Below are 140842 nucleotides of genomic sequence, written 5' to 3' on the forward strand. Positions count from 1 at the left end.
AAGGTATGTTAGTCTACGGACGGTCTGACATTGCTCGTCCATATATTGATGTATTCCAATTGCATTTGGGTGTATTGTGTGGAATTCGTGACAGGAGGCTATGTTCAGTGCAGGCTTTGCGTACAGTCGTATTAAACCATGAGCCACTCTTGAGTGGACAGGGAGGGAGTATTCGTGACAGGAGGCTATGTTCAGTGCAGGCTTTGCGTACAGTCGTATTACTGAGGCACCACGGCTGGGAAATCCCCACCAAGTACCAAAAAGGGGGGCCTTATTTCTAGCCATTGTAGGACTTTTTTGGAAACACACCATTCCCCACCAGTGACAGAGCATAGGCTATGGTCTTTGTTAGGGAAGCAAGCCTCTGAGTGGAAGGCTCTTATGCGCGCTCAGCTCCACTGGGCAAATGGCAGGGGCGCCTATGAGAAAGCAGGGGTGTGTCCACGGCCGGCGAATTAGCTTAGCTTCGTCTTCATAAGAGGGAAAGGGCTCTCCACCCCCTCATTCGTTTGTGAGAAGCAGCGAGACATCAGCATCATGCCCGAGCCAGCAAAGTCCGCGCCCAAGAAGGGCTCCAAGAAAGCCGTCACCAAGACCGCAGGGAAAGGCGGCAAGAAACGCCGAAAGTCGAGGAAGGAGAGCTACGCCATTTACGTGTACAAAGTCCTGAAGCAGGTCCACCCCGATACCGGCATCTCCTCCAAGGCCATGGGAATCATGAACTCGTTCGTGAACGACATCTTCGAGCGTATCGCCGGAGAGTCGTCTCGCCTGGCCCACTACAACAAGCGTTCCACCATCACCTCCAGGGAGATCCAGACCGCAGTGCGCCTGCTGCTCCCCGGAGAGCTGGCCAAGCACGCAGTGTCCGAGGGCACCAAGGCCGTGACCAAGTACACCAGCTCCAAGTAAACAGCCCATTTGGAGTGCTGTAGTAACCCAAAGGCTCTTTTAAGAGCCACCCAACCTGTCAGTGAAAAAAGCAAATCCATATGTGTGTGTGTGTGGAGGACATGTCAAAAAGGGGGGAGAGGGAATAAATGATGCTGACATGAACAGGGTAGGAATGTGTGCATGGTAGTATAACACAGTGAGTGGGATTCCACTCGTGCTCCGATGACTGGAGCCTGTGTAACAGTATAACTTTAGGCCGAACCAGGGACCCTCTGCACACATCATCAACAACAGTCTCAGAGCAAGTGACGTCACCGATTGAAACTAGCCGTTTCACATCCCTTACACACACCTGTACAAGAGGGAGGAGGAGAGAGAAGAAGAGGCTCCAAATCTCTCTCTCTCTAGGCCTATATCAGGGCGGACAAGCACATGGGGCGCCAGCCTCCATAGCGCCGGCCGCACAGCCAGACACCAAGACCCACAGACACAAAGACCGGCACGAGTGAGTCACGCTGCGGAGTCAAGCGAGGAAGGACTGCGAGAAGGCCACAAGCCTATCTCTCTCTCTCTCTCTCTCTCTCTCTCTCTGACACGCTTTTGAAAGAGACACACAGACAGAGAGAGAGACTACCTAGCACAAGAAAACACACAGGCTCCAAATCCAACTAATAAACTCATACTAATAAAACATCACACACACACACACACACACAGTGCAAGTAAGCATGTCGTTGGACAGTGTATTATTTCGTTTGCCTCCTGGACACATGACGAATACAACGTGAAACTAGTCTCAGCCAGGCCTCACAAGTGCATGTGTTTTAAGGTCCCCAAAAGAGCTCTCCTTTAAAACACCAAGGAGCACATCAGGGGACGCCAAACCATTTGATTCCCTTGCCAGACATCTCGGCTCACTCCACAATCAATGGTGCTCGCAATCGGATGCACTTTTAGGCCATTTAGGAGACAAATAGCACAGGAAAAGCAGTGCGCACCGCTCCACCCGACAGTCGAACGGTGAGGTTTTGAGCGAGTCGCAGCAAAATGCACGGGGCTTCTGCAGCCCACATGACTTTATTCTGAACGGACACAAGTCTGCTCGCTGGGCCGTTCGCTTTTGGGCCAAAAACACGGCTCCGTCGGTGACTTTTGGCCCGATATTGGCGACCAGAAAACACAAGTGAAAGAGCATTTGGCCAGCCCGGAGAAGCCGAGCTGGGTGGCTTGAGTCTACATGGTTCTCATGTCGCGTTTAAGGCCAGCCCCCTGCACGGTGTGGAGCTTCAATAGCGCAGAGCAGCGTCTACAGCAAAGTACTCCTCCTCACAGACTACCGTAGTGTTGTAAGTGTGTGTGTTTACCGGACCGAACGACAGACATGGCAGAAGTCGCACCAGCACCCGCCGCCGCCGCGCCGGCCAAGGCACCCAAGAAGAAGGCAGCAGCCAAGCCCAAGAAAGCGGGACCCAGCGTAGGCGAGCTCATCGTCAAGGCGGTGTCCGCCTCCAAGGAGAGGAGCGGCGTGTCCCTGGCCGCGCTCAAGAAGTCTCTGGCGGCAGGCGGCTACGACGTGGAGAAGAACAACTCCCGTGTCAAGATCGCCGTCAAGAGCCTCGTCACCAAGGGCACCCTGGTCCAGACCAAGGGCACCGGTGCTTCCGGCTCCTTCAAGCTCAACAAGAAGGCCGTCGAGGCAAAGAAGCCCGCCAAGAAAGCCGCAGCCCCCAAAGCTAAGAAGGTGGCCGCCAAGAAGCCCGCCGCCGCCAAGAAGCCCAAGAAGGTAGCAGCCAAGAAGGCCGTGGCCGCAAAGAAGTCCCCCAAGAAGGCCAAGAAGCCCGCTACACCCAAAAAGGCCGCCAAGAGCCCAAAGAAGGTGAAGAAGCCCGCCGCAGCGGCCAAGAAAGCGGCCAAGAGCCCCAAGAAGGCTACCAAGGCAGCGAAGCCCAAAGCCGCCAAGCCCAAGGCGGCCATGGCCAAGAAGGCAGCCCCCAAGAAGAAGTAAACCTATTACAAACAGTGTTCTTTCTACTCGACACATGTTGTTACCACAAAAGGCTCTTTTAAGAGCCACCCACCTCTTTCCATAAAAGCGCATGTCATTCCATTCCACCTACCTACCCGTGGTGCAAAAGAAATGAAATGAATGACTTTTACGCACCACATTTTCGAGTGGCTAAATGGCTTTACATTTGTCACTCAAGAGTGCAGCACACTCACCAGTCAACATTGTTGTGATGTGTTAGAATTGGCATGTCACATTGATCCTGATAATAAGAAGCATACATACTATAGTGGGTTGGACAGCAGCCATTGGTATTATGAGCCACTCTCGAATTGATTGATACATGTTTCAGTGATTTGAGTAGTCACTTTGGCGCTCCCGCCAACGTGAAAAAGTCACAAAAGTCGGAGGGAAACAGAGTAGCCTAGCCCTCGTCACTCTGCTGCCTGCCTGCCTGCGGGTGGGTGGGGGCGGGCTTAGGGCTGACTGCCTGTCTGTCTGTCCCTCCCTCACTCCAATTGGATAAGGCCACACCGGTCCGGTGGCCAATCGATGGCTTTTGTGGCGAGGTATAAGTAAGGCTCTCGAGGTGGCCAGCGGCTCATTCAGACTTTCTGTGACATACTGAAGCTACCAATATGAGCGGAAGAGGCAAAACCGGAGGCAAGGCCAGGGCGAAGGCAAAGACACGTTCATCCCGTGCCGGGCTCCAGTTCCCCGTGGGCCGTGTGCACAGGCTGCTGCGTAAAGGCAACTACGCCGAGCGTGTGGGCGCTGGCGCACCAGTGTACCTGGCCGCAGTGCTCGAGTACCTGACTGCTGAGATCCTGGAGTTGGCCGGAAACGCTGCCCGTGACAACAAGAAGACTCGTATCATCCCCCGTCACCTGCAGCTGGCAGTCCGTAACGACGAGGAGCTGAACAAACTGCTTGGCGGCGTGACCATCGCTCAGGGTGGTGTTCTGCCCAACATCCAGGCAGTGCTGCTCCCCAAGAAGACTGAGAAGGCCGTCAAAGCCAAGTAAAATCGCTGGTGCGGCTGCAACTTGACTACTCAACCCCCAAAGGCTCTTTTAAGAGCCAACCACCTAGCTCAACAAAAGCGCAAAGTGTCCTTTCTATGCCTGGCCAACTATTTGGCGTGTTTGTTAGATACACACACACATATACACGGCACCGTATCAAGTGCCCACATGAGGCCTAAATGAAGGATAACAACTAGTAGGCTAGAATGAGAGCATTATTGCGCGTAAAGTGTAACGTTGCTCGCGGCCCTAACAAAAGACCCAAGCGCGCCTCGGCGAGGGTGGGGGTTGCATTTTGGGGCGGCACGGAGAGGCCGAGCCTCCCGTCCAATGGGCGGCGGAGGAGGCCTCCGCAACGGGTCAATCAGGGCGGTGCGGAGATGGTGACCAATGAGCAGACGCCGCTGCCGGCTTTATAAACTTCACATAGGCATTTTGAGGCTATACTCCGACTGTGAAAGAAGGAAGCTAGCTAGCGCCATGGCCAGAACCAAGCAAACCGCTCGCAAATCCACCGGTGGCAAAGCACCCAGGAAGCAGCTCGCCACCAAGGCTGCGCGCAAGAGCGCCCCGGCCACCGGCGGCGTGAAGAAGCCTCACCGTTACAGGCCCGGCACCGTGGCTCTTAGAGAGATCCGTCGTTACCAGAAGTCCACTGAGCTGCTGATCCGCAAACTGCCTTTCCAGCGCCTGGTGCGAGAAATTGCCCAGGACTTTAAGACCGACCTGCGCTTCCAGAGTTCCGCAGTGATGGCCCTGCAGGAGGCAAGCGAGGCTTACCTGGTCGGCCTGTTCGAGGACACCAACCTGTGCGCCATCCACGCCAAGAGGGTGACCATCATGCCCAAGGACATCCAGCTGGCCCGTCGTATTCGCGGAGAGCGCGCATAAACGATGACCTGATCTCCAAAATCCCCCAAAGGCTCTTTTAAGAGCCACCTCCATATTTCAGTCAAAAAGGCACAATTGTTCCATTTGTACACGCCCCTTTCCCACCGTGTATGTTCCCTGTTCTCGAGTCACTACAGACCGTGGTTCGATTCCAGGCTGTATCACCACCGGCCGTGATTGTAAATAAGAGTTGGTTCTTAACTGACTTGAGTCGTTTCAATAACGCTCTCTATATGTGATTAGATGTATGCCTAGAGTAGAAGAGGGGAAAAATACACTAGCAGTAATGAGTGATAGTAATGATATAGGGCAAAAAGTGTCAAAAATGGTCACTATGTAGCTAAGAACAACTGACTTTGAAAGTCCCATGTTGCAGTGCCGCTGATGAGAGGGGAAAAGTTTACCGTGGAGCACGGAGGCCATCTAGTGGTTAAACGCGGGTACTGTCAGCGTGTGAGCACGTCATAGTGGCTCCCTATTGGTATTTGATCTTCAGGCCAGCGTTTCCCAAACTCGGTCCTCGGGTCCCCAAGTGGGGCACGTTGTGTTTTTTCGATTCCAATTGCTCTTGGAATGAGTCTGTCTATTCCTTTGTGAAAATGGCCATTCAATGATTTCTGGGCCATGTGACATTCCTCGATGGTCCCAAAAATCCATGTTTTGATCCGATCATTACAACGTTAGCTGTGTGCACCCCATAATTCATGCGACTGACTAAGCTATTGAAAGTAAAATGATATATCTCTGTCCGGCGCAAGTGAAAGGTGGTCGAAAAAAATTGTTACCAACGTTGTGGTTGAAGGTACAGGAAATGTTGTAGGCCACCAAATTAGACGTGATATTATTAAGTCGCCCTTCTGTGCTTGTTTGTGTGCGTGCATAGGTAAGTTGTTTCGATATGGTGGAATAAATGGAGAAATGAAAGGAATGTATTTAGTGGGATGAATTCAGTGTGCGATTGAATATTCCAATGCCATACCCATTGATAGGCCTTTAGACTAGATCCGAGATCCCTTAAGAGAAAAGGTATCAGGACAGCAGGAATCAATAGATGTAATCGTCAAGGGCTTGCAAAACAGCTGTTACGAAGCTGCCGGGATGATTGCCCTATTAGTAGTTGACCAATTACAGAATAGCAATCACCAATGCAGGCAGGTACGTGGTGATTGCTGCATTGGCTTCGTAAATAGGCTTCATAGGAACTAAATGGCTCAGCACATGACACCTTCACAGTGCAGAATATTTGATACTATTGACTCCGGTTGAGTAGAGTCGTGTGTCTTTGGCGTGATTTGAAGTCGACTTCTGATGTGGGATTTAGTTCATTTTTCAAAGAAGATTTGCTGACGAATCGAAACCCCTTGACCAAATGATACGACAAAGTAAAGGCCCTAAATACAGGCTGCCAGTTAAATGCAGCAATGACACGGCTAAAGTGTGTCATTGCAGGACAAAAGAGCAGGAATTGTCTGCTGTTGCATCTTCACTCATGAGACAGGTAATAGGGGAGCTCCGTGGTGCTGAAAAGGACAGCGCCCCTGGCCATTTGCCAAGGCCTATTTCCCGTTGGAGGGATTTTTGACATGCTATAGGCACAGTTCAGTACACCCCTCACCCCTATCCTGTAATTGGTCCCAGAATCATCCACTTGATTCCCGACCACCAACCGATTGTCGGGGTGCATTGGTGTAAAATGTGGTCGTCGAGATCAGGTTCTATGGCATCTGTACCTTTTTTTGGAGCTACCTACACCAGTAGGGGAGCTTACAGATAAAGAGTGCACTAGGCTAGAGAGAAAAGTAGCATTCCGTTTTTCATTTTCTCTCTTTTGATACTTGAGAAACATAGATTCACATGACGTCCAAATCTGCAAGAGACAAAAGCAGCAGAAAATCAGCAGGTGAAGAAAAGGGTTAAGTGAATATGATTTAAGAGCAGTCAAATGAAGTAATAGTGACATAGATTGTAAGAAATGAAATGTACCATGTGAACATTGCATTGTGGCTTTAGAAGAGCATGTATTTGTAGATGAATGACAGATTAGGTTTGGTGACAAAGTAACTGTATAATTTGAGGTACTCTACATGAGCATGTGTTTGCCTATTTGATGATCTGTTGTAGTTAATGTTTGATTTTGAGCACATACTTGTTGTGACAATTGCATCAGGTTGAGGGAGAAATGGTCTGTGTGGCCATTGTGAGTGGCACTTCTGATCCAGCAGGTGGTGTTAAGATCCCTCCCTATGTGGCTTTGAATGATGAGCCAGTGTTGGCAAAATGACTTGTGGTCCAGCGGGTGGCGGTGAAATGCCTCCCTATCTATATGACTTGCCCTATTCCTTTGACATTGTTCACTTGATTGGAGATGATTCCGGTCTTCTTCATGAGCACTCCTGCATGTCTTCCTTCCTGTCTTGCCATGTGGGTTCCACGGAGGTGTGTGTTTTTGTTAGATATCACTGGGCACATTCCTAACGTGGAGGTGGTTTGCATAGCTCATGTCATGTGGATATATAAAGTATTGTATTGTAAGGTATGTTAGTCTACGGACGGTCTGACATTGCTCGTCCATATATTGATGTATTCCAATTGCATTTGGGTGTATTGTGTGGAATGTTGGAACATGGTTAGATATTACTTGTTAGACTTGACTGTGCTGTTGGAGCTAGTAACACAAGCATTTCCGACATCTGCTAAACAGGTGTATGTATATCTCTCTAGTCACCCCCAAAACCAATTCTTTCTTTGGCCGCCTCTCCTTCCAGTTCTCTGCTGCCAATGACTGGAACGAACTACAAAAATCTCTGAAACTGGAAACACTTATCTCCCTCACTAGCTTTAAGCACCAACTGTCAGAGCAGCTCACAGATTACTGCACCTGTACATAGCCCACCTATAATTTAGGCCAAACAACTACCTCTTTCCCTACTGTATTTAATGAATTTATTTATTTTGCTCCTTTGCACCCCATTATTTTTATTTCTACTTTGCACATTTCTTCCATTGCAAATGTACCATTCCGGTGTTTTACTTGCTATATTGTATTTACTTTGCCACCATGGCCTTTTTTTGCCTTTACCTCCCTTATCTCACCTCATTTGCTCACATCGTATATAGACTTGTTTATACTGTATTATTGACTGTATGTTTGTTTTACTCCATGTGTAAGTCTGTGTCGTTGTATGTGTCGAAGTGCTTTGCTTTATCTTGGCCAGGTCGCAATTGTAAATGAGAACTTGTTCTCAACTTGCCTACCTGGTTAAATAAAGGTGAAATAAAAAAAAGAATAAACAAATAAATGTGTCTATTTGATTAGGATTAGGACTTTTCCTCTATGTGTCGCACTTCCATTTCCACTTTATGTCCCCGTTAGGGAGCTGTCATTTATGCTGCAGGCTAATTACTACCAATGTCATTGTGGTCCAAGTTCAACTCCTAGCCTATAGGGTGTGGTAACAGGCCCTCTGTTATTTGTTGTTGTACTCTGCATGTGAAGTATCTGCACTGCAGCCTATAGAGGAACTAAGCCCTTGATAATAGGGGAACGTAAGCTGTTGAACACAAACTCCCAGTCCTATGATGTTGCTCTGTGAAGGAGGTTAGCTTTTCAGCATTCAATTCCTGGCAGCCTTCTTCTCCCTGGTTGATTTGTGAATGTGAGTGATTCGAGAATGTTTGGCTTGGGTATCCAAGGTGTTTGAGATTGTTGAGGACCAGTGTTCCGAGGGGCTGACTGTGACATCATAAAGCGGAATGTAGTTAGCGTGCTGTTTGAGGGATTCCAATTCAGTCCGTTGCGGCCTTCCAGGCAGTGCAGTTGTGCTTCAAGTGTGCTCTCTGTGTGATGACTTGTTGTGCCTACACGGAGTACAGCTACGAACGGACGTGGCATTTGGGGTAAGCCTAAGCCTTTTCGTAACCTTAACCTATTTCTTCTAACTTGCTATGACAAAGTGCTTTGATGACACTAGTTGCATCCCAGCTAGTTGAACGCTTGTCAGTCGTTCTCCTAAAAGGCAACCTCTGTTGCTCGATGTACTAAACCGAGGGCCGGCAGCCACTAAGTACATGTAAGAGACAATTGTGGCAACAATAAGTTGTAAGATGATACCTAGTCACATCTGAGATGTGAATCAACTGCACCGATTGGTCAATCGCCAGTATGTGCCCTTGGGCCTCATTTGTCCCCTTTGAAATGACCTGTTGAGATCATTCAATGCAACATCTGAGGCTCTCTGGCCTATAAAGGATCCACCTCATACCACTATTTCCGTAATATAAGGCTATGTTATTGTTTTTTGAAAAAAGTACCATACAATATTTGCACATCCCTATCACCTCTGTACGCATAGGAAAATGATCCCTTTATTGTGTGTGTGTTGGGTGGGTGTCTGAGGAATGTTTTACTGCATTTCAGCTTGCAGAGGTATCACCACCCGTCCCATGGCCACCTGGATCATGTCTAGGGAAGAAAAAGAAGAATGACGTTATTACATGGCCTTCAAGAGCTACATGACTGCTGAGGTGACATTACGGACCCCTTAGGATTTGTGGCATTCCTTGTGTATTTGTTTCCCGTTTGTGCCACTTCGTTTCTCCTTTGTACTTGTGACACTATTTGAGGTTTTTAACGCCTATCTCTATTAGGTGTGACTGGCAACTGCAGTGGGTTGAATCCTACTAGTTCAGTGTTTCCCAACTCCAGGCAGGGGTAGAGTAGGCATTTTTGTTGAAGCCCTGGAGAGGCACAGCTGATTGAAAGAGTTGAATCAGGCGCAACAACAACAACAACAACAAGAACAACACCAATCAATGTGAAGAGTGGGACATCACAGTTGGGCCTTGTGTTCAACATAGCTCAGTATTTGAGTGTGTTTCCCGCGCATGCAAGTAGCTTTGATTTCTTCTTCCTCCATAGTTCCCTAGAACGAACGCCCTCCCCTTTGCAGCAGAGGCCAGGCAAAAGCGCGCGCTTTCTGTGCCACTGGCTTCAATCAGGTCCACCAAACGCAGATAATAAGAGCACCGAGCACCGAAAATTACGTCATTAATTCACTTGAACTCAGCTAGTGAACACACGATGTCTGGAAGAGGTAAAGGCGGCAAGGGACTCGGAAAAGGAGGCGCCAAGCGTCACCGTAAGGTTCTCCGCGATAACATCCAGGGAATCACCAAGCCCGCCATTCGCCGTCTGGCTCGCCGTGGCGGCGTGAAGCGTATCTCCGGGCTGATCTACGAGGAGACCCGCGGTGTCCTGAAGGTGTTCCTTGAGAACGTGATCCGTGACGCCGTCACCTACACCGAGCACGCCAAGAGGAAGACCGTTACGGCCATGGACGTGGTCTACGCTCTGAAACGCCAGGGACGCACCCTGTACGGTTTCGGCGGTTAAACGCACTCTTCTCGGAACGTCAACATCCCGACTTGAACCCAAAGGCTCTTTTAAGAGCCACCCACATCCGCTTCAAAAGGGTCAAATCCATTATCGTAGGAAACCATGAGCCACTCTTGAGTGGACAGGGAGGGAGTATTCGTGACAGGAGGCTATGTTCAGTGCAGGCTTTGCGTACAGTCGTATTAAACCATGAGCCACTCTTGAGTGGACAGGGAGGGAGTATTCGTGACAGGAGGCTATGTTCAGTGCAGGCTTTGCGTACAGTCGTATTACTGAGGCACCACGGCTGGGAAATCCCCACCAAGTACCAAAAAGGGGGGCCTTATTTCTAGCCATTGTAGGACTTTTTTGGAAACACACCATTCCCCACCAGTGACAGAGCATAGGCTATGGTCTTTGTTAGGGAAGCAAGCCTCTGAGTGGAAGGCTCTTATGCGCGCTCAGCTCCACTGGGCAAATGGCAGGGGCGCCTATGAGAAAGCAGGGGTGTGTCCACGGCCGGCGAATTAGCTTAGCTTCGTCTTCATAAGAGGGAAAGGGCTCTCCACCCCCTCATTCGTTTGTGAGAAGCAGCGAGACATCAGCATCATGCCCGAGCCAGCAAAGTCCGCGCCCAAGAAGGGCTCCAAGAAAGCCGTCACCAAGACCGCAGGGAAAGGCGGCAAGAAACGCCGAAAGTCGAGGAAGGAGAGCTACGCCATTTACGTGTACAAAGTCCTGAAGCAGGTCCACCCCGATACCGGCATCTCCTCCAAGGCCATGGGAATCATGAACTCGTTCGTGAACGACATCTTCGAGCGTATCGCCGGAGAGTCGTCTCGCCTGGCCCACTACAACAAGCGTTCCACCATCACCTCCAGGGAGATCCAGACCGCAGTGCGCCTGCTGCTCCCCGGAGAGCTGGCCAAGCACGCAGTGTCCGAGGGCACCAAGGCCGTGACCAAGTACACCAGCTCCAAGTAAACAGCCCATTTGGAGTGCTGTAGTAACCCAAAGGCTCTTTTAAGAGCCACCCAACCTGTCAGTGAAAAAAGCAAATCCATATGTGTGTGTGTGTGGAGGACATGTCAAAAAGGGGGGAGAGGGAATAAATGATGCTGACATGAACAGGGTAGGAATGTGTGCATGGTAGTATAACACAGTGAGTGGGATTCCACTCGTGCTCCGATGACTGGAGCCTGTGTAACAGTATAACTTTAGGCCGAACCAGGGACCCTCTGCACACATCATCAACAACAGTCTCAGAGCAAGTGACGTCACCGATTGAAACTAGCCGTTTCACATCCCTTACACACACCTGTACAAGAGGGAGGAGGAGAGAGAAGAAGAGGCTCCAAATCTCTCTCTCTCTAGGCCTATATCAGGGCGGACAAGCACATGGGGCGCCAGCCTCCATAGCGCCGGCCGCACAGCCAGACACCAAGACCCACAGACACAAAGACCGGCACGAGTGAGTCACGCTGCGGAGTCAAGCGAGGAAGGACTGCGAGAAGGCCACAAGCCTATCTCTCTCTCTCTCTCTCTCTCTCTCTCTCTGACACGCTTTTGAAAGAGACACACAGACAGAGAGAGAGACTACCTAGCACAAGAAAACACACAGGCTCCAAATCCAACTAATAAACTCATACTAATAAAACATCACACACACACACACACACACAGTGCAAGTAAGCATGTCGTTGGACAGTGTATTATTTCGTTTGCCTCCTGGACACATGACGAATACAACGTGAAACTAGTCTCAGCCAGGCCTCACAAGTGCATGTGTTTTAAGGTCCCCAAAAGAGCTCTCCTTTAAAACACCAAGGAGCACATCAGGGGACGCCAAACCATTTGATTCCCTTGCCAGACATCTCGGCTCACTCCACAATCAATGGTGCTCGCAATCGGATGCACTTTTAGGCCATTTAGGAGACAAATAGCACAGGAAAAGCAGTGCGCACCGCTCCACCCGACAGTCGAACGGTGAGGTTTTGAGCGAGTCGCAGCAAAATGCACGGGGCTTCTGCAGCCCACATGACTTTATTCTGAACGGACACAAGTCTGCTCGCTGGGCCGTTCGCTTTTGGGCCAAAAACACGGCTCCGTCGGTGACTTTTGGCCCGATATTGGCGACCAGAAAACACAAGTGAAAGAGCATTTGGCCAGCCCGGAGAAGCCGAGCTGGGTGGCTTGAGTCTACATGGTTCTCATGTCGCGTTTAAGGCCAGCCCCCTGCACGGTGTGGAGCTTCAATAGCGCAGAGCAGCGTCTACAGCAAAGTACTCCTCCTCACAGACTACCGTAGTGTTGTAAGTGTGTGTGTTTACCGGACCGAACGACAGACATGGCAGAAGTCGCACCAGCACCCGCCGCCGCCGCGCCGGCCAAGGCACCCAAGAAGAAGGCAGCAGCCAAGCCCAAGAAAGCGGGACCCAGCGTAGGCGAGCTCATCGTCAAGGCGGTGTCCGCCTCCAAGGAGAGGAGCGGCGTGTCCCTGGCCGCGCTCAAGAAGTCTCTGGCGGCAGGCGGCTACGACGTGGAGAAGAACAACTCCCGTGTCAAGATCGCCGTCAAGAGCCTCGTCACCAAGGGCACCCTGGTCCAGACCAAGGGCACCGGTGCTTCCGGCTCCTTCAAGCTCAACAAGAAGGCCGTCGAGGCAAAGAAGCCCGCCAAGAAAGCCGCAGCCCCCAAAGCTAAGAAGGTGGCCGCCAAGAAGCCCGCCGCCGCCAAGAAGCCCAAGAAGGTAGCAGCCAAGAAGGCCGTGGCCGCAAAGAAGTCCCCCAAGAAGGCCAAGAAGCCCGCTACACCCAAAAAGGCCGCCAAGAGCCCAAAGAAGGTGAAGAAGCCCGCCGCAGCGGCCAAGAAAGCGGCCAAGAGCCCCAAGAAGGCTACCAAGGCAGCGAAGCCCAAAGCCGCCAAGCCCAAGGCGGCCATGGCCAAGAAGGCAGCCCCCAAGAAGAAGTAAACCTATTACAAACAGTGTTCTTTCTACTCGACACATGTTGTTACCACAAAAGGCTCTTTTAAGAGCCACCCACCTCTTTCCATAAAAGCGCATGTCATTCCATTCCACCTACCTACCCGTGGTGCAAAAGAAATGAAATGAATGACTTTTACGCACCACATTTTCGAGTGGCTAAATGGCTTTACATTTGTCACTCAAGAGTGCAGCACACTCACCAGTCAACATTGTTGTGATGTGTTAGAATTGGCATGTCACATTGATCCTGATAATAAGAAGCATACATACTATAGTGGGTTGGACAGCAGCCATTGGTATTATGAGCCACTCTCGAATTGATTGATACATGTTTCAGTGATTTGAGTAGTCACTTTGGCGCTCCCGCCAACGTGAAAAAGTCACAAAAGTCGGAGGGAAACAGAGTAGCCTAGCCCTCGTCACTCTGCTGCCTGCCTGCCTGCGGGTGGGTGGGGGCGGGCTTAGGGCTGACTGCCTGTCTGTCTGTCCCTCCCTCACTCCAATTGGATAAGGCCACACCGGTCCGGTGGCCAATCGATGGCTTTTGTGGCGAGGTATAAGTAAGGCTCTCGAGGTGGCCAGCGGCTCATTCAGACTTTCTGTGACATACTGAAGCTACCAATATGAGCGGAAGAGGCAAAACCGGAGGCAAGGCCAGGGCGAAGGCAAAGACACGTTCATCCCGTGCCGGGCTCCAGTTCCCCGTGGGCCGTGTGCACAGGCTGCTGCGTAAAGGCAACTACGCCGAGCGTGTGGGCGCTGGCGCACCAGTGTACCTGGCCGCAGTGCTCGAGTACCTGACTGCTGAGATCCTGGAGTTGGCCGGAAACGCTGCCCGTGACAACAAGAAGACTCGTATCATCCCCCGTCACCTGCAGCTGGCAGTCCGTAACGACGAGGAGCTGAACAAACTGCTTGGCGGCGTGACCATCGCTCAGGGTGGTGTTCTGCCCAACATCCAGGCAGTGCTGCTCCCCAAGAAGACTGAGAAGGCCGTCAAAGCCAAGTAAAATCGCTGGTGCGGCTGCAACTTGACTACTCAACCCCCAAAGGCTCTTTTAAGAGCCAACCACCTAGCTCAACAAAAGCGTAAAGTGTCCTTTCTATGCCTGGCCAACTATTTGGCGTGTTTGTTAGATACACACACACATATACACGGCACCGTATCAAGTGCCCACATGAGGCCTAAATGAAGGATAACAACTAGTAGGCTAGAATGAGAGCATTATTGCGCGTAAAGTGTAACGTTGCTCGCGGCCCTAACAAAAGACCCAAGCGCGCCTCGGCGAGGGTGGGGGTTGCATTTTGGGGCGGCACGGAGAGGCCGAGCCTCCCGTCCAATGGGCGGCGGAGGAGGCCTCCGCAACGGGTCAATCAGGGCGGTGCGGAGATGGTGACCAATGAGCAGACGCCGCTGCCGGCTTTATAAACTTCACATAGGCATTTTGAGGCTATACTCCGACTGTGAAAGAAGGAAGCTAGCTAGCGCCATGGCCAGAACCAAGCAAACCGCTCGCAAATCCACCGGTGGCAAAGCACCCAGGAAGCAGCTCGCCACCAAGGCTGCGCGCAAGAGCGCCCCGGCCATTTGAGTAGTCACTTTGGCGCTCCCGCCAACGTGAAAAAGTCACAAAAGTCGGAGGGAAACAGAGTAGCCTAGCCCTCGTCACTCTGCTGCCTGCCTGCCTGCGGGTGGGTGGGGGCGGGCTTAGGGCTGACTGCCTGTCTGTCTGTCCCTCCCTCACTCCAATTGGATAAGGCCACACCGGTCCGGTGGCCAATCGATGGCTTTTGTGGCGAGGTATAAGTAAGGCTCTCGAGGTGGCCAGCGGCTCATTCAGACTTTCTGTGACATACTGAAGCTACCAATATGAGCGGAAGAGGCAAAACCGGAGGCAAGGCCAGGGCGAAGGCAAAGACACGTTCATCCCGTGCCGGGCTCCAGTTCCCCGTGGGCCGTGTGCACAGGCTGCTGCGTAAAGGCAACTACGCCGAGCGTGTGGGCGCTGGCGCACCAGTGTACCTGGCCGCAGTGCTCGAGTACCTGACTGCTGAGATCCTGGAGTTGGCCGGAAACGCTGCCCGTGACAACAAGAAGACTCGTATCATCCCCCGTCACCTGCAGCTGGCAGTCCGTAACGACGAGGAGCTGAACAAACTGCTTGGCGGCGTGACCATCGCTCAGGGTGGTGTTCTGCCCAACATCCAGGCAGTGCTGCTCCCCAAGAAGACTGAGAAGGCCGTCAAAGCCAAGTAAAATCGCTGGTGCGGCTGCAACTTGACTACTCAACCCCCAAAGGCTCTTTTAAGAGCCAACCACCTAGCTCAACAAAAGCGTAAAGTGTCCTTTCTATGCCTGGCCAACTATTTGGCGTGTTTGTTAGATACACACACACATATACACGGCACCGTATCAAGTGCCCACATGAGGCCTAAATGAAGGATAACAACTAGTAGGCTAGAATGAGAGCATTATTGCGCGTAAAGTGTAACGTTGCTCGCGGCCCTAACAAAAGACCCAAGCGCGCCTCGGCGAGGGTGGGGGTTGCATTTTGGGGCGGCACGGAGAGGCCGAGCCTCCCGTCCAATGGGCGGCGGAGGAGGCCTCCGCAACGGGTCAATCAGGGCGGTGCGGAGATGGTGACCAATGAGCAGACGCCGCTGCCGGCTTTATAAACTTCACATAGGCATTTTGAGGCTATACTCCGACTGTGAAAGAAGGAAGCTAGCTAGCGCCATGGCCAGAACCAAGCAAACCGCTCGCAAATCCACCGGTGGCAAAGCACCCAGGAAGCAGCTCGCCACCAAGGCTGCGCGCAAGAGCGCCCCGGCCATTTGAGTAGTCACTTTGGCGCTCCCGCCAACGTGAAAAAGTCACAAAAGTCGGAGGGAAACAGAGTAGCCTAGCCCTCGTCACTCTGCTGCCTGCCTGCCTGCGGGTGGGTGGGGGCGGGCTTAGGGCTGACTGCCTGTCTGTCTGTCCCTCCCTCACTCCAATTGGATAAGGCCACACCGGTCCGGTGGCCAATCGATGGCTTTTGTGGCGAGGTATAAGTAAGGCTCTCGAGGTGGCCAGCGGCTCATTCAGACTTTCTGTGACATACTGAAGCTACCAATATGAGCGGAAGAGGCAAAACCGGAGGCAAGGCCAGGGCGAAGGCAAAGACACGTTCATCCCGTGCCGGGCTCCAGTTCCCCGTGGGCCGTGTGCACAGGCTGCTGCGTAAAGGCAACTACGCCGAGCGTGTGGGCGCTGGCGCACCAGTGTACCTGGCCGCAGTGCTCGAGTACCTGACTGCTGAGATCCTGGAGTTGGCCGGAAACGCTGCCCGTGACAACAAGAAGACTCGTATCATCCCCCGTCACCTGCAGCTGGCAGTCCGTAACGACGAGGAGCTGAACAAACTGCTTGGCGGCGTGACCATCGCTCAGGGTGGTGTTCTGCCCAACATCCAGGCAGTGCTGCTCCCCAAGAAGACTGAGAAGGCCGTCAAAGCCAAGTAAAATCGCTGGTGCGGCTGCAACTTGACTACTCAACCCCCAAAGGCTCTTTTAAGAGCCAACCACCTAGCTCAACAAAAGCGTAAAGTGTCCTTTCTATGCCTGGCCAACTATTTGGCGTGTTTGTTAGATACACACACACATATACACGGCACCGTATCAAGTGCCCACATGAGGCCTAAATGAAGGATAACAACTAGTAGGCTAGAATGAGAGCATTATTGCGCGTAAAGTGTAACGTTGCTCGCGGCCCTAACAAAAGACCCAAGCGCGCCTCGGCGAGGGTGGGGGTTGCATTTTGGGGCGGCACGGAGAGGCCGAGCCTCCCGTCCAATGGGCGGCGGAGGAGGCCTCCGCAACGGGTCAATCAGGGCGGTGCGGAGATGGTGACCAATGAGCAGACGCCGCTGCCGGCTTTATAAACTTCACATAGGCATTTTGAGGCTATACTCCGACTGTGAAAGAAGGAAGCTAGCTAGCGCCATGGCCAGAACCAAGCAAACCGCTCGCAAATCCACCGGTGGCAAAGCACCCAGGAAGCAGCTCGCCACCAAGGCTGCGCGCAAGAGCGCCCCGGCCACCGGCGGCGTGAAGAAGCCTCACCGTTACAGGCCCGGCACCGTGGCTCTTAGAGAGATCCGTCGTTACCAGAAGTCCACTGAGCTGCTGATCCGCAAACTGCCTTTCCAGCGCCTGGTGCGAGAAATTGCCCAGGACTTTAAGACCGACCTGCGCTTCCAGAGTTCCGCAGTGATGGCCCTGCAGGAGGCAAGCGAGGCTTACCTGGTCGGCCTGTTCGAGGACACCAACCTGTGCGCCATCCACGCCAAGAGGGTGACCATCATGCCCAAGGACATCCAGCTGGCCCGTCGTATTCGCGGAGAGCGCGCATAAACGATGACCTGATCTCCAAAATCCCCCAAAGGCTCTTTTAAGAGCCACCTCCATATTTCAGTCAAAAAGGCACAATTGTTCCATTTGTACACGCCCCTTTCCCACCGTGTATGTTCCCTGTTCTCGAGTCACTACAGACCGTGGTTCGATTCCAGGCTGTATCACCACCGGCCGTGATTGTAAATAAGAGTTGGTTCTTAACTGACTTGAGTCGTTTCAATAACGCTCTCTATATGTGATTAGATGTATGCCTAGAGTAGAAGAGGGGAAAAATACACTAGCAGTAATGAGTGATAGTAATGATATAGGGCAAAAAGTGTCAAAAATGGTCACTATGTAGCTAAGAACAACTGACTTTGAAAGTCCCATGTTGCAGTGCCGCTGATGAGAGGGGAAAAGTTTACCGTGGAGCACGGAGGCCATCTAGTGGTTAAACGCGGGTACTGTCAGCGTGTGAGCACGTCATAGTGGCTCCCTATTGGTATTTGATCTTCAGGCCAGCGTTTCCCAAACTCGGTCCTCGGGTCCCCAAGTGGGGCACGTTGTGTTTTTTCGATTCCAATTGCTCTTGGAATGAGTCTGTCTATTCCTTTGTGAAAATGGCCATTCAATGATTTCTGGGCCATGTGACATTCCTCGATGGTCCCAAAAATCCATGTTTTGATCCGATCATTACAACGTTAGCTGTGTGCACCCCATAATTCATGCGACTGACTAAGCTATTGAAAGTAAAATGATATATCTCTGTCCGGCGCAAGTGAAAGGTGGTCGAAAAAAATTGTTACCAACGTTGTGGTTGAAGGTACAGGAAATGTTGTAGGCCACCAAATTAGACGTGATATTATTAAGTCGCCCTTCTGTGCTTGTTTGTGTGCGTGCATAGGTAAGTTGTTTCGATATGGTGGAATAAATGGAGAAATGAAAGGAATGTATTTAGTGGGATGAATTCAGTGTGCGATTGAATATTCCAATGCCATACCCATTGATAGGCCTTTAGACTAGATCCGAGATCCCTTAAGAGAAAAGGTATCAGGACAGCAGGAATCAATAGATGTAATCGTCAAGGGCTTGCAAAACAGCTGTTACGAAGCTGCCGGGATGATTGCCCTATTAGTAGTTGACCAATTACAGAATAGCAATCACCAATGCAGGCAGGTACGTGGTGATTGCTGCATTGGCTTCGTAAATAGGCTTCATAGGAACTAAATGGCTCAGCACATGACACCTTCACAGTGCAGAATATTTGATACTATTGACTCCGGTTGAGTAGAGTCGTGTGTCTTTGGCGTGATTTGAAGTCGACTTCTGATGTGGGATTTAGTTCATTTTTCAAAGAAGATTTGCTGACGAATCGAAACCCCTTGACCAAATGATACGACAAAGTAAAGGCCCTAAATACAGGCTGCCAGTTAAATGCAGCAATGACACGGCTAAAGTGTGTCATTGCAGGACAAAAGAGCAGGAATTGTCTGCTGTTGCATCTTCACTCATGAGACAGGTAATAGGGGAGCTCCGTGGTGCTGAAAAGGACAGCGCCCCTGGCCATTTGCCAAGGCCTATTTCCCGTTGGAGGGATTTTTGACATGCTATAGGCACAGTTCAGTACACCCCTCACCCCTATCCTGTAATTGGTCCCAGAATCATCCACTTGATTCCCGACCACCAACCGATTGTCGGGGTGCATTGGTGTAAAATGTGGTCGTCGAGATCAGGTTCTATGGCATCTGTACCTTTTTTTGGAGCTACCTACACCAGTAGGGGAGCTTACAGATAAAGAGTGCACTAGGCTAGAGAGAAAAGTAGCATTCCGTTTTTCATTTTCTCTCTTTTGATACTTGAGAAACATAGATTCACATGACGTCCAAATCTGCAAGAGACAAAAGCAGCAGAAAATCAGCAGGTGAAGAAAAGGGTTAAGTGAATATGATTTAAGAGCAGTCAAATGAAGTAATAGTGACATAGATTGTAAGAAATGAAATGTACCATGTGAACATTGCATTGTGGCTTTAGAAGAGCATGTATTTGTAGATGAATGACAGATTAGGTTTGGTGACAAAGTAACTGTATAATTTGAGGTACTCTACATGAGCATGTGTTTGCCTATTTGATGATCTGTTGTAGTTAATGTTTGATTTTGAGCACATACTTGTTGTGACAATTGCATCAGGTTGAGGGAGAAATGGTCTGTGTGGCCATTGTGAGTGGCACTTCTGATCCAGCAGGTGGTGTTAAGATCCCTCCCTATGTGGCTTTGAATGATGAGCCAGTGTTGGCAAAATGACTTGTGGTCCAGCGGGTGGCGGTGAAATGCCTCCCTATCTATATGACTTGCCCTATTCCTTTGACATTGTTCACTTGATTGGAGATGATTCCGGTCTTCTTCATGAGCACTCCTGCATGTCTTCCTTCCTGTCTTGCCATGTGGGTTCCACGGAGGTGTGTGTTTTTGTTAGATATCACTGGGCACATTCCTAACGTGGAGGTGGTTTGCATAGCTCATGTCATGTGGATATATAAAGTATTGTATTGTAAGGTATGTTAGTCTACGGACGGTCTGACATTGCTCGTCCATATATTGATGTATTCCAATTGCATTTGGGTGTATTGTGTGGAATGTTGGAACATGGTTAGATATTACTTGTTAGACTTGACTGTGCTGTTGGAGCTAGTAACACAAGCATTTCCGACATCTGCTAAACAGGTGTATGTATATCTCTCTAGTCACCCCCAAAACCAATTCTTTCTTTGGCCGCCTCTCCTTCCAGTTCTCTGCTGCCAATGACTGGAACGAACTACAAAAATCTCTGAAACTGGAAACACTTATCTCCCTCACTAGCTTTAAGCACCAACTGTCAGAGCAGCTCACAGATTACTGCACCTGTACATAGCCCACCTATAATTTAGGCCAAACAACTACCTCTTTCCCTACTGTATTTAATGAATTTATTTATTTTGCTCCTTTGCACCCCATTATTTTTATTTCTACTTTGCACATTTCTTCCATTGCAAATGTACCATTCCGGTGTTTTACTTGCTATATTGTATTTACTTTGCCACCATGGCCTTTTTTTGCCTTTACCTCCCTTATCTCACCTCATTTGCTCACATCGTATATAGACTTGTTTATACTGTATTATTGACTGTATGTTTGTTTTACTCCATGTGTAAGTCTGTGTCGTTGTATGTGTCGAAGTGCTTTGCTTTATCTTGGCCAGGTCGCAATTGTAAATGAGAACTTGTTCTCAACTTGCCTACCTGGTTAAATAAAGGTGAAATAAAAAAAAGAATAAACAAATAAATGTGTCTATTTGATTAGGATTAGGACTTTTCCTCTATGTGTCGCACTTCCATTTCCACTTTATGTCCCCGTTAGGGAGCTGTCATTTATGCTGCAGGCTAATTACTACCAATGTCATTGTGGTCCAAGTTCAACTCCTAGCCTATAGGGTGTGGTAACAGGCCCTCTGTTATTTGTTGTTGTACTCTGCATGTGAAGTATCTGCACTGCAGCCTATAGAGGAACTAAGCCCTTGATAATAGGGGAACGTAAGCTGTTGAACACAAACTCCCAGTCCTATGATGTTGCTCTGTGAAGGAGGTTAGCTTTTCAGCATTCAATTCCTGGCAGCCTTCTTCTCCCTGGTTGATTTGTGAATGTGAGTGATTCGAGAATGTTTGGCTTGGGTATCCAAGGTGTTTGAGATTGTTGAGGACCAGTGTTCCGAGGGGCTGACTGTGACATCATAAAGCGGAATGTAGTTAGCGTGCTGTTTGAGGGATTCCAATTCAGTCCGTTGCGGCCTTCCAGGCAGTGCAGTTGTGCTTCAAGTGTGCTCTCTGTGTGATGACTTGTTGTGCCTACACGGAGTACAGCTACGAACGGACGTGGCATTTGGGGTAAGCCTAAGCCTTTTCGTAACCTTAACCTATTTCTTCTAACTTGCTATGACAAAGTGCTTTGATGACACTAGTTGCATCCCAGCTAGTTGAACGCTTGTCAGTCGTTCTCCTAAAAGGCAACCTCTGTTGCTCGATGTACTAAACCGAGGGCCGGCAGCCACTAAGTACATGTAAGAGACAATTGTGGCAACAATAAGTTGTAAGATGATACCTAGTCACATCTGAGATGTGAATCAACTGCACCGATTGGTCAATCGCCAGTATGTGCCCTTGGGCCTCATTTGTCCCCTTTGAAATGACCTGTTGAGATCATTCAATGCAACATCTGAGGCTCTCTGGCCTATAAAGGATCCACCTCATACCACTATTTCCGTAATATAAGGCTATGTTATTGTTTTTTGAAAAAAGTACCATACAATATTTGCACATCCCTATCACCTCTGTACGCATAGGAAAATGATCCCTTTATTGTGTGTGTGTTGGGTGGGTGTCTGAGGAATGTTTTACTGCATTTCAGCTTGCAGAGGTATCACCACCCGTCCCATGGCCACCTGGATCATGTCTAGGGAAGAAAAAGAAGAATGACGTTATTACATGGCCTTCAAGAGCTACATGACTGCTGAGGTGACATTACGGACCCCTTAGGATTTGTGGCATTCCTTGTGTATTTGTTTCCCGTTTGTGCCACTTCGTTTCTCCTTTGTACTTGTGACACTATTTGAGGTTTTTAACGCCTATCTCTATTAGGTGTGACTGGCAACTGCAGTGGGTTGAATCCTACTAGTTCAGTGTTTCCCAACTCCAGGCAGGGGTAGAGTAGGCATTTTTGTTGAAGCCCTGGAGAGGCACAGCTGATTGAAAGAGTTGAATCAGGCGCAACAACAACAACAACAACAAGAACAACACCAATCAATGTGAAGAGTGGGACATCACAGTTGGGCCTTGTGTTCAACATAGCTCAGTATTTGAGTGTGTTTCCCGCGCATGCAAGTAGCTTTGATTTCTTCTTCCTCCATAGTTCCCTAGAACGAACGCCCTCCCCTTTGCAGCAGAGGCCAGGCAAAAGCGCGCGCTTTCTGTGCCACTGGCTTCAATCAGGTCCACCAAACGCAGATAATAAGAGCACCGAGCACCGAAAATTACGTCATTAATTCACTTGAACTCAGCTAGTGAACACACGATGTCTGGAAGAGGTAAAGGCGGCAAGGGACTCGGAAAAGGAGGCGCCAAGCGTCACCGTAAGGTTCTCCGCGATAACATCCAGGGAATCACCAAGCCCGCCATTCGCCGTCTGGCTCGCCGTGGCGGCGTGAAGCGTATCTCCGGGCTGATCTACGAGGAGACCCGCGGTGTCCTGAAGGTGTTCCTTGAGAACGTGATCCGTGACGCCGTCACCTACACCGAGCACGCCAAGAGGAAGACCGTTACGGCCATGGACGTGGTCTACGCTCTGAAACGCCAGGGACGCACCCTGTACGGTTTCGGCGGTTAAACGCACTCTTCTCGGAACGTCAACATCCCGACTTGAACCCAAAGGCTCTTTTAAGAGCCACCCACATCCGCTTCAAAAGGGTCAAATCCATTATCGTAGGAAACCATGAGCCACTCTTGAGTGGACAGGGAGGGAGTATTCGTGACAGGAGGCTATGTTCAGTGCAGGCTTTGCGTACAGTCGTATTAAACCATGAGCCACTCTTGAGTGGACAGGGAGGGAGTATTCGTGACAGGAGGCTATGTTCAGTGCAGGCTTTGCGTACAGTCGTATTAAACCATGAGCCACTCTTGAGTGGACAGGGAGGGAGTATTCGTGACAGGAGGCTATGTTCAGTGCAGGCTTTGCGTACAGTCGTATTACTGAGGCACCACGGCTGGGAAATCCCCACCAAGTACCAAAAAGGGGGGCCTTATTTCTAGCCATTGTAGGACTTTTTTGGAAACACACCATTCCCCACCAGTGACAGAGCATAGGCTATGGTCTTTGTTAGGGAAGCAAGCCTCTGAGTGGAAGGCTCTTATGCGCGCTCAGCTCCACTGGGCAAATGGCAGGGGCGCCTATGAGAAAGCAGGGGTGTGTCCACGGCCGGCGAATTAGCTTAGCTTCGTCTTCATAAGAGGGAAAGGGCTCTCCACCCCCTCATTCGTTTGTGAGAAGCAGCGAGACATCAGCATCATGCCCGAGCCAGCAAAGTCCGCGCCCAAGAAGGGCTCCAAGAAAGCCGTCACCAAGACCGCAGGGAAAGGCGGCAAGAAACGCCGAAAGTCGAGGAAGGAGAGCTACGCCATTTACGTGTACAAAGTCCTGAAGCAGGTCCACCCCGATACCGGCATCTCCTCCAAGGCCATGGGAATCATGAACTCGTTCGTGAACGACATCTTCGAGCGTATCGCCGGAGAGTCGTCTCGCCTGGCCCACTACAACAAGCGTTCCACCATCACCTCCAGGGAGATCCAGACCGCAGTGCGCCTGCTGCTCCCCGGAGAGCTGGCCAAGCACGCAGTGTCCGAGGGCACCAAGGCCGTGACCAAGTACACCAGCTCCAAGTAAACAGCCCATTTGGAGTGCTGTAGTAACCCAAAGGCTCTTTTAAGAGCCACCCAACCTGTCAGTGAAAAAAGCAAATCCATATGTGTGTGTGTGTGGAGGACATGTCAAAAAGGGGGGAGAGGGAATAAATGATGCTGACATGAACAGGGTAGGAATGTGTGCATGGTAGTATAACACAGTGAGTGGGATTCCACTCGTGCTCCGATGACTGGAGCCTGTGTAACAGTATAACTTTAGGCCGAACCAGGGACCCTCTGCACACATCATCAACAACAGTCTCAGAGCAAGTGACGTCACCGATTGAAACTAGCCGTTTCACATCCCTTACACACACCTGTACAAGAGGGAGGAGGAGAGAGAAGAAGAGGCTCCAAATCTCTCTCTCTCTAGGCCTATATCAGGGCGGACAAGCACATGGGGCGCCAGCCTCCATAGCGCCGGCCGCACAGCCAGACACCAAGACCCACAGACACAAAGACCGGCACGAGTGAGTCACGCTGCGGAGTCAAGCGAGGAAGGACTGCGAGAAGGCCACAAGCCTATCTCTCTCTCTCTCTCTCTCTCTCTGACACGCTTTTGAAAGAGACACACAGACAGAGAGAGAGACTACCTAGCACAAGAAAACACACAGGCTCCAAATCCAACTAATAAACTCATACTAATAAAACATCACACACACACACACACACACACAGTGCAAGTAAGCATGTCGTTGGACAGTGTATTATTTCGTTTGCCTCCTGGACACATGACGAATACAACGTGAAACTAGTCTCAGCCAGGCCTCACAAGTGCATGTGTTTTAAGGTCCCCAAAAGAGCTCTCCTTTAAAACACCAAGGAGCACATCAGGGGACGCCAAACCATTTGATTCCCTTGCCAGACATCTCGGCTCACTCCACAATCAATGGTGCTCGCAATCGGATGCACTTTTAGGCCATTTAGGAGACAAATAGCACAGGAAAAGCAGTGCGCACCGCTCCACCCGACAGTCGAACGGTGAGGTTTTGAGCGAGTCGCAGCAAAATGCACGGGGCTTCTGCAGCCCACATGACTTTATTCTGAACGGACACAAGTCTGCTCGCTGGGCCGTTCGCTTTTGGGCCAAAAACACGGCTCCGTCGGTGACTTTTGGCCCGATATTGGCGACCAGAAAACACAAGTGAAAGAGCATTTGGCCAGCCCGGAGAAGCCGAGCTGGGTGGCTTGAGTCTACATGGTTCTCATGTCGCGTTTAAGGCCAGCCCCCTGCACGGTGTGGAGCTTCAATAGCGCAGAGCAGCGTCTACAGCAAAGTACTCCTCCTCACAGACTACCGTAGTGTTGTAAGTGTGTGTGTTTACCGGACCGAACGACAGACATGGCAGAAGTCGCACCAGCACCCGCCGCCGCCGCGCCGGCCAAGGCACCCAAGAAGAAGGCAGCAGCCAAGCCCAAGAAAGCGGGACCCAGCGTAGGCGAGCTCATCGTCAAGGCGGTGTCCGCCTCCAAGGAGAGGAGCGGCGTGTCCCTGGCCGCGCTCAAGAAGTCTCTGGCGGCAGGCGGCTACGACGTGGAGAAGAACAACTCCCGTGTCAAGATCGCCGTCAAGAGCCTCGTCACCAAGGGCACCCTGGTCCAGACCAAGGGCACCGGTGCTTCCGGCTCCTTCAAGCTCAACAAGAAGGCCGTCGAGGCAAAGAAGCCCGCCAAGAAAGCCGCAGCCCCCAAAGCTAAGAAGGTGGCCGCCAAGAAGCCCGCCGCCGCCAAGAAGCCCAAGAAGGTAGCAGCCAAGAAGGCCGTGGCCGCAAAGAAGTCCCCCAAGAAGGCCAAGAAGCCCGCTACACCCAAAAAGGCCGCCAAGAGCCCAAAGAAGGTGAAGAAGCCCGCCGCAGCGGCCAAGAAAGCGGCCAAGAGCCCCAAGAAGGCTACCAAGGCAGCGAAGCCCAAAGCCGCCAAGCCCAAGGCGGCCAAGGCCAAGAAGGCAGCCCCCAAGAAGAAGTAAACCTATTACAAACAGTGTTCTTTCTACTCGACACATGTTGTTACCACAAAAGGCTCTTTTAAGAGCCACCCACCTCTTTCCATAAAAGCGCATGTCATTCCATTCCACCTACCTACCCGTGGTGCAAAAGAAATGAAATGAATGACTTTTACGCACCACATTTTCGAGTGGCTAAATGGCTTTACATTTGTCACTCAAGAGTGCAGCACCCTCACCAGTCAACATTGTTGTGATGTGTTAGAATTGGCATGTCACATTGATCCTGATAATAAGAAGCATACATACTATAGTGGGTTGGACAGCAGCCATTGGTATTATGAGCCACTCTCGAATTGATTGATACATGTTTCAGTGATTTGAGTAGTCACTTTGGCGCTCCCGCCAACGTGAAAAAGTCACAAAAGTCGGAGGGAAACAGAGTAGCCTAGCCCTCGTCACTCTGCTGCCTGCCTGCCTGCGGGTGGGTGGGGGCGGGCTTAGGGCTGACTGCCTGTCTGTCTGTCCCTCCCTCACTCCAATTGGATAAGGCCACACCGGTCCGGTGGCCAATCGATGGCTTTTGTGGCGAGGTATAAGTAAGGCTCTCGAGGTGGCCAGCGGCTCATTCAGACTTTCTGTGACATACTGAAGCTACCAATATGAGCGGAAGAGGCAAAACCGGAGGCAAGGCCAGGGCGAAGGCAAAGACACGTTCATCCCGTGCCGGGCTCCAGTTCCCCGTGGGCCGTGTGCACAGGCTGCTGCGTAAAGGCAACTACGCCGAGCGTGTGGGCGCTGGCGCACCAGTGTACCTGGCCGCAGTGCTCGAGTACCTGACTGCTGAGATCCTGGAGTTGGCCGGAAACGCTGCCCGTGACAACAAGAAGACTCGTATCATCCCCCGTCACCTGCAGCTGGCAGTCCGTAACGACGAGGAGCTGAACAAACTGCTTGGCGGCGTGACCATCGCTCAGGGTGGTGTTCTGCCCAACATCCAGGCAGTGCTGCTCCCCAAGAAGACTGAGAAGGCCGTCAAAGCCAAGTAAAATCGCTGGTGCGGCTGCAACTTGACTACTCAACCCCCAAAGGCTCTTTTAAGAGCCAACCACCTAGCTCAACAAAAGCGCAAAGTGTCCTTTCTATGCCTGGCCAACTATTTGGCGTGTTTGTTAGATACACACACACATATACACGGCACCGTATCAAGTGCCCACATGAGGCCTAAATGAAGGATAACAACTAGTAGGCTAAAATGAGAGCATTATTGCGCGTAAAGTGTAACGTTGCTCGCGGCCCTAACAAAAGACCCAAGCGCGCCTCGGCGAGGGTGGGGGTTGCATTTTGGGGCGGCACGGAGAGGCCGAGCCTCCCGTCCAATGGGCGGCGGAGGAGGCCTCCGCAACGGGCCAATCAGGGCGGTGCGGAGATGGTGACCAATGAGCAGACGCCGCTGCCGGCTTTATAAACTTCACATAGGCATTTTGAGGCTATACTCCGACTGTGAAAGAAGGAAGCTAGCTAGCGCCATGGCCAGAACCAAGCAAACCGCTCGCAAATCCACCGGTGGCAAAGCACCCAGGAAGCAGCTCGCCACCAAGGCTGCGCGCAAGAGCGCCCCGGCCACCGGCGGCGTGAAGAAGCCTCACCGTTACAGGCCCGGCACCGTGGCTCTTAGAGAGATCCGTCGTTACCAGAAGTCCACTGAGCTGCTGATCCGCAAACTGCCTTTCCAGCGCCTGGTGCGAGAAATTGCCCAGGACTTTAAGACCGACCTGCGCTTCCAGAGTTCCGCAGTGATGGCCCTGCAGGAGGCAAGCGAGGCTTACCTGGTCGGCCTGTTCGAGGACACCAACCTGTGCGCCATCCACGCCAAGAGGGTGACCATCATGCCCAAGGACATCCAGCTGGCCCGTCGTATTCGCGGAGAGCGCGCATAAACGATGACCTGATCTCCAAAATCCCCCAAAGGCTCTTTTAAGAGCCACCTCCATATTTCAGTCAAAAAGGCACAATTGTTCCATTTGTACACGCCCCTTTCCCACCGTGTATGTTCCCTGTTCTCGAGTCACTACAGACCGTGGTTCGATTCCAGGCTGTATCACCACCGGCCGTGATTGTAAATAAGAGTTGGTTCTTAACTGACTTGAGTCGTTTCAATAACGCTCTCTATATGTGATTAGATGTATGCCTAGAGTAGAAGAGGGGAAAAATACACTAGCAGTAATGAGTGATAGTAATGATATAGGGCAAAAAGTGTCAAAAATGGTCACTATGTAGCTAAGAACAACTGACTTTGAAAGTCCCATGTTGCAGTGCCGCTGATGAGAGGGGAAAAGTTTACCGTGGAGCACGGAGGCCATCTAGTGGTTAAACGCGGGTACTGTCAGCGTGTGAGCACGTCATAGTGGCTCCCTATTGGTATTTGATCTTCAGGCCAGCGTTTCCCAAACTCGGTCCTCGGGTCCCCAAGTGGGGCACGTTGTGTTTTTTCGATTCCAATTGCTCTTGGAATGAGTCTGTCTATTCCTTTGTGAAAATGGCCATTCAATGATTTCTGGGCCATGTGACATTCCTCGATGGCCCCAAAAATCCATGTTTTGATCCGATCATTACAACGTTAGCTGTGTGCACCCCATAATTCATGCGACTGACTAAGCTATTGAAAGTAAAATGATATATCTCTGTCCGGCGCAAGTGAAAGGTGGTCGAAAAAAATTGTTACCAACGTTGTGGTTGAAGGTACAGGAAATGTTGTAGGCCACCAAATTAGACGTGATATTATTAAGTCGCCCTTCTGTGCTTGTTTGTGTGCGTGCATAGGTAAGTTGTTTCGATATGGTGGAATAAATGGAGAAATGAAAGGAATGTATTTAGTGGGATGAATTCAGTGTGCGATTGAATATTCCAATGCCATACCCATTGATAGGCCTTTAGACTAGATCCGAGATCCCTTAAGAGAAAAGGTATCAGGACAGCAGGAATCAATAGATGTAATCGTCAAGGGCTTGCAAAACAGCTGTTACGAAGCTGCCGGGATGATTGCCCTATTAGTAGTTGACCAATTACAGAATAGCAATCACCAATGCAGGCAGGTACGTGGTGATTGCTGCATTGGCTTCGTAAATAGGCTTCATAGGAACTAAATGGCTCAGCACATGACACCTTCACAGTGCAGAATATTTGATACTATTGACTCCGGTTGAGTAGAGTCGTGTGTCTTTGGCGTGATTTGAAGTCGACTTCTGATGTGGGATTTAGTTCATTTTTCAAAGAAGATTTGCTGACGAATCGAAACCCCTTGACCAAATGATACGACAAAGTAAAGGCCCTAAATACAGGCTGCCAGTTAAATGCAGCAATGACACGGCTAAAGTGTGTCATTGCAGGACAAAAGAGCAGGAATTGTCTGCTGTTGCATCTTCACTCATGAGACAGGTAATAGGGGAGCTCCGTGGTGCTGAAAAGGACAGCGCCCCTGGCCATTTGCCAAGGCCTATTTCCCGTTGGAGGGATTTTTGACATGCTATAGGCACAGTTCAGTACACCCCTCACCCCTATCCTGTAATTGGTCCCAGAATCATCCACTTGATTCCCGACCACCAACCGATTGTCGGGTGCATTGGTGTAAAATGTGGTCGTCGAGATCAGGTTCTATGGCATCTGTACCTTTTTTTGGAGCTACCTACACCAGTAGGGGAGCTTACAGATAAAGAGTGCACTAGGCTAGAGAGAAAAGTAGCATTCCGTTTTTCATTTTCTCTCTTTTGATACTTGAGAAACATAGATTCACATGACGTCCAAATCTGCAAGAGACAAAAGCAGCAGAAAATCAGCAGGTGAAGAAAAGGGTTAAGTGAATATGATTTAAGAGCAGTCAAATGAAGTAATAGTGACATAGATTGTAAGAAATGAAATGTACCATGTGAACATTGCATTGTGGCTTTAGAAGAGCATGTATTTGTAGATGAATGACAGATTAGGTTTGGTGACAAAGTAACTGTATAATTTGAGGTACTCTACATGAGCATGTGTTTGCCTATTTGATGATCTGTTGTAGTTAATGTTTGATTTTGAGCACATACTTGTTGTGACAATTGCATCAGGTTGAGGGAGAAATGGTCTGTGTGGCCATTGTGAGTGGCACTTCTGATCCAGCAGGTGGTGTTAAGATCCCTCCCTATGTGGCTTTGAATGATGAGCCAGTGTTGGCAAAATGACTTGTGGTCCAGCGGGTGGCGGTGAAATGCCTCCCTATCTATATGACTTGCCCTATTCCTTTGACATTGTTCACTTGATTGGAGATGATTCCGGTCTTCTTCATGAGCACTCCTGCATGTCTTCCTTCCTGTCTTGCCATGTGGGTTCCACGGAGGTGTGTGTTTTTGTTAGATATCACTGGGCACATTCCTAACGTGGAGGTGGTTTGCATAGCTCATGTCATGTGGATATATAAAGTATTGTATTGTAAGGTATGTTAGTCTACGGACGGTCTGACATTGCTCGTCCATATATTGATGTATTCCAATTGCATTTGGGTGTATTGTGTGGAATGTTGGAACATGGTTAGATATTACTTGTTAGACTTGACTGTGCTGTTGGAGCTAGTAACACAAGCATTTCCGACATCTGCTAAACAGGTGTATGTATATCTCTCTAGTCACCCCCAAAACCAATTCTTTCTTTGGCCGCCTCTCCTTCCAGTTCTCTGCTGCCAATGACTGGAACGAACTACAAAAATCTCTGAAACTGGAAACACTTATCTCCCTCACTAGCTTTAAGCACCAACTGTCAGAGCAGCTCACAGATTACTGCACCTGTACATAGCCCACCTATAATTTAGGCCAAACAACTACCTCTTTCCCTACTGTATTTAATGAATTTATTTATTTTGCTCCTTTGCACCCCATTATTTTTATTTCTACTTTGCACATTTCTTCCATTGCAAATGTACCATTCCGGTGTTTTACTTGCTATATTGTATTTACTTTGCCACCATGGCCTTTTTTTGCCTTTACCTCCCTTATCTCACCTCATTTGCTCACATCGTATATAGACTTGTTTATACTGTATTATTGACTGTATGTTTGTTTTACTCCATGTGTAAGTCTGTGTCGTTGTATGTGTCGAAGTGCTTTGCTTTATCTTGGCCAGGTCGCAATTGTAAATGAGAACTTGTTCTCAACTTGCCTACCTGGTTAAATAAAGGTGAAATAAAAAAAAGAATAAACAAATAAATGTGTCTATTTGATTAGGATTAGGACTTTTCCTCTATGTGTCGCACTTCCATTTCCACTTTATGTCCCCGTTAGGGAGCTGTCATTTATGCTGCAGGCTAATTACTACCAATGTCATTGTGGTCCAAGTTCAACTCCTAGCCTATAGGGTGTGGTAACAGGCCCTCTGTTATTTGTTGTTGTACTCTGCATGTGAAGTATCTGCACTGCAGCCTATAGAGGAACTAAGCCCTTGATAATAGGGGAACGTAAGCTGTTGAACACAAACTCCCAGTCCTATGATGTTGCTCTGTGAAGGAGGTTAGCTTTTCAGCATTCAATTCCTGGCAGCCTTCTTCTCCCTGGTTGATTTGTGAATGTGAGTGATTCGAGAATGTTTGGCTTGGGTATCCAAGGTGTTTGAGATTGTTGAGGACCAGTGTTCCGAGGGGCTGACTGTGACATCATAAAGCGGAATGTAGTTAGCGTGCTGTTTGAGGGATTCCAATTCAGTCCGTTGCGGCCTTCCAGGCAGTGCAGTTGTGCTTCAAGTGTGCTCTCTGTGTGATGACTTGTTGTGCCTACACGGAGTACAGCTACGAACGGACGTGGCATTTGGGGTAAGCCTAAGCCTTTTCGTAACCTTAACCTATTTCTTCTAACTTGCTATGACAAAGTGCTTTGATGACACTAGTTGCATCCCAGCTAGTTGAACGCTTGTCAGTCGTTCTCCTAAAAGGCAACCTCTGTTGCTCGATGTACTAAACCGAGGGCCGGCAGCCACTAAGTACATGTAAGAGACAATTGTGGCAACAATAAGTTGTAAGATGATACCTAGTCACATCTGAGATGTGAATCAACTGCACCGATTGGTCAATCGCCAGTATGTGCCCTTGGGCCTCATTTGTCCCCTTTGAAATGACCTGTTGAGATCATTCAATGCAACATCTGAGGCTCTCTGGCCTATAAAGGATCCACCTCATACCACTATTTCCGTAATATAAGGCTATGTTATTGTTTTTTGAAAAAAGTACCATACAATATTTGCACATCCCTATCACCTCTGTACGCATAGGAAAATGATCCCTTTATTGTGTGTGTGTTGGGTGGGTGTCTGAGGAATGTTTTACTGCATTTCAGCTTGCAGAGGTATCACCACCCGTCCCATGGCCACCTGGATCATGTCTAGGGAAGAAAAAGAAGAATGACGTTATTACATGGCCTTCAAGAGCTACATGACTGCTGAGGTGACATTACGGACCCCTTAGGATTTGTGGCATTCCTTGTGTATTTGTTTCCCGTTTGTGCCACTTCGTTTCTCCTTTGTACTTGTGACACTATTTGAGGTTTTTAACGCCTATCTCTATTAGGTGTGACTGGCAACTGCAGTGGGTTGAATCCTACTAGTTCAGTGTTTCCCAACTCCAGGCAGGGGTAGAGTAGGCATTTTTGTTGAAGCCCTGGAGAGGCACAGCTGATTGAAAGAGTTGAATCAGGCGCAACAACAACAACAACAACAAGAACAACACCAATCAATGTGAAGAGTGGGACATCACAGTTGGGCCTTGTGTTCAACATAGCTCAGTATTTGAGTGTGTTTCCCGCGCATGCAAGTAGCTTTGATTTCTTCTTCCTCCATAGTTCCCTAGAACGAACGCCCTCCCCTTTGCAGCAGAGGCCAGGCAAAAGCGCGCGCTTTCTGTGCCACTGGCTTCAATCAGGTCCACCAAACGCAGATAATAAGAGCACCGAGCACCGAAAATTACGTCATTAATTCACTTGAACTCAGCTAGTGAACACACGATGTCTGGAAGAGGTAAAGGCGGCAAGGGACTCGGAAAAGGAGGCGCCAAGCGTCACCGTAAGGTTCTCCGCGATAACATCCAGGGAATCACCAAGCCCGCCATTCGCCGTCTGGCTCGCCGTGGCGGCGTGAAGCGTATCTCCGGGCTGATCTACGAGGAGACCCGCGGTGTCCTGAAGGTGTTCCTTGAGAACGTGATCCGTGACGCCGTCACCTACACCGAGCACGCCAAGAGGAAGACCGTTACGGCCATGGACGTGGTCTACGCTCTGAAACGCCAGGGACGCACCCTGTACGGTTTCGGCGGTTAAACGCACTCTTCTCGGAACGTCAACATCCCGACTTGAACCCAAAGGCTCTTTTAAGAGCCACCCACATCCGCTTCAAAAGGGTCAAATCCATTATCGTAGGAAACCATGAGCCACTCTTGAGTGGACAGGGAGGGAGTATTCGTGACAGGAGGCTATGTTCAGTGCAGGCTTTGCGTACAGTCGTATTAAACCATGAGCCACTCTTGAGTGGACAGGGAGGGAGTATTCGTGACAGGAGGCTATGTTCAGTGCAGGCTTTGCGTACAGTCGTATTAAACCATGAGCCACTCTTGAGTGGACAGGGAGGGAGTATTCGTGACAGGAGGCTATGTTCAGTGCAGGCTTTGCGTACAGTCGTATTACTGAGGCACCACGGCTGGGAAATCCCCACCAAGTAGGGAAAGGCGGCAAGAAACGCCGAAAGTCGAGGAAGGAGAGCTACGCCATTTACGTGTACAAAGTCCTGAAGCAGGTCCACCCCGATACCGGCATCTCCTCCAAGGCCATGGGAATCATGAACTCGTTCGTGAACGACATCTTCGAGCGTATCGCCGGAGAGTCGTCTCGCCTGGCCCACTACAACAAGCGTTCCACCATCACCTCCAGGGAGATCCAGACCGCAGTGCGCCTGCTGCTCCCCGGAGAGCTGGCCAAGCACGCAGTGTCCGAGGGCACCAAGGCCGTGACCAAGTACACCAGCTCCAAGTAAACAGCCCATTTGGAGTGCTGTAGTAACCCAAAGGCTCTTTTAAGAGCCACCCAACCTGTCAGTGAAAAAAGCAAATCCATATGTGTGTGTGTGTGGAGGACATGTCAAAAAGGGGGGAGAGGGAATAAATGATGCTGACATGAACAGGGTAGGAATGTGTGCATGGTAGTATAACACAGTGAGTGGGATTCCACTCGTGCTCCGATGACTGGAGCCTGTGTAACAGTATAACTTTAGGCCGAACCAGGGACCCTCTGCACACATCATCAACAACAGTCTCAGAGCAAGTGACGTCACCGATTGAAACTAGCCGTTTCACATCCCTTACACACACCTGTACAAGAGGGAGGAGGAGAGAGAAGAAGAGGCTCCAAATCTCTCTCTCTCTAGGCCTATATCAGGGCGGACAAGCACATGGGGCGCCAGCCTCCATAGCGCCGGCCGCACAGCCAGACACCAAGACCCACAGACACAAAGACCGGCACGAGTGAGTCACGCTGCGGAGTCAAGCGAGGAAGGACTGCGAGAAGGCCACAAGCCTATCTCTCTCTCTCTCTCTCTCTCTCTCTCTCTGACACGCTTTTGAAAGAGACACACAGACAGAGAGAGAGACTACCTAGCACAAGAAAACACACAGGCTCCAAATCCAACTAATAAACTCATACTAATAAAACATCACACACACACACACACACACAGTGCAAGTAAGCATGTCGTTGGACAGTGTATTATTTCGTTTGCCTCCTGGACACATGACGAATACAACGTGAAACTAGTCTCAGCCAGGCCTCACAAGTGCATGTGTTTTAAGGTCCCCAAAAGAGCTCTCCTTTAAAACACCAAGGAGCACATCAGGGGACGCCAAACCATTTGATTCCCTTGCCAGACATCTCGGCTCACTCCACAATCAATGGTGCTCGCAATCGGATGCACTTTTAGGCCATTTAGGAGACAAATAGCACAGGAAAAGCAGTGCGCACCGCTCCACCCGACAGTCGAACGGTGAGGTTTTGAGCGAGTCGCAGCAAAATGCACGGGGCTTCTGCAGCCCACATGACTTTATTCTGAACGGACACAAGTCTGCTCGCTGGGCCGTTCGCTTTTGGGCCAAAAACACGGCTCCGTCGGTGACTTTTGGCCCGATATTGGCGACCAGAAAACACAAGTGAAAGAGCATTTGGCCAGCCCGGAGAAGCCGAGCTGGGTGGCTTGAGTCTACATGGTTCTCATGTCGCGTTTAAGGCCAGCCCCCTGCACGGTGTGGAGCTTCAATAGCGCAGAGCAGCGTCTACAGCAAAGTACTCCTCCTCACAGACTACCGTAGTGTTGTAAGTGTGTGTGTTTACCGGACCGAACGACAGACATGGCAGAAGTCGCACCAGCACCCGCCGCCGCCGCGCCGGCCAAGGCACCCAAGAAGAAGGCAGCAGCCAAGCCCAAGAAAGCGGGACCCAGCGTAGGCGAGCTCATCGTCAAGGCGGTGTCCGCCTCCAAGGAGAGGAGCGGCGTGTCCCTGGCCGCGCTCAAGAAGTCTCTGGCGGCAGGCGGCTACGACGTGGAGAAGAACAACTCCCGTGTCAAGATCGCCGTCAAGAGCCTCGTCACCAAGGGCACCCTGGTCCAGACCAAGGGCACCGGTGCTTCCGGCTCCTTCAAGCTCAACAAGAAGGCCGTCGAGGCAAAGAAGCCCGCCAAGAAAGCCGCAGCCCCCAAAGCTAAGAAGGTGGCCGCCAAGAAGCCCGCCGCCGCCAAGAAGCCCAAGAAGGTAGCAGCCAAGAAGGCCGTGGCCGCAAAGAAGTCCCCCAAGAAGGCCAAGAAGCCCGCTACACCCAAAAAGGCCGCCAAGAGCCCAAAGAAGGTGAAGAAGCCCGCCGCAGCGGCCAAGAAAGCGGCCAAGAGCCCCAAGAAGGCTACCAAGGCAGCGAAGCCCAAAGCCGCCAAGCCCAAGGCGGCCAAGGCCAAGAAGGCAGCCCCCAAGAAGAAGTAAACCTATTACAAACAGTGTTCTTTCTACTCGACACATGTTGTTACCACAAAAGGCTCTTTTAAGAGCCACCCACCTCTTTCCATAAAAGCGCATGTCATTCCATTCCACCTACCTACCCGTGGTGCAAAAGAAATGAAATGAATGACTTTTACGCACCACATTTTCGAGTGGCTAAATGGCTTTACATTTGTCACTCAAGAGTGCAGCACCCTCACCAGTCAACATTGTTGTGATGTGTTAGAATTGGCATGTCACATTGATCCTGATAATAAGAAGCATACATACTATAGTGGGTTGGACAGCAGCCATTGGTATTATGAGCCACTCTCGAATTGATTGATACATGTTTCAGTGATTTGAGTAGTCACTTTGGCGCTCCCGCCAACGTGAAAAAGTCACAAAAGTCGGAGGGAAACAGAGTAGCCTAGCCCTCGTCACTCTGCTGCCTGCCTGCCTGCGGGTGGGTGGGGGCGGGCTTAGGGCTGACTGCCTGTCTGTCTGTCCCTCCCTCACTCCAATTGGATAAGGCCACACCGGTCCGGTGGCCAATCGATGGCTTTTGTGGCGAGGTATAAGTAAGGCTCTCGAGGTGGCCAGCGGCTCATTCAGACTTTCTGTGACATACTGAAGCTACCAATATGAGCGGAAGAGGCAAAACCGGAGGCAAGGCCAGGGCGAAGGCAAAGACACGTTCATCCCGTGCCGGGCTCCAGTTCCCCGTGGGCCGTGTGCACAGACTGCTGCGTAAAGGCAACTACGCCGAGCGTGTGGGCGCTGGCGCACCAGTGTACCTGGCCGCAGTGCTCGAGTACCTGACTGCTGAGATCCTGGAGTTGGCCGGAAACGCTGCCCGTGACAACAAGAAGACTCGTATCATCCCCCGTCACCTGCAGCTGGCAGTCCGTAACGACGAGGAGCTGAACAAACTGCTTGGCGGCGTGACCATCGCTCAGGGTGGTGTTCTGCCCAACATCCAGGCAGTGCTGCTCCCCAAGAAGACTGAGAAGGCCGTCAAAGCCAAGTAAAATCGCTGGTGCGGCTGCAACTTGACTACTCAACCCCCAAAGGCTCTTTTAAGAGCCAACCACCTAGCTCAACAAAAGCGCAAATTGTCCTTTCTATGCCTGGCCAACTATTTGGCGTGTTTGTTAGATACACACACACATATACACGGCACCGTATCAAGTGCCCACATGAGGCCTAAATGAAGGATAACAACTAGTAGGCTAGAATGAGAGCATTATTGCGCGTAAAGTGTAACGTTGCTCGCGGCCCTAACAAAAGACCCAAGCGCGCCTCGGCGAGGGTGGGGGTTGCATTTTGGGGCGGCACGGAGAGGCCGAGCCTCCCGTCCAATGGGCGGCGGAGGAGGCCTCCGCAACGGGCCAATCAGGGCGGTGCGGAGATGGTGACCAATGAGCAGACGCCGCTGCCGGCTTTATAAACTTCACATAGGCATTTTGAGGCTATACTCCGACTGTGAAAGAAGGAAGCTAGCTAGCGCCATGGCCAGAACCAAGCAAACCGCTCGCAAATCCACCGGTGGCAAAGCACCCAGGAAGCAGCTCGCCACCAAGGCTGCGCGCAAGAGCGCCCCGGCCACCGGCGGCGTGAAGAAGCCTCACCGTTACAGGCCCGGCACCGTGGCTCTTAGAGAGATCCGTCGTTACCAGAAGTCCACTGAGCTGCTGATCCGCAAACTGCCTTTCCAGCGCCTGGTGCGAGAAATTGCCCAGGACTTTAAGACCGACCTGCGCTTCCAGAGTTCCGCAGTGATGGCCCTGCAGGAGGCAAGCGAGGCTTACCTGGTCGGCCTGTTCGAGGACACCAACCTGTGCGCCATCCACGCCAAGAGGGTGACCATCATGCCCAAGGACATCCAGCTGGCCCGTCGTATTCGCGGAGAGCGCGCATAAACGATGACCTGATCTCCAAAATCCCCCAAAGGCTCTTTTAAGAGCCACCTCCATATTTCAGTCAAAAAGGCACAATTGTTCCATTTGTACACGCCCCTTTCCCACCGTGTATGTTCCCTGTTCTCGAGTCACTACAGACCGTGGTTCGATTCCAGGCTGTATCACCACCGGCCGTGATTGTAAATAAGAGTTGGTTCTTAACTGACTTGAGTCGTTTCAATAACGCTCTCTATATGTGATTAGATGTATGCCTAGAGTAGAAGAGGGGAAAAATACACTAGCAGTAATGAGTGATAGTAATGATATAGGGCAAAAAGTGTCAAAAATGGTCACTATGTAGCTAAGAACAACTGACTTTGAAAGTCCCATGTTGCAGTGCCGCTGATGAGAGGGGAAAAGTTTACCGTGGAGCACGGAGGCCATCTAGTGGTTAAACGCGGGTACTGTCAGCGTGTGAGCACGTCATAGTGGCTCCCTATTGGTATTTGATCTTCAGGCCAGCGTTTCCCAAACTCGGTCCTCGGGTCCCCAAGTGGGGCACGTTGTGTTTTTTCGATTCCAATTGCTCTTGGAATGAGTCTGTCTATTCCTTTGTGAAAATGGCCATTCAATGATTTCTGGGCCATGTGACATTCCTCGATGGCCCCAAAAATCCATGTTTTGATCCGATCATTACAACGTTAGCTGTGTGCACCCCATAATTCATGCGACTGACTAAGCTATTGAAAGTAAAATGATATATCTCTGTCCGGCGCAAGTGAAAGGTGGTCGAAAAAAATTGTTACCAACGTTGTGGTTGAAGGTACAGGAAATGTTGTAGGCCACCAAATTAGACGTGATATTATTAAGTCGCCCTTCTGTGCTTGTTTGTGTGCGTGCATAGGTAAGTTGTTTCGATATGGTGGAATAAATGGAGAAATGAAAGGAATGTATTTAGTGGGATGAATTCAGTGTGCGATTGAATATTCCAATGCCATACCCATTGATAGGCCTTTAGACTAGATCCGAGATCCCTTAAGAGAAAAGGTATCAGGACAGCAGGAATCAATAGATGTAATCGTCAAGGGCTTGCAAAACAGCTGTTACGAAGCTGCCGGGATGATTGCCCTATTAGTAGTTGACCAATTACAGAATAGCAATCACCAATGCAGGCAGGTACGTGGTGATTGCTGCATTGGCTTCGTAAATAGGCTTCATAGGAACTAAATGGCTCAGCACATGACACCTTCACAGTGCAGAATATTTGATACTATTGACTCCGGTTGAGTAGAGTCGTGTGTCTTTGGCGTGATTTGAAGTCGACTTCTGATGTGGGATTTAGTTCATTTTTCAAAGAAGATTTGCTGACGAATCGAAACCCCTTGACCAAATGATACGACAAAGTAAAGGCCCTAAATACAGGCTGCCAGTTAAATGCAGCAATGACACGGCTAAAGTGTGTCATTGCAGGACAAAAGAGCAGGAATTGTCTGCTGTTGCATCTTCACTCATGAGACAGGTAATAGGGGAGCTCCGTGGTGCTGAAAAGGACAGCGCCCCTGGCCATTTGCCAAGGCCTATTTCCCGTTGGAGGGATTTTTGACATGCTATAGGCACAGTTCAGTACACCCCTCACCCCTATCCTGTAATTGGTCCCAGAATCATCCACTTGATTCCCGACCACCAACCGATTGTCGGGTGCATTGGTGTAAAATGTGGTCGTCGAGATCAGGTTCTATGGCATCTGTACCTTTTTTTGGAGCTACCTACACCAGTAGGGGAGCTTACAGATAAAGAGTGCACTAGGCTAGAGAGAAAAGTAGCATTCCGTTTTTCATTTTCTCTCTTTTGATACTTGAGAAACATAGATTCACATGACGTCCAAATCTGCAAGAGACAAAAGCAGCAGAAAATCAGCAGGTGAAGAAAAGGGTTAAGTGAATATGATTTAAGAGCAGTCAAATGAAGTAATAGTGACATAGATTGTAAGAAATGAAATGTACCATGTGAACATTGCATTGTGGCTTTAGAAGAGCATGTATTTGTAGATGAATGACAGATTAGGTTTGGTGACAAAGTAACTGTATAATTTGAGGTACTCTACATGAGCATGTGTTTGCCTATTTGATGATCTGTTGTAGTTAATGTTTGATTTTGAGCACATACTTGTTGTGACAATTGCATCAGGTTGAGGGAGAAATGGTCTGTGTGGCCATTGTGAGTGGCACTTCTGATCCAGCAGGTGGTGTTAAGATCCCTCCCTATGTGGCTTTGAATGATGAGCCAGTGTTGGCAAAATGACTTGTGGTCCAGCGGGTGGCGGTGAAATGCCTCCCTATCTATATGACTTGCCCTATTCCTTTGACATTGTTCACTTGATTGGAGATGATTCCGGTCTTCTTCATGAGCACTCCTGCATGTCTTCCTTCCTGTCTTGCCATGTGGGTTCCACGGAGGTGTGTGTTTTTGTTAGATATCACTGGGCACATTCCTAACGTGGAGGTGGTTTGCATAGCTCATGTCATGTGGATATATAAAGTATTGTATTGTAAGGTATGTTAGTCTACGGACGGTCTGACATTGCTCGTCCATATATTGATGTATTCCAATTGCATTTGGGTGTATTGTGTGGAATGTTGGAACATGGTTAGATATTACTTGTTAGACTTGACTGTGCTGTTGGAGCTAGTAACACAAGCATTTCCGACATCTGCTAAACAGGTGTATGTATATCTCTCTAGTCACCCCCAAAACCAATTCTTTCTTTGGCCGCCTCTCCTTCCAGTTCTCTGCTGCCAATGACTGGAACGAACTACAAAAATCTCTGAAACTGGAAACACTTATCTCCCTCACTAGCTTTAAGCACCAACTGTCAGAGCAGCTCACAGATTACTGCACCTGTACATAGCCCACCTATAATTTAGGCCAAACAACTACCTCTTTCCCTACTGTATTTAATGAATTTATTTATTTTGCTCCTTTGCACCCCATTATTTTTATTTCTACTTTGCACATTTCTTCCATTGCAAATGTACCATTCCGGTGTTTTACTTGCTATATTGTATTTACTTTGCCACCATGGCCTTTTTTTGCCTTTACCTCCCTTATCTCACCTCATTTGCTCACATCGTATATAGACTTGTTTATACTGTATTATTGACTGTATGTTTGTTTTACTCCATGTGTAAGTCTGTGTCGTTGTATGTGTCGAAGTGCTTTGCTTTATCTTGGCCAGGTCGCAATTGTAAATGAGAACTTGTTCTCAACTTGCCTACCTGGTTAAATAAAGGTGAAATAAAAAAAAGAATAAACAAATAAATGTGTCTATTTGATTAGGATTAGGACTTTTCCTCTATGTGTCGCACTTCCATTTCCACTTTATGTCCCCGTTAGGGAGCTGTCATTTATGCTGCAGGCTAATTACTACCAATGTCATTGTGGTCCAAGTTCAACTCCTAGCCTATAGGGTGTGGTAACAGGCCCTCTGTTATTTGTTGTTGTACTCTGCATGTGAAGTATCTGCACTGCAGCCTATAGAGGAACTAAGCCCTTGATAATAGGGGAACGTAAGCTGTTGAACACAAACTCCCAGTCCTATGATGTTGCTCTGTGAAGGAGGTTAGCTTTTCAGCATTCAATTCCTGGCAGCCTTCTTCTCCCTGGTTGATTTGTGAATGTGAGTGATTCGAGAATGTTTGGCTTGGGTATCCAAGGTGTTTGAGATTGTTGAGGACCAGTGTTCCGAGGGGCTGACTGTGACATCATAAAGCGGAATGTAGTTAGCGTGCTGTTTGAGGGATTCCAATTCAGTCCGTTGCGGCCTTCCAGGCAGTGCAGTTGTGCTTCAAGTGTGCTCTCTGTGTGATGACTTGTTGTGCCTACACGGAGTACAGCTACGAACGGACGTGGCATTTGGGGTAAGCCTAAGCCTTTTCGTAACCTTAACCTATTTCTTCTAACTTGCTATGACAAAGTGCTTTGATGACACTAGTTGCATCCCAGCTAGTTGAACGCTTGTCAGTCGTTCTCCTAAAAGGCAACCTCTGTTGCTCGATGTACTAAACCGAGGGCCGGCAGCCACTAAGTACATGTAAGAGACAATTGTGGCAACAATAAGTTGTAAGATGATACCTAGTCACATCTGAGATGTGAATCAACTGCACCGATTGGTCAATCGCCAGTATGTGCCCTTGGGCCTCATTTGTCCCCTTTGAAATGACCTGTTGAGATCATTCAATGCAACATCTGAGGCTCTCTGGCCTATAAAGGATCCACCTCATACCACTATTTCCGTAATATAAGGCTATGTTATTGTTTTTTGAAAAAAGTACCATACAATATTTGCACATCCCTATCACCTCTGTACGCATAGGAAAATGATCCCTTTATTGTGTGTGTGTTGGGTGGGTGTCTGAGGAATGTTTTACTGCATTTCAGCTTGCAGAGGTATCACCACCCGTCCCATGGCCACCTGGATCATGTCTAGGGAAGAAAAAGAAGAATGACGTTATTACATGGCCTTCAAGAGCTACATGACTGCTGAGGTGACATTACGGACCCCTTAGGATTTGTGGCATTCCTTGTGTATTTGTTTCCCGTTTGTGCCACTTCGTTTCTCCTTTGTACTTGTGACACTATTTGAGGTTTTTAACGCCTATCTCTATTAGGTGTGACTGGCAACTGCAGTGGGTTGAATCCTACTAGTTCAGTGTTTCCCAACTCCAGGCAGGGGTAGAGTAGGCATTTTTGTTGAAGCCCTGGAGAGGCACAGCTGATTGAAAGAGTTGAATCAGGCGCAACAACAACAACAACAACAAGAACAACACCAATCAATGTGAAGAGTGGGACATCACAGTTGGGCCTTGTGTTCAACATAGCTCAGTATTTGAGTGTGTTTCCCGCGCATGCAAGTAGCTTTGATTTCTTCTTCCTCCATAGTTCCCTAGAACGAACGCCCTCCCCTTTGCAGCAGAGGCCAGGCAAAAGCGCGCGCTTTCTGTGCCACTGGCTTCAATCAGGTCCACCAAACGCAGATAATAAGAGCACCGAGCACCGAAAATTACGTCATTAATTCACTTGAACTCAGCTAGTGAACACACGATGTCTGGAAGAGGTAAAGGCGGCAAGGGACTCGGAAAAGGAGGCGCCAAGCGTCACCGTAAGGTTCTCCGCGATAACATCCAGGGAATCACCAAGCCCGCCATTCGCCGTCTGGCTCGCCGTGGCGGCGTGAAGCGTATCTCCGGGCTGATCTACGAGGAGACCCGCGGTGTCCTGAAGGTGTTCCTTGAGAACGTGATCCGTGACGCCGTCACCTACACCGAGCACGCCAAGAGGAAGACCGTTACGGCCATGGACGTGGTCTACGCTCTGAAACGCCAGGGACGCACCCTGTACGGTTTCGGCGGTTAAACGCACTCTTCTCGGAACGTCAACATCCCGACTTGAACCCAAAGGCTCTTTTAAGAGCCACCCACATCCGCTTCAAAAGGGTCAAATCCATTATCGTAGGAAACCATGAGCCACTCTTGAGTGGACAGGGAGGGAGTATTCGTGACAGGAGGCTATGTTCAGTGCAGGCTTTGCGTACAGTCGTATTAAACCATGAGCCACTCTTGAGTGGACAGGGAGGGAGTATTCGTGACAGGAGGCTATGTTCAGTGCAGGCTTTGCGTACAGTCGTATTAAACCATGAGCCACTCTTGAGTGGACAGGGAGGGAGTATTCGTGACAGGAGGCTATGTTCAGTGCAGGCTTTGCGTACAGTCGTATTACTGAGGCACCACGGCTGGGAAATCCCCACCAAGTACCAAAAAGGGGGGCCTTATTTCTAGCCATTGTAGGACTTTTTTGGAAACACACCATTCCCCACCAGTGACAGAGCATAGGCTATGGTCTTTGTTAGGGAAGCAAGCCTCTGAGTGGAAGGCTCTTATGCGCGCTCAGCTCCACTGGGCAAATGGCAGGGGCGCCTATGAGAAAGCAGGGGTGTGTCCACGGCCGGCGAATTAGCTTAGCTTCGTCTTCATAAGAGGGAAAGGGCTCTCCACCCCCTCATTCGTTTGTGAGAAGCAGCGAGACATCAGCATCATGCCCGAGCCAGCAAAGTCCGCGCCCAAGAAGGGCTCCAAGAAAGCCGTCACCAAGACCGCAGGGAAAGGCGGCAAGAAACGCCGAAAGTCGAGGAAGGAGAGCTACGCCATTTACGTGTACAAAGTCCTGAAGCAGGTCCACCCCGATACCGGCATCTCCTCCAAGGCCATGGGAATCATGAACTCGTTCGTGAACGACATCTTCGAGCGTATCGCCGGAGAGTCGTCTCGCCTGGCCCACTACAACAAGCGTTCCACCATCACCTCCAGGGAGATCCAGACCGCAGTGCGCCTGCTGCTCCCCGGAGAGCTGGCCAAGCACGCAGTGTCCGAGGGCACCAAGGCCGTGACCAAGTACACCAGCTCCAAGTAAACAGCCCATTTGGAGTGCTGTAGTAACCCAAAGGCTCTTTTAAGAGCCACCCAACCTGTCAGTGAAAAAAGCAAATCCATATGTGTGTGTGTGTGGAGGACATGTCAAAAAGGGGGGAGAGGGAATAAATGATGCTGACATGAACAGGGTAGGAATGTGTGCATGGTAGTATAACACAGTGAGTGGGATTCCACTCGTGCTCCGATGACTGGAGCCTGTGTAACAGTATAACTTTAGGCCGAACCAGGGACCCTCTGCACACATCATCAACAACAGTCTCAGAGCAAGTGACGTCACCGATTGAAACTAGCCGTTTCACATCCCTTACACACACCTGTACAAGAGGGAGGAGGAGAGAGAAGAAGAGGCTCCAAATCTCTCTCTCTCTAGGCCTATATCAGGGCGGACAAGCACATGGGGCGCCAGCCTCCATAGCGCCGGCCGCACAGCCAGACACCAAGACCCACAGACACAAAGACCGGCACGAGTGAGTCACGCTGCGGAGTCAAGCGAGGAAGGACTGCGAGAAGGCCACAAGCCTATCTCTCTCTCTCTCTCTCTCTCTCTCTCTCTGACACGCTTTTGAAAGAGACACACAGACAGAGAGAGAGACTACCTAGCACAAGAAAACACACAGGCTCCAAATCCAACTAATAAACTCATACTAATAAAACATCACACACACACACACACACACAGTGCAAGTAAGCATGTCGTTGGACAGTGTATTATTTCGTTTGCCTCCTGGACACATGACGAATACAACGTGAAACTAGTCTCAGCCAGGCCTCACAAGTGCATGTGTTTTAAGGTCCCCAAAAGAGCTCTCCTTTAAAACACCAAGGAGCACATCAGGGGACGCCAAACCATTTGATTCCCTTGCCAGACATCTCGGCTCACTCCACAATCAATGGTGCTCGCAATCGGATGCACTTTTAGGCCATTTAGGAGACAAATAGCACAGGAAAAGCAGTGCGCACCGCTCCACCCGACAGTCGAACGGTGAGGTTTTGAGCGAGTCGCAGCAAAATGCACGGGGCTTCTGCAGCCCACATGACTTTATTCTGAACGGACACAAGTCTGCTCGCTGGGCCGTTCGCTTTTGGGCCAAAAACACGGCTCCGTCGGTGACTTTTGGCCCGATATTGGCGACCAGAAAACACAAGTGAAAGAGCATTTGGCCAGCCCGGAGAAGCCGAGCTGGGTGGCTTGAGTCTACATGGTTCTCATGTCGCGTTTAAGGCCAGCCCCCTGCACGGTGTGGAGCTTCAATAGCGCAGATCCACCGCTCGCAAATCCACCGGTGGCAAAGCACCCAGGAAGCAGCTCGCCACCAAGGCTGCGCGCAAGAGCGCCCCGGCCACCGGCGGCGTGAAGAAGCCTCACCGTTACAGGCCCGGCACCGTGGCTCTTAGAGAGATCCGTCGTTACCAGAAGTCCACTGAGCTGCTGATCCGCAAACTGCCTTTCCAGCGCCTGGTGCGAGAAATTGCCCAGGACTTTAAGACCGACCTGCGCTTCCAGAGTTCCGCAGTGATGGCCCTGCAGGAGGCAAGCGAGGCTTACCTGGTCGGCCTGTTCGAGGACACCAACCTGTGCGCCATCCACGCCAAGAGGGTGACCATCATGCCCAAGGACATCCAGCTGGCCCGTCGTATTCGCGGAGAGCGCGCATAAACGATGACCTGATCTCCAAAATCCCCCAAAGGCTCTTTTAAGAGCCACCTCCATATTTCAGTCAAAAAGGCACAATTGTTCCATTTGTACACGCCCCTTTCCCACCGTGTATGTTCCCTGTTCTCGAGTCACTACAGACCGTGGTTCGATTCCAGGCTGTATCACCACCGGCCGTGATTGTAAATAAGAGTTGGTTCTTAACTGACTTGAGTCGTTTCAATAACGCTCTCTATATGTGATTAGATGTATGCCTAGAGTAGAAGAGGGGAAAAATACACTAGCAGTAATGAGTGATAGTAATGATATAGGGCAAAAAGTGTCAAAAATGGTCACTATGTAGCTAAGAACAACTGACTTTGAAAGTCCCATGTTGCAGTGCCGCTGATGAGAGGGGAAAAGTTTACCGTGGAGCACGGAGGCCATCTAGTGGTTAAACGCGGGTACTGTCAGCGTGTGAGCACGTCATAGTGGCTCCCTATTGGTATTTGATCTTCAGGCCAGCGTTTCCCAAACTCGGTCCTCGGGTCCCCAAGTGGGGCACGTTGTGTTTTTTCGATTCCAATTGCTCTTGGAATGAGTCTGTCTATTCCTTTGTGAAAATGGCCATTCAATGATTTCTGGGCCATGTGACATTCCTCGATGGCCCCAAAAATCCATGTTTTGATCCGATCATTACAACGTTAGCTGTGTGCACCCCATAATTCATGCGACTGACTAAGCTATTGAAAGTAAAATGATATATCTCTGTCCGGCGCAAGTGAAAGGTGGTCGAAAAAAATTGTTACCAACGTTGTGGTTGAAGGTACAGGAAATGTTGTAGGCCACCAAATTAGACGTGATATTATTAAGTCGCCCTTCTGTGCTTGTTTGTGTGCGTGCATAGGTAAGTTGTTTCGATATGGTGGAATAAATGGAGAAATGAAAGGAATGTATTTAGTGGGATGAATTCAGTGTGCGATTGAATATTCCAATGCCATACCCATTGATAGGCCTTTAGACTAGATCCGAGATCCCTTAAGAGAAAAGGTATCAGGACAGCAGGAATCAATAGATGTAATCGTCAAGGGCTTGCAAAACAGCTGTTACGAAGCTGCCGGGATGATTGCCCTATTAGTAGTTGACCAATTACAGAATAGCAATCACCAATGCAGGCAGGTACGTGGTGATTGCTGCATTGGCTTCGTAAATAGGCTTCATAGGAACTAAATGGCTCAGCACATGACACCTTCACAGTGCAGAATATTTGATACTATTGACTCCGGTTGAGTAGAGTCGTGTGTCTTTGGCGTGATTTGAAGTCGACTTCTGATGTGGGATTTAGTTCATTTTTCAAAGAAGATTTGCTGACGAATCGAAACCCCTTGACCAAATGATACGACAAAGTAAAGGCCCTAAATACAGGCTGCCAGTTAAATGCAGCAATGACACGGCTAAAGTGTGTCATTGCAGGACAAAAGAGCAGGAATTGTCTGCTGTTGCATCTTCACTCATGAGACAGGTAATAGGGGAGCTCCGTGGTGCTGAAAAGGACAGCGCCCCTGGCCATTTGCCAAGGCCTATTTCCCGTTGGAGGGATTTTTGACATGCTATAGGCACAGTTCAGTACACCCCTCACCCCTATCCTGTAATTGGTCCCAGAATCATCCACTTGATTCCCGACCACCAACCGATTGTCGGGGTGCATTGGTGTAAAATGTGGTCGTCGAGATCAGGTTCTATGGCATCTGTACCTTTTTTTGGAGCTACCTACACCAGTAGGGGAGCTTACAGATAAAGAGTGCACTAGGCTAGAGAGAAAAGTAGCATTCCGTTTTTCATTTTCTCTCTTTTGATACTTGAGAAACATAGATTCACATGACGTCCAAATCTGCAAGAGACAAAAGCAGCAGAAAATCAGCAGGTGAAGAAAAGGGTTAAGTGAATATGATTTAAGAGCAGTCAAATGAAGTAATAGTGACATAGATTGTAAGAAATGAAATGTACCATGTGAACATTGCATTGTGGCTTTAGAAGAGCATGTATTTGTAGATGAATGACAGATTAGGTTTGGTGACAAAGTAACTGTATAATTTGAGGTACTCTACATGAGCATGTGTTTGCCTATTTGATGATCTGTTGTAGTTAATGTTTGATTTTGAGCACATACTTGTTGTGACAATTGCATCAGGTTGAGGGAGAAATGGTCTGTGTGGCCATTGTGAGTGGCACTTCTGATCCAGCAGGTGGTGTTAAGATCCCTCCCTATGTGGCTTTGAATGATGAGCCAGTGTTGGCAAAATGACTTGTGGTCCAGCGGGTGGCGGTGAAATGCCTCCCTATCTATATGACTTGCCCTATTCCTTTGACATTGTTCACTTGATTGGAGATGATTCCGGTCTTCTTCATGAGCACTCCTGCATGTCTTCCTTCCTGTCTTGCCATGTGGGTTCCACGGAGGTGTGTGTTTTTGTTAGATATCACTGGGCACATTCCTAACGTGGAGGTGGTTTGCATAGCTCATGTCATGTGGATATATAAAGTATTGTATTGTAAGGTATGTTAGTCTACGGACGGTCTGACATTGCTCGTCCATATATTGATGTATTCCAATTGCATTTGGGTGTATTGTGTGGAATGTTGGAACATGGTTAGATATTACTTGTTAGACTTGACTGTGCTGTTGGAGCTAGTAACACAAGCATTTCCGACATCTGCTAAACAGGTGTATGTATATCTCTCTAGTCACCCCCAAAACCAATTCTTTCTTTGGCCGCCTCTCCTTCCAGTTCTCTGCTGCCAATGACTGGAACGAACTACAAAAATCTCTGAAACTGGAAACACTTATCTCCCTCACTAGCTTTAAGCACCAACTGTCAGAGCAGCTCACAGATTACTGCACCTGTACATAGCCCACCTATAATTTAGGCCAAACAACTACCTCTTTCCCTACTGTATTTAATGAATTTATTTATTTTGCTCCTTTGCACCCCATTATTTTTATTTCTACTTTGCACATTTCTTCCATTGCAAATGTACCATTCCGGTGTTTTACTTGCTATATTGTATTTACTTTGCCACCATGGCCTTTTTTTGCCTTTACCTCCCTTATCTCACCTCATTTGCTCACATCGTATATAGACTTGTTTATACTGTATTATTGACTGTATGTTTGTTTTACTCCATGTGTAAGTCTGTGTCGTTGTATGTGTCGAAGTGCTTTGCTTTATCTTGGCCAGGTCGCAATTGTAAATGAGAACTTGTTCTCAACTTGCCTACCTGGTTAAATAAAGGTGAAATAAAAAAAAGAATAAACAAATAAATGTGTCTATTTGATTAGGATTAGGACTTTTCCTCTATGTGTCGCACTTCCATTTCCACTTTATGTCCCCGTTAGGGAGCTGTCATTTATGCTGCAGGCTAATTACTACCAATGTCATTGTGGTCCAAGTTCAACTCCTAGCCTATAGGGTGTGGTAACAGGCCCTCTGTTATTTGTTGTTGTACTCTGCATGTGAAGTATCTGCACTGCAGCCTATAGAGGAACTAAGCCCTTGATAATAGGGGAACGTAAGCTGTTGAACACAAACTCCCAGTCCTATGATGTTGCTCTGTGAAGGAGGTTAGCTTTTCAGCATTCAATTCCTGGCAGCCTTCTTCTCCCTGGTTGATTTGTGAATGTGAGTGATTCGAGAATGTTTGGCTTGGGTATCCAAGGTGTTTGAGATTGTTGAGGACCAGTGTTCCGAGGGGCTGACTGTGACATCATAAAGCGGAATGTAGTTAGCGTGCTGTTTGAGGGATTCCAATTCAGTCCGTTGCGGCCTTCCAGGCAGTGCAGTTGTGCTTCAAGTGTGCTCTCTGTGTGATGACTTGTTGTGCCTACACGGAGTACAGCTACGAACGGACGTGGCATTTGGGGTAAGCCTAAGCCTTTTCGTAACCTTAACCTATTTCTTCTAACTTGCTATGACAAAGTGCTTTGATGACACTAGTTGCATCCCAGCTAGTTGAACGCTTGTCAGTCGTTCTCCTAAAAGGCAACCTCTGTTGCTCGATGTACTAAACCGAGGGCCGGCAGCCACTAAGTACATGTAAGAGACAATTGTGGCAACAATAAGTTGTAAGATGATACCTAGTCACATCTGAGATGTGAATCAACTGCACCGATTGGTCAATCGCCAGTATGTGCCCTTGGGCCTCATTTGTCCCCTTTGAAATGACCTGTTGAGATCATTCAATGCAACATCTGAGGCTCTCTGGCCTATAAAGGATCCACCTCATACCACTATTTCCGTAATATAAGGCTATGTTATTGTTTTTTGAAAAAAGTACCATACAATATTTGCACATCCCTATCACCTCTGTACGCATAGGAAAATGATCCCTTTATTGTGTGTGTGTTGGGTGGGTGTCTGAGGAATGTTTTACTGCATTTCAGCTTGCAGAGGTATCACCACCCGTCCCATGGCCACCTGGATCATGTCTAGGGAAGAAAAAGAAGAATGACGTTATTACATGGCCTTCAAGAGCTACATGACTGCTGAGGTGACATTACGGACCCCTTAGGATTTGTGGCATTCCTTGTGTATTTGTTTCCCGTTTGTGCCACTTCGTTTCTCCTTTGTACTTGTGACACTATTTGAGGTTTTTAACGCCTATCTCTATTAGGTGTGACTGGCAACTGCAGTGGGTTGAATCCTACTAGTTCAGTGTTTCCCAACTCCAGGCAGGGGTAGAGTAGGCATTTTTGTTGAAGCCCTGGAGAGGCACAGCTGATTGAAAGAGTTGAATCAGGCGCAACAACAACAACAACAACAAGAACAACACCAATCAATGTGAAGAGTGGGACATCACAGTTGGGCCTTGTGTTCAACATAGCTCAGTATTTGAGTGTGTTTCCCGCGCATGCAAGTAGCTTTGATTTCTTCTTCCTCCATAGTTCCCTAGAACGAACGCCCTCCCCTTTGCAGCAGAGGCCAGGCAAAAGCGCGCGCTTTCTGTGCCACTGGCTTCAATCAGGTCCACCAAACGCAGATAATAAGAGCACCGAGCACCGAAAATTACGTCATTAATTCACTTGAACTCAGCTAGTGAACACACGATGTCTGGAAGAGGTAAAGGCGGCAAGGGACTCGGAAAAGGAGGCGCCAAGCGTCACCGTAAGGTTCTCCGCGATAACATCCAGGGAATCACCAAGCCCGCCATTCGCCGTCTGGCTCGCCGTGGCGGCGTTAAGCGTATCTCCGGGCTGATCTACGAGGAGACCCGCGGTGTCCTGAAGGTGTTCCTTGAGAACGTGATCCGTGACGCCGTCACCTACACCGAGCACGCCAAGAGGAAGACCGTTACGGCCATGGACGTGGTCTACGCTCTGAAACGCCAGGGACGCACCCTGTACGGTTTCGGCGGTTAAACGCACTCTTCTCGGAACGTCAACATCCCGACTTGAACCCAAAGGCTCTTTTAAGAGCCACCCACATCCGCTTCAAAAGGGTCAAATCCATTATCGTAGGAAACCATGAGCCACTCTTGAGTGGACAGGGAGGGAGTATTCGTGACAGGAGGCTATGTTCAGTGCAGGCTTTGCGTACAGTCGTATTAAACCATGAGCCACTCTTGAGTGGACAGGGAGGGAGTATTCGTGACAGGAGGCTATGTTCAGTGCAGGCTTTGCGTACAGTCGTATTAAACCATGAGCCACTCTTGAGTGGACAGGGAGGGAGTATTCGTGACAGGAGGCTATGTTCAGTGCAGGCTTTGCGTACAGTCGTATTACTGAGGCACCACGGCTGGGAAATCCCCACCAAGTACCAAAAAGGGGGGCCTTATTTCTAGCCATTGTAGGACTTTTTTGGAAACACACCATTCCCCACCAGTGACAGAGCATAGGCTATGGTCTTTGTTAGGGAAGCAAGCCTCTGAGTGGAAGGCTCTTATGCGCGCTCAGCTCCACTGGGCAAATGGCAGGGGCGCCTATGAGAAAGCAGGGGTGTGTCCACGGCCGGCGAATTAGCTTAGCTTCGTCTTCATAAGAGGGAAAGGGCTCTCCACCCCCTCATTCGTTTGTGAGAAGCAGCGAGACATCAGCATCATGCCCGAGCCAGCAAAGTCCGCGCCCAAGAAGGGCTCCAAGAAAGCCGTCACCAAGACCGCAGGGAAAGGCGGCAAGAAACGCCGAAAGTCGAGGAAGGAGAGCTACGCCATTTACGTGTACAAAGTCCTGAAGCAGGTCCACCCCGATACCGGCATCTCCTCCAAGGCCATGGGAATCATGAACTCGTTCGTGAACGACATCTTCGAGCGTATCGCCGGAGAGTCGTCTCGCCTGGCCCACTACAACAAGCGTTCCACCATCACCTCCAGGGAGATCCAGACCGCAGTGCGCCTGCTGCTCCCCGGAGAGCTGGCCAAGCACGCAGTGTCCGAGGGCACCAAGGCCGTGACCAAGTACACCAGCTCCAAGTAAACAGCCCATTTGGAGTGCTGTAGTAACCCAAAGGCTCTTTTAAGAGCCACCCAACCTGTCAGTGAAAAAAGCAAATCCATATGTGTGTGTGTGTGGAGGACATGTCAAAAAGGGGGGAGAGGGAATAAATGATGCTGACATGAACAGGGTAGGAATGTGTGCATGGTAGTATAACACAGTGAGTGGGATTCCACTCGTGCTCCGATGACTGGAGCCTGTGTAACAGTATAACTTTAGGCCGAACCAGGGACCCTCTGCACACATCATCAACAACAGTCTCAGAGCAAGTGACGTCACCGATTGAAACTAGCCGTTTCACATCCCTTACACACACCTGTACAAGAGGGAGGAGGAGAGAGAAGAAGAGGCTCCAAATCTCTCTCTCTCTAGGCCTATATCAGGGCGGACAAGCACATGGGGCGCCAGCCTCCATAGCGCCGGCCGCACAGCCAGACACCAAGACCCACAGACACAAAGACCGGCACGAGTGAGTCACGCTGCGGAGTCAAGCGAGGAAGGACTGCGAGAAGGCCACAAGCCTATCTCTCTCTCTCTCTCTCTCTCTCTCTCTCTGACACGCTTTTGAAAGAGACACACAGACAGAGAGAGAGACTACCTAGCACAAGAAAACACACAGGCTCCAAATCCAACTAATAAACTCATACTAATAAAACATCACACACACACACACACACACAGTGCAAGTAAGCATGTCGTTGGACAGTGTATTATTTCGTTTGCCTCCTGGACACATGACGAATACAACGTGAAACTAGTCTCAGCCAGGCCTCACAAGTGCATGTGTTTTAAGGTCCCCAAAAGAGCTCTCCTTTAAAACACCAAGGAGCACATCAGGGGACGCCAAACCATTTGATTCCCTTGCCAGACATCTCGGCTCACTCCACAATCAATGGTGCTCGCAATCGGATGCACTTTTAGGCCATTTAGGAGACAAATAGCACAGGAAAAGCAGTGCGCACCGCTCCACCCGACAGTCGAACGGTGAGGTTTTGAGCGAGTCGCAGCAAAATGCACGGGGCTTCTGCAGCCCACATGACTTTATTCTGAACGGACACAAGTCTGCTCGCTGGGCCGTTCGCTTTTGGGCCAAAAACACGGCTCCGTCGGTGACTTTTGGCCCGATATTGGCGACCAGAAAACACAAGTGAAAGAGCATTTGGCCAGCCCGGAGAAGCCGAGCTGGGTGGCTTGAGTCTACATGGTTCTCATGTCGCGTTTAAGGCCAGCCCCCTGCACGGTGTGGAGCTTCAATAGCGCAGAGCAGCGTCTACAGCAAAGTACTCCTCCTCACAGACTACCGTAGTGTTGTAAGTGTGTGTGTTTACCGGACCGAACGACAGACATGGCAGAAGTCGCACCAGCACCCGCCGCCGCCGCGCCGGCCAAGGCACCCAAGAAGAAGGCAGCAGCCAAGCCCAAGAAAGCGGGACCCAGCGTAGGCGAGCTCATCGTCAAGGCGGTGTCCGCCTCCAAGGAGAGGAGCGGCGTGTCCCTGGCCGCGCTCAAGAAGTCTCTGGCGGCAGGCGGCTACGACGTGGAGAAGAACAACTCCCGTGTCAAGATCGCCGTCAAGAGCCTCGTCACCAAGGGCACCCTGGTCCAGACCAAGGGCACCGGTGCTTCCGGCTCCTTCAAGCTCAACAAGAAGGCCGTCGAGGCAAAGAAGCCCGCCAAGAAAGCCGCAGCCCCCAAAGCTAAGAAGGTGGCCGCCAAGAAGCCCGCCGCCGCCAAGAAGCCCAAGAAGGTAGCAGCCAAGAAGGCCGTGGCCGCAAAGAAGTCCCCCAAGAAGGCCAAGAAGCCCGCTACACCCAAAAAGGCCGCCAAGAGCCCAAAGAAGGTGAAGAAGCCCGCCGCAGCGGCCAAGAAAGCGGCCAAGAGCCCCAAGAAGGCTACCAAGGCAGCGAAGCCCAAAGCCGCCAAGCCCAAGGCGGCCAAGGCCAAGAAGGCAGCCCCCAAGAAGAAGTAAACCTATTACAAACAGTGTTCTTTCTACTCGACACATGTTGTTACCACAAAAGGCTCTTTTAAGAGCCACCCACCTCTTTCCATAAAAGCGCATGTCATTCCATTCCACCTACCTACCCGTGGTGCAAAAGAAATGAAATGAATGACTTTTACGCACCACATTTTCGAGTGGCTAAATGGCTTTACATTTGTCACTCAAGAGTGCAGCACCCTCACCAGTCAACATTGTTGTGATGTGTTAGAATTGGCATGTCACATTGATCCTGATAATAAGAAGCATACATACTATAGTGGGTTGGACAGCAGCCATTGGTATTATGAGCCACTCTCGAATTGATTGATACATGTTTCAGTGATTTGAGTAGTCACTTTGGCGCTCCCGCCAACGTGAAAAAGTCACAAAAGTCGGAGGGAAACAGAGTAGCCTAGCCCTCGTCACTCTGCTGCCTGCCTGCCTGCGGGTGGGTGGGGGCGGGCTTAGGGCTGACTGCCTGTCTGTCTGTCCCTCCCTCACTCCAATTGGATAAGGCCACACCGGTCCGGTGGCCAATCGATGGCTTTTGTGGCGAGGTATAAGTAAGGCTCTCGAGGTGGCCAGCGGCTCATTCAGACTTTCTGTGACATACTGAAGCTACCAATATGAGCGGAAGAGGCAAAACCGGAGGCAAGGCCAGGGCGAAGGCAAAGACACGTTCATCCCGTGCCGGGCTCCAGTTCCCCGTGGGCCGTGTGCACAGGCTGCTGCGTAAAGGCAACTACGCCGAGCGTGTGGGCGCTGGCGCACCAGTGTACCTGGCCGCAGTGCTCGAGTACCTGACTGCTGAGATCCTGGAGTTGGCCGGAAACGCTGCCCGTGACAACAAGAAGACTCGTATCATCCCCCGTCACCTGCAGCTGGCAGTCCGTAACGACGAGGAGCTGAACAAACTGCTTGGCGGCGTGACCATCGCTCAGGGTGGTGTTCTGCCCAACATCCAGGCAGTGCTGCTCCCCAAGAAGACTGAGAAGGCCGTCAAAGCCAAGTAAAATCGCTGGTGCGGCTGCAACTTGACTACTCAACCCCCAAAGGCTCTTTTAAGAGCCAACCACCTAGCTCAACAAAAGCGCAAAGTGTCCTTTCTATGCCTGGCCAACTATTTGGCGTGTTTGTTAGATACACACACACATATACACGGCACCGTATCAAGTGCCCACATGAGGCCTAAATGAAGGATAACAACTAGTAGGCTAGAATGAGAGCATTATTGCGCGTAAAGTGTAACGTTGCTCGCGGCCCTAACAAAAGACCCAAGCGCGCCTCGGCGAGGGTGGGGGTTGCATTTTGGGGCGGCACGGAGAGGCCGAGCCTCCCGTCCAATGGGCGGCGGAGGAGGCCTCCGCAACGGGCCAATCAGGGCGGTGCGGAGATGGTGACCAATGAGCAGACGCCGCTGCCGGCTTTATAAACTTCACATAGGCATTTTGAGGCTATACTCCGACTGTGAAAGAAGGAAGCTAGCTAGCGCCATGGCCAGAACCAAGCAAACCGCTCGCAAATCCACCGGTGGCAAAGCACCCAGGAAGCAGCTCGCCACCAAGGCTGCGCGCAAGAGCGCCCCGGCCACCGGCGGCGTGAAGAAGCCTCACCGTTACAGGCCCGGCACCGTGGCTCTTAGAGAGATCCGTCGTTACCAGAAGTCCACTGAGCTGCTGATCCGCAAACTGCCTTTCCAGCGCCTGGTGCGAGAAATTGCCCAGGACTTTAAGACCGACCTGCGCTTCCAGAGTTCCGCAGTGATGGCCCTGCAGGAGGCAAGCGAGGCTTACCTGGTCGGCCTGTTCGAGGACACCAACCTGTGCGCCATCCACGCCAAGAGGGTGACCATCATGCCCAAGGACATCCAGCTGGCCCGTCGTATTCGCGGAGAGCGCGCATAAACGATGACCTGATCTCCAAAATCCCCCAAAGGCTCTTTTAAGAGCCACCTCCATATTTCAGTCAAAAAGGCACAATTGTTCCATTTGTACACGCCCCTTTCCCACCGTGTATGTTCCCTGTTCTCGAGTCACTACAGACCGTGGTTCGATTCCAGGCTGTATCACCACCGGCCGTGATTGTAAATAAGAGTTGGTTCTTAACTGACTTGAGTCGTTTCAATAACGCTCTCTATATGTGATTAGATGTATGCCTAGAGTAGAAGAGGGGAAAAATACACTAGCAGTAATGAGTGATAGTAATGATATAGGGCAAAAAGTGTCAAAAATGGTCACTATGTAGCTAAGAACAACTGACTTTGAAAGTCCCATGTTGCAGTGCCGCTGATGAGAGGGGAAAAGTTTACCGTGGAGCACGGAGGCCATCTAGTGGTTAAACGCGGGTACTGTCAGCGTGTGAGCACGTCATAGTGGCTCCCTATTGGTATTTGATCTTCAGGCCAGCGTTTCCCAAACTCGGTCCTCGGGTCCCCAAGTGGGGCACGTTGTGTTTTTTCGATTCCAATTGCTCTTGGAATGAGTCTGTCTATTCCTTTGTGAAAATGGCCATTCAATGATTTCTGGGCCATGTGACATTCCTCGATGGCCCCAAAAATCCATGTTTTGATCCGATCATTACAACGTTAGCTGTGTGCACCCCATAATTCATGCGACTGACTAAGCTATTGAAAGTAAAATGATATATCTCTGTCCGGCGCAAGTGAAAGGTGGTCGAAAAAAATTGTTACCAACGTTGTGGTTGAAGGTACAGGAAATGTTGTAGGCCACCAAATTAGACGTGATATTATTAAGTCGCCCTTCTGTGCTTGTTTGTGTGCGTGCATAGGTAAGTTGTTTCGATATGGTGGAATAAATGGAGAAATGAAAGGAATGTATTTAGTGGGATGAATTCAGTGTGCGATTGAATATTCCAATGCCATACCCATTGATAGGCCTTTAGACTAGATCCGAGATCCCTTAAGAGAAAAGGTATCAGGACAGCAGGAATCAATAGATGTAATCGTCAAGGGCTTGCAAAACAGCTGTTACGAAGCTGCCGGGATGATTGCCCTATTAGTAGTTGACCAATTACAGAATAGCAATCACCAATGCAGGCAGGTACGTGGTGATTGCTGCATTGGCTTCGTAAATAGGCTTCATAGGAACTAAATGGCTCAGCACATGACACCTTCACAGTGCAGAATATTTGATACTATTGACTCCGGTTGAGTAGAGTCGTGTGTCTTTGGCGTGATTTGAAGTCGACTTCTGATGTGGGATTTAGTTCATTTTTCAAAGAAGATTTGCTGACGAATCGAAACCCCTTGACCAAATGATACGACAAAGTAAAGGCCCTAAATACAGGCTGCCAGTTAAATGCAGCAATGACACGGCTAAAGTGTGTCATTGCAGGACAAAAGAGCAGGAATTGTCTGCTGTTGCATCTTCACTCATGAGACAGGTAATAGGGGAGCTCCGTGGTGCTGAAAAGGACAGCGCCCCTGGCCATTTGCCAAGGCCTATTTCCCGTTGGAGGGATTTTTGACATGCTATAGGCACAGTTCAGTACACCCCTCACCCCTATCCTGTAATTGGTCCCAGAATCATCCACTTGATTCCCGACCACCAACCGATTGTCGGGGTGCATTGGTGTAAAATGTGGTCGTCGAGATCAGGTTCTATGGCATCTGTACCTTTTTTTGGAGCTACCTACACCAGTAGGGGAGCTTACAGATAAAGAGTGCACTAGGCTAGAGAGAAAAGTAGCATTCCGTTTTTCATTTTCTCTCTTTTGATACTTGAGAAACATAGATTCACATGACGTCCAAATCTGCAAGAGACAAAAGCAGCAGAAAATCAGCAGGTGAAGAAAAGGGTTAAGTGAATATGATTTAAGAGCAGTCAAATGAAGTAATAGTGACATAGATTGTAAGAAATGAAATGTACCATGTGAACATTGCATTGTGGCTTTAGAAGAGCATGTATTTGTAGATGAATGACAGATTAGGTTTGGTGACAAAGTAACTGTATAATTTGAGGTACTCTACATGAGCATGTGTTTGCCTATTTGATGATCTGTTGTAGTTAATGTTTGATTTTGAGCACATACTTGTTGTGACAATTGCATCAGGTTGAGGGAGAAATGGTCTGTGTGGCCATTGTGAGTGGCACTTCTGATCCAGCAGGTGGTGTTAAGATCCCTCCCTATGTGGCTTTGAATGATGAGCCAGTGTTGGCAAAATGACTTGTGGTCCAGCGGGTGGCGGTGAAATGCCTCCCTATCTATATGACTTGCCCTATTCCTTTGACATTGTTCACTTGATTGGAGATGATTCCGGTCTTCTTCATGAGCACTCCTGCATGTCTTCCTTCCTGTCTTGCCATGTGGGTTCCACGGAGGTGTGTGTTTTTGTTAGATATCACTGGGCACATTCCTAACGTGGAGGTGGTTTGCATAGCTCATGTCATGTGGATATATAAAGTATTGTATTGTAAGGTATGTTAGTCTACGGACGGTCTGACATTGCTCGTCCATATATTGATGTATTCCAATTGCATTTGGGTGTATTGTGTGGAATGTTGGAACATGGTTAGATATTACTTGTTAGACTTGACTGTGCTGTTGGAGCTAGTAACACAAGCATTTCCGACATCTGCTAAACAGGTGTATGTATATCTCTCTAGTCACCCCCAAAACCAATTCTTTCTTTGGCCGCCTCTCCTTCCAGTTCTCTGCTGCCAATGACTGGAACGAACTACAAAAATCTCTGAAACTGGAAACACTTATCTCCCTCACTAGCTTTAAGCACCAACTGTCAGAGCAGCTCACAGATTACTGCACCTGTACATAGCCCACCTATAATTTAGGCCAAACAACTACCTCTTTCCCTACTGTATTTAATGAATTTATTTATTTTGCTCCTTTGCACCCCATTATTTTTATTTCTACTTTGCACATTTCTTCCATTGCAAATGTACCATTCCGGTGTTTTACTTGCTATATTGTATTTACTTTGCCACCATGGCCTTTTTTTGCCTTTACCTCCCTTATCTCACCTCATTTGCTCACATCGTATATAGACTTGTTTATACTGTATTATTGACTGTATGTTTGTTTTACTCCATGTGTAAGTCTGTGTCGTTGTATGTGTCGAAGTGCTTTGCTTTATCTTGGCCAGGTCGCAATTGTAAATGAGAACTTGTTCTCAACTTGCCTACCTGGTTAAATAAAGGTGAAATAAAAAAAAGAATAAACAAATAAATGTGTCTATTTGATTAGGATTAGGACTTTTCCTCTATGTGTCGCACTTCCATTTCCACTTTATGTCCCCGTTAGGGAGCTGTCATTTATGCTGCAGGCTAATTACTACCAATGTCATTGTGGTCCAAGTTCAACTCCTAGCCTATAGGGTGTGGTAACAGGCCCTCTGTTATTTGTTGTTGTACTCTGCATGTGAAGTATCTGCACTGCAGCCTATAGAGGAACTAAGCCCTTGATAATAGGGGAACGTAAGCTGTTGAACACAAACTCCCAGTCCTATGATGTTGCTCTGTGAAGGAGGTTAGCTTTTCAGCATTCAATTCCTGGCAGCCTTCTTCTCCCTGGTTGATTTGTGAATGTGAGTGATTCGAGAATGTTTGGCTTGGGTATCCAAGGTGTTTGAGATTGTTGAGGACCAGTGTTCCGAGGGGCTGACTGTGACATCATAAAGCGGAATGTAGTTAGCGTGCTGTTTGAGGGATTCCAATTCAGTCCGTTGCGGCCTTCCAGGCAGTGCAGTTGTGCTTCAAGTGTGCTCTCTGTGTGATGACTTGTTGTGCCTACACGGAGTACAGCTACGAACGGACGTGGCATTTGGGGTAAGCCTAAGCCTTTTCGTAACCTTAACCTATTTCTTCTAACTTGCTATGACAAAGTGCTTTGATGACACTAGTTGCATCCCAGCTAGTTGAACGCTTGTCAGTCGTTCTCCTAAAAGGCAACCTCTGTTGCTCGATGTACTAAACCGAGGGCCGGCAGCCACTAAGTACATGTAAGAGACAATTGTGGCAACAATAAGTTGTAAGATGATACCTAGTCACATCTGAGATGTGAATCAACTGCACCGATTGGTCAATCGCCAGTATGTGCCCTTGGGCCTCATTTGTCCCCTTTGAAATGACCTGTTGAGATCATTCAATGCAACATCTGAGGCTCTCTGGCCTATAAAGGATCCACCTCATACCACTATTTCCGTAATATAAGGCTATGTTATTGTTTTTTGAAAAAAGTACCATACAATATTTGCACATCCCTATCACCTCTGTACGCATAGGAAAATGATCCCTTTATTGTGTGTGTGTTGGGTGGGTGTCTGAGGAATGTTTTACTGCATTTCAGCTTGCAGAGGTATCACCACCCGTCCCATGGCCACCTGGATCATGTCTAGGGAAGAAAAAGAAGAATGACGTTATTACATGGCCTTCAAGAGCTACATGACTGCTGAGGTGACATTACGGACCCCTTAGGATTTGTGGCATTCCTTGTGTATTTGTTTCCCGTTTGTGCCACTTCGTTTCTCCTTTGTACTTGTGACACTATTTGAGGTTTTTAACGCCTATCTCTATTAGGTGTGACTGGCAACTGCAGTGGGTTGAATCCTACTAGTTCAGTGTTTCCCAACTCCAGGCAGGGGTAGAGTAGGCATTTTTGTTGAAGCCCTGGAGAGGCACAGCTGATTGAAAGAGTTGAATCAGGCGCAACAACAACAACAACAACAAGAACAACACCAATCAATGTGAAGAGTGGGACATCACAGTTGGGCCTTGTGTTCAACATAGCTCAGTATTTGAGTGTGTTTCCCGCGCATGCAAGTAGCTTTGATTTCTTCTTCCTCCATAGTTCCCTAGAACGAACGCCCTCCCCTTTGCAGCAGAGGCCAGGCAAAAGCGCGCGCTTTCTGTGCCACTGGCTTCAATCAGGTCCACCAAACGCAGATAATAAGAGCACCGAGCACCGAAAATTACGTCATTAATTCACTTGAACTCAGCTAGTGAACACACGATGTCTGGAAGAGGTAAAGGCGGCAAGGGACTCGGAAAAGGAGGCGCCAAGCGTCACCGTAAGGTTCTCCGCGATAACATCCAGGGAATCACCAAGCCCGCCATTCGCCGTCTGGCTCGCCGTGGCGGCGTGAAGCGTATCTCCGGGCTGATCTACGAGGAGACCCGCGGTGTCCTGAAGGTGTTCCTTGAGAACGTGATCCGTGACGCCGTCACCTACACCGAGCACGCCAAGAGGAAGACCGTTACGGCCATGGACGTGGTCTACGCTCTGAAACGCCAGGGACGCACCCTGTACGGTTTCGGCGGTTAAACGCACTCTTCTCGGAACGTCAACATCCCGACTTGAACCCAAAGGCTCTTTTAAGAGCCACCCACATCCGCTTCAAAAGGGTCAAATCCATTATCGTAGGAAACCATGAGCCACTCTTGAGTGGACAGGGAGGGAGTATTCGTGACAGGAGGCTATGTTCAGTGCAGGCTTTGCGTACAGTCGTATTAAACCATGAGCCACTCTTGAGTGGACAGGGAGGGAGTATTCGTGACAGGAGGCTATGTTCAGTGCAGGCTTTGCGTACAGTCGTATTACTGAGGCACCACGGCTGGGAAATCCCCACCAAGTACCAAAAAGGGGGGCCTTATTTCTAGCCATTGTAGGACTTTTTTGGAAACACACCATTCCCCACCAGTGACAGAGCATAGGCTATGGTCTTTGTTAGGGAAGCAAGCCTCTGAGTGGAAGGCTCTTATGCGCGCTCAGCTCCACTGGGCAAATGGCAGGGGCGCCTATGAGAAAGCAGGGGTGTGTCCACGGCCGGCGAATTAGCTTAGCTTCGTCTTCATAAGAGGGAAAGGGCTCTCCACCCCCTCATTCGTTTGTGAGAAGCAGCGAGACATCAGCATCATGCCCGAGCCAGCAAAGTCCGCGCCCAAGAAGGGCTCCAAGAAAGCCGTCACCAAGACCGCAGGGAAAGGCGGCAAGAAACGCCGAAAGTCGAGGAAGGAGAGCTACGCCATTTACGTGTACAAAGTCCTGAAGCAGGTCCACCCCGATACCGGCATCTCCTCCAAGGCCATGGGAATCATGAACTCGTTCGTGAACGACATCTTCGAGCGTATCGCCGGAGAGTCGTCTCGCCTGGCCCACTACAACAAGCGTTCCACCATCACCTCCAGGGAGATCCAGACCGCAGTGCGCCTGCTGCTCCCCGGAGAGCTGGCCAAGCACGCAGTGTCCGAGGGCACCAAGGCCGTGACCAAGTACACCAGCTCCAAGTAAACAGCCCATTTGGAGTGCTGTAGTAACCCAAAGGCTCTTTTAAGAGCCACCCAACCTGTCAGTGAAAAAAGCAAATCCATATGTGTGTGTGTGTGGAGGACATGTCAAAAAGGGGGGAGAGGGAATAAATGATGCTGACATGAACAGGGTAGGAATGTGTGCATGGTAGTATAACACAGTGAGTGGGATTCCACTCGTGCTCCGATGACTGGAGCCTGTGTAACAGTATAACTTTAGGCCGAACCAGGGACCCTCTGCACACATCATCAACAACAGTCTCAGAGCAAGTGACGTCACCGATTGAAACTAGCCGTTTCACATCCCTTACACACACCTGTACAAGAGGGAGGAGGAGAGAGAAGAAGAGGCTCCAAATCTCTCTCTCTCTAGGCCTATATCAGGGCGGACAAGCCCATGGGGCGCCAGCCTCCATAGCGCCGGCCGCACAGCCAGACACCAAGACCCACAGACACAAAGACCGGCACGAGTGAGTCACGCTGCGGAGTCAAGCGAGGAAGGACTGCGAGAAGGCCACAAGCCTATCTCTCTCTCTCTCTCTCTCTGACACGCTTTTGAAAGAGACACACAGACAGAGAGAGAGACTACCTAGCACAAGAAAACACACAGGCTCCAAATCCAACTAATAAACTCATACTAATAAAACATCACACACACACACACACACACAGTGCAAGTAAGCATGTCGTTGGACAGTGTATTATTTCGTTTGCCTCCTGGACACATGACGAATACAACGTGAAACTAGTCTCAGCCAGGCCTCACAAGTGCATGTGTTTTAAGGTCCCCAAAAGAGCTCTCCTTTAAAACACCAAGGAGCACATCAGGGGACGCCAAACCATTTGATTCCCTTGCCAGACATCTCGGCTCACTCCACAATCAATGGTGCTCGCAATCGGATGCACTTTTAGGCCATTTAGGAGACAAATAGCACAGGAAAAGCAGTGCGCACCGCTCCACCCGACAGTCGAACGGTGAGGTTTTGAGCGAGTCGCAGCAAAATGCACGGGGCTTCTGCAGCCCACATGACTTTATTCTGAACGGACACAAGTCTGCTCGCTGGGCCGTTCGCTTTTGGGCCAAAAACACGGCTCCGTCGGTGACTTTTGGCCCGATATTGGCGACCAGAAAACACAAGTGAAAGAGCATTTGGCCAGCCCGGAGAAGCCGAGCTGGGTGGCTTGAGTCTACATGGTTCTCATGTCGCGTTTAAGGCCAGCCCCCTGCACGGTGTGGAGCTTCAATAGCGCAGAGCAGCGTCTACAGCAAAGTACTCCTCCTCACAGACTACCGTAGTGTTGTAAGTGTGTGTGTTTACCGGACCGAACGACAGACATGGCAGAAGTCGCACCAGCACCCGCCGCCGCCGCGCCGGCCAAGGCACCCAAGAAGAAGGCAGCAGCCAAGCCCAAGAAAGCGGGACCCAGCGTAGGCGAGCTCATCGTCAAGGCGGTGTCCGCCTCCAAGGAGAGGAGCGGCGTGTCCCTGGCCGCGCTCAAGAAGTCTCTGGCGGCAGGCGGCTACGACGTGGAGAAGAACAACTCCCGTGTCAAGATCGCCGTCAAGAGCCTCGTCACCAAGGGCACCCTGGTCCAGACCAAGGGCACCGGTGCTTCCGGCTCCTTCAAGCTCAACAAGAAGGCCGTCGAGGCAAAGAAGCCCGCCAAGAAAGCCGCAGCCCCCAAAGCTAAGAAGGTGGCCGCCAAGAAGCCCGCCGCCGCCAAGAAGCCCAAGAAGGTAGCAGCCAAGAAGGCCGTGGCCGCAAAGAAGTCCCCCAAGAAGGCCAAGAAGCCCGCTACACCCAAAAAGGCCGCCAAGAGCCCAAAGAAGGTGAAGAAGCCCGCCGCAGCGGCCAAGAAAGCGGCCAAGAGCCCCAAGAAGGCTACCAAGGCAGCGAAGCCCAAAGCCGCCAAGCCCAAGGCGGCCAAGGCCAAGAAGGCAGCCCCCAAGAAGAAGTAAACCTATTACAAACAGTGTTCTTTCTACTCGACACATGTTGTTACCACAAAAGGCTCTTTTAAGAGCCACCCACCTCTTTCCATAAAAGCGCATGTCATTCCATTCCACCTACCTATCCGTGGTGCAAAAGAAATGAAATGAATGACTTTTACGCACCACATTTTCGAGTGGCTAAATGGCTTTACATTTGTCACTCAAGAGTGCAGCACCCTCACCAGTCAACATTGTTGTGATGTGTTAGAATTGGCATGTCACATTGATCCTGATAATAAGAAGCATACATACTATAGTGGGTTGGACAGCAGCCATTGGTATTATGAGCCACTCTCGAATTGATTGATACATGTTTCAGTGATTTGAGTAGTCACTTTGGCGCTCCCGCCAACGTGAAAAAGTCACAAAAGTCGGAGGGAAACAGAGTAGCCTAGCCCTCGTCACTCTGCTGCCTGCCTGCCTGCGGGTGGGTGGGGGCGGGCTTAGGGCTGACTGCCTGTCTGTCTGTCCCTCCCTCACTCCAATTGGATAAGGCCACACCGGTCCGGTGGCCAATCGATGGCTTTTGTGGCGAGGTATAAGTAAGGCTCTCGAGGTGGCCAGCGGCTCATTCAGACTTTCTGTGACATACTGAAGCTACCAATATGAGCGGAAGAGGCAAAACCGGAGGCAAGGCCAGGGCGAAGGCAAAGACACGTTCATCCCGTGCCGGGCTCCAGTTCCCCGTGGGCCGTGTGCACAGGCTGCTGCGTAAAGGCAACTACGCCGAGCGTGTGGGCGCTGGCGCACCAGTGTACCTGGCCGCAGTGCTCGAGTACCTGACTGCTGAGATCCTGGAGTTGGCCGGAAACGCTGCCCGTGACAACAAGAAGACTCGTATCATCCCCCGTCACCTGCAGCTGGCAGTCCGTAACGACGAGGAGCTGAACAAACTGCTTGGCGGCGTGACCATCGCTCAGGGTGGTGTTCTGCCCAACATCCAGGCAGTGCTGCTCCCCAAGAAGACTGAGAAGGCCGTCAAAGCCAAGTAAAATCGCTGGTGCGGCTGCAACTTGACTACTCAACCCCCAAAGGCTCTTTTAAGAGCCAACCACCTAGCTCAACAAAAGCGCAACGTGTCCTTTCTATGCCTGGCCAACTATTTGGCGTGTTTGTTAGATACACACACACATATACACGGCACCGTATCAAGTGCCCACATGAGGCCTAAATGAAGGATAACAACTAGTAGGCTAGAATGAGAGCATTATTGCGCGTAAAGTGTAACGTTGCTCGCGGCCCTAACAAAAGACCCAAGCGCGCCTCGGCGAGGGTGGGGGTTGCATTTTGGGGCGGCACGGAGAGGCCGAGCCTCCCGTCCAATGGGCGGCGGAGGAGGCCTCCGCAACGGGCCAATCAGGGCGGTGCGGAGATGGTGACCAATGAGCAGACGCCGCTGCCGGCTTTATAAACTTCACATAGGCATTTTGAGGCTATACTCCGACTGTGAAAGAAGGAAGCTAGCTAGCGCCATGGCCAGAACCAAGCAAACCGCTCGCAAATCCACCGGTGGCAAAGCACCCAGGAAGCAGCTCGCCACCAAGGCTGCGCGCAAGAGCGCCCCGGCCACCGGCGGCGTGAAGAAGCCTCACCGTTACAGGCCCGGCACCGTGGCTCTTAGAGAGATCCGTCGTTACCAGAAGTCCACTGAGCTGCTGATCCGCAAACTGCCTTTCCAGCGCCTGGTGCGAGAAATTGCCCAGGACTTTAAGACCGACCTGCGCTTCCAGAGTTCCGCAGTGATGGCCCTGCAGGAGGCAAGCGAGGCTTACCTGGTCGGCCTGTTCGAGGACACCAACCTGTGCGCCATCCACGCCAAGAGGGTGACCATCATGCCCAAGGACATCCAGCTGGCCCGTCGTATTCGCGGAGAGCGCGCATAAACGATGACCTGATCTCCAAAATCCCCCAAAGGCTCTTTTAAGAGCCACCTCCATATTTCAGTCAAAAAGGCACAATTGTTCCATTTGTACACGCCCCTTTCCCACCGTGTATGTTCCCTGTTCTCGAGTCACTACAGACCGTGGTTCGATTCCAGGCTGTATCACCACCGGCCGTGATTGTAAATAAGAGTTGGTTCTTAACTGACTTGAGTCGTTTCAATAACGCTCTCTATATGTGATTAGATGTATGCCTAGAGTAGAAGAGGGGAAAAATACACTAGCAGTAATGAGTGATAGTAATGATATAGGGCAAAAAGTGTCAAAAATGGTCACTATGTAGCTAAGAACAACTGACTTTGAAAGTCCCATGTTGCAGTGCCGCTGATGAGAGGGGAAAAGTTTACCGTGGAGCACGGAGGCCATCTAGTGGTTAAACGCGGGTACTGTCAGCGTGTGAGCACGTCATAGTGGCTCCCTATTGGTATTTGATCTTCAGGCCAGCGTTTCCCAAACTCGGTCCTCGGGTCCCCAAGTGGGGCACGTTGTGTTTTTTCGATTCCAATTGCTCTTGGAATGAGTCTGTCTATTCCTTTGTGAAAATGGCCATTCAATGATTTCTGGGCCATGTGACATTCCTCGATGGCCCCAAAAATCCATGTTTTGATCCGATCATTACAACGTTAGCTGTGTGCACCCCATAATTCATGCGACTGACTAAGCTATTGAAAGTAAAATGATATATCTCTGTCCGGCGCAAGTGAAAGGTGGTCGAAAAAAATTGTTACCAACGTTGTGGTTGAAGGTACAGGAAATGTTGTAGGCCACCAAATTAGACGTGATATTATTAAGTCGCCCTTCTGTGCTTGTTTGTGTGCGTGCATAGGTAAGTTGTTTCGATATGGTGGAATAAATGGAGAAATGAAAGGAATGTATTTAGTGGGATGAATTCAGTGTGCGATTGAATATTCCAATGCCATACCCATTGATAGGCCTTTGGACTAGATCCGAGATCCCTTAAGAGAAAAGGTATCAGGACAGCAGGAATCAATAGATGTAATCGTCAAGGGCTTGCAAAACAGCTGTTACGAAGCTGCCGGGATGATTGCCCTATTAGTAGTTGACCAATTACAGAATAGCAATCACCAATGCAGGCAGGTACGTGGTGATTGCTGCATTGGCTTCGTAAATAGGCTTCATAGGAACTAAATGGCTCAGCACATGACACCTTCACAGTGCAGAATATTTGATACTATTGACTCCGGTTGAGTAGAGTCGTGTGTCTTTGGCGTGATTTGAAGTCGACTTCTGATGTGGGATTTAGTTCATTTTTCAAAGAAGATTTGCTGACGAATCGAAACCCCTTGACCAAATGATACGACAAAGTAAAGGCCCTAAATACAGGCTGCCAGTTAAATGCAGCAATGACACGGCTAAAGTGTGTCATTGCAGGACAAAAGAGCAGGAATTGTCTGCTGTTGCATCTTCACTCATGAGACAGGTAATAGGGGAGCTCCGTGGTGCTGAAAAGGACAGCGCCCCTGGCCATTTGCCAAGGCCTATTTCCCGTTGGAGGGATTTTTGACATGCTATAGGCACAGTTCAGTACACCCCTCACCCCTATCCTGTAATTGGTCCCAGAATCATCCACTTGATTCCCGACCACCAACCGATTGTCGGGGTGCATTGGTGTAAAATGTGGTCGTCGAGATCAGGTTCTATGGCATCTGTACCTTTTTTTGGAGCTACCTACACCAGTAGGGGAGCTTACAGATAAAGAGTGCACTAGGCTAGAGAGAAAAGTAGCATTCCGTTTTTCATTTTCTCTCTTTTGATACTTGAGAAACATAGATTCACATGACGTCCAAATCTGCAAGAGACAAAAGCAGCAGAAAATCAGCAGGTGAAGAAAAGGGTTAAGTGAATATGATTTAAGAGCAGTCAAATGAAGTAATAGTGACATAGATTGTAAGAAATGAAATGTACCATGTGAACATTGCATTGTGGCTTTAGAAGAGCATGTATTTGTAGATGAATGACAGATTAGGTTTGGTGACAAAGTAACTGTATAATTTGAGGTACTCTACATGAGCATGTGTTTGCCTATTTGATGATCTGTTGTAGTTAATGTTTGATTTTGAGCACATACTTGTTGTGACAATTGCATCAGGTTGAGGGAGAAATGGTCTGTGTGGCCATTGTGAGTGGCACTTCTGATCCAGCAGGTGGTGTTAAGATCCCTCCCTATGTGGCTTTGAATGATGAGCCAGTGTTGGCAAAATGACTTGTGGTCCAGCGGGTGGCGGTGAAATGCCTCCCTATCTATATGACTTGCCCTATTCCTTTGACATTGTTCACTTGATTGGAGATGATTCCGGTCTTCTTCATGAGCACTCCTGCATGTCTTCCTTCCTGTCTTGCCATGTGGGTTCCACGGAGGTGTGTGTTTTTGTTAGATATCACTGGGCACATTCCTAACGTGGAGGTGGTTTGCATAGCTCATGTCATGTGGATATATAAAGTATTGTATTGTAAGGTATGTTAGTCTACGGACGGTCTGACATTGCTCGTCCATATATTGATGTATTCCAATTGCATTTGGGTGTATTGTGTGGAATGTTGGAACATGGTTAGATATTACTTGTTAGACTTGACTGTGCTGTTGGAGCTAGTAACACAAGCATTTCCGACATCTGCTAAACAGGTGTATGTATATCTCTCTAGTCACCCCCAAAACCAATTCTTTCTTTGGCCGCCTCTCCTTCCAGTTCTCTGCTGCCAATGACTGGAACGAACTACAAAAATCTCTGAAACTGGAAACACTTATCTCCCTCACTAGCTTTAAGCACCAACTGTCAGAGCAGCTCACAGATTACTGCACCTGTACATAGCCCACCTATAATTTAGGCCAAACAACTACCTCTTTCCCTACTGTATTTAATGAATTTATTTATTTTGCTCCTTTGCACCCCATTATTTTTATTTCTACTTTGCACATTTCTTCCATTGCAAATGTACCATTCCGGTGTTTTACTTGCTATATTGTATTTACTTTGCCACCATGGCCTTTTTTTGCCTTTACCTCCCTTATCTCACCTCATTTGCTCACATCGTATATAGACTTGTTTATACTGTATTATTGACTGTATGTTTGTTTTACTCCATGTGTAAGTCTGTGTCGTTGTATGTGTCGAAGTGCTTTGCTTTATCTTGGCCAGGTCGCAATTGTAAATGAGAACTTGTTCTCAACTTGCCTACCTGGTTAAATAAAGGTGAAATAAAAAAAAGAATAAACAAATAAATGTGTCTATTTGATTAGGATTAGGACTTTTCCTCTATGTGTCGCACTTCCATTTCCACTTTATGTCCCCGTTAGGGAGCTGTCATTTATGCTGCAGGCTAATTACTACCAATGTCATTGTGGTCCAAGTTCAACTCCTAGCCTATAGGGTGTGGTAACAGGCCCTCTGTTATTTGTTGTTGTACTCTGCATGTGAAGTATCTGCACTGCAGCCTATAGAGGAACTAAGCCCTTGATAATAGGGGAACGTAAGCTGTTGAACACAAACTCCCAGTCCTATGATGTTGCTCTGTGAAGGAGGTTAGCTTTTCAGCATTCAATTCCTGGCAGCCTTCTTCTCCCTGGTTGATTTGTGAATGTGAGTGATTCGAGAATGTTTGGCTTGGGTATCCAAGGTGTTTGAGATTGTTGAGGACCAGTGTTCCGAGGGGCTGACTGTGACATCATAAAGCGGAATGTAGTTAGCGTGCTGTTTGAGGGATTCCAATTCAGTCCGTTGCGGCCTTCCAGGCAGTGCAGTTGTGCTTCAAGTGTGCTCTCTGTGTGATGACTTGTTGTGCCTACACGGAGTACAGCTACGAACGGACGTGGCATTTGGGGTAAGCCTAAGCCTTTTCGTAACCTTAACCTATTTCTTCTAACTTGCTATGACAAAGTGCTTTGATGACACTAGTTGCATCCCAGCTAGTTGAACGCTTGTCAGTCGTTCTCCTAAAAGGCAACCTCTGTTGCTCGATGTACTAAACCGAGGGCCGGCAGCCACTAAGTACATGTAAGAGACAATTGTGGCAACAATAAGTTGTAAGATGATACCTAGTCACATCTGAGATGTGAATCAACTGCACCGATTGGTCAATCGCCAGTATGTGCCCTTGGGCCTCATTTGTCCCCTTTGAAATGACCTGTTGAGATCATTCAATGCAACATCTGAGGCTCTCTGGCCTATAAAGGATCCACCTCATACCACTATTTCCGTAATATAAGGCTATGTTATTGTTTTTTGAAAAAAGTACCATACAATATTTGCACATCCCTATCACCTCTGTACGCATAGGAAAATGATCCCTTTATTGTGTGTGTGTTGGGTGGGTGTCTGAGGAATGTTTTACTGCATTTCAGCTTGCAGAGGTATCACCACCCGTCCCATGGCCACCTGGATCATGTCTAGGGAAGAAAAAGAAGAATGACGTTATTACATGGCCTTCAAGAGCTACATGACTGCTGAGGTGACATTACGGACCCCTTAGGATTTGTGGCATTCCTTGTGTATTTGTTTCCCGTTTGTGCCACTTCGTTTCTCCTTTGTACTTGTGACACTATTTGAGGTTTTTAACGCCTATCTCTATTAGGTGTGACTGGCAACTGCAGTGGGTTGAATCCTACTAGTTCAGTGTTTCCCAACTCCAGGCAGGGGTAGAGTAGGCATTTTTGTTGAAGCCCTGGAGAGGCACAGCTGATTGAAAGAGTTGAATCAGGCGCAACAACAACAACAACAACAAGAACAACACCAAAGTCGAGGAAGGAGAGCTACGCCATTTACGTGTACAAAGTCCTGAAGCAGGTCCACCCCGATACCGGCATCTCCTCCAAGGCCATGGGAATCATGAACTCGTTCGTGAACGACATCTTCGAGCGTATCGCCGGAGAGTCGTCTCGCCTGGCCCACTACAACAAGCGTTCCACCATCACCTCCAGGGAGATCCAGACCGCAGTGCGCCTGCTGCTCCCCGGAGAGCTGGCCAAGCACGCAGTGTCCGAGGGCACCAAGGCCGTGACCAAGTACACCAGCTCCAAGTAAACAGCCCATTTGGAGTGCTGTAGTAACCCAAAGGCTCTTTTAAGAGCCACCCAACCTGTCAGTGAAAAAAGCAAATCCATATGTGTGTGTGTGGAGGACATGTCAAAAAGGGGGGAGAGGGAATAAATGATGCTGACATGAACAGGGTAGGAATGTGTGCATGGTAGTATAACACAGTGAGTGGGATTCCACTCGTGCTCCGATGACTGGAGCCTGTGTAACAGTATAACTTTAGGCCGAACCAGGGACCCTCTGCACACATCATCAACAACAGTCTCAGAGCAAGTGACGTCACCGATTGAAACTAGCCGTTTCACATCCCTTACACACACCTGTACAAGAGGGAGGAGGAGAGAGAAGAAGAGGCTCCAAATCTCTCTCTCTCTAGGCCTATATCAGGGCGGACAAGCACATGGTGCGCCAGCCTCCATAGCGCCGGCCGCACAGCCAGACACCAAGACCCACAGACACAAAGACCGGCACGAGTGAGTCACGCTGCGGAGTCAAGCGAGGAAGGACTGCGAGAAGGCCACAAGCCTATCTCTCTCTCTCTCTCTCTCTCTCTCTCTCTGACACGCTTTTGAAAGAGACACACAGACAGAGAGAGAGACTACCTAGCACAAGAAAACACACAGGCTCCAAATCCAACTAATAAACTCATACTAATAAAACATCACACACACACACACACACACAGTGCAAGTAAGCATGTCGTTGGACAGTGTATTATTTCGTTTGCCTCCTGGACACATGACGAATACAACGTGAAACTAGTCTCAGCCAGGCCTCACAAGTGCATGTGTTTTAAGGTCCCCAAAAGAGCTCTCCTTTAAAACACCAAGGAGCACATCAGGGGACGCCAAACCATTTGATTCCCTTGCCAGACATCTCGGCTCACTCCACAATCAATGGTGCTCGCAATCGGATGCACTTTTAGGCCATTTAGGAGACAAATAGCACAGGAAAAGCAGTGCGCACCGCTCCACCCGACAGTCGAACGGTGAGGTTTTGAGCGAGTCGCAGCAAAATGCACGGGGCTTCTGCAGCCCACATGACTTTATTCTGAACGGACACAAGTCTGCTCGCTGGGCCGTTCGCTTTTGGGCCAAAAACACGGCTCCGTCGGTGACTTTTGGCCCGATATTGGCGACCAGAAAACACAAGTGAAAGAGCATTTGGCCAGCCCGGAGAAGCCGAGCTGGGTGGCTTGAGTCTACATGGTTCTCATGTCGCGTTTAAGGCCAGCCCCCTGCACGGTGTGGAGCTTCAATAGCGCAGAGCAGCGTCTACAGCAAAGTACTCCTCCTCACAGACTACCGTAGTGTTGTAAGTGTGTGTGTTTACCGGACCGAACGACAGACATGGCAGAAGTCGCACCAGCACCCGCCGCCGCCGCGCCGGCCAAGGCACCCAAGAAGAAGGCAGCAGCCAAGCCCAAGAAAGCGGGACCCAGCGTAGGCGAGCTCATCGTCAAGGCGGTGTCCGCCTCCAAGGAGAGGAGCGGCGTGTCCCTGGCCGCGCTCAAGAAGTCTCTGGCGGCAGGCGGCTACGACGTGGAGAAGAACAACTCCCGTGTCAAGATCGCCGTCAAGAGCCTCGTCACCAAGGGCACCCTGGTCCAGACCAAGGGCACCGGTGCTTCCGGCTCCTTCAAGCTCAACAAGAAGGCCGTCGAGGCAAAGAAGCCCGCCAAGAAAGCCGCAGCCCCCAAAGCTAAGAAGGTGGCCGCCAAGAAGCCCGCCGCCGCCAAGAAGCCCAAGAAGGTAGCAGCCAAGAAGGCCGTGGCCGCAAAGAAGTCCCCCAAGAAGGCCAAGAAGCCCGCTACACCCAAAAAGGCCGCCAAGAGCCCAAAGAAGGTGAAGAAGCCCGCCGCAGCGGCCAAGAAAGCGGCCAAGAGCCCCAAGAAGGCTACCAAGGCAGCGAAGCCCAAAGCCGCCAAGCCCAAGGCGGCCAAGGCCAAGAAGGCAGCCCCCAAGAAGAAGTAAACCTATTACAAACAGTGTTCTTTCTACTCGACACATGTTGTTACCACAAAAGGCTCTTTTAAGAGCCACCCACCTCTTTCCATAAAAGCGCATGTCATTCCATTCCACCTACCTACCCGTGGTGCAAAAGAAATGAAATGAATGACTTTTACGCACCACATTTTCGAGTGGCTAAATGGCTTTACATTTGTCACTCAAGAGTGCAGCACCCTCACCAGTCAACATTGTTGTGATGTGTTAGAATTGGCATGTCACATTGATCCTGATAATAAGAAGCATACATACTATAGTGGGTTGGACAGCAGCCATTGGTATTATGAGCCACTCTCGAATTGATTGATACATGTTTCAGTGATTTGAGTAGTCACTTTGGCGCTCCCGCCAACGTGAAAAAGTCACAAAAGTCGGAGGGAAACAGAGTAGCCTAGCCCTCGTCACTCTGCTGCCTGCCTGCCTGCGGGTGGGTGGGGGCGGGCTTAGGGCTGACTGCCTGTCTGTCTGTCCCTCCCTCACTCCAATTGGATAAGGCCACACCGGTCCGGTGGCCAATCGATGGCTTTTGTGGCGAGGTATAAGTAAGGCTCTCGAGGTGGCCAGCGGCTCATTCAGAATTTCTGTGACATACTGAAGCTACCAATATGAGCGGAAGAGGCAAAACCGGAGGCAAGGCCAGGGCGAAGGCAAAGACACGTTCATCCCGTGCCGGGCTCCAGTTCCCCGTGGGCCGTGTGCACAGGCTGCTGCGTAAAGGCAACTACGCCGAGCGTGTGGGCGCTGGCGCACCAGTGTACCTGGCCGCAGTGCTCGAGTACCTGACTGCTGAGATCCTGGAGTTGGCCGGAAACGCTGCCCGTGACAACAAGAAGACTCGTATCATCCCCCGTCACCTGCAGCTGGCAGTCCGTAACGACGAGGAGCTGAACAAACTGCTTGGCGGCGTGACCATCGCTCAGGGTGGTGTTCTGCCCAACATCCAGGCAGTGCTGCTCCCCAAGAAGACTGAGAAGGCCGTCAAAGCCAAGTAAAATCGCTGGTGCGGCTGCAACTTGACTACTCAACCCCCAAAGGCTCTTTTAAGAGCCAACCACCTAGCTCAACAAAAGCGCAAAGTGTCCTTTCTATGCCTGGCCAACTATTTGGCGTGTTTGTTAGATACACACACACATATACACGGCACCGTATCAAGTGCCCACATGAGGCCTAAATGAAGGATAACAACTAGTAGGCTAGAATGAGAGCATTATTGCGCGTAAAGTGTAACGTTGCTCGCGGCCCTAACAAAAGACCCAAGCGCGCCTCGGCGAGGGTGGGGGTTGCATTTTGGGGCGGCACGGAGAGGCCGAGCCTCCCGTCCAATGGGCGGCGGAGGAGGCCTCCGCAACGGGCCAATCAGGGCGGTGCGGAGATGGTGACGAATGAGCAGACGCCGCTGCCGGCTTTATAAACTTCACATAGGCATTTTGAGGCTATACTCCGACTGTGAAAGAAGGAAGCTAGCTAGCGCCATGGCCAGAACCAAGCAAACCGCTCGCAAATCCACCGGTGGCAAAGCACCCAGGAAGCAGCTCGCCACCAAGGCTGCGCGCAAGAGCGCCCCGGCCACCGGCGGCGTGAAGAAGCCTCACCGTTACAGGCCCGGCACCGTGGCTCTTAGAGAGATCCGTCGTTACCAGAAGTCCACTGAGCTGCTGATCCGCAAACTGCCTTTCCAGCGCCTGGTGCGAGAAATTGCCCAGGACTTTAAGACCGACCTGCGCTTCCAGAGTTCCGCAGTGATGGCCCTGCAGGAGGCAAGCGAGGCTTACCTGGTCGGCCTGTTCGAGGACACCAACCTGTGCGCCATCCACGCCAAGAGGGTGACCATCATGCCCAAGGACATCCAGCTGGCCCGTCGTATTCGCGGAGAGCGCGCATAAACGATGACCTGATCTCCAAAATCCCCCAAAGGCTCTTTTAAGAGCCACCTCCATATTTCAGTCAAAAAGGCACAATTGTTCCATTTGTACACGCCCCTTTCCCACCGTGTATGTTCCCTGTTCTCGAGTCACTACAGACCGTGGTTCGATTCCAGGCTGTATCACCACCGGCCGTGATTGTAAATAAGAGTTGGTTCTTAACTGACTTGAGTCGTTTCAATAACGCTCTCTATATGTGATTAGATGTATGCCTAGAGTAGAAGAGGGGAAAAATACACTAGCAGTAATGAGTGATAGTAATGATATAGGGCAAAAAGTGTCAAAAATGGTCACTATGTAGCTAAGAACAACTGACTTTGAAAGTCCCATGTTGCAGTGCCGCTGATGAGAGGGGAAAAGTTTACCGTGGAGCACGGAGGCCATCTAGTGGTTAAACGCGGGTACTGTCAGCGTGTGAGCACGTCATAGTGGCTCCCTATTGGTATTTGATCTTCAGGCCAGCGTTTCCCAAACTCGGTCCTCGGGTCCCCAAGTGGGGCACGTTGTGTTTTTTCGATTCCAATTGCTCTTGGAATGAGTCTGTCTATTCCTTTGTGAAAATGGCCATTCAATGATTTCTGGGCCATGTGACATTCCTCGATGGCCCCAAAAATCCATGTTTTGATCCGATCATTACAACGTTAGCTGTGTGCACCCCATAATTCATGCGACTGACTAAGCTATTGAAAGTAAAATGATATATCTCTGTCCGGCGCAAGTGAAAGGTGGTCGAAAAAAATTGTTACCAACGTTGTGGTTGAAGGTACAGGAAATGTTGTAGGCCACCAAATTAGACGTGATATTATTAAGTCGCCCTTCTGTGCTTGTTTGTGTGCGTGCATAGGTAAGTTGTTTCGATATGGTGGAATAAATGGAGAAATGAAAGGAATGTATTTAGTGGGATGAATTCAGTGTGCGATTGAATATTCCAATGCCATACCCATTGATAGGCCTTTAGACTAGATCCGAGATCCCTTAAGAGAAAAGGTATCAGGACAGCAGGAATCAATAGATGTAATCGTCAAGGGCTTGCAAAACAGCTGTTACGAAGCTGCCGGGATGATTGCCCTATTAGTAGTTGACCAATTACAGAATAGCAATCACCAATGCAGGCAGGTACGTGGTGATTGCTGCATTGGCTTCGTAAATAGGCTTCATAGGAACTAAATGGCTCAGCACATGACACCTTCACAGTGCAGAATATTTGATACTATTGACTCCGGTTGAGTAGAGTCGTGTGTCTTTGGCGTGATTTGAAGTCGACTTCTGATGTGGGATTTAGTTCATTTTTCAAAGAAGATTTGCTGACGAATCGAAACCCCTTGACCAAATGATACGACAAAGTAAAGGCCCTAAATACAGGCTGCCAGTTAAATGCAGCAATGACACGGCTAAAGTGTGTCATTGCAGGACAAAAGAGCAGGAATTGTCTGCTGTTGCATCTTCACTCATGAGACAGGTAATAGGGGAGCTCCGTGGTGCTGAAAAGGACAGCGCCCCTGGCCATTTGCCAAGGCCTATTTCCCGTTGGAGGGATTTTTGACATGCTATAGGCACAGTTCAGTACACCCCTCACCCCTATCCTGTAATTGGTCCCAGAATCATCCACTTGATTCCCGACCACCAACCGATTGTCGGGGTGCATTGGTGTAAAATGTGGTCGTCGAGATCAGGTTCTATGGCATCTGTACCTTTTTTTGGAGCTACCTACACCAGTAGGGGAGCTTACAGATAAAGAGTGCACTAGGCTAGAGAGAAAAGTAGCATTCCGTTTTTCATTTTCTCTCTTTTGATACTTGAGAAACATAGATTCACATGACGTCCAAATCTGCAAGAGACAAAAGCAGCAGAAAATCAGCAGGTGAAGAAAAGGGTTAAGTGAATATGATTTAAGAGCAGTCAAATGAAGTAATAGTGACATAGATTGTAAGAAATGAAATGTACCATGTGAACATTGCATTGTGGCTTTAGAAGAGCATGTATTTGTAGATGAATGACAGATTAGGTTTGGTGACAAAGTAACTGTATAATTTGAGGTACTCTACATGAGCATGTGTTTGCCTATTTGATGATCTGTTGTAGTTAATGTTTGATTTTGAGCACATACTTGTTGTGACAATTGCATCAGGTTGAGGGAGAAATGGTCTGTGTGGCCATTGTGAGTGGCACTTCTGATCCAGCAGGTGGTGTTAAGATCCCTCCCTATGTGGCTTTGAATGATGAGCCAGTGTTGGCAAAATGACTTGTGGTCCAGCGGGTGGCGGTGAAATGCCTCCCTATCTATATGACTTGCCCTATTCCTTTGACATTGTTCACTTGATTGGAGATGATTCCGGTCTTCTTCATGAGCACTCCTGCATGTCTTCCTTCCTGTCTTGCCATGTGGGTTCCACGGAGGTGTGTGTTTTTGTTAGATATCACTGGGCACATTCCTAACGTGGAGGTGGTTTGCATAGCTCATGTCATGTGGATATATAAAGTATTGTATTGTAAGGTATGTTAGTCTACGGACGGTCTGACATTGCTCGTCCATATATTGATGTATTCCAATTGCATTTGGGTGTATTGTGTGGAATGTTGGAACATGGTTAGATATTACTTGTTAGACTTGACTGTGCTGTTGGAGCTAGTAACACAAGCATTTCCGACATCTGCTAAACAGGTGTATGTATATCTCTCTAGTCACCCCCAAAACCAATTCTTTCTTTGGCCGCCTCTCCTTCCAGTTCTCTGCTGCCAATGACTGGAACGAACTACAAAAATCTCTGAAACTGGAAACACTTATCTCCCTCACTAGCTTTAAGCACCAACTGTCAGAGCAGCTCACAGATTACTGCACCTGTACATAGCCCACCTATAATTTAGGCCAAACAACTACCTCTTTCCCTACTGTATTTAATGAATTTATTTATTTTGCTCCTTTGCACCCCATTATTTTTATTTCTACTTTGCACATTTCTTCCATTGCAAATGTACCATTCCGGTGTTTTACTTGCTATATTGTATTTACTTTGCCACCATGGCCTTTTTTTGCCTTTACCTCCCTTATCTCACCTCATTTGCTCACATCGTATATAGACTTGTTTATACTGTATTATTGACTGTATGTTTGTTTTACTCCATGTGTAAGTCTGTGTCGTTGTATGTGTCGAAGTGCTTTGCTTTATCTTGGCCAGGTCGCAATTGTAAATGAGAACTTGTTCTCAACTTGCCTACCTGGTTAAATAAAGGTGAAATAAAAAAAAGAATAAACAAATAAATGTGTCTATTTGATTAGGATTAGGACTTTTCCTCTATGTGTCGCACTTCCATCAGGTCCACCAAACGCAGATAAGAAGAGCACCGAGCACCGAAAATTACGTCATTAATTCACTTGAACTCAGCTAGTGAACACACGATGTCTGGAAGAGGTAAAGGCGGCAAGGGACTCGGAAAAGGAGGCGCCAAGCGTCACCGTAAGGTTCTCCGCGATAACATCCAGGGAATCACCAAGCCCGCCATTCGCCGTCTGGCTCGCCGTGGCGGCGTGAAGCGTATCTCCGGGCTGATCTACGAGGAGACCCGCGGTGTCCTGAAGGTGTTCCTTGAGAACGTGATCCGTGACGCCGTCACCTACACCGAGCACGCCAAGAGGAAGACCGTTACGGCCATGGACGTGGTCTACGCTCTGAAACGCCAGGGACGCACCCTGTACGATTTCGGCGGTTAAACGCACTCTTCTCGGAACGTCAACATCCCGACTTGAACCCAAAGGCTCTTTTAAGAGCCACCCACATCCGCTTCAAAAGGGTCAAATCCATTATCGTAGGAAACCATGAGCCACTCTTGAGTGGACAGGGAGGGAGTATTCGTGACAGGAGGCTATGTTCAGTGCAGGCTTTGCGTACAGTCGTATTAAACCATGAGCCACTCTTGAGTGGACAGGGAGGGAGTATTCGTGACAGGAGGCTATGTTCAGTGCAGGCTTTGCGTACAGTCGTATTAAACCATGAGCCACTCTTGAGTGGACAGGGAGGGAGTATTCGTGACAGGAGGCTATGTTCAGTGCAGGCTTTGCGTACAGTCGTATTACTGAGGCACCACGGCTGGGAAATCCCCACCAAGTACCAAAAAGGGGGGCCTTATTTCTAGCCATTGTAGGACTTTTTTGGAAACACACCATTCCCCACCAGTGACAGAGCATAGGCTATGGTCTTTGTTAGGGAAGCAAGCCTCTGAGTGGAAGGCTCTTATGCGCGCTCAGCTCCACTGGGCAAATGGCAGGGGCGCCTATGAGAAAGCAGGGGTGTGTCCACGGCCGGCGAATTAGCTTAGCTTCGTCTTCATAAGAGGGAAAGGGCTCTCCACCCCCTCATTCGTTTGTGAGAAGCAGCGAGACATCAGCATCATGCCCGAGCCAGCAAAGTCCGCGCCCAAGAAGGGCTCCAAGAAAGCCGTCACCAAGACCGCAGGGAAAGGCGGCAAGAAACGCCGAAAGTCGAGGAAGGAGAGCTACGCCATTTACGTGTACAAAGTCCTGAAGCAGGTCCACCCCGATACCGGCATCTCCTCCAAGGCCATGGGAATCATGAACTCGTTCGTGAACGACATCTTCGAGCGTATCGCCGGAGAGTCGTCTCGCCTGGCCCACTACAACAAGCGTTCCACCATCACCTCCAGGGAGATCCAGACCGCAGTGCGCCTGCTGCTCCCCGGAGAGCTGGCCAAGCACGCAGTGTCCGAGGGCACCAAGGCCGTGACCAAGTACACCAGCTCCAAGTAAACAGCCCATTTGGAGTGCTGTAGTAACCCAAAGGCTCTTTTAAGAGCCACCCAACCTGTCAGTGAAAAAAGCAAATCCATATGTGTGTGTGTGTGGAGGACATGTCAAAAAGGGGGGAGAGGGAATAAATGATGCTGACATGAACAGGGTAGGAATGTGTGCATGGTAGTATAACACAGTGAGTGGGATTCCACTCGTGCTCCGATGACTGGAGCCTGTGTAACAGTATAACTTTAGGCCGAACCAGGGACCCTCTGCACACATCATCAACAACAGTCTCAGAGCAAGTGACGTCACCGATTGAAACTAGCCGTTTCACATCCCTTACACACACCTGTACAAGAGGGAGGAGGAGAGAGAAGAAGAGGCTCCAAATCTCTCTCTCTCTAGGCCTATATCAGGGCGGACAAGCACATGGGGCGCCAGCCTCCATAGCGCCGGCCGCACAGCCAGACACCAAGACCCACAGACACAAAGACCGGCACGAGTGAGTCACGCTGCGGAGTCAAGCGAGGAAGGACTGCGAGAAGGCCACAAGCCTATCTCTCTCTCTCTCTCTCTCTCTCTCTCTCTGACACGCTTTTGAAAGAGACACACAGACAGAGAGAGAGACTACCTAGCACAAGAAAACACACAGGCTCCAAATCCAACTAATAAACTCATACTAATAAAACATCACACACACACACACACACACAGTGCAAGTAAGCATGTCGTTGGACAGTGTATTATTTCGTTTGCCTCCTGGACACATGACGAATACAACGTGAAACTAGTCTCAGCCAGGCCTCACAAGTGCATGTGTTTTAAGGTCCCCAAAAGAGCTCTCCTTTAAAACACCAAGGAGCACATCAGGGGACGCCAAACCATTTGATTCCCTTGCCAGACATCTCGGCTCACTCCACAATCAATGGTGCTCGCAATCGGATGCACTTTTAGGCCATTTAGGAGACAAATAGCACAGGAAAAGCAGTGCGCACCGCTCCACCCGACAGTCGAACGGTGAGGTTTTGAGCGAGTCGCAGCAAAATGCACGGGGCTTCTGCAGCCCACATGACTTTATTCTGAACGGACACAAGTCTGCTCGCTGGGCCGTTCGCTTTTGGGCCAAAAACACGGCTCCGTCGGTGACTTTTGGCCCGATATTGGCGACCAGAAAACACAAGTGAAAGAGCATTTGGCCAGCCCGGAGAAGCCGAGCTGGGTGGCTTGAGTCTACATGGTTCTCATGTCGCGTTTAAGGCCTGCACGGTGTGGAGCTTCAATAGCGCAGAGCAGCGTCTACAGCAAAGTACTCCTCCTCACAGACTACCGTAGTGTTGTAAGTGTGTGTGTTTACCGGACCGAACGACAGACATGGCAGAAGTCGCACCAGCACCCGCCGCCGCCGCGCCGGCCAAGGCACCCAAGAAGAAGGCAGCAGCCAAGCCCAAGAAAGCGGGACCCAGCGTAGGCGAGCTCATCGTCAAGGCGGTGTCCGCCTCCAAGGAGAGGAGCGGCGTGTCCCTGGCCGCGCTCAAGAAGTCTCTGGCGGCAGGCGGCTACGACGTGGAGAAGAACAACTCCCGTGTCAAGATCGCCGTCAAGAGCCTCGTCACCAAGGGCACCCTGGTCCAGACCAAGGGCACCGGTGCTTCCGGCTCCTTCAAGCTCAACAAGAAGGCCGTCGAGGCAAAGAAGCCCGCCAAGAAAGCCGCAGCCCCCAAAGCTAAGAAGGTGGCCGCCAAGAAGCCCGCCGCCGCCAAGAAGCCCAAGAAGGTAGCAGCCAAGAAGGCCGTGGCCGCAAAGAAGTCCCCCAAGAAGGCCAAGAAGCCCGCTACACCCAAAAAGGCCGCCAAGAGCCCAAAGAAGGTGAAGAAGCCCGCCGCAGCGGCCAAGAAAGCGGCCAAGAGCCCCAAGAAGGCTACCAAGGCAGCGAAGCCCAAAGCCGCCAAGCCCAAGGCGGCCAAGGCCAAGAAGGCAGCCCCCAAGAAGAAGTAAACCTATTACAAACAGTGTTCTTTCTACTCGACACATGTTGTTACCACAAAAGGCTCTTTTAAGAGCCACCCACCTCTTTCCATAAAAGCGCATGTCATTCCATTCCACCTACCTACCCGTGGTGCAAAAGAAATGAAATGAATGACTTTTACGCACCACATTTTCGAGTGGCTAAATGGCTTTACATTTGTCACTCAAGAGTGCAGCACCCTCACCAGTCAACATTGTTGTGATGTGTTAGAATTGGCATGTCACATTGATCCTGATAATAAGAAGCATACATACTATAGTGGGTTGGACAGCAGCCATTGGTATTATGAGCCACTCTCGAATTGATTGATACATGTTTCAGTGATTTGAGTAGTCACTTTGGCGCTCCCGCCAACGTGAAAAAGTCACAAAAGTCGGAGGGAAACAGAGTAGCCTAGCCCTCGTCACTCTGCTGCCTGCCTGCCTGCGGGTGGGTGGGGGCGGGCTTAGGGCTGACTGCCTGTCTGTCTGTCCCTCCCTCACTCCAATTGGATAAGGCCACACCGGTCCGGTGGCCAATCGATGGCTTTTGTGGCGAGGTATAAGTAAGGCTCTCGAGGTGGCCAGCGGCTCATTCAGACTTTCTGTGACATACTGAAGCTACCAATATGAGCGGAAGAGGCAAAACCGGAGGCAAGGCCAGGGCGAAGGCAAAGACACGTTCATCCCGTGCCGGGCTCCAGTTCCCCGTGGGCCGTGTGCACAGGCTGCTGCGTAAAGGCAACTACGCCGAGCGTGTGGGCGCTGGCGCACCAGTGTACCTGGCCGCAGTGCTCGAGTACCTGACTGCTGAGATCCTGGAGTTGGCCGGAAACGCTGCCCGTGACAACAAGAAGACTCGTATCATCCCCCGTCACCTGCAGCTGGCAGTCCGTAACGACGAGGAGCTGAACAAACTGCTTGGCGGCGTGACCATCGCTCAGGGTGGTGTTCTGCCCAACATCCAGGCAGTGCTGCTCCCCAAGAAGACTGAGAAGGCCGTCAAAGCCAAGTAAAATCGCTGGTGCGGCTGCAACTTGACTACTCAACCCCCAAAGGCTCTTTTAAGAGCCAACCACCTAGCTCAACAAAAGCGCAAAGTGTCCTTTCTATGCCTGGCCAACTATTTGGCGTGTTTGTTAGATACACACACACATATACACGGCACCGTATCAAGTGCCCACATGAGGCCTAAATGAAGGATAACAACTAGTAGGCTAGAATGAGAGCATTATTGCGCGTAAAGTGTAACGTTGCTCGCGGCCCTAACAAAAGACCCAAGCGCGCCTCGGCGAGGGTGGGGGTTGCATTTTGGGGCGGCACGGAGAGGCCGAGCCTCCCGTCCAATGGGCGGCGGAGGAGGCCTCCGCAACGGGCCAATCAGGGCGGTGCGGAGATGGTGACCAATGAGCAGACCCGCTGCCGGCTTTATAAACTTCACATAGGCATTTTGAGGCTATACTCCGACTGTGAAAGAAGGAAGCTAGCTAGCGCCATGGCCAGAACCAAGCAAACCGCTCGCAAATCCACCGGTGGCAAAGCACCCAGGAAGCAGCTCGCCACCAAGGCTGCGCGCAAGAGCGCCCCGGCCACCGGCGGCGTGAAGAAGCCTCACCGTTACAGGCCCGGCACCGTGGCTCTTAGAGAGATCCGTCGTTACCAGAAGTCCACTGAGCTGCTGATCCGCAAACTACCTTTCCAGCGCCTGGTGCGAGAAATTGCCCAGGACTTTAAGACCGACCTGCGCTTCCAGAGTTCCGCAGTGATGGCCCTGCAGGAGGCAAGCGAGGCTTACCTGGTCGGCCTGTTCGAGGACACCAACCTGTGCGCCATCCACGCCAAGAGGGTGACCATCATGCCCAAGGACATCCAGCTGGCCCGTCGTATTCGCGGAGAGCGCGCATAAACGATGACCTGATCTCCAAAATCCCCCAAAGGCTCTTTTAAGAGCCACCTCCATATTTCAGTCAAAAAGGCACAATTGTTCCATTTGTACACGCCCCTTTCCCACCGTGTATGTTCCCTGTTCTCGAGTCACTACAGACCGTGGTTCGATTCCAGGCTGTATCACCACCGGCCGTGATTGTAAATAAGAGTTGGTTCTTAACTGACTTGAGTCGTTTCAATAACGCTCTCTATATGTGATTAGATGTATGCCTAGAGTAGAAGAGGGGAAAAATACACTAGCAGTAATGAGTGATAGTAATGATATAGGGCAAAAAGTGTCAAAAATGGTCACTATGTAGCTAAGAACAACTGACTTTGAAAGTCCCATGTTGCAGTGCCGCTGATGAGAGGGGAAAAGTTTACCGTGGAGCACGGAGGCCATCTAGTGGTTAAACGCGGGTACTGTCAGCGTGTGAGCACGTCATAGTGGCTCCCTATTGGTATTTGATCTTCAGGCCAGCGTTTCCCAAACTCGGTCCTCGGGTCCCCAAGTGGGGCACGTTGTGTTTTTTCGATTCCAATTGCTCTTGGAATGAGTCTGTCTATTCCTTTGTGAAAATGGCCATTCAATGATTTCTGGGCCATGTGACATTCCTCGATGGCCCCAAAAATCCATGTTTTGATCCGATCATTACAACGTTAGCTGTGTGCACCCCATAATTCATGCGACTGACTAAGCTATTGAAAGTAAAATGATATATCTCTGTCCGGCGCAAGTGAAAGGTGGTCGAAAAAAATTGTTACCAACGTTGTGGTTGAAGGTACAGGAAATGTTGTAGGCCACCAAATTAGACGTGATATTATTAAGTCGCCCTTCTGTGCTTGTTTGTGTGCGTGCATAGGTAAGTTGTTTCGATATGGTGGAATAAATGGAGAAATGAAAGGAATGTATTTAGTGGGATGAATTCAGTGTGCGATTGAATATTCCAATGCCATACCCATTGATAGGCCTTTAGACTAGATCCGAGATCCCTTAAGAGAAAAGGTATCAGGACAGCAGGAATCAATAGATGTAATCGTCAAGGGCTTGCAAAACAGCTGTTACGAAGCTGCCGGGATGATTGCCCTATTAGTAGTTGACCAATTACAGAATAGCAATCACCAATGCAGGCAGGTACGTGGTGATTGCTGCATTGGCTTCGTAAATAGGCTTCATAGGAACTAAATGGCTCAGCACATGACACCTTCACAGTGCAGAATATTTGATACTATTGACTCCGGTTGAGTAGAGTCGTGTGTCTTTGGCGTGATTTGAAGTCGACTTCTGATGTGGGATTTAGTTCATTTTTCAAAGAAGATTTGCTGACGAATCGAAACCCCTTGACCAAATGATACGACAAAGTAAAGGCCCTAAATACAGGCTGCCAGTTAAATGCAGCAATGACACGGCTAAAGTGTGTCATTGCAGGACAAAAGAGCAGGAATTGTCTGCTGTTGCATCTTCACTCATGAGACAGGTAATAGGGGAGCTCCGTGGTGCTGAAAAGGACAGCGCCCCTGGCCATTTGCCAAGGCCTATTTCCCGTTGGAGGGATTTTTGACATGCTATAGGCACAGTTCAGTACACCCCTCACCCCTATCCTGTAATTGGTCCCAGAATCATCCACTTGATTCCCGACCACCAACCGATTGTCGGGGTGCATTGGTGTAAAATGTGGTCGTCGAGATCAGGTTCTATGGCATCTGTACCTTTTTTTGGAGCTACCTACACCAGTAGGGGAGCTTACAGATAAAGAGTGCACTAGGCTAGAGAGAAAAGTAGCATTCCGTTTTTCATTTTCTCTCTTTTGATACTTGAGAAACATAGATTCACATGACGTCCAAATCTGCAAGAGACAAAAGCAGCAGAAAATCAGCAGGTGAAGAAAAGGGTTAAGTGAATATGATTTAAGAGCAGTCAAATGAAGTAATAGTGACATAGATTGTAAGAAATGAAATGTACCATGTGAACATTGCATTGTGGCTTTAGAAGAGCATGTATTTGTAGATGAATGACAGATTAGGTTTGGTGACAAAGTAACTGTATAATTTGAGGTACTCTACATGAGCATGTGTTTGCCTATTTGATGATCTGTTGTAGTTAATGTTTGATTTTGAGCACATACTTGTTGTGACAATTGCATCAGGTTGAGGGAGAAATGGTCTGTGTGGCCATTGTGAGTGGCACTTCTGATCCAGCAGGTGGTGTTAAGATCCCTCCCTATGTGGCTTTGAATGATGAGCCAGTGTTGGCAAAATGACTTGTGGTCCAGCGGGTGGCGGTGAAATGCCTCCCTATCTATATGACTTGCCCTATTCCTTTGACATTGTTCACTTGATTGGAGATGATTCCGGTCTTCTTCATGAGCACTCCTGCATGTCTTCCTTCCTGTCTTGCCATGTGGGTTCCACGGAGGTGTGTGTTTTTGTTAGATATCACTGGGCACATTCCTAACGTGGAGGTGGTTTGCATAGCTCATGTCATGTGGATATATAAAGTATTGTATTGTAAGGTATGTTAGTCTACGGACGGTCTGACATTGCTCGTCCATATATTGATGTATTCCAATTGCATTTGGGTGTATTGTGTGGAATGTTGGAACATGGTTAGATATTACTTGTTAGACTTGACTGTGCTGTTGGAGCTAGTAACACAAGCATTTCCGACATCTGCTAAACAGGTGTATGTATATCTCTCTAGTCACCCCCAAAACCAATTCTTTCTTTGGCCGCCTCTCCTTCCAGTTCTCTGCTGCCAATGACTGGAACGAACTACAAAAATCTCTGAAACTGGAAACACTTATCTCCCTCACTAGCTTTAAGCACCAACTGTCAGAGCAGCTCACAGATTACTGCACCTGTACATAGCCCACCTATAATTTAGGCCAAACAACTACCTCTTTCCCTACTGTATTTAATGAATTTATTTATTTTGCTCCTTTGCACCCCATTATTTTTATTTCTACTTTGCACATTTCTTCCATTGCAAATGTACCATTCCGGTGTTTTACTTGCTATATTGTATTTACTTTGCCACCATGGCCTTTTTTTGCCTTTACCTCCCTTATCTCACCTCATTTGCTCACATCGTATATAGACTTGTTTATACTGTATTATTGACTGTATGTTTGTTTTACTCCATGTGTAAGTCTGTGTCGTTGTATGTGTCGAAGTGCTTTGCTTTATCTTGGCCAGGTCGCAATTGTAAATGAGAACTTGTTCTCAACTTGCCTACCTGGTTAAATAAAGGTGAAATAAAAAAAAGAATAAACAAATAAATGTGTCTATTTGATTAGGATTAGGACTTTTCCTCTATGTGTCGCACTTCCATTTCCACTTTATGTCCCCGTTAGGGAGCTGTCATTTATGCTGCAGGCTAATTACTACCAATGTCATTGTGGTCCAAGTTCAACTCCTAGCCTATAGGGTGTGGTAACAGGCCCTCTGTTATTTGTTGTTGTACTCTGCATGTGAAGTATCTGCACTGCAGCCTATAGAGGAACTAAGCCCTTGATAATAGGGGAACGTAAGCTGTTGAACACAAACTCCCAGTCCTATGATGTTGCTCTGTGAAGGAGGTTAGCTTTTCAGCATTCAATTCCTGGCAGCCTTCTTCTCCCTGGTTGATTTGTGAATGTGAGTGATTCGAGAATGTTTGGCTTGGGTATCCAAGGTGTTTGAGATTGTTGAGGACCAGTGTTCCGAGGGGCTGACTGTGACATCATAAAGCGGAATGTAGTTAGCGTGCTGTTTGAGGGATTCCAATTCAGTCCGTTGCGGCCTTCCAGGCAGTGCAGTTGTGCTTCAAGTGTGCTCTCTGTGTGATGACTTGTTGTGCCTACACGGAGTACAGCTACGAACGGACGTGGCATTTGGGGTAAGCCTAAGCCTTTTCGTAACCTTAACCTATTTCTTCTAACTTGCTATGACAAAGTGCTTTGATGACACTAGTTGCATCCCAGCTAGTTGAACGCTTGTCAGTCGTTCTCCTAAAAGGCAACCTCTGTTGCTCGATGTACTAAACCGAGGGCCGGCAGCCACTAAGTACATGTAAGAGACAATTGTGGCAACAATAAGTTGTAAGATGATACCTAGTCACATCTGAGATGTGAATCAACTGCACCGATTGGTCAATCGCCAGTATGTGCCCTTGGGCCTCATTTGTCCCCTTTGAAATGACCTGTTGAGATCATTCAATGCAACATCTGAGGCTCTCTGGCCTATAAAGGATCCACCTCATACCACTATTTCCGTAATATAAGGCTATGTTATTGTTTTTTGAAAAAAGTACCATACAATATTTGCACATCCCTATCACCTCTGTACGCATAGGAAAATGATCCCTTTATTGTGTGTGTGTTGGGTGGGTGTCTGAGGAATGTTTTACTGCATTTCAGCTTGCAGAGGTATCACCACCCGTCCCATGGCCACCTGGATCATGTCTAGGGAAGAAAAAGAAGAATGACGTTATTACATGGCCTTCAAGAGCTACATGACTGCTGAGGTGACATTACGGACCCCTTAGGATTTGTGGCATTCCTTGTGTATTTGTTTCCCGTTTGTGCCACTTCGTTTCTCCTTTGTACTTGTGACACTATTTGAGGTTTTTAACGCCTATCTCTATTAGGTGTGACTGGCAACTGCAGTGGGTTGAATCCTACTAGTTCAGTGTTTCCCAACTCCAGGCAGGGGTAGAGTAGGCATTTTTGTTGAAGCCCTGGAGAGGCACAGCTGATTGAAAGAGTTGAATCAGGCGCAACAACAACAACAACAACAAGAACAACACCAATCAATGTGAAGAGTGGGACATCACAGTTGGGCCTTGTGTTCAACATAGCTCAGTATTTGAGTGTGTTTCCCGCGCATGCAAGTAGCTTTGATTTCTTCTTCCTCCATAGTTCCCTAGAACGAACGCCCTCCCCTTTGCAGCAGAGGCCAGGCAAAAGCGCGCGCTTTCTGTGCCACTGGCTTCAATCAGGTCCACCAAACGCAGATAATAAGAGCACCGAGCACCGAAAATTACGTCATTAATTCACTTGAACTCAGCTAGTGAACACACGATGTCTGGAAGAGGTAAAGGCGGCAAGGGACTCGGAAAAGGAGGCGCCAAGCGTCACCGTAAGGTTCTCCGCGATAACATCCAGGGAATCACCAAGCCCGCCATTCGCCGTCTGGCTCGCCGTGGCGGCGTGAAGCGTATCTCCGGGCTGATCTACGAGGAGACCCGCGGTGTCCTGAAGGTGTTCCTTGAGAACGTGATCCGTGACGCCGTCACCTACACCGAGCACGCCAAGAGGAAGACCGTTACGGCCATGGACGTGGTCTACGCTCTGAAACGCCAGGGACGCACCCTGTACGGTTTCGGCGGTTAAACGCACTCTTCTCGGAACGTCAACATCCCGACTTGAACCCAAAGGCTCTTTTAAGAGCCACCCACATCCGCTTCAAAAGGGTCAAATCCATTATCGTAGGAAACCATGAGCCACTCTTGAGTGGACAGGGAGGGAGTATTCGTGACAGGAGGCTATGTTCAGTGCAGGCTTTGCGTACAGTCGTATTAAACCATGAGCCACTCTTGAGTGGACAGGGAGGGAGTATTCGTGACAGGAGGCTATGTTCAGTGCAGGCTTTGCGTACAGTCGTATTAAACCATGAGCCACTCTTGAGTGGACAGGGAGGGAGTATTCGTGACAGGAGGCTATGTTCAGTGCAGGCTTTGCGTACAGTCGTATTACTGAGGCACCACGGCTGGGAAATCCCCACCAAGTACCAAAAAGGGGGGCCTTATTTCTAGCCATTGTAGGACTTTTTGTCCACGGCCGGCGAATTAGCTTAGCTTCGTCTTCATAAGAGGGAAAGGGCTCTCCACCCCCTCATTCGTTTGTGAGAAGCAGCGAGACATCAGCATCATGCCCGAGCCAGCAAAGTCCGCGCCCAAGAAGGGCTCCAAGAAAGCCGTCACCAAGACCGCAGGGAAAGGCGGCAAGAAACGCCGAAAGTCGAGGAAGGAGAGCTACGCCATTTACGTGTACAAAGTCCTGAAGCAGGTCCACCCCGATACCGGCATCTCCTCCAAGGCCATGGGAATCATGAACTCGTTCGTGAACGACATCTTCGAGCGTATCGCCGGAGAGTCGTCTCGCCTGGCCCACTACAACAAGCGTTCCACCATCACCTCCAGGGAGATCCAGACCGCAGTGCGCCTGCTGCTCCCCGGAGAGCTGGCCAAGCACGCAGTGTCCGAGGGCACCAAGGCCGTGACCAAGTACACCAGCTCCAAGTAAACAGCCCATTTGGAGTGCTGTAGTAACCCAAAGGCTCTTTTAAGAGCCACCCAACCTGTCAGTGAAAAAAGCAAATCCATATGTGTGTGTGTGTGGAGGACATGTCAAAAAGGGGGGAGAGGGAATAAATGATGCTGACATGAACAGGGTAGGAATGTGTGCATGGTAGTATAACACAGTGAGTGGGATTCCACTCGTGCTCCGATGACTGGAGCCTGTGTAACAGTATAACTTTAGGCCGAACCAGGGACCCTCTGCACACATCATCAACAACAGTCTCAGAGCAAGTGACGTCACCGATTGAAACTAGCCGTTTCACATCCCTTACACACACCTGTACAAGAGGGAGGAGGAGAGAGAAGAAGAGGCTCCAAATCTCTCTCTCTCTAGGCCTATATCAGGGCGGACAAGCACATGGGGCGCCAGCCTCCATAGCGCCGGCCGCACAGCCAGACACCAAGACCCACAGACACAAAGACCGGCACGAGTGAGTCACGCTGCGGAGTCAAGCGAGGAAGGACTGCGAGAAGGCCACAAGCCTATCTCTCTCTCTCTCTCTCTCTCTCTCTCTCTCTCTGACACGCTTTTGAAAGAGACACACAGACAGAGAGAGAGACTACCTAGCACAAGAAAACACACAGGCTCCAAATCCAACTAATAAACTCATACTAATAAAACATCACACACACACACACACACAGTGCAAGTAAGCATGTCGTTGGACAGTGTATTATTTCGTTTGCCTCCTGGACACATGACGAATACAACGTGAAACTAGTCTCAGCCAGGCCTCACAAGTGCATGTGTTTTAAGGTCCCCAAAAGAGCTCTCCTTTAAAACACCAAGGAGCACATCAGGGGACGCCAAACCATTTGATTCCCTTGCCAGACATCTCGGCTCACTCCACAATCAATGGTGCTCGCAATCGGATGCACTTTTAGGCCATTTAGGAGACAAATAGCACAGGAAAAGCAGTGCGCACCGCTCCACCCGACAGTCGAACGGTGAGGTTTTGAGCGAGTCGCAGCAAAATGCACGGGGCTTCTGCAGCCCACATGACTTTATTCTGAACGGACACAAGTCTGCTCGCTGGGCCGTTCGCTTTTGGGCCAAAAACACGGCTCCGTCGGTGACTTTTGGCCCGATATTGGCGACCAGAAAACACAAGTGAAAGAGCATTTGGCCAGCCCGGAGAAGCCGAGCTGGGTGGCTTGAGTCTACATGGTTCTCATGTCGCGTTTAAGGCCAGCCCCCTGCACGGTGTGGAGCTTCAATAGCGCAGAGCAGCGTCTACAGCAAAGTACTCCTCCTCACAGACTACCGTAGTGTTGTAAGTGTGTGTGTTTACCGGACCGAACGACAGACATGGCAGAAGTCGCACCAGCACCCGCCGCCGCCGCGCCGGCCAAGGCACCCAAGAAGAAGGCAGCAGCCAAGCCCAAGAAAGCGGGACCCAGCGTAGGCGAGCTCATCGTCAAGGCGGTGTCCGCCTCCAAGGAGAGGAGCGGCGTGTCCCTGGCCGCGCTCAAGAAGTCTCTGGCGGCAGGCGGCTACGACGTGGAGAAGAACAACTCCCGTGTCAAGATCGCCGTCAAGAGCCTCGTCACCAAGGGCACCCTGGTCCAGACCAAGGGCACCGGTGCTTCCGGCTCCTTCAAGCTCAACAAGAAGGCCGTCGAGGCAAAGAAGCCCGCCAAGAAAGCCGCAGCCCCCAAAGCTAAGAAGGTGGCCGCCAAGAAGCCCGCCGCCGCCAAGAAGCCCAAGAAGGTAGCAGCCAAGAAGGCCGTGGCCGCAAAGAAGTCCCCCAAGAAGGCCAAGAAGCCCGCTACACCCAAAAAGGCCGCCAAGAGCCCAAAGAAGGTGAAGAAGCCCGCCGCAGCGGCCAAGAAAGCGGCCAAGAGCCCCAAGAAGGCTACCAAGGCAGCGAAGCCCAAAGCCGCCAAGCCCAAGGCGGCCAAGGCCAAGAAGGCAGCCCCCAAGAAGAAGTAAACCTATTACAAACAGTGTTCTTTCTACTCGACACATGTTGTTACCACAAAAGGCTCTTTTAAGAGCCACCCACCTCTTTCCATAAAAGCGCATGTCATTCCATTCCACCTACCTACCCGTGGTGCAAAAGAAATGAAATGAATGACTTTTACGCACCACATTTTCGAGTGGCTAAATGGCTTTACATTTGTCACTCAAGAGTGCAGCACCCTCACCAGTCAACATTGTTGTGATGTGTTAGAATTGGCATGTCACATTGATCCTGATAATAAGAAGCATACATACTATAGTGGGTTGGACAGCAGCCATTGGTATTATGAGCCACTCTCGAATTGATTGATACATGTTTCAGTGATTTGAGTAGTCACTTTGGCGCTCCCGCCAACGTGAAAAAGTCACAAAAGTCGGAGGGAAACAGAGTAGCCTAGCCCTCGTCACTCTGCTGCCTGCCTGCCTGCGGGTGGGTGGGGGCGGGCTTAGGGCTGACTGCCTGTCTGTCTGTCCCTCCCTCACTCCAATTGGATAAGGCCACACCGGTCCGGTGGCCAATCGATGGCTTTTGTGGCGAGGTATAAGTAAGGCTCTCGAGGTGGCCAGCGGCTCATTCAGACTTTCTGTGACATACTGAAGCTACCAATATGAGCGGAAGAGGCAAAACCGGAGGCAAGGCCAGGGCGAAGGCAAAGACACGTTCATCCCGTGCCGGGCTCCAGTTCCCCGTGGGCCGTGTGCACAGGCTGCTGCGTAAAGGCAACTACGCCGAGCGTGTGGGCGCTGGCGCACCAGTGTACCTGGCCGCAGTGCTCGAGTACCTGACTGCTGAGATCCTGGAGTTGGCCGGAAACGCTGCCCGTGACAACAAGAAGACTCGTATCATCCCCCGTCACCTGCAGCTGGCAGTCCGTAACGACGAGGAGCTGAACAAACTGCTTGGCGGCGTGACCATCGCTCAGGGTGGTGTTCTGCCCAACATCCAGGCAGTGCTGCTCCCCAAGAAGACTGAGAAGGCCGTCAAAGCCAAGTAAAATCGCTGGTGCGGCTGCAACTTGACTACTCAACCCCCAAAGGCTCTTTTAAGAGCCAACCACCTAGCTCAACAAAAGCGCAAAGTGTCCTTTCTATGCCTGGCCAACTATTTGGCGTGTTTGTTAGATACACACACACATATACACGGCACCGTATCAAGTGCCCACATGAGGCCTAAATGAAGGATAACAACTAGTAGGCTAGAATGAGAGCATTATTGCGCGTAAAGTGTAACGTTGCTCGCGGCCCTAACAAAAGACCCAAGCGCGCCTCGGCGAGGGTGGGGGTTGCATTTTGGGGCGGCACGGAGAGGCCGAGCCTCCCGTCCAATGGGCGGCGGAGGAGGCCTCCGCAACGGGCCAATCAGGGCGGTGCGGAGATGGTGACCAATGAGCAGACGCCGCTGCCGGCTTTATAAACTTCACATAGGCATTTTGAGGCTATACTCCGACTGTGAAAGAAGGAAGCTAGCTAGCGCCATGGCCAGAACCAAGCAAACCGCTCGCAAATCCACCGGTGGCAAAGCACCCAGGAAGCAGCTCGCCACCAAGGCTGCGCGCAAGAGCGCCCCGGCCACCGGCGGCGTGAAGAAGCCTCACCGTTACAGGCCCGGCACCGTGGCTCTTAGAGAGATCCGTCGTTACCAGAAGTCCACTGAGCTGCTGATCCGCAAACTGCCTTTCCAGCGCCTGGTGCGAGAAATTGCCCAGGACTTTAAGACCGACCTGCGCTTCCAGAGTTCCGCAGTGATGGCCCTGCAGGAGGCAAGCGAGGCTTACCTGGTCGGCCTGTTCGAGGACACCAACCTGTGCGCCATCCACGCCAAGAGGGTGACCATCATGCCCAAGGACATCCAGCTGGCCCGTCGTATTCGCGGAGAGCGCGCATAAACGATGACCTGATCTCCAAAATCCCCCAAAGGCTCTTTTAAGAGCCACCTCCATATTTCAGTCAAAAAGGCACAATTGTTCCATTTGTACACGCCCCTTTCCCACCGTGTATGTTCCCTGTTCTCGAGTCACTACAGACCGTGGTTCGATTCCAGGCTGTATCACCACCGGCCGTGATTGTAAATAAGAGTTGGTTCTTAACTGACTTGAGTCGTTTCAATAACGCTCTCTATATGTGATTAGATGTATGCCTAGAGTAGAAGAGGGGAAAAATACACTAGCAGTAATGAGTGATAGTAATGATATAGGGCAAAAAGTGTCAAAAATGGTCACTATGTAGCTAAGAACAACTGACTTTGAAAGTCCCATGTTGCAGTGCCGCTGATGAGAGGGGAAAAGTTTACCGTGGAGCACGGAGGCCATCTAGTGGTTAAACGCGGGTACTGTCAGCGTGTGAGCACGTCATAGTGGCTCCCTATTGGTATTTGATCTTCAGGCCAGCGTTTCCCAAACTCGGTCCTCGGGTCCCCAAGTGGGGCACGTTGTGTTTTTTCGATTCCAATTGCTCTTGGAATGAGTCTGTCTATTCCTTTGTGAAAATGGCCATTCAATGATTTCTGGGCCATGTGACATTCCTCGATGGCCCCAAAAATCCATGTTTTGATCCGATCATTACAACGTTAGCTGTGTGCACCCCATAATTCATGCGACTGACTAAGCTATTGAAAGTAAAATGATATATCTCTGTCCGGCGCAAGTGAAAGGTGGTCGAAAAAAATTGTTACCAACGTTGTGGTTGAAGGTACAGGAAATGTTGTAGGCCACCAAATTAGACGTGATATTATTAAGTCGCCCTTCTGTGCTTGTTTGTGTGCGTGCATAGGTAAGTTGTTTCGATATGGTGGAATAAATGGAGAAATGAAAGGAATGTATTTAGTGGGATGAATTCAGTGTGCGATTGAATATTCCAATGCCATACCCATTGATAGGCCTTTAGACTAGATCCGAGATCCCTTAAGAGAAAAGGTATCAGGACAGCAGGAATCAATAGATGTAATCGTCAAGGGCTTGCAAAACAGCTGTTACGAAGCTGCCGGGATGATTGCCCTATTAGTAGTTGACCAATTACAGAATAGCAATCACCAATGCAGGCAGGTACGTGGTGATTGCTGCATTGGCTTCGTAAATAGGCTTCATAGGAACTAAATGGCTCAGCACATGACACCTTCACAGTGCAGAATATTTGATACTATTGACTCCGGTTGAGTAGAGTCGTGTGTCTTTGGCGTGATTTGAAGTCGACTTCTGATGTGGGATTTAGTTCATTTTTCAAAGAAGATTTGCTGACGAATCGAAACCCCTTGACCAAATGATACGACAAAGTAAACGCCCTAAATACAGGCTGCCAGTTAAATGCAGCAATGACACGGCTAAAGTGTGTCATTGCAGGACAAAAGAGCAGGAATTGTCTGCTGTTGCATCTTCACTCATGAGACAGGTAATAGGGGAGCTCCGTGGTGCTGAAAAGGACAGCGCCCCTGGCCATTTGCCAAGGCCTATTTCCCGTTGGAGGGATTTTTGACATGCTATAGGCACAGTTCAGTACACCCCTCACCCCTATCCTGTAATTGGTCCCAGAATCATCCACTTGATTCCCGACCACCAACCGATTGTCGGGGTGCATTGGTGTAAAATGTGGTCGTCGAGATCAGGTTCTATGGCATCTGTACCTTTTTTTGGAGCTACCTACACCAGTAGGGGAGCTTACAGATAAAGAGTGCACTAGGCTAGAGAGAAAAGTAGCATTCCGTTTTTCATTTTCTCTCTTTTGATACTTGAGAAACATAGATTCACATGACGTCCAAATCTGCAAGAGACAAAAGCAGCAGAAAATCAGCAGGTGAAGAAAAGGGTTAAGTGAATATGATTTAAGAGCAGTCAAATGAAGTAATAGTGACATAGATTGTAAGAAATGAAATGTACCATGTGAACATTGCATTGTGGCTTTAGAAGAGCATGTATTTGTAGATGAATGACAGATTAGGTTTGGTGACAAAGTAACTGTATAATTTGAGGTACTCTACATGAGCATGTGTTTGCCTATTTGATGATCTGTTGTAGTTAATGTTTGATTTTGAGCACATACTTGTTGTGACAATTGCATCAGGTTGAGGGAGAAATGGTCTGTGTGGCCATTGTGAGTGGCACTTCTGATCCAGCAGGTGGTGTTAAGATCCCTCCCTATGTGGCTTTGAATGATGAGCCAGTGTTGGCAAAATGACTTGTGGTCCAGCGGGTGGCGGTGAAATGCCTCCCTATCTATATGACTTGCCCTATTCCTTTGACATTGTTCACTTGATTGGAGATGATTCCGGTCTTCTTCATGAGCACTCCTGCATGTCTTCCTTCCTGTCTTGCCATGTGGGTTCCACGGAGGTGTGTGTTTTTGTTAGATATCACTGGGCACATTCCTAACGTGGAGGTGGTTTGCATAGCTCATGTCATGTGGATATATAAAGTATTGTATTGTAAGGTATGTTAGTCTACGGACGGTCTGACATTGCTCGTCCATATATTGATGTATTCCAATTGCATTTGGGTGTATTGTGTGGAATGTTGGAACATGGTTAGATATTACTTGTTAGACTTGACTGTGCTGTTGGAGCTAGTAACACAAGCATTTCCGACATCTGCTAAACAGGTGTATGTATATCTCTCTAGTCACCCCCAAAACCAATTCTTTCTTTGGCCGCCTCTCCTTCCAGTTCTCTGCTGCCAATGACTGGAACGAACTACAAAAATCTCTGAAACTGGAAACACTTATCTCCCTCACTAGCTTTAAGCACCAACTGTCAGAGCAGCTCACAGATTACTGCACCTGTACATAGCCCACCTATAATTTAGGCCAAACAACTACCTCTTTCCCTACTGTATTTAATGAATTTATTTATTTTGCTCCTTTGCACCCCATTATTTTTATTTCTACTTTGCACATTTCTTCCATTGCAAATGTACCATTCCGGTGTTTTACTTGCTATATTGTATTTACTTTGCCACCATGGCCTTTTTTTGCCTTTACCTCCCTTATCTCACCTCATTTGCTCACATCGTATATAGACTTGTTTATACTGTATTATTGACTGTATGTTTGTTTTACTCCATGTGTAAGTCTGTGTCGTTGTATGTGTCGAAGTGCTTTGCTTTATCTTGGCCAGGTCGCAATTGTAAATGAGAACTTGTTCTCAACTTGCCTACCTGGTTAAATAAAGGTGAAATAAAAAAAAGAATAAACAAATAAATGTGTCTATTTGATTAGGATTAGGACTTTTCCTCTATGTGTCGCACTTCCATTTCCACTTTATGTCCCCGTTAGGGAGCTGTCATTTATGCTGCAGGCTAATTACTACCAATGTCATTGTGGTCCAAGTTCAACTCCTAGCCTATAGGGTGTGGTAACAGGCCCTCTGTTATTTGTTGTTGTACTCTGCATGTGAAGTATCTGCACTGCAGCCTATAGAGGAACTAAGCCCTTGATAATAGGGGAACGTAAGCTGTTGAACACAAACTCCCAGTCCTATGATGTTGCTCTGTGAAGGAGGTTAGCTTTTCAGCATTCAATTCCTGGCAGCCTTCTTCTCCCTGGTTGATTTGTGAATGTGAGTGATTCGAGAATGTTTGGCTTGGGTATCCAAGGTGTTTGAGATTGTTGAGGACCAGTGTTCCGAGGGGCTGACTGTGACATCATAAAGCGGAATGTAGTTAGCGTGATTTTTGAGGGATTCCAATTCAGTCCGTTGCGGCCTTCCAGGCAGTGCAGTTGTGCTTCAAGTGTGCTCTCTGTGTGATGACTTGTTGTGCCTACACGGAGTACAGCTACGAACGGACGTGGCATTTGGGGTAAGCCTAAGCCTTTTCGTAACCTTAACCTATTTCTTCTAACTTGCTATGACAAAGTGCTTTGATGACACTAGTTGCATCCCAGCTAGTTGAACGCTTGTCAGTCGTTCTCCTAAAAGGCAACCTCTGTTGCTCGATGTACTAAACCGAGGGCCGGCAGCCACTAAGTACATGTAAGAGACAATTGTGGCAACAATAAGTTGTAAGATGATACCTAGTCACATCTGAGATGTGAATCAACTGCACCGATTGGTCAATCGCCAGTATGTGCCCTTGGGCCTCATTTGTCCCCTTTGAAATGACCTGTTGAGATCATTCAATGCAACATCTGAGGCTCTCTGGCCTATAAAGGATCCACCTCATACCACTATTTCCGTAATATAAGGCTATGTTATTGTTTTTTGAAAAAAGTACCATACAATATTTGCACATCCCTATCACCTCTGTACGCATAGGAAAATGATCCCTTTATTGTGTGTGTGTTGGGTGGGTGTCTGAGGAATGTTTTACTGCATTTCAGCTTGCAGAGGTATCACCACCCGTCCCATGGCCACCTGGATCATGTCTAGGGAAGAAAAAGAAGAATGACGTTATTACATGGCCTTCAAGAGCTACATGACTGCTGAGGTGACATTACGGACCCCTTAGGATTTGTGGCATTCCTTGTGTATTTGTTTCCCGTTTGTGCCACTTCGTTTCTCCTTTGTACTTGTGACACTATTTGAGGTTTTTAACGCCTATCTCTATTAGGTGTGACTGGCAACTGCAGTGGGTTGAATCCTACTAGTTCAGTGTTTCCCAACTCCAGGCAGGGGTAGAGTAGGCATTTTTGTTGAAGCCCTGGAGAGGCACAGCTGATTGAAAGAGTTGAATCAGGCGCAACAACAACAACAACAACAAGAACAACACCAATCAATGTGAAGAGTGGGACATCACAGTTGGGCCTTGTGTTCAACATAGCTCAGTATTTGAGTGTGTTTCCCGCGCATGCAAGTAGCTTTGATTTCTTCTTCCTCCATAGTTCCCTAGAACGAACGCCCTCCCCTTTGCAGCAGAGGCCAGGCAAAAGCGCGCGCTTTCTGTGCCACTGGCTTCAATCAGGTCCACCAAACGCAGATAATAAGAGCACCGAAAATTACGTCATTAATTCACTTGAACTCAGCTAGTGAAAACACGATGTCTGGAAGAGGTAAAGGCGGCAAGGGACTCGGAAAAGGAGGCGCCAAGCGTCACCGTAAGGTTCTCCGCGATAACATCCAGGGAATCACCAAGCCCGCCATTCGCCGTCTGGCTCGCCGTGGCGGCGTGAAGCGTATCTCCGGGCTGATCTACGAGGAGACCCGCGGTGTCCTGAAGGTGTTCCTTGAGAACGTGATCCGTGACGCCGTCACCTACACCGAGCACGCCAAGAGGAAGACCGTTACGGCCATGGACGTGGTCTACGCTCTGAAACGCCAGGGACGCACCCTGTACGGTTTCGGCGGTTAAACGCACTCTTCTCGGAACGTCAACATCCCGACTTGAACCCAAAGGCTCTTTTAAGAGCCACCCACATCCGCTTCAAAAGGGTCAAATCCATTATCGTAGGAAACCATGAGCCACTCTTGAGTGGACAGGGAGGGAGTATTCGTGACAGGAGGCTATGTTCAGTGCAGGCTTTGCGTACAGTCGTATTAAACCATGAGCCACTCTTGAGTGGACAGGGAGGGAGTATTCGTGACAGGAGGCTATGTTCAGTGCAGGCTTTGCGTACAGTCGTATTAAACCATGAGCCACTCTTGAGTGGACAGGGAGGGAGTATTCGTGACAGGAGGCTATGTTCAGTGCAGGCTTTGCGTACAGTCGTATTACTGAGGCACCACGGCTGGGAAATCCCCACCAAGTAGGGAAAGGCGGCAAGAAACGCCGAAAGTCGAGGAAGGAGAGCTACGCCATTTACGTGTACAAAGTCCTGAAGCAGGTCCACCCCGATACCGGCATCTCCTCCAAGGCCATGGGAATCATGAACTCGTTCGTGAACGACATCTTCGAGCGTATCGCCGGAGAGTCGTCTCGCCTGGCCCACTACAACAAGCGTTCCACCATCACCTCCAGGGAGATCCAGACCGCAGTGCGCCTGCTGCTCCCCGGAGAGCTGGCCAAGCACGCAGTGTCCGAGGGCACCAAGGCCGTGACCAAGTACACCAGCTCCAAGTAAACAGCCCATTTGGAGTGCTGTAGTAACCCAAAGGCTCTTTTAAGAGCCACCCAACCTGTCAGTGAAAAAAGCAAATCCATATGTGTGTGTGTGTGGAGGACATGTCAAAAAGGGGGGAGAGGGAATAAATGATGCTGACATGAACAGGGTAGGAATGTGTGCATGGTAGTATAACACAGTGAGTGGGATTCCACTCGTGCTCCGATGACTGGAGCCTGTGTAACAGTATAACTTTAGGCCGAACCAGGGACCCTCTGCACACATCATCAACAACAGTCTCAGAGCAAGTGACGTCACCGATTGAAACTAGCCGTTTCACATCCCTTACACACACCTGTACAAGAGGGAGGAGGAGAGAGAAGAAGAGGCTCCAAATCTCTCTCTCTCTAGGCCTATATCAGGGCGGACAAGCACATGGGGCGCCAGCCTCCATAGCGCCGGCCGCACAGCCAGACACCAAGACCCACAGACACAAAGACCGGCACGAGTGAGTCACGCTGCGGAGTCAAGCGAGGAAGGACTGCGAGAAGGCCACAAGCCTATCTCTCTCTCTCTCTCTCTCTCTCTCTCTCTGACACGCTTTTGAAAGAGACACACAGACAGAGAGAGAGACTACCTAGCACAAGAAAACACACAGGCTCCAAATCCAACTAATAAACTCATACTAATAAAACATCACACACACACACACACACACAGTGCAAGTAAGCATGTCGTTGGACAGTGTATTATTTCGTTTGCCTCCTGGACACATGACGAATACAACGTGAAACTAGTCTCAGCCAGGCCTCACAAGTGCATGTGTTTTAAGGTCCCCAAAAGAGCTCTCCTTTAAAACACCAAGGAGCACATCAGGGGACGCCAAACCATTTGATTCCCTTGCCAGACATCTCGGCTCACTCCACAATCAATGGTGCTCGCAATCGGATGCACTTTTAGGCCATTTAGGAGACAAATAGCACAGGAAAAGCAGTGCGCACCGCTCCACCCGACAGTCGAACGGTGAGGTTTTGAGCGAGTCGCAGCAAAATGCACGGGGCTTCTGCAGCCCACATGACTTTATTCTGAACGGACACAAGTCTGCTCGCTGGGCCGTTCGCTTTTGGGCCAAAAACACGGCTCCGTCGGTGACTTTTGGCCCGATATTGGCGACCAGAAAACACAAGTGAAAGAGCATTTGGCCAGCCCGGAGAAGCCGAGCTGGGTGGCTTGAGTCTACATGGTTCTCATGTCGCGTTTAAGGCCAGCCCCCTGCACGGTGTGGAGCTTCAATAGCGCAGAGCAGCGTCTACAGCAAAGTACTCCTCCTCACAGACTACCGTAGTGTTGTAAGTGTGTGTGTTTACCGGACCGAACGACAGACATGGCAGAAGTCGCACCAGCACCCGCCGCCGCCGCGCCGGCCAAGGCACCCAAGAAGAAGGCAGCAGCCAAGCCCAAGAAAGCGGGACCCAGCGTAGGCGAGCTCATCGTCAAGGCGGTGTCCGCCTCCAAGGAGAGGAGCGGCGTGTCCCTGGCCGCGCTCAAGAAGTCTCTGGCGGCAGGCGGCTACGACGTGGAGAAGAACAACTCCCGTGTCAAGATCGCCGTCAAGAGCCTCGTCACCAAGGGCACCCTGGTCCAGACCAAGGGCACCGGTGCTTCCGGCTCCTTCAAGCTCAACAAGAAGGCCGTCGAGGCAAAGAAGCCCGCCAAGAAAGCCGCAGCCCCCAAAGCTAAGAAGGTGGCCGCCAAGAAGCCCGCCGCCGCCAAGAAGCCCAAGAAGGTAGCAGCCAAGAAGGCCGTGGCCGCAAAGAAGTCCCCCAAGAAGGCCAAGAAGCCCGCTACACCCAAAAAGGCCGCCAAGAGCCCAAAGAAGGTGAAGAAGCCCGCCGCAGCGGCCAAGAAAGCGGCCAAGAGCCCCAAGAAGGCTACCAAGGCAGCGAAGCCCAAAGCCGCCAAGCCCAAGGCGGCCAAGGCCAAGAAGGCAGCCCCCAAGAAGAAGTAAACCTATTACAAACAGTGTTCTTTCTACTCGACACATGTTGTTACCACAAAAGGCTCTTTTAAGAGCCACCCACCTCTTTCCATAAAAGCGCATGTCATTCCATTCCACCTACCTACCCGTGGTGCAAAAGAAATGAAATGAATGACTTTTACGCACCACATTTTCGAGTGGCTAAATGGCTTTACATTTGTCACTCAAGAGTGCAGCACCCTCACCAGTCAACATTGTTGTGATGTGTTAGAATTGGCATGTCACATTGATCCTGATAATAAGAAGCATACATACTATAGTGGGTTGGACAGCAGCCATTGGTATTATGAGCCACTCTCGAATTGATTGATACATGTTTCAGTGATTTGAGTAGTCACTTTGGCGCTCCCGCCAACGTGAAAAAGTCACAAAAGTCGGAGGGAAACAGAGTAGCCTAGCCCTCGTCACTCTGCTGCCTGCCTGCCTGCGGGTGGGTGGGGGCGGGCTTAGGGCTGACTGCCTGTCTGTCTGTCCCTCCCTCACTCCAATTGGATAAGGCCACACCGGTCCGGTGGCCAATCGATGGCTTTTGTGGCGAGGTATAAGTAAGGCTCTCGAGGTGGCCAGCGGCTCATTCAGACTTTCTGTGACATACTGAAGCTACCAATATGAGCGGAAGAGGCAAAACCGGAGGCAAGGCCAGGGCGAAGGCAAAGACACGTTCATCCCGTGCCGGGCTCCAGTTCCCCGTGGGCCGTGTGCACAGGCTGCTGCGTAAAGGCAACTACGCCGAGCGTGTGGGCGCTGGCGCACCAGTGTACCTGGCCGCAGTGCTCGAGTACCTGACTGCTGAGATCCTGGAGTTGGCCGGAAACGCTGCCCGTGACAACAAGAAGACTCGTATCATCCCCCGTCACCTGCAGCTGGCAGTCCGTAACGACGAGGAGCTGAACAAACTGCTTGGCGGCGTGACCATCGCTCAGGGTGGTGTTCTGCCCAACATCCAGGCAGTGCTGCTCCCCAAGAAGACTGAGAAGGCCGTCAAAGCCAAGTAAAATCGCTGGTGCGGCTGCAACTTGACTACTCAACCCCCAAAGGCTCTTTTAAGAGCCAACCACCTAGCTCAACAAAAGCGCAAAGTGTCCTTTCTATGCCTGGCCAACTATTTGGCGTGTTTGTTAGATACACACACACATATACACGGCACCGTATCAAGTGCCCACATGAGGCTTAAATGAAGGATAACAACTAGTAGGCTAGAATGAGAGCATTATTGCGCGTAAAGTGTAACGTTGCTCGCGGCCCTAACAAAAGACCCAAGCGCGCCTCGGCGAGGGTGGGGGTTGCATTTTGGGGCGGCACGGAGAGGCCGAGCCTCCCGTCCAATGGGCGGCGGAGGAGGCCTCCGCAACGGGCCAATCAGGGCGGTGCGGAGATGGTGACCAATGAGCAGACGCCGCTGCCGGCTTTATAAACTTCACATAGGCATTTTGAGGCTATACTCCGACTGTGAAAGAAGGAAGCTAGCTAGCGCCATGGCCAGAACCAAGCAAACCGCTCGCAAATCCACCGGTGGCAAAGCACCCAGGAAGCAGCTCGCCACCAAGGCTGCGCGCAAGAGCGCCCCGGCCACCGGCGGCGTGAAGAAGCCTCACCGTTACAGGCCCGGCACCGTGGCTCTTAGAGAGATCCGTCGTTACCAGAAGTCCACTGAGCTGCTGATCCGCAAACTGCCTTTCCAGCGCCTGGTGCGAGAAATTGCCCAGGACTTTAAGACCGACCTGCGCTTCCAGAGTTCCGCAGTGATGGCCCTGCAGGAGGCAAGCGAGGCTTACCTGGTCGGCCTGTTCGAGGACACCAACCTGTGCGCCATCCACGCCAAGAGGGTGACCATCATGCCCAAGGACATCCAGCTGGCCCGTCGTATTCGCGGAGAGCGCGCATAAACGATGACCTGATCTCCAAAATCCCCCAAAGGCTCTTTTAAGAGCCACCTCCATATTTCAGTCAAAAAGGCACAATTGTTCCATTTGTACACGCCCCTTTCCCACCGTGTATGTTCCCTGTTCTCGAGTCACTACAGACCGTGGTTCGATTCCAGGCTGTATCACCACCGGCCGTGATTGTAAATAAGAGTTGGTTCTTAACTGACTTGAGTCGTTTCAATAACGCTCTCTATATGTGATTAGATGTATGCCTAGAGTAGAAGAGGGGAAAAATACACTAGCAGTAATGAGTGATAGTAATGATATAGGGCAAAAAGTGTCAAAAATGGTCACTATGTAGCTAAGAACAACTGACTTTGAAAGTCCCATGTTGCAGTGCCGCTGATGAGAGGGGAAAAGTTTACCGTGGAGCACGGAGGCCATCTAGTGGTTAAACGCGGGTACTGTCAGCGTGTGAGCACGTCATAGTGGCTCCCTATTGGTATTTGATCTTCAGGCCAGCGTTTCCCAAACTCGGTCCTCGGGTCCCCAAGTGGGGCACGTTGTGTTTTTTCGATTCCAATTGCTCTTGGAATGAGTCTGTCTATTCCTTTGTGAAAATGGCCATTCAATGATTTCTGGGCCATGTGACATTCCTCGATGGCCCCAAAAATCCATGTTTTGATCCGATCATTACAACGTTAGCTGTGTGCACCCCATAATTCATGCGACTGACTAAGCTATTGAAAGTAAAATGATATATCTCTGTCCGGCGCAAGTGAAAGGTGGTCGAAAAAAATTGTTACCAACGTTGTGGTTGAAGGTACAGGAAATGTTGTAGGCCACCAAATTAGACGTGATATTATTAAGTCGCCCTTCTGTGCTTGTTTGTGTGCGTGCATAGGTAAGTTGTTTCGATATGGTGGAATAAATGGAGAAATGAAAGGAATGTATTTAGTGGGATGAATTCAGTGTGCGATTGAATATTCCAATGCCATACCCATTGATAGGCCTTTAGACTAGATCCGAGATCCCTTAAGAGAAAAGGTATCAGGACAGCAGGAATCAATAGATGTAATCGTCAAGGGCTTGCAAAACAGCTGTTACGAAGCTGCCGGGATGATTGCCCTATTAGTAGTTGACCAATTACAGAATAGCAATCACCAATGCAGGCAGGTACGTGGTGATTGCTGCATTGGCTTCGTAAATAGGCTTCATAGGAACTAAATGGCTCAGCACATGACACCTTCACAGTGCAGAATATTTGATACTATTGACTCCGGTTGAGTAGAGTCGTGTGTCTTTGGCGTGATTTGAAGTCGACTTCTGATGTGGGATTTAGTTCATTTTTCAAAGAAGATTTGCTGACGAATCGAAACCCCTTGACCAAATGATACGACAAAGTAAAGGCCCTAAATACAGGCTGCCAGTTAAATGCAGCAATGACACGGCTAAAGTGTGTCATTGCAGGACAAAAGAGCAGGAATTGTCTGCTGTTGCATCTTCACTCATGAGACAGGTAATAGGGGAGCTCCGTGGTGCTGAAAAGGACAGCGCCCCTGGCCATTTGCCAAGGCCTATTTCCCGTTGGAGGGATTTTTGACATGCTATAGGCACAGTTCAGTACACCCCTCACCCCTATCCTGTAATTGGTCCCAGAATCATCCACTTGATTCCCGACCACCAACCGATTGTCGGGGTGCATTGGTGTAAAATGTGGTCGTCGAGATCAGGTTCTATGGCATCTGTACCTTTTTTTGGAGCTACCTACACCAGTAGGGGAGCTTACAGATAAAGAGTGCACTAGGCTAGAGAGAAAAGTAGCATTCCGTTTTTCATTTTCTCTCTTTTGATACTTGAGAAACATAGATTCACATGACGTCCAAATCTGCAAGAGACAAAAGCAGCAGAAAATCAGCAGGTGAAGAAAAGGGTTAAGTGAATATGATTTAAGAGCAGTCAAATGAAGTAATAGTGACATAGATTGTAAGAAATGAAATGTACCATGTGAACATTGCATTGTGGCTTTAGAAGAGCATGTATTTGTAGATGAATGACAGATTAGGTTTGGTGACAAAGTAACTGTATAATTTGAGGTACTCTACATGAGCATGTGTTTGCCTATTTGATGATCTGTTGTAGTTAATGTTTGATTTTGAGCACATACTTGTTGTGACAATTGCATCAGGTTGAGGGAGAAATGGTCTGTGTGGCCATTGTGAGTGGCACTTCTGATCCAGCAGGTGGTGTTAAGATCCCTCCCTATGTGGCTTTGAATGATGAGCCAGTGTTGGCAAAATGACTTGTGGTCCAGCGGGTGGCGGTGAAATGCCTCCCTATCTATATGACTTGCCCTATTCCTTTGACATTGTTCACTTGATTGGAGATGATTCCGGTCTTCTTCATGAGCACTCCTGCATGTCTTCCTTCCTGTCTTGCCATGTGGGTTCCACGGAGGTGTGTGTTTTTGTTAGATATCACTGGGCACATTCCTAACGTGGAGGTGGTTTGCATAGCTCATGTCATGTGGATATATAAAGTATTGTATTGTAAGGTATGTTAGTCTACGGACGGTCTGACATTGCTCGTCCATATATTGATGTATTCCAATTGCATTTGGGTGTATTGTGTGGAATGTTGGAACATGGTTAGATATTACTTGTTAGACTTGACTGTGCTGTTGGAGCTAGTAACACAAGCATTTCCGACATCTGCTAAACAGGTGTATGTATATCTCTCTAGTCACCCCCAAAACCAATTCTTTCTTTGGCCGCCTCTCCTTCCAGTTCTCTGCTGCCAATGACTGGAACGAACTACAAAAATCTCTGAAACTGGAAACACTTATCTCCCTCACTAGCTTTAAGCACCAACTGTCAGAGCAGCTCACAGATTACTGCACCTGTACATAGCCCACCTATAATTTAGGCCAAACAACTACCTCTTTCCCTACTGTATTTAATGAATTTATTTATTTTGCTCCTTTGCACCCCATTATTTTTATTTCTACTTTGCACATTTCTTCCATTGCAAATGTACCATTCCGGTGTTTTACTTGCTATATTGTATTTACTTTGCCACCATGGCCTTTTTTTGCCTTTACCTCCCTTATCTCACCTCATTTGCTCACATCGTATATAGACTTGTTTATACTGTATTATTGACTGTATGTTTGTTTTACTCCATGTGTAAGTCTGTGTCGTTGTATGTGTCGAAGTGCTTTGCTTTATCTTGGCCAGGTCGCAATTGTAAATGAGAACTTGTTCTCAACTTGCCTACCTGGTTAAATAAAGGTGAAATAAAAAAAAGAATAAACAAATAAATGTGTCTATTTGATTAGGATTAGGACTTTTCCTCTATGTGTCGCACTTCCATTTCCACTTTATGTCCCCGTTAGGGAGCTGTCATTTATGCTGCAGGCTAATTACTACCAATGTCATTGTGGTCCAAGTTCAACTCCTAGCCTATAGGGTGTGGTAACAGGCCCTCTGTTATTTGTTGTTGTACTCTGCATGTGAAGTATCTGCACTGCAGCCTATAGAGGAACTAAGCCCTTGATAATAGGGGAACGTAAGCTGTTGAACACAAACTCCCAGTCCTATGATGTTGCTCTGTGAAGGAGGTTAGCTTTTCAGCATTCAATTCCTGGCAGCCTTCTTCTCCCTGGTTGATTTGTGAATGTGAGTGATTCGAGAATGTTTGGCTTGGGTATCCAAGGTGTTTGAGATTGTTGAGGACCAGTGTTCCGAGGGGCTGACTGTGACATCATAAAGCGGAATGTAGTTAGCGTGCTGTTTGAGGGATTCCAATTCAGTCCGTTGCGGCCTTCCAGGCAGTGCAGTTGTGCTTCAAGTGTGCTCTCTGTGTGATGACTTGTTGTGCCTACACGGAGTACAGCTACGAACGGACGTGGCATTTGGGGTAAGCCTAAGCCTTTTCGTAACCTTAACCTATTTCTTCTAACTTGCTATGACAAAGTGCTTTGATGACACTAGTTGCATCCCAGCTAGTTGAACGCTTGTCAGTCGTTCTCCTAAAAGGCAACCTCTGTTGCTCGATGTACTAAACCGAGGGCCGGCAGCCACTAAGTACATGTAAGAGACAATTGTGGCAACAATAAGTTGTAAGATGATACCTAGTCACATCTGAGATGTGAATCAACTGCACCGATTGGTCAATCGCCAGTATGTGCCCTTGGGCCTCATTTGTCCCCTTTGAAATGACCTGTTGAGATCATTCAATGCAACATCTGAGGCTCTCTGGCCTATAAAGGATCCACCTCATACCACTATTTCCGTAATATAAGGCTATGTTATTGTTTTTTGAAAAAAGTACCATACAATATTTGCACATCCCTATCACCTCTGTACGCATAGGAAAATGATCCCTTTATTGTGTGTGTGTTGGGTGGGTGTCTGAGGAATGTTTTACTGCATTTCAGCTTGCAGAGGTATCACCACCCGTCCCATGGCCACCTGGATCATGTCTAGGGAAGAAAAAGAAGAATGACGTTATTACATGGCCTTCAAGAGCTACATGACTGCTGAGGTGACATTACGGACCCCTTAGGATTTGTGGCATTCCTTGTGTATTTGTTTCCCGTTTGTGCCACTTCGTTTCTCCTTTGTACTTGTGACACTATTTGAGGTTTTTAACGCCTATCTCTATTAGGTGTGACTGGCAACTGCAGTGGGTTGAATCCTACTAGTTCAGTGTTTCCCAACTCCAGGCAGGGGTAGAGTAGGCATTTTTGTTGAAGCCCTGGAGAGGCACAGCTGATTGAAAGAGTTGAATCAGGCGCAACAACAACAACAACAACAAGAACAACACCAATCAATGTGAAGAGTGGGACATCACAGTTGGGCCTTGTGTTCAACATAGCTCAGTATTTGAGTGTGTTTCCCGCGCATGCAAGTAGCTTTGATTTCTTCTTCCTCCATAGTTCCCTAGAACGAACGCCCTCCCCTTTGCAGCAGAGGCCAGGCAAAAGCGCGCGCTTTCTGTGCCACTGGCTTCAATCAGGTCCACCAAACGCAGATAATAAGAGCACCGAGCACCGAAAATTACGTCATTAATTCACTTGAACTCAGCTAGTGAACACACGATGTCTGGAAGAGGTAAAGGCGGCAAGGGACTCGGAAAAGGAGGCGCCAAGCGTCACCGTAAGGTTCTCCGCGATAACATCCAGGGAATCACCAAGCCCGCCATTCGCCGTCTGGCTCGCCGTGGCGGCGTGAAGCGTATCTCCGGGCTGATCTACGAGGAGACCCGCGGTGTCCTGAAGGTGTTCCTTGAGAACGTGATCCGTGACGCCGTCACCTACACCGAGCACGCCAAGAGGAAGACCGTTACGGCCATGGACGTGGTCTACGCTCTGAAACGCCAGGGACGCACCCTGTACGGTTTCGGCGGTTAAACGCACTCTTCTCGGAACGTCAACATCCCGACTTGAACCCAAAGGCTCTTTTAAGAGCCACCCACATCCGCTTCAAAAGGGTCAAATCCATTATCGTAGGAAACCATGAGCCACTCTTGAGTGGACAGGGAGGGAGTATTCGTGACAGGAGGCTATGTTCAGTGCAGGCTTTGCGTACAGTCGTATTAAACCATGAGCCACTCTTGAGTGGACAGGGAGGGAGTATTCGTGACAGGAGGCTATGTTCAGTGCAGGCTTTGCGTACAGTCGTATTACTGAGGCACCACGGCTGGGAAATCCCCACCAAGTACCAAAAAGGGGGGCCTTATTTCTAGCCATTGTAGGACTTTTTTGGAAACACACCATTCCCCACCAGTGACAGAGCATAGGCTATGGTCTTTGTTAGGGAAGCAAGCCTCTGAGTGGAAGGCTCTTATGCGCGCTCAGCTCCACTGGGCAAATGGCAGGGGCGCCTATGAGAAAGCAGGGGTGTGTCCACGGCCGGCGAATTAGCTTAGCTTCGTCTTCATAAGAGGGAAAGGGCTCTCCACCCCCTCATTCGTTTGTGAGAAGCAGCGAGACATCAGCATCATGCCCGAGCCAGCAAAGTCCGCGCCCAAGAAGGGCTCCAAGAAAGCCGTCACCAAGACCGCAGGGAAAGGCGGCAAGAAACGCCGAAAGTCGAGGAAGGAGAGCTACGCCATTTACGTGTACAAAGTCCTGAAGCAGGTCCACCCCGATACCGGCATCTCCTCCAAGGCCATGGGAATCATGAACTCGTTCGTGAACGACATCTTCGAGCGTATCGCCGGAGAGTCGTCTCGCCTGGCCCACTACAACAAGCGTTCCACCATCACCTCCAGGGAGATCCAGACCGCAGTGCGCCTGCTGCTCCCCGGAGAGCTGGCCAAGCACGCAGTGTCCGAGGGCACCAAGGCCGTGACCAAGTACACCAGCTCCAAGTAAACAGCCCATTTGGAGTGCTGTAGTAACCCAAAGGCTCTTTTAAGAGCCACCCAACCTGTCAGTGAAAAAAGCAAATCCATATGTGTGTGTGTGTGGAGGACATGTCAAAAAGGGGGGAGAGGGAATAAATGATGCTGACATGAACAGGGTAGGAATGTGTGCATGGTAGTATAACACAGTGAGTGGGATTCCACTCGTGCTCCGATGACTGGAGCCTGTGTAACAGTATAACTTTAGGCCGAACCAGGGACCCTCTGCACACATCATCAACAACAGTCTCAGAGCAAGTGACGTCACCGATTGAAACTAGCCGTTTCACATCCCTTACACACACCTGTACAAGAGGGAGGAGGAGAGAGAAGAAGAGGCTCCAAATCTCTCTCTCTCTAGGCCTATATCAGGGCGGACAAGCACATGGGGCGCCAGCCTCCATAGCGCCGGCCGCACAGCCAGACACCAAGACCCACAGACACAAAGACCCGCACGAGTGAGTCACGCTGCGGAGTCAAGCGAGGAAGGACTGCGAGAAGGCCACAAGCCTATCTCTCTCTCTCTCTCTCTCTCTCTCTCTCTGACACGCTTTTGAAAGAGACACACAGACAGAGAGAGAGACTACCTAGCACAAGAAAACACACAGGCTCCAAATCCAACTAATAAACTCATACTAATAAAACATCACACACACACACACACACACAGTGCAAGTAAGCATGTCGTTGGACAGTGTATTATTTCGTTTGCCTCCTGGACACATGACGAATACAACGTGAAACTAGTCTCAGCCAGGCCTCACAAGTGCATGTGTTTTAAGGTCCCCAAAAGAGCTCTCCTTTAAAACACCAAGGAGCACATCAGGGGACGCCAAACCATTTGATTCCCTTGCCAGACATCTCGGCTCACTCCACAATCAATGGTGCTCGCAATCGGATGCACTTTTAGGCCATTTAGGAGACAAATAGCACAGGAAAAGCAGTGCGCACCGCTCCACCCGACAGTCGAACGGTGAGGTTTTGAGCAAGTCGCAGCAAAATGCACGGGGCTTCTGCAGCCCACATGACTTTATTCTGAACGGACACAAGTCTGCTCGCTGGGCCGTTCGCTTTTGGGCCAAAAACACGGCTCCGTCGGTGACTTTTGGCCCGATATTGGCGACCAGAAAACACAAGTGAAAGAGCATTTGGCCAGCCCGGAGAAGCCGAGCTGGGTGGCTTGAGTCTACATGGTTCTCATGTCGCGTTTAAGGCCAGCCCCCTGCACGGTGTGGAGCTTCAATAGCGCAGAGCAGCGTCTACAGCAAAGTACTCCTCCTCACAGACTACCGTAGTGTTGTAAGTGTGTGTGTTTACCGGACCGAACGACAGACATGGCAGAAGTCGCACCAGCACCCGCCGCCGCCGCGCCGGCCAAGGCACCCAAGAAGAAGGCAGCAGCCAAGCCCAAGAAAGCGGGACCCAGCGTAGGCGAGCTCATCGTCAAGGCGGTGTCCGCCTCCAAGGAGAGGAGCGGCGTGTCCCTGGCCGCGCTCAAGAAGTCTCTGGCGGCAGGCGGCTACGACGTGGAGAAGAACAACTCCCGTGTCAAGATCGCCGTCAAGAGCCTCGTCACCAAGGGCACCCTGGTCCAGACCAAGGGCACCGGTGCTTCCGGCTCCTTCAAGCTCAACAAGAAGGCCGTCGAGGCAAAGAAGCCCGCCAAGAAAGCCGCAGCCCCCAAAGCTAAGAAGGTGGCCGCCAAGAAGCCCGCCGCCGCCAAGAAGCCCAAGAAGGTAGCAGCCAAGAAGGCCGTGGCCGCAAAGAAGTCCCCCAAGAAGGCCAAGAAGCCCGCTACACCCAAAAAGGCCGCCAAGAGCCCAAAGAAGGTGAAGAAGCCCGCCGCAGCGGCCAAGAAAGCGGCCAAGAGCCCCAAGAAGGCTACCAAGGCAGCGAAGCCCAAAGCCGCCAAGCCCAAGGCGGCCAAGGCCAAGAAGGCAGCCCCCAAGAAGAAGTAAACCTATTACAAACAGTGTTCTTTCTACTCGACACATGTTGTTACCACAAAAGGCTCTTTTAAGAGCCACCCACCTCTTTCCATAAAAGCGCATGTCATTCCATTCCACCTACCTACCCGTGGTGCAAAAGAAATGAAATGAATGACTTTTACGCACCACATTTTCGAGTGGCTAAATGGCTTTACATTTGTCACTCAAGAGTGCAGCACCCTCACCAGTCAACATTGTTGTGATGTGTTAGAATTGGCATGTCACATTGATCCTGATAATAAGAAGCATACATACTATAGTGGGTTGGACAGCAGCCATTGGTATTATGAGCCACTCTCGAATTGATTGATACATGTTTCAGTGATTTGAGTAGTCACTTTGGCGCTCCCGCCAACGTGAAAAAGTCACAAAAGTCGGAGGGAAACAGAGTAGCCTAGCCCTCGTCACTCTGCTGCCTGCCTGCCTGCGGGTGGGTGGGGGCGGGCTTAGGGCTGACTGCCTGTCTGTCTGTCCCTCCCTCACTCCAATTGGATAAGGCCACACCGGTCCGGTGGCCAATCGATGGCTTTTGTGGCGAGGTATAAGTAAGGCTCTCGAGGTGGCCAGCGGCTCATTCAGACTTTCTGTGACATACTGAAGCTACCAATATGAGCGGAAGAGGCAAAACCGGAGGCAAGGCCAGGGCGAAGGCAAAGACACGTTCATCCCGTGCCGGGCTCCAGTTCCCCGTGGGCCGTGTGCACAGGCTGCTGCGTAAAGGCAACTACGCCGAGCGTGTGGGCGCTGGCGCACCAGTGTACCTGGCCGCAGTGCTCGAGTACCTGACTGCTGAGATCCTGGAGTTGGCCGGAAACGCTGCCCGTGACAACAAGAAGACTCGTATCATCCCCCGTCACCTGCAGCTGGCAGTCCGTAACGACGAGGAGCTGAACAAACTGCTTGGCGGCGTGACCATCGCTCAGGGTGGTGTTCTGCCCAACATCCAGGCAGTGCTGCTCCCCAAGAAGACTGAGAAGGCCGTCAAAGCCAAGTAAAATCGCTGGTGCGGCTGCAACTTGACTACTCAACCCTCAAAGGCTCTTTTAAGAGCCAACCACCTAGCTCAACAAAAGCGCAAAGTGTCCTTTCTATGCCTGGCCAACTATTTGGCGTGTTTGTTAGATACACACACACATATACACGGCACCGTATCAAGTGCCCACATGAGGCTTAAATGAAGGATAACAACTAGTAGGCTAGAATGAGAGCATTATTGCGCGTAAAGTGTAACGTTGCTCGCGGCCCTAACAAAAGACCCAAGCGCGCCTCGGCGAGGGTGGGGGTTGCATTTTGGGGCGGCACGGAGAGGCCGAGCCTCCCGTCCAATGGGCGGCGGAGGAGGCCTCCGCAACGGGCCAATCAGGGCGGTGCGGAGATGGTGACCAATGAGCAGACGCCGCTGCCGGCTTTATAAACTTCACATAGGCATTTTGAGGCTATACTCCGACTGTGAAAGAAGGAAGCTAGCTAGCGCCATGGCCAGAACCAAGCAAACCGCTCGCAAATCCACCGGTGGCAAAGCACCCAGGAAGCAGCTCGCCACCAAGGCTGCGCGCAAGAGCGCCCCGGCCACCGGCGGCGTGAAGAAGCCTCACCGTTACAGGCCCGGCACCGTGGCTCTTAGAGAGATCCGTCGTTACCAGAAGTCCACTGAGCTGCTGATCCGCAAACTGCCTTTCCAGCGCCTGGTGCGAGAAATTGCCCAGGACTTTAAGACCGACCTGCGCTTCCAGAGTTCCGCAGTGATGGCCCTGCAGGAGGCAAGCGAGGCTTACCTGGTCGGCCTGTTCGAGGACACCAACCTGTGCGCCATCCACGCCAAGAGGGTGACCATCATGCCCAAGGACATCCAGCTGGCCCGTCGTATTCGCGGAGAGCGCGCATAAACGATGACCTGATCTCCAAAATCCCCCAAAGGCTCTTTTAAGAGCCACCTCCATATTTCAGTCAAAAAGGCACAATTGTTCCATTTGTACACGCCCCTTTCCCACCGTGTATGTTCCCTGTTCTCGAGTCACTACAGACCGTGGTTCGATTCCAGGCTGTATCACCACCGGCCGTGATTGTAAATAAGAGTTGGTTCTTAACTGACTTGAGTCGTTTCAATAACGCTCTCTATATGTGATTAGATGTATGCCTAGAGTAGAAGAGGGGAAAAATACACTAGCAGTAATGAGTGATAGTAATGATATAGGGCAAAAAGTGTCAAAAATGGTCACTATGTAGCTAAGAACAACTGACTTTGAAAGTCCCATGTTGCAGTGCCGCTGATGAGAGGGGAAAAGTTTACCGTGGAGCACGGAGGCCATCTAGTGGTTAAACGCGGGTACTGTCAGCGTGTGAGCACGTCATAGTGGCTCCCTATTGGTATTTGATCTTCAGGCCAGCGTTTCCCAAACTCGGTCCTCGGGTCCCCAAGTGGGGCACGTTGTGTTTTTTCGATTCCAATTGCTCTTGGAATGAGTCTGTCTATTCCTTTGTGAAAATGGCCATTCAATGATTTCTGGGCCATGTGACATTCCTCGATGGCCCCAAAAATCCATGTTTTGATCCGATCATTACAACGTTAGCTGTGTGCACCCCATAATTCATGCGACTGACTAAGCTATTGAAAGTAAAATGATATATCTCTGTCCGGCGCAAGTGAAAGGTGGTCGAAAAAAATTGTTACCAACGTTGTGGTTGAAGGTACAGGAAATGTTGTAGGCCACCAAATTAGACGTGATATTATTAAGTCGCCCTTCTGTGCTTGTTTGTGTGCGTGCATAGGTAAGTTGTTTCGATATGGTGGAATAAATGGAGAAATGAAAGGAATGTATTTAGTGGGATGAATTCAGTGTGCGATTGAATATTCCAATGCCATACCCATTGATAGGCCTTTAGACTAGATCCGAGATCCCTTAAGAGAAAAGGTATCAGGACAGCAGGAATCAATAGATGTAATCGTCAAGGGCTTGCAAAACAGCTGTTACGAAGCTGCCGGGATGATTGCCCTATTAGTAGTTGACCAATTACAGAATAGCAATCACCAATGCAGGCAGGTACGTGGTGATTGCTGCATTGGCTTCGTAAATAGGCTTCATAGGAACTAAATGGCTCAGCACATGACACCTTCACAGTGCAGAATATTTGATACTATTGACTCCGGTTGAGTAGAGTCGTGTGTCTTTGGCGTGATTTGAAGTCGACTTCTGATGTGGGATTTAGTTCATTTTTCAAAGAAGATTTGCTGACGAATCGAAACCCCTTGACCAAATGATACGACAAAGTAAAGGCCCTAAATACAGGCTGCCAGTTAAATGCAGCAATGACACGGCTAAAGTGTGTCATTGCAGGACAAAAGAGCAGGAATTGTCTGCTGTTGCATCTTCACTCATGAGACAGGTAATAGGGGAGCTCCGTGGTGCTGAAAAGGACAGCGCCCCTGGCCATTTGCCAAGGCCTATTTCCCGTTGGAGGGATTTTTGACATGCTATAGGCACAGTTCAGTACACCCCTCACCCCTATCCTGTAATTGGTCCCAGAATCATCCACTTGATTCCCGACCACCAACCGATTGTCGGGGTGCATTGGTGTAAAATGTGGTCGTCGAGATCAGGTTCTATGGCATCTGTACCTTTTTTTGGAGCTACCTACACCAGTAGGGGAGCTTACAGATAAAGAGTGCACTAGGCTAGAGAGAAAAGTAGCATTCCGTTTTTCATTTTCTCTCTTTTGATACTTGAGAAACATAGATTCACATGACGTCCAAATCTGCAAGAGACAAAAGCAGCAGAAAATCAGCAGGTGAAGAAAAGGGTTAAGTGAATATGATTTAAGAGCAGTCAAATGAAGTAATAGTGACATAGATTGTAAGAAATGAAATGTACCATGTGAACATTGCATTGTGGCTTTAGAAGAGCATGTATTTGTAGATGAATGACAGATTAGGTTTGGTGACAAAGTAACTGTATAATTTGAGGTACTCTACATGAGCATGTGTTTGCCTATTTGATGATCTGTTGTAGTTAATGTTTGATTTTGAGCACATACTTGTTGTGACAATTGCATCAGGTTGAGGGAGAAATGGTCTGTGTGGCCATTGTGAGTGGCACTTCTGATCCAGCAGGTGGTGTTAAGATCCCTCCCTATGTGGCTTTGAATGATGAGCCAGTGTTGGCAAAATGACTTGTGGTCCAGCGGGTGGCGGTGAAATGCCTCCCTATCTATATGACTTGCCCTATTCCTTTGACATTGTTCACTTGATTGGAGATGATTCCGGTCTTCTTCATGAGCACTCCTGCATGTCTTCCTTCCTGTCTTGCCATGTGGGTTCCACGGAGGTGTGTGTTTTTGTTAGATATCACTGGGCACATTCCTAACGTGGAGGTGGTTTGCATAGCTCATGTCATGTGGATATATAAAGTATTGTATTGTAAGGTATGTTAGTCTACGGACGGTCTGACATTGCTCGTCCATATATTGATGTATTCCAATTGCATTTGTGTGTATTGTGTGGAATGTTGGAACATGGTTAGATATTACTTGTTAGACTTGACTGTGCTGTTGGAGCTAGTAACACAAGCATTTCCGACATCTGCTAAACAGGTGTATGTATATCTCTCTAGTCACCCCCAAAACCAATTCTTTCTTTGGCCGCCTCTCCTTCCAGTTCTCTGCTGCCAATGACTGGAACGAACTACAAAAATCTCTGAAACTGGAAACACTTATCTCCCTCACTAGCTTTAAGCACCAACTGTCAGAGCAGCTCACAGATTACTGCACCTGTACATAGCCCACCTATAATTTAGGCCAAACAACTACCTCTTTCCCTACTGTATTTAATGAATTTATTTATTTTGCTCCTTTGCACCCCATTATTTTTATTTCTACTTTGCACATTTCTTCCATTGCAAATGTACCATTCCGGTGTTTTACTTGCTATATTGTATTTACTTTGCCACCATGGCCTTTTTTTGCCTTTACCTCCCTTATCTCACCTCATTTGCTCACATCGTATATAGACTTGTTTATACTGTATTATTGACTGTATGTTTGTTTTACTCCATGTGTAAGTCTGTGTCGTTGTATGTGTCGAAGTGCTTTGCTTTATCTTGGCCAGGTCGCAATTGTAAATGAGAACTTGTTCTCAACTTGCCTACCTGGTTAAATAAAGGTGAAATAAAAAAAAGAATAAACAAATAAATGTGTCTATTTGATTAGGATTAGGACTTTTCCTCTATGTGTCGCACTTCCATTTCCACTTTATGTCCCCGTTAGGGAGCTGTCATTTATGCTGCAGGCTAATTACTACCAATGTCATTGTGGTCCAAGTTCAACTCCTAGCCTATAGGGTGTGGTAACAGGCCCTCTGTTATTTGTTGTTGTACTCTGCATGTGAAGTATCTGCACTGCAGCCTATAGAGGAACTAAGCCCTTGATAATAGGGGAACGTAAGCTGTTGAACACAAACTCCCAGTCCTATGATGTTGCTCTGTGAAGGAGGTTAGCTTTTCAGCATTCAATTCCTGGCAGCCTTCTTCTCCCTGGTTGATTTGTGAATGTGAGTGATTCGAGAATGTTTGGCTTGGGTATCCAAGGTGTTTGAGATTGTTGAGGACCAGTGTTCCGAGGGGCTGACTGTGACATCATAAAGCGGAATGTAGTTAGCGTGCTGTTTGAGGGATTCCAATTCAGTCCGTTGCGGCCTTCCAGGCAGTGCAGTTGTGCTTCAAGTGTGCTCTCTGTGTGATGACTTGTTGTGCCTACACGGAGTACAGCTACGAACGGACGTGGCATTTGGGGTAAGCCTAAGCCTTTTCGTAACCTTAACCTATTTCTTCTAACTTGCTATGACAAAGTGCTTTGATGACACTAGTTGCATCCCAGCTAGTTGAACGCTTGTCAGTCGTTCTCCTAAAAGGCAACCTCTGTTGCTCGATGTACTAAACCGAGGGCCGGCAGCCACTAAGTACATGTAAGAGACAATTGTGGCAACAATAAGTTGTAAGATGATACCTAGTCACATCTGAGATGTGAATCAACTGCACCGATTGGTCAATCGCCAGTATGTGCCCTTGGGCCTCATTTGTCCCCTTTGAAATGACCTGTTGAGATCATTCAATGCAACATCTGAGGCTCTCTGGCCTATAAAGGATCCACCTCATACCACTATTTCCGTAATATAAGGCTATGTTATTGTTTTTTGAAAAAAGTACCATACAATATTTGCACATCCCTATCACCTCTGTACGCATAGGAAAATGATCCCTTTATTGTGTGTGTGTTGGGTGGGTGTCTGAGGAATGTTTTACTGCATTTCAGCTTGCAGAGGTATCACCACCCGTCCCATGGCCACCTGGATCATGTCTAGGGAAGAAAAAGAAGAATGACGTTATTACATGGCCTTCAAGAGCTACATGACTGCTGAGGTGACATTACGGACCCCTTAGGATTTGTGGCATTCCTTGTGTATTTGTTTCCCGTTTGTGCCACTTCGTTTCTCCTTTGTACTTGTGACACTATTTGAGGTTTTTAACGCCTATCTCTATTAGGTGTGACTGGCAACTGCAGTGGGTTGAATCCTACTAGTTCAGTGTTTCCCAACTCCAGGCAAGGGTAGAGTAGGCATTTTTGTTGAAGCCCTGGAGAGGCACAGCTGATTGAAAGAGTTGAATCAGGCGCAACAACAACAACAACAACAAGAACAACACCAATCAATGTGAAGAGTGGGACATCACAGTTGGGCCTTGTGTTCAACATAGCTCAGTATTTGAGTGTGTTTCCCGCGCATGCAAGTAGCTTTGATTTCTTCTTCCTCCATAGTTCCCTAGAACGAACGCCCTCCCCTTTGCAGCAGAGGCCAGGCAAAAGCGCGCGCTTTCTGTGCCACTGGCTTCAATCAGGTCCACCAAACGCAGATAATAAGAGCACCGAGCACCGAAAATTACGTCATTAATTCACTTGAACTCAGCTAGTGAACACACGATGTCTGGAAGAGGTAAAGGCGGCAAGGGACTCGGAAAAGGAGGCGCCAAGCGTCACCGTAAGGTTCTCCGCGATAACATCCAGGGAATCACCAAGCCCGCCATTCGCCGTCTGGCTCGCCGTGGCGGCGTGAAGCGTATCTCCGGGCTGATCTACGAGGAGACCCGCGGTGTCCTGAAGGTGTTCCTTGAGAACGTGATCCGTGACGCCGTCACCTACACCGAGCACGCCAAGAGGAAGACCGTTACGGCCATGGACGTGGTCTACGCTCTGAAACGCCAGGGACGCACCCTGTACGGTTTCGGCGGTTAAACGCACTCTTCTCGGAACGTCAACATCCCGACTTGAACCCAAAGGCTCTTTTAAGAGCCACCCACATCCGCTTCAAAAGGGTCAAATCCATTATCGTAGGAAACCATGAGCCACTCTTGAGTGGACAGGGAGGGAGTATTCGTGACAGGAGGCTATGTTCAGTGCAGGCTTTGCGTACAGTCGTATTAAACCATGAGCCACTCTTGAGTGGACAGGGAGGGAGTATTCGTGACAGGAGGCTATGTTCAGTGCAGGCTTTGCGTACAGTCGTATTACTGAGGCACCACGGCTGGGAAATCCCCACCAAGTAGGGAAAGGCGGCAAGAAACGCCGAAAGTCGAGGAAGGAGAGCTACGCCATTTACGTGTACAAAGTCCTGAAGCAGGTCCACCCCGATACCGGCATCTCCTCCAAGGCCATGGGAATCATGAACTCGTTCGTGAACGACATCTTCGAGCGTATCGCCGGAGAGTCGTCTCGCCTGGCCCACTACAACAAGCGTTCCACCATCACCTCCAGGGAGATCCAGACCGCAGTGCGCCTGCTGCTCCCCGGAGAGCTGGCCAAGCACGCAGTGTCCGAGGGCACCAAGGCCGTGACCAAGTACACCAGCTCCAAGTAAACAGCCCATTTGGAGTGCTGTAGTAACCCAAAGGCTCTTTTAAGAGCCACCCAACCTGTCAGTGAAAAAAGCAAATCCATATGTGTGTGTGTGTGGAGGACATGTCAAAAAGGGGGGAGAGGGAATAAATGATGCTGACATGAACAGGGTAGGAATGTGTGCATGGTAGTATAACACAGTGAGTGGGATTCCACTCGTGCTCCGATGACTGGAGCCTGTGTAACAGTATAACTTTAGGCCGAACCAGGGACCCTCTGCACACATCATCAACAACAGTCTCAGAGCAAGTGACGTCACCGATTGAAACTAGCCGTTTCACATCCCTTACACACACCTGTACAAGAGGGAGGAGGAGAGAGAAGAAGAGGCTCCAAATCTCTCTCTCTCTAGGCCTATATCAGGGCGGACAAGCACATGGGGCGCCAGCCTCCATAGCGCCGGCCGCACAGCCAGACACCAAGACCCACAGACACAAAGACCGGCACGAGTGAGTCACGCTGCGGAGTCAAGCGAGGAAGGACTGCGAGAAGGCCACAAGCCTATCTCTCTCTCTCTCTCTCTCTCTCTCTCTCTGACACGCTTTTGAAAGAGACACACAGACAGAGAGAGAGACTACCTAGCACAAGAAAACACACAGGCTCCAAATCCAACTAATAAACTCATACTAATAAAACATCACACACACACACACACACACAGTGCAAGTAAGCATGTCGTTGGACAGTGTATTATTTCGTTTGCCTCCTGGACACATGACGAATACAACGTGAAACTAGTCTCAGCCAGGCCTCACAAGTGCATGTGTTTTAAGGTCCCCAAAAGAGCTCTCCTTTAAAACACCAAGGAGCACATCAGGGGACGCCAAACCATTTGATTCCCTTGCCAGACATCTCGGCTCACTCCACAATCAATGGTGCTCGCAATCGGATGCACTTTTAGGCCATTTAGGAGACAAATAGCACAGGAAAAGCAGTGCGCACCGCTCCACCCGACAGTCGAACGGTGAGGTTTTGAGCGAGTCGCAGCAAAATGCACGGGGCTTCTGCAGCCCACATGACTTTATTCTGAACGGACACAAGTCTGCTCGCTGGGCCGTTCGCTTTTGGGCCAAAAACACGGCTCCGTCGGTGACTTTTGGCCCGATATTGGCGACCAGAAAACACAAGTGAAAGAGCATTTGGCCAGCCCGGAGAAGCCGAGCTGGGTGGCTTGAGTCTACATGGTTCTCATGTCGCGTTTAAGGCCAGCCCCCTGCACGGTGTGGAGCTTCAATAGCGCAGAGCAGCGTCTACAGCAAAGTACTCCTCCTCACAGACTACCGTAGTGTTGTAAGTGTGTGTGTTTACCGGACCGAACGACAGACATGGCAGAAGTCGCACCAGCACCCGCCGCCGCCGCGCCGGCCAAGGCACCCAAGAAGAAGGCAGCAGCCAAGCCCAAGAAAGCGGGACCCAGCGTAGGCGAGCTCATCGTCAAGGCGGTGTCCGCCTCCAAGGAGAGGAGCGGCGTGTCCCTGGCCGCGCTCAAGAAGTCTCTGGCGGCAGGCGGCTACGACGTGGAGAAGAACAACTCCCGTGTCAAGATCGCCGTCAAGAGCCTCGTCACCAAGGGCACCCTGGTCCAGACCAAGGGCACCGGTGCTTCCGGCTCCTTCAAGCTCAACAAGAAGGCCGTCGAGGCAAAGAAGCCCGCCAAGAAAGCCGCAGCCCCCAAAGCTAAGAAGGTGGCCGCCAAGAAGCCCGCCGCCGCCAAGAAGCCCAAGAAGGTAGCAGCCAAGAAGGCCGTGGCCGCAAAGAAGTCCCCCAAGAAGGCCAAGAAGCCCGCTACACCCAAAAAGGCCGCCAAGAGCCCAAAGAAGGTGAAGAAGCCCGCCGCAGCGGCCAAGAAAGCGGCCAAGAGCCCCAAGAAGGCTACCAAGGCAGCGAAGCCCAAAGCCGCCAAGCCCAAGGCGGCCAAGGCCAAGAAGGCAGCCCCCAAGAAGAAGTAAACCTATTACAAACAGTGTTCTTTCTACTCGACACATGTTGTTACCACAAAAGGCTCTTTTAAGAGCCACCCACCTCTTTCCATAAAAGCGCATGTCATTCCATTCCACCTACCTACCCGTGGTGCAAAAGAAATGAAATGAATGACTTTTACGCACCACATTTTCGAGTGGCTAAATGGCTTTACATTTGTCACTCAAGAGTGCAGCACCCTCACCAGTCAACATTGTTGTGATGTGTTAGAATTGGCATGTCACATTGATCCTGATAATAAGAAGCATACATACTATAGTGGGTTGGACAGCAGCCATTGGTATTATGAGCCACTCTCGAATTGATTGATACATGTTTCAGTGATTTGAGTAGTCACTTTGGCGCTCCCGCCAACGTGAAAAAGTCACAAAAGTCGGAGGGAAACAGAGTAGCCTAGCCCTCGTCACTCTGCTGCCTGCCTGCCTGCGGGTGGGTGGGGGCGGGCTTAGGGCTGACTGCCTGTCTGTCTGTCCCTCCCTCACTCCAATTGGATAAGGCCACACCGGTCCGGTGGCCAATCGATGGCTTTTGTGGCGAGGTATAAGTAAGGCTCTCGAGGTGGCCAGCGGCTCATTCAGACTTTCTGTGACATACTGAAGCTACCAATATGAGCGGAAGAGGCAAAACCGGAGGCAAGGCCAGGGCGAAGGCAAAGACACGTTCATCCCGTGCCGGGCTCCAGTTCCCCGTGGGCCGTGTGCACAGGCTGCTGCGTAAAGGCAACTACGCCGAGCGTGTGGGCGCTGGCGCACCAGTGTACCTGGCCGCAGTGCTCGAGTACCTGACTGCTGAGATCCTGGAGTTGGCCGGAAACGCTGCCCGTGACAACAAGAAGACTCGTATCATCCCCCGTCACCTGCAGCTGGCAGTCCGTAACGACGAGGAGCTGAACAAACTGCTTGGCGGCGTGACCATCGCTCAGGGTGGTGTTCTGCCCAACATCCAGGCAGTGCTGCTCCCCAAGAAGACTGAGAAGGCCGTCAAAGCCAAGTAAAATCGCTGGTGCGGCTGCAACTTGACTACTCAACCCCCAAAGGCTCTTTTAAGAGCCAACCACCTAGCTCAACAAAAGCGCAAAGTGTCCTTTCTATGCCTGGCCAACTATTTGGCGTGTTTGTTAGATACACACACACATATACACGGCACCGTATCAAGTGCCCACATGAGGCTTAAATGAAGGATAACAACTAGTAGGCTAGAATGAGAGCATTATTGCGCGTAAAGTGTAACGTTGCTCGCGGCCCTAACAAAAGACCCAAGCGCGCCTCGGCGAGGGTGGGGGTTGCATTTTGGGGCGGCACGGAGAGGCCGAGCCTCCCGTCCAATGGGCGGCGGAGGAGGCCTCCGCAACGGGCCAATCAGGGCGGTGCGGAGATGGTGACCAATGAGCAGACGCCGCTGCCGGCTTTATAAACTTCACATAGGCATTTTGAGGCTATACTCCGACTGTGAAAGAAGGAAGCTAGCTAGCGCCATGGCCAGAACCAAGCAAACCGCTCGCAAATCCACCGGTGGCAAAGCACCCAGGAAGCAGCTCGCCACCAAGGCTGCGCGCAAGAGCGCCCCGGCCACCGGCGGCGTGAAGAAGCCTCACCGTTACAGGCCCGGCACCGTGGCTCTTAGAGAGATCCGTCGTTACCAGAAGTCCACTGAGCTGCTGATCCGCAAACTGCCTTTCCAGCGCCTGGTGCGAGAAATTGCCCAGGACTTTAAGACCGACCTGCGCTTCCAGAGTTCCGCAGTGATGGCCCTGCAGGAGGCAAGCGAGGCTTACCTGGTCGGCCTGTTCGAGGACACCAACCTGTGCGCCATCCACGCCAAGAGGGTGACCATCATGCCCAAGGACATCCAGCTGGCCCGTCGTATTCGCGGAGAGCGCGCATAAACGATGACCTGATCTCCAAAATCCCCCAAAGGCTCTTTTAAGAGCCACCTCCATATTTCAGTCAAAAAGGCACAATTGTTCCATTTGTACACGCCCCTTTCCCACCGTGTATGTTCCCTGTTCTCGAGTCACTACAGACCGTGGTTCGATTCCAGGCTGTATCACCACCGGCCGTGATTGTAAATAAGAGTTGGTTCTTAACTGACTTGAGTCGTTTCAATAACGCTCTCTATATGTGATTAGATGTATGCCTAGAGTAGAAGAGGGGAAAAATACACTAGCAGTAATGAGTGATAGTAATGATATAGGGCAAAAAGTGTCAAAAATGGTCACTATGTAGCTAAGAACAACTGACTTTGAAAGTCCCATGTTGCAGTGCCGCTGATGAGAGGGGAAAAGTTTACCGTGGAGCACGGAGGCCATCTAGTGGTTAAACGCGGGTACTGTCAGCGTGTGAGCACGTCATAGTGGCTCCCTATTGGTATTTGATCTTCAGGCCAGCGTTTCCCAAACTCGGTCCTCGGGTCCCCAAGTGGGGCACGTTGTGTTTTTTCGATTCCAATTGCTCTTGGAATGAGTCTGTCTATTCCTTTGTGAAAATGGCCATTCAATGATTTCTGGGCCATGTGACATTCCTCGATGGCCCCAAAAATCCATGTTTTGATCCGATCATTACAACGTTAGCTGTGTGCACCCCATAATTCATGCGACTGACTAAGCTATTGAAAGTAAAATGATATATCTCTGTCCGGCGCAAGTGAAAGGTGGTCGAAAAAAATTGTTACCAACGTTGTGGTTGAAGGTACAGGAAATGTTGTAGGCCACCAAATTAGACGTGATATTATTAAGTCGCCCTTCTGTGCTTGTTTGTGTGCGTGCATAGGTAAGTTGTTTCGATATGGTGGAATAAATGGAGAAATGAAAGGAATGTATTTAGTGGGATGAATTCAGTGTGCGATTGAATATTCCAATGCCATACCCATTGATAGGCCTTTAGACTAGATCCGAGATCCCTTAAGAGAAAAGGTATCAGGACAGCAGGAATCAATAGATGTAATCGTCAAGGGCTTGCAAAACAGCTGTTACGAAGCTGCCGGGATGATTGCCCTATTAGTAGTTGACCAATTACAGAATAGCAATCACCAATGCAGGCAGGTACGTGGTGATTGCTGCATTGGCTTCGTAAATAGGCTTCATAGGAACTAAATGGCTCAGCACATGACACCTTCACAGTGCAGAATATTTGATACTATTGACTCCGGTTGAGTAGAGTCGTGTGTCTTTGGCGTGATTTGAAGTCGACTTCTGATGTGGGATTTAGTTCATTTTTCAAAGAAGATTTGCTGACGAATCGAAACCCCTTGACCAAATGATACGACAAAGTAAAGGCCCTAAATACAGGCTGCCAGTTAAATGCAGCAATGACACGGCTAAAGTGTGTCATTGCAGGACAAAAGAGCAGGAATTGTCTGCTGTTGCATCTTCACTCATGAGACAGGTAATAGGGGAGCTCCGTGGTGCTGAAAAGGACAGCGCCCCTGGCCATTTGCCAAGGCCTATTTCCCGTTGGAGGGATTTTTGACATGCTATAGGCACAGTTCAGTACACCCCTCACCCCTATCCTGTAATTGGTCCCAGAATCATCCACTTGATTCCCGACCACCAACCGATTGTCGGGGTGCATTGGTGTAAAATGTGGTCGTCGAGATCAGGTTCTATGGCATCTGTACCTTTTTTTGGAGCTACCTACACCAGTAGGGGAGCTTACAGATAAAGAGTGCACTAGGCTAGAGAGAAAAGTAGCATTCCGTTTTTCATTTTCTCTCTTTTGATACTTGAGAAACATAGATTCACATGACGTCCAAATCTGCAAGAGACAAAAGCAGCAGAAAATCAGCAGGTGAAGAAAAGGGTTAAGTGAATATGATTTAAGAGCAGTCAAATGAAGTAATAGTGACATAGATTGTAAGAAATGAAATGTACCATGTGAACATTGCATTGTGGCTTTAGAAGAGCATGTATTTGTAGATGAATGACAGATTAGGTTTGGTGACAAAGTAACTGTATAATTTGAGGTACTCTACATGAGCATGTGTTTGCCTATTTGATGATCTGTTGTAGTTAATGTTTGATTTTGAGCACATACTTGTTGTGACAATTGCATCAGGTTGAGGGAGAAATGGTCTGTGTGGCCATTGTGAGTGGCACTTCTGATCCAGCAGGTGGTGTTAAGATCCCTCCCTATGTGGCTTTGAATGATGAGCCAGTGTTGGCAAAATGACTTGTGGTCCAGCGGGTGGCGGTGAAATGCCTCCCTATCTATATGACTTGCCCTATTCCTTTGACATTGTTCACTTGATTGGAGATGATTCCGGTCTTCTTCATGAGCACTCCTGCATGTCTTCCTTCCTGTCTTGCCATGTGGGTTCCACGGAGGTGTGTGTTTTTGTTAGATATCACTGGGCACATTCCTAACGTGGAGGTGGTTTGCATAGCTCATGTCATGTGGATATATAAAGTATTGTATTGTAAGGTATGTTAGTCTACGGACGGTCTGACATTGCTCGTCCATATATTGATGTATTCCAATTGCATTTGGGTGTATTGTGTGGAATGTTGGAACATGGTTAGATATTACTTGTTAGACTTGACTGTGCTGTTGGAGCTAGTAACACAAGCATTTCCGACATCTGCTAAACAGGTGTATGTATATCTCTCTAGTCACCCCCAAAACCAATTCTTTCTTTGGCCGCCTCTCCTTCCAGTTCTCTGCTGCCAATGACTGGAACGAACTACAAAAATCTCTGAAACTGGAAACACTTATCTCCCTCACTAGCTTTAAGCACCAACTGTCAGAGCAGCTCACAGATTACTGCACCTGTACATAGCCCACCTATAATTTAGGCCAAACAACTACCTCTTTCCCTACTGTATTTAATGAATTTATTTATTTTGCTCCTTTGCACCCCATTATTTTTATTTCTACTTTGCACATTTCTTCCATTGCAAATGTACCATTCCGGTGTTTTACTTGCTATATTGTATTTACTTTGCCACCATGGCCTTTTTTTGCCTTTACCTCCCTTATCTCACCTCATTTGCTCACATCGTATATAGACTTGTTTATACTGTATTATTGACTGTATGTTTGTTTTACTCCATGTGTAAGTCTGTGTCGTTGTATGTGTCGAAGTGCTTTGCTTTATCTTGGCCAGGTCGCAATTGTAAATGAGAACTTGTTCTCAACTTGCCTACCTGGTTAAATAAAGGTGAAATAAAAAAAAGAATAAACAAATAAATGTGTCTATTTGATTAGGATTAGGACTTTTCCTCTATGTGTCGCACTTCCATTTCCACTTTATGTCCCCGTTAGGGAGCTGTCATTTATGCTGCAGGCTAATTACTACCAATGTCATTGTGGTCCAAGTTCAACTCCTAGCCTATAGGGTGTGGTAACAGGCCCTCTGTTATTTGTTGTTGTACTCTGCATGTGAAGTATCTGCACTGCAGCCTATAGAGGAACTAAGCCCTTGATAATAGGGGAACGTAAGCTGTTGAACACAAACTCCCAGTCCTATGATGTTGCTCTGTGAAGGAGGTTAGCTTTTCAGCATTCAATTCCTGGCAGCCTTCTTCTCCCTGGTTGATTTGTGAATGTGAGTGATTCGAGAATGTTTGGCTTGGGTATCCAAGGTGTTTGAGATTGTTGAGGACCAGTGTTCCGAGGGGCTGACTGTGACATCATAAAGCGGAATGTAGTTAGCGTGCTGTTTGAGGGATTCCAATTCAGTCCGTTGCGGCCTTCCAGGCAGTGCAGTTGTGCTTCAAGTGTGCTCTCTGTGTGATGACTTGTTGTGCCTACACGGAGTACAGCTACGAACGGACGTGGCATTTGGGGTAAGCCTAAGCCTTTTCGTAACCTTAACCTATTTCTTCTAACTTGCTATGACAAAGTGCTTTGATGACACTAGTTGCATCCCAGCTAGTTGAACGCTTGTCAGTCGTTCTCCTAAAAGGCAACCTCTGTTGCTCGATGTACTAAACCGAGGGCCGGCAGCCACTAAGTACATGTAAGAGACAATTGTGGCAACAATAAGTTGTAAGATGATACCTAGTCACATCTGAGATGTGAATCAACTGCACCGATTGGTCAATCGCCAGTATGTGCCCTTGGGCCTCATTTGTCCCCTTTGAAATGACCTGTTGAGATCATTCAATGCAACATCTGAGGCTCTCTGGCCTATAAAGGATCCACCTCATACCACTATTTCCGTAATATAAGGCTATGTTATTGTTTTTTGAAAAAAGTACCATACAATATTTGCACATCCCTATCACCTCTGTACGCATAGGAAAATGATCCCTTTATTGTGTGTGTGTTGGGTGGGTGTCTGAGGAATGTTTTACTGCATTTCAGCTTGCAGAGGTATCACCACCCGTCCCATGGCCACCTGGATCATGTCTAGGGAAGAAAAAGAAGAATGACGTTATTACATGGCCTTCAAGAGCTACATGACTGCTGAGGTGACATTACGGACCCCTTAGGATTTGTGGCATTCCTTGTGTATTTGTTTCCCGTTTGTGCCACTTCGTTTCTCCTTTGTACTTGTGACACTATTTGAGGTTTTTAACGCCTATCTCTATTAGGTGTGACTGGCAACTGCAGTGGGTTGAATCCTACTAGTTCAGTGTTTCCCAACTCCAGGCAGGGGTAGAGTAGGCATTTTTGTTGAAGCCCTGGAGAGGCACAGCTGATTGAAAGAGTTGAATCAGGCGCAACAACAACAACAACAACAAGAACAACACCAATCAATGTGAAGAGTGGGACATCACAGTTGGGCCTTGTGTTCAACATAGCTCAGTATTTGAGTGTGTTTCCCGCGCATGCAAGTAGCTTTGATTTCTTCTTCCTCCATAGTTCCCTAGAACGAACGCCCTCCCCTTTGCAGCAGAGGCCAGGCAAAAGCGCGCGCTTTCTGTGCCACTGGCTTCAATCAGGTCCACCAAACGCAGATAATAAGAGCACCGAGCACCGAAAATTACGTCATTAATTCACTTGAACTCAGCTAGTGAACACACGATGTCTGGAAGAGGTAAAGGCGGCAAGGGACTCGGAAAAGGAGGCGCCAAGCGTCACCGTAAGGTTCTCCGCGATAACATCCAGGGAATCACCAAGCCCGCCATTCGCCGTCTGGCTCGCCGTGGCGGCGTGAAGCGTATCTCCGGGCTGATCTACGAGGAGACCCGCGGTGTCCTGAAGGTGTTCCTTGAGAACGTGATCCGTGACGCCGTCACCTACACCGAGCACGCCAAGAGGAAGACCGTTACGGCCATGGACGTGGTCTACGCTCTGAAACGCCAGGGACGCACCCTGTACGGTTTCGGCGGTTAAACGCACTCTTCTCGGAACGTCAACATCCCGACTTGAACCCAAAGGCTCTTTTAAGAGCCACCCACATCCGCTTCAAAAGGGTCAAATCCATTATCGTAGGAAACCATGAGCCACTCTTGAGTGGACAGGGAGGGAGTATTCGTGACAGGAGGCTATGTTCAGTGCAGGCTTTGCGTACAGTCGTATTAAACCATGAGCCACTCTTGAGTGGACAGGGAGGGAGTATTCGTGACAGGAGGCTATGTTCAGTGCAGGCTTTGCGTACAGTCGTATTACTGAGGCACCACGGCTGGGAAATCCCCACCAAGTACCAAAAAGGGGGGCCTTATTTCTAGCCATTGTAGGACTTTTTTGGAAACACACCATTCCCCACCAGTGACAGAGCATAGGCTATGGTCTTTGTTAGGGAAGCAAGCCTCTGAGTGGAAGGCTCTTATGCGCGCTCAGCTCCACTGGGCAAATGGCAGGGGCGCCTATGAGAAAGCAGGGGTGTGTCCACGGCCGGCGAATTAGCTTAGCTTCGTCTTCATAAGAGGGAAAGGGCTCTCCACCCCCTCATTCGTTTGTGAGGCGGCAAGAAACGCCGAAAGTCGAGGAAGGAGAGCTACGCCATTTACGTGTACAAAGTCCTGAAGCAGGTCCACCCCGATACCGGCATCTCCTCCAAGGCCATGGGAATCATGAACTCGTTCGTGAACGACATCTTCGAGCGTATCGCCGGAGAGTCGTCTCGCCTGGCCCACTACAACAAGCGTTCCACCATCACCTCCAGGGAGATCCAGACCGCAGTGCGCCTGCTGCTCCCCGGAGAGCTGGCCAAGCACGCAGTGTCCGAGGGCACCAAGGCCGTGACCAAGTACACCAGCTCCAAGTAAACAGCCCATTTGGAGTGCTGTAGTAACCCAAAGGCTCTTTTAAGAGCCACCCAACCTGTCAGTGAAAAAAGCAAATCCATATGTGTGTGTGTGTGGAGGACATGTCAAAAAGGGGGGAGAGGGAATAAATGATGCTGACATGAACAGGGTAGGAATGTGTGCATGGTAGTATAACACAGTGAGTGGGATTCCACTCGTGCTCCGATGACTGGAGCCTGTGTAACAGTATAACTTTAGGCCGAACCAGGGACCCTCTGCACACATCATCAACAACAGTCTCAGAGCAAGTGACGTCACCGATTGAAACTAGCCGTTTCACATCCCTTACACACACCTGTACAAGAGGGAGGAGGAGAGAGAAGAAGAGGCTCCAAATCTCTCTCTCTCTAGGCCTATATCAGGGCGGACAAGCACATGGGGCGCCAGCCTCCATAGCGCCGGCCGCACAGCCAGACACCAAGACCCACAGACACAAAGACCGGCACGAGTGAGTCACGCTGCGGAGTCAAGCGAGGAAGGACTGCGAGAAGGCCACAAGCCTATCTCTCTCTCTCTCTCTCTCTCTCTCTCTCTGACACGCTTTTGAAAGAGACACACAGACAGAGAGAGAGACTACCTAGCACAAGAAAACACACAGGCTCCAAATCCAACTAATAAACTCATACTAATAAAACATCACACACACACACACACAGTGCAAGTAAGCATGTCGTTGGACAGTGTATTATTTCGTTTGCCTCCTGGACACATGACGAATACAACGTGAAACTAGTCTCAGCCAGGCCTCACAAGTGCATGTGTTTTAAGGTCCCCAAAAGAGCTCTCCTTTAAAACACCAAGGAGCACATCAGGGGACGCCAAACCATTTGATTCCCTTGCCAGACATCTCGGCTCACTCCACAATCAATGGTGCTCGCAATCGGATGCACTTTTAGGCCATTTAGGAGACAAATAGCACAGGAAAAGCAGTGCGCACCGCTCCACCCGACAGTCGAACGGTGAGGTTTTGAGCGAGTCGCAGCAAAATGCACGGGGCTTCTGCAGCCCACATGACTTTATTCTGAACGGACACAAGTCTGCTCGCTGGGCCGTTCGCTTTTGGGCCAAAAACACGGCTCCGTCGGTGACTTTTGGCCCGATATTGGCGACCAGAAAACACAAGTGAAAGAGCATTTGGCCAGCCCGGAGAAGCCGAGCTGGGTGGCTTGAGTCTACATGGTTCTCATGTCGCGTTTAAGGCCAGCCCCCTGCACGGTGTGGAGCTTCAATAGCGCAGAGCAGCGTCTACAGCAAAGTACTCCTCCTCACAGACTACCGTAGTGTTGTAAGTGTGTGTGTTTACCGGACCGAACGACAGACATGGCAGAAGTCGCACCAGCACCCGCCGCCGCCGCGCCGGCCAAGGCACCCAAGAAGAAGGCAGCAGCCAAGCCCAAGAAAGCGGGACCCAGCGTAGGCGAGCTCATCGTCAAGGCGGTGTCCGCCTCCAAGGAGAGGAGCGGCGTGTCCCTGGCCGCGCTCAAGAAGTCTCTGGCGGCAGGCGGCTACGACGTGGAGAAGAACAACTCCCGTGTCAAGATCGCCGTCAAGAGCCTCGTCACCAAGGGCACCCTGGTCCAGACCAAGGGCACCGGTGCTTCCGGCTCCTTCAAGCTCAACAAGAAGGCCGTCGAGGCAAAGAAGCCCGCCAAGAAAGCCGCAGCCCCCAAAGCTAAGAAGGTGGCCGCCAAGAAGCCCGCCGCCGCCAAGAAGCCCAAGAAGGTAGCAGCCAAGAAGGCCGTGGCCGCAAAGAAGTCCCCCAAGAAGGCCAAGAAGCCCGCTACACCCAAAAAGGCCGCAAAGAGCCCAAAGAAGGTGAAGAAGCCCGCCGCAGCGGCCAAGAAAGCGGCCAAGAGCCCCAAGAAGGCTACCAAGGCAGCGAAGCCCAAAGCCGCCAAGCCCAAGGCGGCCAAGGCCAAGAAGGCAGCCCCCAAGAAGAAGTAAACCTATTACAAACAGTGTTCTTTCTACTCGACACATGTTGTTACCACAAAAGGCTCTTTTAAGAGCCACCCACCTCTTTCCATAAAAGCGCATGTCATTCCATTCCACCTACCTACCCGTGGTGCAAAAGAAATGAAATGAATGACTTTTACGCACCACATTTTCGAGTGGCTAAATGGCTTTACATTTGTCACTCAAGAGTGCAGCACCCTCACCAGTCAACATTGTTGTGATGTGTTAGAATTGGCATGTCACATTGATCCTGATAATAAGAAGCATACATACTATAGTGGGTTGGACAGCAGCCATTGGTATTATGAGCCACTCTCGAATTGATTGATACATGTTTCAGTGATTTGAGTAGTCACTTTGGCGCTCCCGCCAACGTGAAAAAGTCACAAAAGTCGGAGGGAAACAGAGTAGCCTAGCCCTCGTCACTCTGCTGCCTGCCTGCCTGCGGGTGGGTGGGGGCGGGCTTAGGGCTGACTGCCTGTCTGTCTGTCCCTCCCTCACTCCAATTGGATAAGGCCACACCGGTCCGGTGGCCAATCGATGGCTTTTGTGGCGAGGTATAAGTAAGGCTCTCGAGGTGGCCAGCGGCTCATTCAGACTTTCTGTGACATACTGAAGCTACCAATATGAGCGGAAGAGGCAAAACCGGAGGCAAGGCCAGGGCGAAGGCAAAGACACGTTCATCCCGTGCCGGGCTCCAGTTCCCCGTGGGCCGTGTGCACAGGCTGCTGCGTAAAGGCAACTACGCCGAGCGTGTGGGCGCTGGCGCACCAGTGTACCTGGCCGCAGTGCTCGAGTACCTGACTGCTGAGATCCTGGAGTTGGCCGGAAACGCTGCCCGTGACAACAAGAAGACTCGTATCATCCCCCGTCACCTGCAGCTGGCAGTCCGTAACGACGAGGAGCTGAACAAACTGCTTGGCGGCGTGACCATCGCTCAGGGTGGTGTTCTGCCCAACATCCAGGCAGTGCTGCTCCCCAAGAAGACTGAGAAGGCCGTCAAAGCCAAGTAAAATCGCTGGTGCGGCTGCAACTTGACTACTCAACCCCCAAAGGCTCTTTTAAGAGCCAACCACCTAGCTCAACAAAAGCGCAAAGTGTCCTTTCTATGCCTGGCCAACTATTTGGCGTGTTTGTTAGATACACACACACATATACACGGCACCGTATCAAGTGCCCACATGAGGCCTAAATGAAGGATAACAACTAGTAGGCTAGAATGAGAGCATTATTGCGCGTAAAGTGTAACGTTGCTCGCGGCCCTAACAAAAGACCCAAGCGCGCCTCGGCGAGGGTGGGGGTTGCATTTTGGGGCGGCACGGAGAGGCCGAGCCTCCCGTCCAATGGGCGGCGGAGGAGGCCTCCGCAACGGGCCAATCAGGGCGGTGCGGAGATGGTGACCAATGAGCAGACGCCGCTGCCGGCTTTATAAACTTCACATAGGCATTTTGAGGCTATACTCCGACTGTGAAAGAAGGAAGCTAGCTAGCGCCATGGCCAGAACCAAGCAAACCGCTCGCAAATCCACCGGTGGCAAAGCACCCAGGAAGCAGCTCGCCACCAAGGCTGCGCGCAAGAGCGCCCCGGCCACCGGCGGCGTGAAGAAGCCTCACCGTTACAGGCCCGGCACCGTGGCTCTTAGAGAGATCCGTCGTTACCAGAAGTCCACTGAGCTGCTGATCCGCAAACTGCCTTTCCAGCGCCTGGTGCGAGAAATTGCCCAGGACTTTAAGACCGACCTGCGCTTCCAGAGTTCCGCAGTGATGGCCCTGCAGGAGGCAAGCGAGGCTTACCTGGTCGGCCTGTTCGAGGACACCAACCTGTGCGCCATCCACGCCAAGAGGGTGACCATCATGCCCAAGGACATCCAGCTGGCCCGTCGTATTCGCGGAGAGCGCGCATAAACGATGACCTGATCTCCAAAATCCCCCAAAGGCTCTTTTAAGAGCCACCTCCATATTTCAGTCAAAAAGGCACAATTGTTCCATTTGTACACGCCCCTTTCCCACCGTGTATGTTCCCTGTTCTCGAGTCACTACAGACCGTGGTTCGATTCCAGGCTGTATCACCACCGGCCGTGATTGTAAATAAGAGTTGGTTCTTAACTGACTTGAGTCGTTTCAATAACGCTCTCTATATGTGATTAGATGTATGCCTAGAGTAGAAGAGGGGAAAAATACACTAGCAGTAATGAGTGATAGTAATGATATAGGGCAAAAAGTGTCAAAAATGGTCACTATGTAGCTAAGAACAACTGACTTTGAAAGTCCCATGTTGCAGTGCCGCTGATGAGAGGGGAAAAGTTTACCGTGGAGCACGGAGGCCATCTAGTGGTTAAACGCGGGTACTGTCAGCGTGTGAGCACGTCATAGTGGCTCCCTATTGGTATTTGATCTTCAGGCCAGCGTTTCCCAAACTCGGTCCTCGGGTCCCCAAGTGGGGCACGTTGTGTTTTTTCGATTCCAATTGCTCTTGGAATGAGTCTGTCTATTCCTTTGTGAAAATGGCCATTCAATGATTTCTGGGCCATGTGACATTCCTCGATGGCCCCAAAAATCCATGTTTTGATCCGATCATTACAACGTTAGCTGTGTGCACCCCATAATTCATGCGACTGACTAAGCTATTGAAAGTAAAATGATATATCTCTGTCCGGCGCAAGTGAAAGGTGGTCGAAAAAAATTGTTACCAACGTTGTGGTTGAAGGTACAGGAAATGTTGTAGGCCACCAAATTAGACGTGATATTATTAAGTCGCCCTTCTGTGCTTGTTTGTGTGCGTGCATAGGTAAGTTGTTTCGATATGGTGGAATAAATGGAGAAATGAAAGGAATGTATTTAGTGGGATGAATTCAGTGTGCGATTGAATATTCCAATGCCATACCCATTGATAGGCCTTTAGACTAGATCCGAGATCCCTTAAGAGAAAAGGTATCAGGACAGCAGGAATCAATAGATGTAATCGTCAAGGGCTTGCAAAACAGCTGTTACGAAGCTGCCGGGATGATTGCCCTATTAGTAGTTGACCAATTACAGAATAGCAATCACCAATGCAGGCAGGTACGTGGTGATTGCTGCATTGGCTTCGTAAATAGGCTTCATAGGAACTAAATGGCTCAGCACATGACACCTTCACAGTGCAGAATATTTGATACTATTGACTCCGGTTGAGTAGAGTCGTGTGTCTTTGGCGTGATTTGAAGTCGACTTCTGATGTGGGATTTAGTTCATTTTTCAAAGAAGATTTGCTGACGAATCGAAACCCCTTGACCAAATGATACGACAAAGTAAAGGCCCTAAATACAGGCTGCCAGTTAAATGCAGCAATGACACGGCTAAAGTGTGTCATTGCAGGACAAAAGAGCAGGAATTGTCTGCTGTTGCATCTTCACTCATGAGACAGGTAATAGGGGAGCTCCGTGGTGCTGAAAAGGACAGCGCCCCTGGCCATTTGCCAAGGCCTATTTCCCGTTGGAGGGATTTTTGACATGCTATAGGCACAGTTCAGTACACCCCTCACCCCTATCCTGTAATTGGTCCCAGAATCATCCACTTGATTCCCGACCACCAACCGATTGTCGGGGTGCATTGGTGTAAAATGTGGTCGTCGAGATCAGGTTCTATGGCATCTGTACCTTTTTTTGGAGCTACCTACACCAGTAGGGGAGCTTACAGATAAAGAGTGCACTAGGCTAGAGAGAAAAGTAGCATTCCGTTTTTCATTTTCTCTCTTTTGATACTTGAGAAACATAGATTCACATGACGTCCAAATCTGCAAGAGACAAAAGCAGCAGAAAATCAGCAGGTGAAGAAAAGGGTTAAGTGAATATGATTTAAGAGCAGTCAAATGAAGTAATAGTGACATAGATTGTAAGAAATGAAATGTACCATGTGAACATTGCATTGTGGCTTTAGAAGAGCATGTATTTGTAGATGAATGACAGATTAGGTTTGGTGACAAAGTAACTGTATAATTTGAGGTACTCTACATGAGCATGTGTTTGCCTATTTGATGATCTGTTGTAGTTAATGTTTGATTTTGAGCACATACTTGTTGTGACAATTGCATCAGGTTGAGGGAGAAATGGTCTGTGTGGCCATTGTGAGTGGCACTTCTGATCCAGCAGGTGGTGTTAAGATCCCTCCCTATGTGGCTTTGAATGATGAGCCAGTGTTGGCAAAATGACTTGTGGTCCAGCGGGTGGCGGTGAAATGCCTCCCTATCTATATGACTTGCCCTATTCCTTTGACATTGTTCACTTGATTGGAGATGATTCCGGTCTTCTTCATGAGCACTCCTGCATGTCTTCCTTCCTGTCTTGCCATGTGGGTTCCACGGAGGTGTGTGTTTTTGTTAGATATCACTGGGCACATTCCTAACGTGGAGGTGGTTTGCATAGCTCATGTCATGTGGATATATAAAGTATTGTATTGTAAGGTATGTTAGTCTACGGACGGTCTGACATTGCTCGTCCATATATTGATGTATTCCAATTGCATTTGTGTGTATTGTGTGGAATGTTGGAACATGGTTAGATATTACTTGTTAGACTTGACTGTGCTGTTGGAGCTAGTAACACAAGCATTTCCGACATCTGCTAAACAGGTGTATGTATATCTCTCTAGTCACCCCCAAAACCAATTCTTTCTTTGGCCGCCTCTCCTTCCAGTTCTCTGCTGCCAATGACTGGAACGAACTACAAAAATCTCTGAAACTGGAAACACTTATCTCCCTCACTAGCTTTAAGCACCAACTGTCAGAGCAGCTCACAGATTACTGCACCTGTACATAGCCCACCTATAATTTAGGCCAAACAACTACCTCTTTCCCTACTGTATTTAATGAATTTATTTATTTTGCTCCTTTGCACCCCATTATTTTTATTTCTACTTTGCACATTTCTTCCATTGCAAATGTACCATTCCGGTGTTTTACTTGCTATATTGTATTTACTTTGCCACCATGGCCTTTTTTTGCCTTTACCTCCCTTATCTCACCTCATTTGCTCACATCGTATATAGACTTGTTTATACTGTATTATTGACTGTATGTTTGTTTTACTCCATGTGTAAGTCTGTGTCGTTGTATGTGTCGAAGTGCTTTGCTTTATCTTGGCCAGGTCGCAATTGTAAATGAGAACTTGTTCTCAACTTGCCTACCTGGTTAAATAAAGGTGAAATAAAAAAAAGAATAAACAAATAAATGTGTCTATTTGATTAGGATTAGGACTTTTCCTCTATGTGTCGCACTTCCATTTCCACTTTATGTCCCCGTTAGGGAGCTGTCATTTATGCTGCAGGCTAATTACTACCAATGTCATTGTGGTCCAAGTTCAACTCCTAGCCTATAGGGTGTGGTAACAGGCCCTCTGTTATTTGTTGTTGTACTCTGCATGTGAAGTATCTGCACTGCAGCCTATAGAGGAACTAAGCCCTTGATAATAGGGGAACGTAAGCTGTTGAACACAAACTCCCAGTCCTATGATGTTGCTCTGTGAAGGAGGTTAGCTTTTCAGCATTCAATTCCTGGCAGCCTTCTTCTCCCTGGTTGATTTGTGAATGTGAGTGATTCGAGAATGTTTGGCTTGGGTATCCAAGGTGTTTGAGATTGTTGAGGACCAGTGTTCCGAGGGGCTGACTGTGACATCATAAAGCGGAATGTAGTTAGCGTGCTGTTTGAGGGATTCCAATTCAGTCCGTTGCGGCCTTCCAGGCAGTGCAGTTGTGCTTCAAGTGTGCTCTCTGTGTGATGACTTGTTGTGCCTACACGGAGTACAGCTACGAACGGACGTGGCATTTGGGGTAAGCCTAAGCCTTTTCGTAACCTTAACCTATTTCTTCTAACTTGCTATGACAAAGTGCTTTGATGACACTAGTTGCATCCCAGCTAGTTGAACGCTTGTCAGTCGTTCTCCTAAAAGGCAACCTCTGTTGCTCGATGTACTAAACCGAGGGCCGGCAGCCACTAAGTACATGTAAGAGACAATTGTGGCAACAATAAGTTGTAAGATGATACCTAGTCACATCTGAGATGTGAATCAACTGCACCGATTGGTCAATCGCCAGTATGTGCCCTTGGGCCTCATTTGTCCCCTTTGAAATGACCTGTTGAGATCATTCAATGCAACATCTGAGGCTCTCTGGCCTATAAAGGATCCACCTCATACCACTATTTCCGTAATATAAGGCTATGTTATTGTTTTTTGAAAAAAGTACCATACAATATTTGCACATCCCTATCACCTCTGTACGCATAGGAAAATGATCCCTTTATTGTGTGTGTGTTGGGTGGGTGTCTGAGGAATGTTTTACTGCATTTCAGCTTGCAGAGGTATCACCACCCGTCCCATGGCCACCTGGATCATGTCTAGGGAAGAAAAAGAAGAATGACGTTATTACATGGCCTTCAAGAGCTACATGACTGCTGAGGTGACATTACGGACCCCTTAGGATTTGTGGCATTCCTTGTGTATTTGTTTCCCGTTTGTGCCACTTCGTTTCTCCTTTGTACTTGTGACACTATTTGAGGTTTTTAACGCCTATCTCTATTAGGTGTGACTGGCAACTGCAGTGGGTTGAATCCTACTAGTTCAGTGTTTCCCAACTCCAGGCAGGGGTAGAGTAGGCATTTTTGTTGAAGCCCTGGAGAGGCACAGCTGATTGAAAGAGTTGAATCAGGCGCAACAACAACAACAACAACAAGAACAACACCAATCAATGTGAAGAGTGGGACATCACAGTTGGGCCTTGTGTTCAACATAGCTCAGTATTTGAGTGTGTTTCCCGCGCATGCAAGTAGCTTTGATTTCTTCTTCCTCCATAGTTCCCTAGAACGAACGCCCTCCCCTTTGCAGCAGAGGCCAGGCAAAAGCGCGCGCTTTCTGTGCCACTGGCTTCAATCAGGTCCACCAAACGCAGATAATAAGAGCACCGAGCACCGAAAATTACGTCATTAATTCACTTGAACTCAGCTAGTGAACACACGATGTCTGGAAGAGGTAAAGGCGGCAAGGGACTCGGAAAAGGAGGCGCCAAGCGTCACCGTAAGGTTCTCCGCGATAACATCCAGGGAATCACCAAGCCCGCCATTCGCCGTCTGGCTCGCCGTGGCGGCGTGAAGCGTATCTCCGGGCTGATCTACGAGGAGACCCGCGGTGTCCTGAAGGTGTTCCTTGAGAACGTGATCCGTGACGCCGTCACCTACACCGAGCACGCCAAGAGGAAGACCGTTACGGCCATGGACGTGGTCTACGCTCTGAAACGCCAGGGACGCACCCTGTACGGTTTCGGCGGTTAAACGCACTCTTCTCGGAACGTCAACATCCCGACTTGAACCCAAAGGCTCTTTTAAGAGCCACCCACATCCGCTTCAAAAGGGTCAAATCCATTATCGTAGGAAACCATGAGCCACTCTTGAGTGGACAGGGAGGGAGTATTCGTGACAGGAGGCTATGTTCAGTGCAGGCTTTGCGTACAGTCGTATTAAACCATGAGCCACTCTTGAGTGGACAGGGAGGGAGTATTCGTGACAGGAGGCTATGTTCAGTGCAGGCTTTGCGTACAGTCGTATTAAACCATGAGCCACTCTTGAGTGGACAGGGAGGGAGTATTCGTGACAGGAGGCTATGTTCAGTGCAGGCTTTGCGTACAGTCGTATTACTGAGGCACCACGGCTGGGAAATCCCCACCAAGTACCAAAAAGGGGGGCCTTATTTCTAGCCATTGTAGGACTTTTTGTCCACGGCCGGCGAATTAGCTTAGCTTCGTCTTCATAAGAGGGAAAGGGCTCTCCACCCCCTCATTCGTTTGTGAGAAGCAGCGAGACATCAGCATCATGCCCGAGCCAGCAAAGTCCGCGCCCAAGAAG

At 49.4% G+C, this 140842-nt stretch overlaps 14 protein-coding genes across 14 annotated transcripts; all 14 read left to right on the plus strand.

Moving 5' to 3' along the window:
* The first annotated feature begins 4366 nt into the window (after positions 1 to 4366).
* On the plus strand, positions 4367 to 4845 carry LOC149975835 (histone H3). Its single transcript, XM_090206590.1, has one exon. The coding sequence runs from the start codon at positions 4405 to 4407 to the stop codon at positions 4813 to 4815; it is 411 nt and encodes a 136-aa protein (XP_090062716.1). The 5' UTR covers positions 4367 to 4404; the 3' UTR covers positions 4816 to 4845.
* A 20425-nt stretch (positions 4846 to 25270) lies between these two features.
* Positions 25271 to 27082, plus strand: LOC149975836 (histone H1). Its single transcript, XM_090204282.1, has one exon. The coding sequence runs from the start codon at positions 25375 to 25377 to the stop codon at positions 25996 to 25998; it is 624 nt and encodes a 207-aa protein (XP_090060408.1). The 5' UTR covers positions 25271 to 25374; the 3' UTR covers positions 25999 to 27082.
* Positions 27083 to 27464: 382 nt separating this feature from the next.
* LOC149975837 (histone H3) lies at positions 27465 to 27944 on the plus strand. Its single transcript, XM_090206591.1, has one exon. The coding sequence runs from the start codon at positions 27504 to 27506 to the stop codon at positions 27912 to 27914; it is 411 nt and encodes a 136-aa protein (XP_090062717.1). The 5' UTR covers positions 27465 to 27503; the 3' UTR covers positions 27915 to 27944.
* Positions 27945 to 35273: 7329 nt separating this feature from the next.
* On the plus strand, positions 35274 to 36161 carry LOC149975838 (histone H1). The gene has a single exon (XM_090204283.1). The coding sequence runs from the start codon at positions 35378 to 35380 to the stop codon at positions 35999 to 36001; it is 624 nt and encodes a 207-aa protein (XP_090060409.1). The 5' UTR covers positions 35274 to 35377; the 3' UTR covers positions 36002 to 36161.
* Positions 36162 to 37470: 1309 nt separating this feature from the next.
* Positions 37471 to 37947, plus strand: LOC149975839 (histone H3). Its single transcript, XM_090206592.1, has one exon. It carries the CDS (start codon positions 37507 to 37509, stop codon positions 37915 to 37917), a length of 411 nt encoding a protein of 136 aa, XP_090062718.1. The 5' UTR covers positions 37471 to 37506; the 3' UTR covers positions 37918 to 37947.
* A 1068-nt stretch (positions 37948 to 39015) lies between these two features.
* On the plus strand, positions 39016 to 46068 carry LOC149975840 (histone H3-like). Its single transcript, XM_090206565.1, has 2 exons — positions 39016 to 39072; positions 45637 to 46068. Exons 1-2 carry the CDS (start codon positions 39016 to 39018, stop codon positions 46036 to 46038), a joined length of 459 nt encoding a protein of 152 aa, XP_090062691.1. The 3' UTR covers positions 46039 to 46068.
* A 7674-nt stretch (positions 46069 to 53742) lies between these two features.
* LOC118940134 (histone H1) lies at positions 53743 to 56416 on the plus strand. The gene has a single exon (XM_090204285.1). The coding sequence runs from the start codon at positions 53847 to 53849 to the stop codon at positions 54468 to 54470; it is 624 nt and encodes a 207-aa protein (XP_090060411.1). The 5' UTR covers positions 53743 to 53846; the 3' UTR covers positions 54471 to 56416.
* A 7577-nt stretch (positions 56417 to 63993) lies between these two features.
* Positions 63994 to 64738, plus strand: LOC149975841 (histone H1). Its single transcript, XM_090204286.1, has one exon. It carries the CDS (start codon positions 64098 to 64100, stop codon positions 64719 to 64721), a length of 624 nt encoding a protein of 207 aa, XP_090060412.1. The 5' UTR covers positions 63994 to 64097; the 3' UTR covers positions 64722 to 64738.
* An 8260-nt stretch (positions 64739 to 72998) lies between these two features.
* LOC149975842 (histone H1) lies at positions 72999 to 73878 on the plus strand. Its single transcript, XM_090204287.1, has one exon. The coding sequence runs from the start codon at positions 73095 to 73097 to the stop codon at positions 73716 to 73718; it is 624 nt and encodes a 207-aa protein (XP_090060413.1). The 5' UTR covers positions 72999 to 73094; the 3' UTR covers positions 73719 to 73878.
* A 5148-nt stretch (positions 73879 to 79026) lies between these two features.
* On the plus strand, positions 79027 to 79382 carry LOC149975843 (histone H4-like). Its single transcript, XM_090206593.1, has one exon. It carries the CDS (start codon positions 79071 to 79073, stop codon positions 79380 to 79382), a length of 312 nt encoding a protein of 103 aa, XP_090062719.1. The 5' UTR covers positions 79027 to 79070.
* A 2305-nt stretch (positions 79383 to 81687) lies between these two features.
* LOC149975844 (histone H1) lies at positions 81688 to 83498 on the plus strand. Its single transcript, XM_090204288.1, has one exon. It carries the CDS (start codon positions 81792 to 81794, stop codon positions 82413 to 82415), a length of 624 nt encoding a protein of 207 aa, XP_090060414.1. The 5' UTR covers positions 81688 to 81791; the 3' UTR covers positions 82416 to 83498.
* Positions 83499 to 91895: 8397 nt separating this feature from the next.
* Positions 91896 to 94569, plus strand: LOC149975845 (histone H1). The gene has a single exon (XM_090204289.1). It carries the CDS (start codon positions 92000 to 92002, stop codon positions 92621 to 92623), a length of 624 nt encoding a protein of 207 aa, XP_090060415.1. The 5' UTR covers positions 91896 to 91999; the 3' UTR covers positions 92624 to 94569.
* A 5043-nt stretch (positions 94570 to 99612) lies between these two features.
* LOC149975846 (histone H4) lies at positions 99613 to 99948 on the plus strand. Its single transcript, XM_090206595.1, has one exon. It carries the CDS (start codon positions 99613 to 99615, stop codon positions 99922 to 99924), a length of 312 nt encoding a protein of 103 aa, XP_090062721.1. The 3' UTR covers positions 99925 to 99948.
* A 38508-nt stretch (positions 99949 to 138456) lies between these two features.
* On the plus strand, positions 138457 to 140490 carry LOC149975847 (histone H4). Its single transcript, XM_090206596.1, has one exon. It carries the CDS (start codon positions 139961 to 139963, stop codon positions 140270 to 140272), a length of 312 nt encoding a protein of 103 aa, XP_090062722.1. The 5' UTR covers positions 138457 to 139960; the 3' UTR covers positions 140273 to 140490.
* Positions 140491 to 140842: the final 352 nt, after the last annotated feature.

Source organism: Oncorhynchus mykiss, chromosome 17 (genome assembly GCF_057628025.1).
Source record: "Oncorhynchus mykiss isolate SJ-2025 chromosome 17, ASM5762802v1, whole genome shotgun sequence".
NCBI classification, from domain to species: Eukaryota; Metazoa; Chordata; class Actinopteri; order Salmoniformes; family Salmonidae; genus Oncorhynchus; species Oncorhynchus mykiss.

Excerpts from the sequence above, each read along its gene's own strand:
- LOC149975835 (XM_090206590.1), top strand. The coding sequence starts at position 4,405 with ATGGCCAGAACCAAGCAAACCGCTCGCAAATCCACCGGTGGCAAAGCA.
- LOC149975836 (XM_090204282.1), top strand. The coding sequence starts at position 25,375 with ATGGCAGAAGTCGCACCAGCACCCGCCGCCGCCGCGCCGGCCAAGGCA.
- LOC149975837 (XM_090206591.1), top strand. The coding sequence starts at position 27,504 with ATGGCCAGAACCAAGCAAACCGCTCGCAAATCCACCGGTGGCAAAGCA.
- LOC149975838 (XM_090204283.1), top strand. The coding sequence starts at position 35,378 with ATGGCAGAAGTCGCACCAGCACCCGCCGCCGCCGCGCCGGCCAAGGCA.
- LOC149975839 (XM_090206592.1), top strand. The coding sequence starts at position 37,507 with ATGGCCAGAACCAAGCAAACCGCTCGCAAATCCACCGGTGGCAAAGCA.
- LOC149975840 (XM_090206565.1), top strand. The coding sequence starts at position 39,016 with ATGATTGCCCTATTAGTAGTTGACCAATTACAGAATAGCAATCACCAA. Across the intron at positions 39,073-45,636 it reads GCAATCACCAATGCAGGCAG|CGCAGATCCACCGCTCGCAA; the intron begins GTACGTGGTGAT and ends GAGCTTCAATAG.
- LOC118940134 (XM_090204285.1), top strand. The coding sequence starts at position 53,847 with ATGGCAGAAGTCGCACCAGCACCCGCCGCCGCCGCGCCGGCCAAGGCA.
- LOC149975841 (XM_090204286.1), top strand. The coding sequence starts at position 64,098 with ATGGCAGAAGTCGCACCAGCACCCGCCGCCGCCGCGCCGGCCAAGGCA.
- LOC149975842 (XM_090204287.1), top strand. The coding sequence starts at position 73,095 with ATGGCAGAAGTCGCACCAGCACCCGCCGCCGCCGCGCCGGCCAAGGCA.
- LOC149975843 (XM_090206593.1), top strand. The coding sequence starts at position 79,071 with ATGTCTGGAAGAGGTAAAGGCGGCAAGGGACTCGGAAAAGGAGGCGCC.
- LOC149975844 (XM_090204288.1), top strand. The coding sequence starts at position 81,792 with ATGGCAGAAGTCGCACCAGCACCCGCCGCCGCCGCGCCGGCCAAGGCA.
- LOC149975845 (XM_090204289.1), top strand. The coding sequence starts at position 92,000 with ATGGCAGAAGTCGCACCAGCACCCGCCGCCGCCGCGCCGGCCAAGGCA.
- LOC149975846 (XM_090206595.1), top strand. The coding sequence starts at position 99,613 with ATGTCTGGAAGAGGTAAAGGCGGCAAGGGACTCGGAAAAGGAGGCGCC.
- LOC149975847 (XM_090206596.1), top strand. The coding sequence starts at position 139,961 with ATGTCTGGAAGAGGTAAAGGCGGCAAGGGACTCGGAAAAGGAGGCGCC.